The following is a 142,517-nucleotide window of genomic DNA, read 5'->3' on the forward strand; positions in this document are numbered from 1 at the left end:
AAAAACGGCCACACCAAGTGACCCAGCACACAGCCCGTGGCAGGAGGAGGCCCCCAGCAGGCACATGCTTTACGGGTGTCTCTGAGCGAGGCCTGGGCTGTGGGGAAGGACCACCCAGCATGACGCCCGTCAGGGCAGCTCTGAACTGGCCTCTCTGCCCTTGGGCAACTCAGGCGCTAGTTTTTCTATCCTTCCAAGACTCCTGTGAGCCACCCAGGAGCTCTCCTCTAGATTGAATATTTGCTGGAAAATCTTTCCCACATTGCCTTGAAATCTGTGTAAATGCATCATAAATGTAGATTGGAATTGCAAGACTGCAAATCCTTTTATCTCAAATCCAGACTGACTTACACAATTTCATGTTTAAGTCCCAATAACACCTCCTGCCACCCATGGTGGTGGTGTTTAGTCACTAAATCATGTTCCACTCTTTGCGACCCCATGGACTGCAGCCCCACCAGGCTCCCCTGTCCATGAGATTCTCCAGGTAAGAACACTGGAGTCGGGTGCCATGCCCTCCTCCAGAGGATCTTCCTGACCCAGGGACTGAACCCAGGTCTCCTGCATCTCCTGCATTGGCAGGTGGGTCCTTTACCACTAGAGCCACAGGGAAGCTCCACATATACATATATCTACTCTTTTTTTAGATTCTCTCCCCATATAGGTCATTATAGAGCATTCAGTTTTGCTCTGGAGCAGGAGTGTTATCTGCGCCCACGGCAGTGTGATGCAGGAGTAAAGAGGGAGGCTTTGAACTTGGGCTGAATTGACTAGTTTGAACACCAGCTGCATCACTTAATGGCTGGATGTACAAAGAAGATGCTTTCTAAACTTATGAGATGTTTTGAGAACTAGAGACAATGTTTATGAAATGTGATCACATTGCAGGCTCAACTGAAGTAGAAGCTATTATTACAAAGTCATCATGGGTGAGGGTAGTACTAATTTCTTGAGCTGAATAGATTTTTGAGGGACCTTTCTCTCTTAAAAAGTTGTTTCAAGTCTGAAGATAATGATGACTGAGGTAAATTATGTACCAGTTTTTCAAGTTGTAGTTTATTAAGTGTCAGCTTACATCAGCAATCAGCCTTTAGATTTAGACTTAGCCAAACAGAAGCTTCTTGTGTGGTGGATCTTTTCTAGATTAGATATAAAGTACTTCCTGTTAATGTTTGGGGAACACGTCCTATTTGTATCTGGAGCCAGATTTCATTGTGATAAGTTACTCTTGAAGTATGAATATAATCTTAGCCCTTGTGTTAAACACAAACTTGCAATGCCTAAAAATTAATTACCATGTTTAATAGTATATTTACAGTATATTTTAAAATTATATATAACTTAAAAAAGTTATATATGTATATACACTACTACATATAAAATAGACAACCAACAAGGACCCAACGGGGAAATATAATCAATATTTTGTAGTTCAGTTCAGTCACACAGTCGTGTCTGACTCTTTGTGATCCCATGGACTGCAGCACACCAGGCTTCCCTGTCCATCACCAACTTCCCAAGGTTGCTCAAACTCATATCCATTGAGTTGGTGAGGCCATTCAACCATCTCATCCCCTGTCATCTCTTTCTCTAGCCTTCCATCTTTCCCAATGAGTCAGTTCTTTGCATCAGGTGGCCAAAGTATTGGAGTTTTAGCTTTAGCATCAGTCCTTCCAATGAATATTCAGGACTGATTTCCTTTAGGATGGACTTGTTCGAACTCTTTGCAGTCCAAGAGACTCTCAAGAGTCTTCTTCAACACCATAGTTCAAAAGCATCAATTCTTTGGCGCTCAGCTTTCTTTATAATCCAGCTCTCACATCCCTACATGACTACTGGAAAAGTCATAGCTTTGACTAGATGGACCTTTGTTGACAAAGTAATGTCTCTACTTTTTAATATGCTGTCTAGATTGGTCATAACTTTTCTTCCAAGGAGCAAGCGTCTTTTAATTTCATGGCTGCAGTCACCATCTGCAGTGATTTTGGAGCCAAAAAAATAAAGTCTGTCACTGTTTCCATTGTTTCCCCATCTATTTGCCATGAAGTGATGGGACCAGATGCCATGATCTTAGTTTTCTGAATATTGAATTTTAGACCTACTTTTTCACTCCTCTTTCACTTTCATCAAGAGGCTCTTTAGTTCTTCTTCACTTTCTGCCATAAGGGTATTGTCATCTGCATATCTGAGGTTATTGATATTTCTCCCGGCAATCTTGATTCCAGCTTGCGCTTCATCCAGCCCAGTGTTTCTCATGATGTACTCTGTGTATAAGTTAAATAAGAAGGGTGACAATATACAGCCTTGATGTACTCCTTTCCCAATATGGAACCAGTCTGTTGTTCATGTCCAGTTCTAACTGTTGCTTCTTGACCTGCATAGTAGGTTTGTAGCAGTAGTAGGTTTGTAGTAACCTCTAAGAAAAAAGAATCTGAAAAATAATTCATTTATATAGCTGAATCACTGTGGTATACACCCCGAATCAATACAACATTGCAAACAACTACACTTCAATTTAAAAAATCAAGAGAATTAAAATAAAATATGTAATATGTATATGTATGTACAGAAAGTGTTAGTTGCTCAGTCATCTCTGACTCTTTGTGACCTCAAGGGCTGTAGCCCGTCAGGCTCTTCTGTCCATAAGACTTCCCAGGGAAGAATACTGGAGTGGGTTGCCATTTCCTTCTCCAGCAGATCTTCCCAGCCCAGGGGTTGAATCTGAGTCTCCTGCACTGGCAGTGGATTCTTTACCACTGAGCCGCCGGGGAAGCCTGTTCTGCTAATAGAGCGGGGATTTCTCAGTTCACACTGTCTTGAAACTGTCTTGTTCACTTTATCTTTTTCTTCTCAGTGACTAAGCCAGTGGGAGAACTTCATAAATGTTTATCGAAAAATTAGATTATTGTCAGATTTAGCCAGTTTCTAATTTTAAAATTAAAAAACCCCTCAGAAGATGATTGCCATATGTCATTTAATGAAGTTATTCAGTGTTCATGTTTTCCATATTTTAGAGCTTTGTATAAAGCCAGGTGGCTCCAAGAGTAAAAGTGTCCACCTCAATGTGGAAGACCCAGGTTTGATCCCTGGGCTGGGAAGATCCGCTGGAGGAGGAAATGGAAACCCACTCCAGTATTCTTGACTGGAAAATTTCATGGACGGAGGAGCCTGGTAGGCTACAGTCTTTGGGATCGCAAAGAGTCGCACAGGACTGAGCCACTTTTGGGCTCCCTTGTGGCTCAGCTGGTAAAGAATCTGCTTGCATGTGGGAGACCTGGGGTTGCTCCCTGGGTTGGGAAGATCCCCTGGAGAAGGGAAAGGGTACCCACTCCAGTCTTCTGTCCTGGAGAATTCCATGGGGTCTCCAAGAGTCGAATAGACTGAGCGACTTTCACCTCACTTTCACATAAAGCCAGAAGGCGTTTCCCTATTACAGATGCTTACACAGAGTCATCAGTATTCACTGCCCCTCTCAGGCCACTCTTCTCTTACTACCCTTTTCATCTCTGCCTTGGAAGGGGAGGTGGTTTGAGGCATGTTGTCTGCTGTGAACGCTTAGAACCGGCTTACGGGGTTGTTGCTGTTCAGTCACTCAGTCGTGTCCAACTCTCTGTGACCCCATGGACTGCAGCACGCCAGGCCTCCCTGTCCTTCTCTATCTCCCGGAGCGTGCTCAAACTCATGTCCATGGAGTCGTTGACATCCAACCATCTCATCCTCTGTCGTCCCCTTCTCCTCCTGCCTTCAATCTTTCCCAGCATCAGGGTCTTTTCCAATGAGTCTGCTTTTTGCATCAGGTGGCCAAAGTACTGGAGCTTCAGCTTCAGCATCAGTTCTTCCAGTGAATATTCAGGATTGCTTTCCTTTAGGATTGACTCTTTTGATCTCCTAGCAGTCCAAGGGACTCTAAAGAGTCTTTTTCAGCACAGTTGGAAAGCATCAACTCTTTGGCACTCAGCCTTCTTTATGGTCCAACTCTCACATCTGCACATGACTACTGCAAAAACCAGAGCTTCAACTAGACGGACATTTGTTGGCAGAGTAATGTCTCTGCTTTTTAATATGCTGTCTAGGTTTGTCACAGCTTTTCTTCCTATCAAGCTAACTCGGTTAATGCTCAGGGAAAGAAAGAACAAGATAGTAGTTGGAGCCACTTTAGGGAACTCAAGCAAAGTTCATAAAACTGAGTGCAGATTCCATGCTTTTTTCTTTTTTAATACTTATTTTTGTATTTGGCTGCATTGTGTCTTAATGGCGTCATGTGAGACCTTTCACTGGAGCGCGTGGATTCCCTAGTTGTGGCCTGTGGGCCCTGTAGCTGCACCATGGCCTGGGGGATCTTGGTTCACAGCATTGCAAGGCAGATTCTTAGCCACCTGGCCACCAGGGAAATCCAGATTCCTTGTTTTTTATGCACAAATGGGCAGAGAGAGTTTGGGGGGGGTGGCTGGGGGGGAGCTGCTCTGCAGCTCACAGAGTAAAGATAATTCCAGAGTGAGACATGAGTACCCACAGCAGCACATTCAGCAGAGAGCAGGCGCAGGCGCGGGGCAGGCTCAGCCTCATCTGTTCTCAGCTGGTGTGTCGTTGGGCACAAGTTCCTTGCCCTCTGCCGGCCTCGTTTTTTTTAATCTGGGGAGGAAGGGAGTGGCTGGCATGAACAACCCTGCTCTTTTTAAAGCAGGTAAGACACTAACTGTTGAGGTCTGTGCATTGTCATGCCAGAAAGCAACACCCTTTCACTCTGGGCCACATCCACACCAGGAACCAAGGTGACGCTGTGCTAACAGCTGGGAGCCAAGGGCTGGGTTGGGATCATTCAGTCTCTTAATCCAAATCCATGTTTCTCTTCAATATTGTCTGTCTCAAATCTTTTAATAGCAGGGAATAAATAGCCAGAATGTCCATGGACTTCTCCTCCCTTGATACCAAAGTGTTTTTTTCTTTGGCCAGGCCACGTGGCATTTGGGATCTTAGTTCCCTGATCAGGGATGGAAACCACACCCTCTGTGTTGTGAGTGCAGAGTCTTAACCACTGGACCTCCAGGGAAGTTCCCATTCCAAAGATTTTGATCAAATATCAACATTGGTTGTATAGCCAAGGCTTTAAAAAACATAAGGCTATTTTTTATCCAAAATTTTATGATTTAATGAAAGCCTATGAAATCCCCTCAAGTCAGATATTTTAAAATTTATTTGATTTCTCTACTTCTTCAGTCTACTTGTCACTACATGAGCTGCGCTTATAGGCAGAATGTTTTGGAGGTGAAGATATTTTTCAACTCACCAAGTTTAGCTTTCTGAGGTGTGAGGCATTATTGAATTTCCAGACTCACCAGGAACATATGTTTCTTGGAAAGCACCTTACTGGAACCCAGTATTAATAGCACAAAATGAGAAATACAGTTATGGACAAATTTGGCAGAAAAAAATGTGACATTAAAAATGGACCAAAAGCTAAAGCAAGAGGAGAAATTACACAGCAGACACGTGTGTGATCAGCGGATCCGACATTGAGGGGCAACTTAGTAGAAACAGTAAATACAGTAGAAAGAGCACTTAATTTGGATAAATCCGTGGAATGTTTTTAAAGTTGATTGATTGACTTTTGGCTGTGCTGGGTCTTTGTTGCTGCATGTGGGCTGTCTCCGGCTGTGGTGAGAGGAGGCGACTCTTCCTGTGTGGGGCAGAGGCTCGAGGACAGACGCGCAGTCATTGTGTCTCCCAGGCCCAGTTTCTTGAGGCACAGGGGATCGGACCAGGGATCGAACCTGCGTCCCCTGCATCGGCAACAGAATTCTTAACCTCTGGCCCACCAGAGAAGTTCACAAGTGGGATTTAATTCTTCAGTTTCATCGTCTCTAAACAGGAAGTGATACTATCTAACTTGCAGAGTAGGATTAAAGCTAATATATATAAAACACACATCTGGCACAATTTTTAAAAGTTGCCTAATGTTATTTTTTTGAATTAGGGTTTATAGAGTAAGAAGGTCCATACGTGGGACTTGCCTGCTGGCCCACTGGTTGGGAGTCAGCACTTCCAGTGCGGGGCCTCAGGTTCAGTCTCTGGTCGGGGATCTCCCAAATGCTGCATAGTGTGGTCAATGAAACACAAATGCAAAAAAATTTTTAAAAAAGATCTAAACTGGGAAGATGCTAAAGCCAAATGTACTCCATTCTGTTCAGTGCAGTAGCTATTTCTTAACACTTACTATGGGCCTCAAGTCTAGTGATAAAAACACAAATAAGAGGGCTTAGGTTTCCATCTTGGAACACCACAATAGCCATAGGCAAAAAGACAGAAGAAAGGACATCTCATTTGAGAGGAATGGGTCCAAGGTGAAGGCTTCGTAAGATTCTCTTGATACCTCTGGAATAGATTTTTGGTGGGCAAGGTTTAGAACCACTAATGAATTCTAAACCTCCAAGATCTTTCAAGGCTTGTTATCTCTTGAACAATGCTGATGACTGACTCCAGAGCCCCAGGTCCTCTAGGCTGCATGTGGGATGAGTCAGAAGGAGGTGAGAATGTTCCAGTGGACATGGCCCTGGATGACCAGCTGGACATTTCCAACATTGTAGAACACAGAGGGAGAGAACTGGGGAAACGCTTAGGAGAAGGAGGTGGCGTGACCTTGGTTGTCAGCTTGACCGTGGGGAAACGGCAGCCTTTGACTTTATTTACCTAATTAAAGGCAGTTCTACAACAAAGTAGGTAGAACGGTGCTTCCCTAAAGATATGTTTAAACTCTAATCCCCAGCACCTCTGAATGGGACCTTATATGAAGTAAGGTCTTTGCAGATGTTGACAAGTTAAGATGAGTTCGTGCTGGATTGGGGTAAGCCTTAAACCAATGGCGAGTGTCTGTATGCCACACACACGGAAGACACGTGGGAGAGCGCGATGGGGGCTGCGGTTAGAGTGACGTCTCTGCAAGGCAAGGACTGCGGCCAAGGGGGGCGGAGAGAGGCGTGGGGCGGGTCTTCCCTGAGAGTCTCCAGAAAGAAGCAATTCTGCCAGCACCTTGGTTTTGGACTTCTGGCCTCCAGACCCGTGGGAAAATCCATTTTTTGTTGTTTGAGTCACCCAGTTTGTAACAATTTGTTACGGCAGGCCCAGCAAACTGATCATACCACTTAATGAATATAGATCTCTATCTGAATCAATATCAATATCCACATCTCTATGTATATACCGTGAGCATAATGACCTTAGTTTTCCAGTTTTTAATGACACGGTGACTAATGGTGTATGGTTGTATCTAGGGTGTTTAAAAGGAGACCTGTTTACCTACTGTGCCCTGACGATCCTGTTTCCCTCTCGTTTTGTTTTCTTGTTTGTTTCAGAGTGTCATCAGATTCACAATGGACTCTCTCATCGCAGCAAATACCAAGTTTTGCTTTGATCTGTTCCAAAAGATTAGCAAAGATGATTGTCGGAGGAACATCTTCTTCTGCCCGCTGAGCCTCTCTGCCGCACTCGGCATGGTCCGCCTGGGGGCCAGGAGCCGCAGCGCGCACCAGATCGACCAGGTGCGCTGCCGTCGGGGGCGCAGAGTCAGGCCCTGATCCCTGGGCAAGCCTGACTGTTCCCTGCGCCCTGGGCTTGCTGGGAACTGCATCTGCCCCGAGATTCATTTACGGGGCACGCCCTGCTTTCTCTTCAATCCGACCTTCCTTCCAGGCTCAGGGGCGCCTCCGGCTCCCTGAGGACGCCTCCTCCATCTCACCAACCTGACAGCGGTTCTCACCGTCTCCTGTCTCTGTCTGTCTGCGTGCGTGCTCATTCGCTTCACTCGTGTCCGGCTCTTTGCAACCTCATTGACTGGAGCCCGCCAGGGATTTCCCAGGCAAGAATACCGGAGTGGGTTGCCATTCCCTTCTCCAGGGGATCTCCCCAACCCAGGGATCGAACCCGAATCTCTTATGTATCCTGCACTGTAGGCAAATCTTTACCGACTGAGCCTCAGACAAGGGACGCCCTTGTCTGTCTCCATGTCTGGTGTTTTTCTCTCTATAATTATTGATACCAATCAATCTAAGGCCGCGTGTGTGTGTTGTGTGTGTGTTAGTCGCTCAGTCCTGTCCAACTCTTTGCGACCCCATGGACTATAGCGCTCCAGTCTCCTCTGTCCATGGAACTCTCCAGGCAAGAGAACACTGGAGTGGGTGGCGGTTCCCTTCTTCAGAGGATCTTCCTGATGCAGCGATTGAACCCAGGTCTCCCACACTGCAGGCAGATTCTTTACCGTCTGAGCCACCAGGGAAGCCCCTTAAGGCTGCATCCTAGCCCCCAACACTGTAAGATTCCCTCTTGTCCTAGCTGCTTTCTCCCACATGGCATTTTCCATCTCCTGACATACCGCCTAGAGTAATTAATCACTATTCTATCCCTCTCCCACTAGGATGTAACCTCCCAGAGGGCAGGACTCTGTCCTAGAGCAGCAACCCAAAGCAAATGTGTAGAAGGAAGGAGTGAAACTGACAAGAGCGACTCCCCCAGTAAACCACAGGCTCCTGAGGCCGGTCTTACAATTCCCTGAATCTAGTCCAGAGTGCAGAGGTTAAGTATGAACACAGCTGTGTCCCTAAGATGGAGGAGTGAATTATTGGATTGAGGCAGCAGGTGTTTAGGGTCATTCTACTTTATTCATGTCCTTTGATTTGGTGTATTACTCCATTCCAGGTGGCGCAGTGGTAAAGAATCCATCTGCCAATGCAGGGAATGCAGGAGATGCAGGTTCATTCTTCTCCAGAAGATCCCCTGGAGAAGGGAATAGCAACCCACTCCAGTGTTCTTGCCTGTAAAATCCCGTGGACAGAGAGGCCTGGCAGGCTACAGTCCATGGGGCCACAAAGAGTCAGACTCAACTTAGCGTGCCCGCGCGCGCACACACACACACACAACCTATTCCATTAGCCACACTCAGCTAGAGTGCAATCTGCATCCTCCAGGCCAGGTTTCAGATGCTCCTTCTCCAGGCTCTTGGGTGTCACAGCAGACCTGCCCTGACGATGCCAGGTGGCCCCCTTGGCTCTCATTTTTCTGCAAAGCTCTGGATAACTTATCTTCTGCTCAACTGATTTGAAGCTCTAGGTTGGCGCAGTCTAACACAAATATAATCTAAGCCACATATGTAATTAAAAAGTCTTTAGTAGCCATGCTAAGAAAGTATAAAAATAGATAAGACTAATTTTAATAATATATATAATTTAACCCAATACCTTGAAAATATTATCATATCAACATGCAATCAGTTAAAACATTTAAATAAAATATTTTATATTCTTTTTTTTTCATACCAAGCCTGCAAAATCTGATGTGTGTTTTACACTCCTAGTTGATTCAGGCCAGCTCATAGCCAAGTGTAATTTGTGGATGCCTTGATATTCTTTTAGCTTGGCTACATTCTTTCTTAAATGCAGTCCCAGGGGCATAGCATTCTGTTTACTTCCAATCCTTACACTTCACAGCCTGAGTCAAAAGAAACACCTACCTTTCCTTATTTTTTTAAACTTATTTTTAATCAGAGGATAATTGCTTTACAGTATTGTGTTGGTTTCTGCCAAACCTCCACATGAATCAGCCATAGGTACACATTGTCGCCTCCCTCCCCATCCCACCCCTCTCGGCTGGCTGCCACCGACCCCCGGTGTGAGCTCCCGCATCGGACTCTCGCGGCTGTCTGTCTGCTTTACACACGGTGATAAACCGCTATTTAAACTGCTGGTGATTATTTTAACTCTGTAATCCTTATCATTGCCACGTTATAAAAATGTTTCTGAAGCTGTTCAGACTTCCTGCTGTTTGTACTGTCTGAAAGACCCCATCTCCACTCTCGCGCAGGTACTGCACTTCAACGAATTTTCCCAGAATAAAGGGAAGGAGCCGGATCCCTGTCTGAAAAAAGCAGAGCAAGAAGTGCCTGCTGACAGCAACCTGGAAGGGCAGAAGGAAGTGAAGGGGTCTGTGATGCTGCAGGTGAGCCATCATGAACTCTGCCCCTCCGTACAAAGTACGTACACCCCTCCGGGCTGTCCTGTTTGAGACCACAGTCGTTTCTCGTCCGTGAGATCCTGGGAGACCTCCGTAGCCACAGCCACAGCCACAGCCACAGTAATAATCCCAAAGGACCCAATTCCGTTCTGATTATGCGTCTTATGTGTCCCTGGCTGTAAAGGATAGGATCTAGAATCTTCTGGTTACGATAAAGAAGCTCAGTTCATAGTCCCAGGACTCACCTAAGTTTACAGACCACAGTTCCCCAGGATGGAGCAAGGCTGAGGAGGATGGGGTTGGGGAAGTAGCTACTCATGACTCTCTCTCTCCACTTTTGCTGTTCTTTTTTTTTTTTAATTAGTTTATTTTCTATTTTTTTAACTTTACAATACTGTATTTGTTTTGCCATACGTTGACATGAATGTATGGCTGTATATGTTTTCCCCTTCCAGAACCCCCTTCCACCTCCCTCCCCATCCCATCCCTCTGGGTCATCCCGGTGCACCAGCCCCGAGCACCCTGTATCATGCATTGAACCCGGACTGGCGATTCGTTTCACATATGATAATTTACATGCTTCAGTGCCATTCTCCCATATCATCCCGCCTTCGCCCTCTCCCATACAGTCCATAATACTGTTTTATTTATCTGTGTCTCTTTTGATATCTCGCATACAGGGTTATCTTTACCGATTGACTAAATACCATATATATGTGTTAGTATACTGTATTGGTGTTTTTCTTTCTGGCTTACTTCACTCTGTATAATAGGCTCCAGTTTCATCCACCTCATTAGAACTGATTCGAATGTATTCTTTTTAATGGCTAAGTAATATTCCATTGTGTATATGTACCACAGCTTCCTTATCCATTCGTTTGCTGATGGACATCTAGGCTGCTCCCATGTCCTGGCTATTATAAACAGTGCTGCGATGAACATTGGGGTACACGTGTGTCTTTCAGTTCTGGTTTCCTCAGTGTGTCTGCCCAGTGGTGGGACTGCTGGGTCCTATGGCGGTTCTGTTTCACTTTTGCTGTTCTGTTTCATGCTGAAATCTGTACTGACACTGAAGGCTTTTATGGGTTGTCTTATACCAGGAACAGTGAAGGTATTCTCCAGTTTATATATCCTCCTACGTTAGGAAGTTTAAGATTCTTTCTTGGCTCTTTTTGAAAACAGAGAAAAACAGGGCACACTCATCTAAAATGCAGTGTGCATTGTGGAGTCCCTATTAATACATTTCCTGCCTGATCTTGATCCCACGTGGGAGCCAGGACAGGGACCACGCCCACCCCCCCGTCCCTCGCTTCTTCTCCGCTTGCTCCCCCACCTGGTAACAAAGTGAAATGACAGCTTTATTTAAGATCACGTTTTATTTCTTCTTTTGTTAGGCCGAGTCTTCAAAGGATGAGAGTGGACTGCTCAGCTGCTATTTTGGGCAGCTTCTCTCCAAATTAGCCAGGATCAAAGTCGATTACACCCTGAGTATTGCCAACCGGCTTTATGGGGAGCGAGAATTCCCAATCTGCCCGGTGAGTTAGGTGTGACTGCTGATTAAAACCACCCTTTGACTTACTATTTCAAAACCATCAAGGAACTGGGTTACTCCCCTGCTGTCTAGAGCGCAAACCCCTGACGGGAGGATGTGCCGGCGGCATGTCCAGGGCCTATTTCCTTCTCTCCCACACCTTCTGTCGCCCCCCTCCCGGTTTTCCAGTTGCGCGCTTTGGGAGGCTCCCTGACGGATGGGAGTGGGAGCGGGGAGGGCCACGTGACTGGCAGCCTCTGCAGGCCTGGAGCTCGTGCGGGTTTGGTGACCACGCTCTCTCCTGTGCCCTTGAGTCCTTCCCATTCACGGTGCCCGGTAGCGGCACTGGTAGCCCCTCTCCCAGTAGGTCCCTGCCTCCCCGCTCAAGGCGCTTCTCTACAACCGCCTTTTATGCCACGATCAGGCCACCTGCCTATGAAATTTTACTCATTCAAGATGCGGTGCAGTGTCGCCGAAGGAGACTGACTGGAGCCAAAAGGCGCAAGTCCTGTCTCTGTGGCTAAAGGCTTTGGAACGAGAGAAAGACGCTGCTGAACCCGGGCTTCAGCTTCCTCCCTCGGCACTAGAGGGAGCGAGTGAGCCGCAGTGAGCGTGGTGGGCGTGGCCAACGCGCAGCGGACGCGAGCGTCAGGGGCAGGTTTAAGGGGCGGGGCCGCATACTTGGACCAAAATTAGTATGTTCTCTTATAATGGAAATGAGATTTTATGTTTTTTTTTAAACTAGCTTTATTGAAATATAAATTCATATAATATACAACTCACTTATTAAAAATGTTCACAGAATGATTTAGGTATATTACATTACAAAATTCTTTAAAATTGTGGTAAAATATCTATAGCATAAAAATTGCCATTTTAACCATTTCTAAGCATGCAATTCAGTGGCATTAGTTGTATTCATTGCTGTGTAGTGATTACCCTATTTCTAAAATGCTTTCATTACTGTGAATAGAAACTCTGTACGGTACAATTAAGCATGGTTCTAATTCTAAAAAACTTAAAGCATTTTACAGCAAAGACTCTAAAGTTACTTGCTATTTGTCCTGTGCTGTGCTGTACTTGGAGAAGGCAATGGCACCCCACTCCGGTACTCTTGCCTGGAAAATCCCGTGGACGGAGGAGCCTGGTAGGCCGCAGTCCATGGGGTCGTGAAGAGTCGGACACGACTGAGCGACTTCACTTTCACTTTTCGCTTTCATGCACTGGAGGAGGAAATGGCAGCCCACTCCGGTACTCTTGCCTGGAGAATCCCAGGGACGGCGGAGCCTGGTGGGCTGGCATCTGTGGGGTCGCACAGAGTCGGACACGACTGAAGCGACTTAGCAGCAGCAGTGCTGCACTTAGCCCCTCAATCGTGTCCGACTCTTCGTGACCCCACGGACTGTAGCCTGCCAGCCTCCTCTGGCCCCGGGGATTCTCCAGGCAAGAATTCTGGAGTGGGCTGCCATGTCCTCCTCCAGGGGATCTTCCCAACTCAGGAATCGAACTGGGGTCTCCTGCACTGCAGGCGGATTCTTTGCCAGCTGAGCTAGGAGTCTCCACAAATGGAATGTCCAAATCTGGTGGGAAAGTTAGTGTCCTTTTAACTGTGGACTACTCCATAAATAAGCGTTCTATACCCTCCATTAACACTACAGGCAATGAAATGTCTCTGTGTAATTAAGACTGGGGGTAGATGGAGACCCCATGTGCCTGGTATAAATGACTGGATACTTCTTTCTCATTAGGCTTCTCACGACTGCTTCACTCCTAAACTATTAGCATAATTGTATGATTTTATGTCACTATTTCCATTTATCCCACTTTATCAGGAATACTTAGATGGTGTGATTCAATTTTACCATACGACGGTTGAAAGTGTTGATTTTCGGAAAGACACTGAAAAATCCAGGCAAGAGATTAACTTCTGGGTTGAATCTCAATCCCAAGGTAAGAAAGACCCAACACATTGGAGGTGGTGTTCTTTTCCATTTAAAAGAAAAAAGTCAGCCCGGCTTTGCAGGTCATTGGACTGTTGGGACCAGATGCTCACCTGCTTGGATTGGGTCCGAAGGTCGTTGTGCAGGTGTCAAATGGTTAAAATGCTTAGACCCTGTGGGTACTTAATTTCTGGTCCTTTGCTCCATCATAAAGTTGAGATGCTTTTCAGCCATGTACAATACCAGCAGGATGTCAACTGGTTCCATGTTTCTTTAAGGGTCAGTAGAAAGATGGTGAAGAGAATCTGGTTATTAAGAGGGAAATAGAAATAAGAAGATCCTAATTCTTGCCAACTTTTAGCTAGATTTACAGGTATTTTCTGAGTGAAGGAATGATGGTGATGAGTAGTGAAAATTTGAGTTCAACAAAAATGGAAGAATATTTTCAATATGAAACTGCCCTATCTGCCTTTTTTGGGGGTTTAGTTTTCTTGGATTAGGCTTCCCTGGTGGCTCAGTTGGTTAAAGAATCCACCTGCAATGCAAGGGACCTGGGTTCGAACCCTGGGTCAGGAAGATCCCTGGAGAAGGAACTGGCTTTCTACTCCAGTATGTTTGCCTGGGAAATCTCAGGGACAGAGGATCCTGGTGGGCTACAGTCCATGGGGTCACAAGAGTTGGACACGACTTAACCACTAGACCACCACCAATTTTCTTGGATTACTTCCCGGATGAGACATACTTTAGTCTTGGGGATACTAAAGTGCATTTAAAAAAAATCTGTCTACTTGAACACTTTTGCTACAATTCATATTTAGGATATTCTCTGGAAACTTTTTTTAAGGTAAAATCAAGGAACTCTTCAGCAAGGACAGTATCAACAGCAAGACCGTGCTGGTGCTGGTGAACGCTGTCTACTTCAAGGCCAAATGGGAGAAATATTTTGACTGTGAAAACACGGTTGATGCCCTTTTTTCTCTAAGTGAGGTACCAGAGCACAGCTTTTTAGATATTCACTCACAATTTCCACTGAATGATGGGCAGTATGTATACTCACACTTAAACTTAGGTCTCTGGGTTACGATTTATGTTCACAAGAGCATTTGGTTGTTAATAAAAATCCGCGCCTAAAGACCATGAAGCACTTTGTGCTAGGTGCTGCACTGAGCATTTTTCCTTCATGATTTCATTTCTTCCCCAAAATAACATTATGGAAATAGGTGTTATTATTAGTCCTACTTAGGAGTCCAGGGGGAAAAAATGCAAAGGTTACTCAGCCAAATTCATGCGTTAAGATTCACATGTGTGAGTATTTGCCTCAAAAACCTGTGTTCCTTATTTCAAAAGAGCAAATATAGATTATCAATATGATATATATTGTATTGTGTATGTTATATATGACTTAAACTATGTATGAGTATTATACATGCATAGACAGAGACCAGTAGGGAACATACATTTATCTATCAGCATAGGTAATGCCAGGAGAGAGAGATGGCGTTTGCATTTTCTTATTTTTCTGCATTTTCTAACTTTCTGCTCAAGTACTGTTTCCAAGATAATAAATGGTGCTTGAGAGAGATGTGCTCTAGGCCAGCGAGCTGCAGAATGGGACAGCGGTGCTGTTCTCCCAGCGCAGCGTGCGCTCCTGTCAGCTGGCGACCTGCTGCACACGATGAGGCTATCATGAGGCTTATGGCTCCCTTTCCTCTGGCAGAAGCCCAGGCGGCAGGAGTTGTTGTTTAGTACCCAGAAGCTTAGCATTTAACCAGGTTTCCCACTGATGCTTCTGCGGGGCCATCCAGGCCAGTACGGATAGAGCATCACGGGAGGCCCAGAGCCCGGGGTGGAGCAGGTGAGGACGAGGGAGCGGGCAGGGCTGGTTTCAGCTGGTGAGGCTGTGGGTAGACGCCTGGGCAGACATCCTACCAACAAGTGGTCTTAGGAGCTGAAGAACCTCCCCAAACCATGGAAAGATGGGATGTTGGCAAAGTAAGGGCCCCCAGTCAGTGGGCAGAAGGCTTCATTAGACTGGACCCCTGTGGCTCTGAACTTTCGGGGGAAGCCCCTTCTCATCTGGACGGACCATGTTTTCAGGGAAGTTGGGGACTGTGTGGGTTTGTGAGCTTCTTGTGGCCATGCTGTGACTTTCTACCTTGTCCGCCGCAGACTGAAAAGAAGAACGTGAAGATGATGAACCAGAATGGGCTGTTCAGAATTGGCTTCATAGATGAGCTGAAGGCGCAGATCTTGGAGCTTCCGTACACGAAGGGGAAGCTCGACATGGTAGTGCTGCTGCCGTCCGGCTCTGAGGACAACCTGAAGGCCCTGGAAAAGGTAAGTCTTCACTCGCACGTCTCTGCAGCTGCAGTCCATGGGGTCGCAAAGAGTTGGACACAACTGAGCGACTGAGCAACAATGACGGCAACATATTTCAGGGCTCACCCTGTGGCTCAGACGGTAGAGAGTCCGCCTGCAATACAGGAGAGTTCTAGTACAGGAGGTTCGAGTTCTAGGTCGGGAAGATCCCCTGGAGAAGAGAATGGCAACCCACTCCAGTACATGATAGCCTGGAGAATCCCATGGTCAGAAGAGCATGGTGGGCTACAGTCCATGGGGTCGCAAGGAATCGGACACGACTGAGCGACTAACACACAGCCACACACACACACCCACACAGCATATTTCATCATACCATCTTGAGGAAGGATGGTATCTGGGCTATCAGAGAATCAGCGAATACACACGAATCTGAACTCATGAAATATTTATTTCTCATTTGTTAAGAACTAAAGAACAAATGTCAAAAATATTAGATAGGACTTTCTTTGCTCATCTCATGGTTCTCTGCAGTTATTTTTCCAGACCAAGGGATCTGGAAGCCGAGGAACTTGAGAATTGCAACTGATGAAATAACTTTTCCTTTTCCCTGAATATCCTGGCGTCTGGCCTCTTCTCACACTATTTCGCTGTGGCTCAGTTAGAGATCCGTCAGCTTAAGCCTCTTTCTCGGTCCATGTGCTTTGACAGAAGTGGAGATGCTGATGTTGAAGCAGATTGCTTGTGAAGTAGGAATTAATAAAGAAAATAATAAAGGTTCAGCTTGGTGGGGTGGGGATGGGGAAGAGAGAAAGTGAGACAGAAATACAGGGATATGGGAGAACAGGTGTGACAATGAGAATCATAACTATTACTCCAAGTTTATCACATGCCCGCGCTATGTGAGGGCTTCCCAGGTGGCGCTAGTGGTAAAGAACCAATGCAGGAGACACAGGAGGCATGGCTTCCATCCCCTGGAGAAGGAAATGACACTCCACTCCGGCGTTCTTGCCTGGAAAAGTCCACGAACAGAGGAGCCTGGTGGGCTGCAGTCCACAGGGCCACAGAGAGCCTGCCATGACTGAGCAGCTGAGCGCAGCAGCACCATGGGAAGCACTTTACATATGTTAGTTTGCTTAATCCTCACAAAACTGCAGTGGTATTACCTCTGTTTTATAAAAGAGGAGGTTGGACTTCAGAATATTAAGGATTGGTCAAGTTCACCCAACGTAATCAAATGAGCTTTGCTGGGCGTTGAACACTAACCTGTCAGACACCAAAGAACAGAGGAATCCAAATTTTCTGGTACCTTTTAAAGAGGAAAGAAAGTTTCTTGGAGGACTTTTAAATTAAATGAAATCAGAGGATTCTGAAGCAAAGACCTTGAAGACTGTTACCAGTGGTGGAAATAGACCCAGGCCCCCCTTTGAAGTGTGTAGGGCACCCTTTGCAAGCTCATCATCTGACCTTGAGCATGATTTTCTTTCTCTTGTAGCTTGAAAGGAATATCACCTACGAAAAACTCGTGGCCTGGAGCAGTTCAGAAAATATGTCAGAAAAAAGAGTAGCCGTCTCCTTCCCTCGGTTCACCCTGGAAGACAGCTACGATCTCAACCCTATTCTACAAGACATGGGCATCACGGATATCTTTGATGAAACAAAGGCTGACCTTACCGGCATCTCTCCAAGTCCCAGTTTGTACCTGTCAAAAGTTGTCCATAAAACCTTTGTGGAGGTGGATGAAAATGGCACCCAGGCAGTCGCAGCCAGTGGGGTTGTCGGCACAGAGAAGTCCTCACCATCCTGGGAGACATTTAATGCTAATCGCCCTTTTCTCTTTTTCATCAGACACAACAAAACTCAAACCATTCTCTTCTATGGCAGGGTCTGCTCTCCTTGAAAGGGGAACATGGTCTGGTACTTGGAGCTGGGAGAAAGCGATGATACAATTTACCCCTGGTATCACACGGGCATTTGCGTTTTCGCTAACATCCAAAGCTGACTGAATTTCATCACCACTCCATGCTCCCTACCTCCGGCCATTGGTCCTCACTTCTCCTGACCTTTCTCTCACCCTGTAGCAGGTTCTCATCTAAGTCCTTTAGTATTAAGTCCTTGCTCCCTCCCCAAACTTTCATCACCTTAATCTTTCAAGCGTATAAATTTACCCTCTGTGATCTGAAGGTCAACATAATTGAGGACGATGTAGATTCTAAGTTACTGACCTCCTTATACAGGAATCCTGAAAGTTCAAGTTATTAGTCCGCTTCTAGGAACTGGCAGACTCAGAAAACACTTTTACACGGGTGGCAAGGGAAAAGGTTTCTGTGGGGTCTGTTTTGAAAGCTCAGCCGTGTTCCTGCCGCAGCTGCAATCCCGGTGCCCCGGGCGGGTGGTCCTCCTCTTCCGCCTCTGTCTTCTGCTGCCTGGAGGGTGTCCTGTGGGGGTGGGCTTGGTGACGGCTCAAGGGAGTAAGACTCCCCCAGCAGCGTGCATTTTGCAGAGGACAGGATGGTATTTGTCTTGTGAATCTGACATGGACTCAGGAGAGTAGCCAGTGAATTAAAAAGAGACGTAGTCTCAGTTTTCCTTCCAGAGCCATCGCCATGAGGCACTTCCTCTGTCTCTTCTTCACACCTGTCCTGAGACAATTCTCCTCTGTAGTTGCTCCTAAGGGCTTCCCTGGTGACTCAGACGGTAAAGAACCCGCCTGCCAAGGCAGGAGACCTGGCTTGGATCCCTGGGTTGGGAAGATCTCCTGGAGAAGGAAATGGCAACCCACTCCAGTATTCTAGCCTGGAAAATCCCATGGACAGAGGAGCCTGGTGGCTCCAGTCCACAGGGTTGCAAACAGTCGGACACGACTGAGCGATTGAACCGCACTGGGCATGCACGTGGTTGCTCCTAAACACTCAGCATGCTGGGGGAGGCAGGGAAGTGCTGCCCTCACTGTGGCCCCCCCATGCCCTCTCTCCATCCTCTGCCGTGCGGACCGATCTGTCCTCCCAGCGGCCTCCTAAGAGCCCTCCGGGGCCCGGGCATGATACTCGTGGAAACCCTTTCCCATCAGCTGAAAGCCAGACACCAGAGCGTTCAAGACTCCAGGGCCCAGGACCTCTGTTCTCGGAGGTGTCGATCTGAGTTCTTGATCTCCGCCTCAACTACCCGCTCTGGAATGACCACCGACATGCTCTCCCGTAGAGGTGACTTTCCGGTCTCGACTGTGGGCCCGTTTCCCTGCCCTGTGACTGCCCTCCTCCCAGCTGCCCTGGTGTTGGTGAAGTGTGGCTGTAGCAGTTTTTACAGGAGGAGGTGGGTTAACTTCACCTGCTCTTATGCTGGCCCTTCGCCTAGTTCTCTCTGTGCTGGAAGAGACAAGGGTCACATTCTTTTACAGGCGTCTCACGGCTGAAACTTGCTCACAGCATAAAAAAGTTTCTCATTGGTAACATGAGGCTGTTCTTCCAAGTCCTTTACCTAGAATATATGTCTCACATGTCAAATTTATCTCAGATAATCAAAAATAGTCTCTCCTGTGGTTCCTTTTTGAGGGTAAGGTTTCCAGGGCTGATTCCATATTAACCTGACAGTATAGCTCTACACTGACCATGACCTGTATTATGGGTCTGGCATTGTCTGGTGTTGCTTTTATTCTTATTCTTTTCCTTGATATGCATATTTTCTCATTTGCATTGGGGTTTTTCAGAATTTTAATCACAAGGGGAAATGAATCTATTTACAATAAAGAGAAGGGTGTGATTGTTAAATCTGTCTGTAAGTCAGTAAACACCATCTTTACTGACCTTTCATTGATCAAAATGTTTCCTAGTGAATAAAGCATTTTTGTCAAAAAATATGTATGATGTGTTACCGACTGACCTTTTTTTTAGTGACATAAATACTTTCAAGCTCTTCATCCAAAAATGCAGTAATACATATCCTATAAAGTCAACAATTCTTCTCAGTTATTTAAGAATAGTACATCTTGTTCCAGTAATAATTCTTTTCCCAGCTTTCCACCCTAAGTACATATAAAGACATATAAAAAAAGATGAAAACTCACAGTAATTCTAAAATATAAGAATGACCATCAGAATAAGGAAGACGTCTGCTGACTGCACGTTGAGGCGGCCGGGTGGAAATTGAGTCTGAGGCGGCATGGTTGAGAGGGACCTGATGAGGCGCCTGTGTGTCAACTGCCTTATTTTCTTCCCACAACTGCCATCCCCCGAGTTCAGAAACACAAGATGGCGGCCCGTCTAAACCAAGGCACCCACCTCTCTACCTCTGTCTGTTGCTGTCTCCCGGCCGGCGTCTGTGTGGGATGGACGTGTACACACTGCTGTGTTTAAAATGGATACCGATAAGGACCTATTGCAGCGCGCAGGGAGCTCAGCTCAGTGTTACGTGGCAGCCCGGATGGGAGGGGAGTTTGGGGGAGAATGGATACTCGTATATGTATGGCTGGGTCCCTTTGCTTTTCACCTGAGACTGTCACAACATTGTTAATCTGCTATACCCCAGTGCAAAATAAAAAGTTAAATCTGTTTTCTTTCTGAAACCACTGAAAGACTGGATGAAACTCCCCAAGTTTGACTCAGAGGAAGGCGAGGACAGGCAGTGTGCTTTCCAGTCTAGGCAGTTCAGTCATTACAAGTGAAGTCCTTCCGGGGGAATAAGAACAGAAAGAGCCCTGGTGGAGGTGTTCTTGGGTTTGTATGGTGCCTCTCTGCTTGGCGTGTCAGAGCGGCAGGCTGTCCAGAGAGGAGAGAGAACCACAGAACCACAGTAGATGGAACCCCTGAGACCCGGGGAATTAAGCTCAAAATTAGAAGCCCTCTGACTCTTTTTTCTACTCTCAAACCAGCAAGACCAACCCTTCAGTATGACAGCCGGAGGCAGTGAGGGCCCGCTGGTTGGTGGGCTGCTGTGGGGGCCAGAGAGCCAGCCAGGGCCGGCGAGTCGGGGGTGGGATCAGCCACTTCTGGTCCAAGGTCTCCTCCGTCCACAGCGTCGCAGGCCGACACACGAGATAGCGTTGTACAAAAGCAATGTATTCATGCACGTCAACTCTCAGTGTTCCGCCGAGAGAAGCGCGAACGCGCGATAACTAACAGGCTCTCTGGCGCGCTCTGCGTCATAGGTTCTGTCTGTTCAATTTTATTGCAACTCAAGTTCTCTTTAACTGCATACATTTTTCTTACAAATTTCCGCCTGAAATTGCTCTTCAGTTTTCCCTTGAACTGGGGCGAGCCAGAACTGGTAGTGCTTCATCCCCGATGGCTGTTGACTTCTTTTGCCTGTGTGGCTTTTAAGAAAGCTACCATGTCATCAACCTGTGCTGCGGGTCCTGTAACTGGTGACAGGGAAAGGAAGCTGAGCGGTTATCTCCATGGATTTCTTTGCTCCAAGGTTGAATGCCAGCTTCAAAGTTGTTCTTTCTTCATATTACTAATGTTGTATTCTTGCTTTTCCGAATCTACTGTCTTATTCTTTTCTTCTTACTCAATAAAAGCTCCACAAAATTTATCCCCATATTTGCACACCTCTTACCAATATATTCTCCACATTTAATATTTAATTTAAAAATTCCTTTATTCTAATACAGTATTTTGCTTATAAATAATGATATCCATATTAGTGCATCAAACAATGTTTTAGCTACATGTGGGCAAAAAGGATATAAGAGGCAACCAAATGCATGACAATGGGGCTGATGGAAATCCACACGGCTTTTGTCAATTGACATAGGTTCTGAATAAACCAGCCCATGTCCAAGGCTGAATAAATGGGAAAAACCTACAGGGTTATAGACAAAAGTAGTGCCAAATAAGGACGGGATACATCAAGCTATGAGACTTTAGAAAATTATTTATGACAAGAGCCAGCAGAGGGGTGTAAATGACTTTTTAGCCTGAACAGTCAGATTTAAGGAGGCATTACACTTATGGAATTGGAGCTGAAATCAGCTGTGATAAGATGTGAAAGAATGGAATGAAATATAAGAAGACTACTAGGGAGCTAAAAATATAACGTCTGTGTTAGTTGCTCAGTTGTGTTTGACTCTTTGCGACCCCACGGACTGTAGCCCTCCTGGCTCCTCTGTCCATGGGATTTCCCAGGTAAGAATACTGGAGTGGGTTGCCATTTCCTTCTCCAGGGGATCTTCCCGACCCAGGGATCGAACCCATGTCTCCTACAATGAGAAGCCCACACATGGCAACTAGACAGTAGCTTCCGCTGGCCAAAACTAGACAGAGCCCACGAGCAGCAGTGAAGACCCAGCACAGTCAAAAATAAATAAATAAATCTTAAAAAACAATTGTTGCTCTTGTTGTTCAGTTGCTAAAGCCACGTCTGACTCTGCGACTCCACAGACCACAGCTCTCCAGGCTCCCCTGTGCTTCACCATCTCCTGGACCTTGCTCAAACTCATGTCCATTGAGTCAGTGATGCCATCCAACCATCTCATCCTCTGTCACCCCCTTCTCCTCCTGCCCTCAGTCTTTCCCAGTATCAGGGTCTTTTCTAATACCAGGCTTCTGTCCACTGAATTCTCCAGGCAGGAATGTTGGAGTGGGTTGCCATGCCCTCCTCTGTTCTGGCCTGTCCTTTGCCAAAACCACATTTAACTATTTAACGACAAGTCTTGCCCTCTGATGGAACAGGTCTTACATTCCTCTCCTTCAAGAGCATTTGGCTATTCTTGGCACTCTGCTATTCCACATACATTTGGAATTGACTGGTTAATTTTTTGAAAAATGAAACCTCTTGGGATTTTAATTGAGATTATAATAATCAATTTGGGGAGAATTGACATTTTTACAATATCGAGTCTTCCAAACCACAAAATATTTCCCACCATTTGCTTAAATCTTAATGTTTCTACATTATATTTGATATTTTCCTATTTACAGGTTTGCACATTTTTCAGTTTTATTAAGTATGAGAATTTTTTTGATAATCTTTGAAATTGTACTTTCAAGAAATTTTCAATTTCTAACTGTATGTTGCTAGTATATTAAAATATTTGATTTTTTAATATTGACCTCACATCCAGCAATTTGCTAAACTCACTTTTCAATTCTTACAATGTATGTGTGGGTTCCTTTGTAAATGATTATTCTGTTTTTTCCTTTTGAGTCTTGAGACTTTAATGATTCAATCTATCAATTGTTTGTGCTTAAAGTTTCTTTACTTCAGTTTTTTAAATTAATTTTTATTGTCGTATAGTTGATTCACAATTTTGTGTTAGTTTCTGCTGTACAGCAAAGTGCGTCACTTGTACACACACACATATCCACTCTTTTTTAGATTCTTTTCCCATATAGGTCATTACAGAGTATTGAGTAGATTTCCCTGTGCTATACTGTAGGTCCTTATTTTATATATATATATATTTATGTTGTGTTGTTGTTCAATTGTTAAGTCAAGTTCTACTCTTTGGGATCCCATGGACTGCAGCATGCTAGGCTCCTCTGTCTCTCACCGTCTCCAGGAGGAGTCTGCTCAATTTCATGTCCATTGAGTTGGTGATTTTTTTATATATTAATAGTAATGTACATATGTCAGTCCCAATCTCCCAATTTATCCTTCCTCCCCACCCCTTTCCTTCCTTGGTGACCATAAGTTTGTTTTCTACATCTGTGACTCTTTTTCTGGTTTGTAAATAAGTTAATTTGTACTACTTTTTTTTAAGATTTCACATATAGGTGGTATCATATGATTTGGTTCAGTTTTGAATGGAAGCAGTGATAGCAGACACACTTGTTTTTTGTTTGATCACAAATAGAATACTGTTTTTTCATCTCTCTCCATTTCTTTCTATGTATTAACTCCACTGAAGAACATGTAGTGTGAGTGTGATTCCTACTCAATGTGTAAAGATGCCAATGTCCGCTCCATTAATGTGCCAGTTCTGAGAAGTCCCCAGAGGATTCTTCACAGACCTTGATAAACTGATACAGAGTTTATCTGAAGGAGACTATATATAAGATTTGCCAAGGAATCTGGGGGAAGCAGAAACAGCGAAAGGGTGTGGCTAGATGATCAAAACACATTTGTCTTAGGTGAGCTGTCCTACAGGTAGAACCAAAGACAGAGATGCTTGTCCAGGTACTTTGGGAGGTGGAGGTGAGGAGAGTGGTCCTCAGAGAGAAACAGGACAGGGTAAGGGGCAAGTTAACCCACCCTGAGGTCTCAACTGGAGGCCGGCTTCTGTATGGGGCTCTGGAGGACACGCCGCACTAGGAAATTGGCCTCATCCTGATGCAAGGGACCCGTCTGTCCTTCTCACCTTCTGCAGGTGAGTCACACCTGAGGTGTGGCTTGGCCGGGGGCAGGCTGCTGCCTAGCTTCCCAGGCAGGTGGCTTCCAATTAGCTGGAAGTCATTTGACTGACAAAAAGATGACGATGAATTATCAGCCAAAACAGCAACTGGGTGACAGGAGCAGTGGTGGTGAAGGTGATCTGACTGGGACCCCAGGAGCATCCATTGCATTTTAATGAAGAAGAATAGCCTGATAGGCAGTATCAGTAACAGACATGTGGAAGTTGTGCCAAAACTTGGCAGGGTGGGGAAACAATTAGTACTCTGGTTTGGGGCTTAACTCTTTCCTCTCCTCACGCTTAAGCATAGAAAGCATTCTCTTATTTTCTAATCATCCACCTATTTCCTGCCTTTAGGATTGTTTTGAAACAGGAAGGCAGAAACTGACAGAAGAATGGGATTGGGGCAGGGTCTCACGACTGGAGGTTGTGATGACATCTACAGTTAAGGTTAGAGAAAATAATCATGAGACCTACAACCAAAGAGAGGAGGGCTTCTCTGGTGGCTCAGTGGTAAAGAATCCACCTGCAAAAAAGAATCTGCAGGAGACTCAGGTTGGATCCCTGGGTCAGGAAGATCCTCTGGAGGAGGTCATGCCAACCCACTCTAGTATTCTTGCCGGGATAATCCCATGGACAGGAACCTGGCAGGCTACAGTCCGTGGGATCGCAGAGTTGGACACAACTGAAGGTACTGAGCATGCACACATACAACCAAAGGGAGAAACTGCAGAGCTCAGCAGTTTACAGCAGGAACAGTTCCTGGTGATGGTAGCACCCAAAGCGTGACCCTGTGCATGAGCTACAAGCCGGAGGGAAGGTGAGGGCTGGGGGGCAGGGAGGTCACTGACACACACGTGAAGACACGAGAGGCGTGGTGGCAGGCAGGGTGGACAGGAAGACACGTGGCAAGGACCAGGGGCGCTTCTGGATAGGGAAGGGACGCCACAGCAAGATGGGGGCCACCTCTAAAGGACACCTGAAGGTGACCGAAGGAAGAAAGGCTTGAGGCAAGCAGAAATGAGCAGAGAGGCAAGGGATGGGGACCTCACCTCCCGATTGCAAGATGAGACTGGCTGTCCCCAGGTGAAGACTTTTCGGTCTGTGGTGGTCTTCGGGGGAAAGCTAGGTTTTCCTGTAAAACTGAGGCGGTAGAAAAAATGCTTTAGGAGAAAGCAGAGAGCTTATGGAGATAAGTGGGAAGTAGAACAGAGAGTCCAGGGTCACAGAGAAAGGGATTAGGAGATATCAACTGATGGACATATTGAAACGTAGAGCACTATGGCCAGCTCAAAGATTTCTTGTTATTTTATTTATTTATTAAAATAAAAATAATCATTTTATTTTATTTTTTAGTGTTTTTTAAAAAATTTATTTGGTTGCATCAAGCAAATTGTGAATATTGAGATTGGTACGTACATTATCCATGGTCTTAGCAGCTGCTTCAGTAAGCTGCTTCTTTAGACGACAGTCAGGTGAGAGGGAAGAGCTAAGACGGCCTTCTAGGATTCGCTGCTAGGCAATGGCGACAAATGTTCACACACTTTACCAAAGAGAAACATCTAAAGATCCAGCAGAGCCAGTAGGAATACGCTAGGGGTGGCAGGAAAGGCTGGAATTTGGAGGTGTAATTTCCTAATGAGTTTTCAAAAATAGTGTTGTTTTCCTGAAATCAATGAGCTTGTTGGGTGTTCATGAATTATTGGCACTTAGTCCAGCGTCTGGTGGCCTAGTGGTAAAATCTGCCAGCCGATGCAGGAAACGCAGGAGACTTGGGTTCGATCCCTGGATCTTGAAGATCCCTGGAAAAGGAAATGGCCACCCACTCCAGTATCCTTGCCTGGGAAATCCGGCACAGAGGAGCCTGGCGGGCTACAGTCTATGGGGTTGCAAAAGAGTCGGACATGATTTAGTGACTAAGACAACAGCAATCAGTGTCTGGTACATAGTAAACTCTCAACAAATGTTCAGTAAATGAATTAAAATGAGACATTTCATAATGAATGGGCAGAACCCTTGAGAACAAGAGTGGTGTGTGTGTGTTGCCTACTCCAACTTTTCTCACTACCTTTTCCTTTCTTTTCTAGGAAGTTAGCTTTCTTACTTGTCTTCTTCCTTTGCATTTGGTAACCCCAAATCATGCAACTGTGAAGTTAACTTTACTGCGGAGTCTGGTCTTGTCAGGACACCGCCCCGTACATCTGTGGTTAGAAAGTATGCTTTCATTCAGATATTCACCCAGCCTGTAAACCAGCGCTTCCCGACCTTGGCTGCACATCAGGATCACCTGAGGTGATAAAAATTCTGACGCCTGTTCCCACCTTAAGGATGCTGACTCAGTTGTCTGGTGGGGGGGCGGGGGCGCTTGGCCATAGATTTTCTTTATATGTTTCCCAGAGATTTTTCTGTGCATCCAGGGTGGAAAACCAGTGGTCTGCATGGTTCTTTGCAGAGGGTCCCCTATATCATTAGGGAGGAAGACCTTCTTATCGCCATCTGCCCCACCCCCAGCGTGGGACATAATTCATTTCTCTTGTTCATTCTAGTCCCTTTCATCCCGGCTTGCATTCCTGTTTTTAGTCTTATTTTGTCATCTGGTTAATTTAGGCCTCTTTATGCTTCTGCCCCTAAAAGAATGTCCAATAGACTTTGGAGAAGTGAGAATGAGACTCTGTTCCTCCATGTCGAGGTGTGTATTATTCACAACACAGTTGCTGACAACTTCAAGTGCAGAACTTCCCAATCATGAAGGAAAGAAACAGAAAATTCAATCCTCAGTTTTGTTGCAACCCTTGCATGATAATTTTATTAGGGAAATAGCCATTGAGAAACCAAAGCTTGTTTCACGGGAAATGCAAGCCATGATGACTAGGGAGAGGCAGAGAGAGCTATAAATTATAGACTTCAACTACTCATTTAGCACATGCTTCCTGGTTCCTTGCCCTGTCACCTCTGTCTTTCCAGAAACCAGGTAAGTTCCTTCTGCACTAGCTTAGGATTTCTGTGTTACGGGAGCCCCGTGTTTGTCAGTTTGAAAGAAGTGCTTCTCTTCTAATCCCAAGTACCTAACTTGCCTTGGGGTGGTTTCGTTTCATTCAGTGTTTACCCAGCGTGACAATGTTACCTTGTCTGGCAGTAAGTTAGTTCATTTTCTTTTTGAGTGAACCTGCAGGAAATCCTTGCAAGGAAACATGGCATTGAGACGGGAGTGTAAACAGCAGGTGTCAGATGCCTTTGCAGGGATGAGCCCTTGAGAGCAAAAATCCCTCAGAGTAGGCTTTTGATTGGCTTTAATCTCATTTTTGTTTTAAGATTTTTCTTTATTAACTAGTTGTAATTTGGCTGGTGAAAGTGAAAGCTTTAGTTGCTCAGTCATGTCTGACTCTTTTCGACCCTACAGACTGTAGCCGGCCAGATTCCTCTGTCCTTGGAATTCTCCAGACAAGAATACTGGAGTGGGTAGCCATTCCCTTCACCAGGAAATCTTCCCAATCCAGGGATCGAACCTGGGTCTTCTGTAGTGCAGGCAGATTTAGCTGGTGATGAAGAAAATATAAAACATGTTCTAGTTATTTTTGGTAAATGTTAATTGCTCTTTAAATTTAATTTTTGTGAGATAAACAAAAGTAATATGAGCTCATTGTATAAGCTTGAAATAATATAGAAAGCTATAAAAAAGAAAACTCTTTTGCCCCCAGTTAATAATCCGTGACCAGAGATACATCACCGCCCTTTAAGGAACGTTCAGCCTAGGGTCAGATTTGCATGCAGCCAGGGCCTGGGGTTTAAGAGTGCTCGTGGATCTGGCCGCTTTGCGCTGGATTTGAAGCAACCGAGAAAACAGACTATCAGAGAAGGCTACTTGGCTCTTGTTGAGGCTGGATCCCAGAACTCCGCTCGGACCCGAGGCCAGCCCTTCCTAGCCAGCCCCTGGCCTTCTTCTCGGCGGCGGGACACGCCCGACATCGGAGGGCCAGGGCTGGGCCAGCCCGGGAGAGGCGGCGGGCAGGCGGGTGCTGGTGCGGGCAGTTCCGACAGAAGGCGAGCGAGCAGAGCCTCTCGGGGATTCACCCAGCTCCCTGGGACACGGGAACCCGGAGTGCGCGGTGGCGCCCAGGCCTTCACGTCCGTCAAGAGCAGGGCTGAGAAGTGACCTTTCGCTGCGAGGGGGAAGCTCCCTGCGTCCTGGCTTGGTGCCCGAAGGGAAGCGGGAGGGAAGGGCGCGCTGACAGAAGCCCTGCGGCTGAGTGGGGCGTGCCCGCGGCTTCTGATTTCTGTTGTTCCAGGTCCTGCTGGAGGCATCATGGACTCGCTGGTCCCAGCAAGCACTGGGTTTGGGTTGAATCTTTTCAAAGACCTGAATAAAACGGATGAGGGCAACGTCTTGTTTTCCCCTGCGGGCATCTCAACCATCATCGGAATGCTGCCTCCCGTGACCCGAGGAGCCACCGCCACCCAGGTACCGGAGGGAGCGTGGGTTTTCCTTGCTTTCCAGCCACAGGCTTGTCTCTGCGGCAGCACTCTGCCATCACCTCGAAAACCTGCCTCCCTTGATCTGTGGGCCAGGAAACAGAAAGCTTCTGAATGGAGCAATTTCAGGTCTATCAGCGAAGTGCTTTTCTCTCTTCCAATACCATCATGCCTTCTGCTCCCAAATGCTTGAGATTCCTTTGGGCCAATGTCTTTGTCCAAAGCAATTCAGTTCAGTTCAGTTGCTCAGTCGTGTCCGAGTCATTGTGACCCAATGGACTGCAGCACGCCAGGCCTCCCTGTCCATCACCAACTCCCGGAGCTTGCTCAAACTCATGTCCATCAAGTCAGTGATGCTGTCCAACCATCTCATCCTCTGTCGTCCCCTTCTCCTGCCTTCAGTCTTTCCCAGCATCAGGTCTTTTCCAACGAGTCAGTTCTTTGCATCAGGTGACTAAAGTATTGGAGTTTCAGTTTCAGCATCAGTCCTTCCGATAAATATTCAGGACTGATTTCCTTTAGGATGGACTGGTTGGATCTCCTTGCAGTCCAAGGGACTCTCAAGAGTCTTCTCCAACACCACAGTTCAAAAGCATCAATTCTTCAGTGCTCAGCTTTCTTTACAATCCAACTCTCACATCCATAGATGACCACTGGAAAAACCATAACTTTGACTAGATGGACCTTTGTTGGCAAAGTAATGACTCTGCTTTTTAATATGCTGTCTAGGTTGGTCATAACTTTTCTTTCAAGGAGCAAGTGTCTTTTAATTTCATGGCTGCAGTCACCATCTGCAGTGATTTTGGAGCCCCCCAAAATAAAGTCTGTCACTGTTTCCATTGTTTCCTCATCTATTTGCCATCACGTGGCAAAGCCATTAAGCTCATAATTAAAGGTAGAGCAAGAAGGACAGAGCCTCCTGGGGGAAATGACGTGATCCCCACGTGGTGTGAATGAGCCATCAAGGACGGAAGGACGAAGGGACCAGCAGAGCTGAGATCAGTGCACAGCCCAGACCTCTTCATGATGTTGCAGGGACAGGACTGTTCCCTGTGTACCACAGATGTCTGTTTAACAGACATCCATTTTACCCTGACTGGATCCCTGTGAGGTTTTCTCTGCTCACATCACTGCCATAGTGCTTCCCCCCCACCCCACCCTGCAGGTGCCTTTCTCTGAAAAAGACACAGAAAGCTCAAGAATCAAAGCTGAAGAAAAAGAGGTGGGGAGACATGGGTTTCCCTGGTGGCTCACTGGTAAAGAACCCACCTGCCAATGCAGGAGACGCGGGTTCGGTCTCTGGGTTGGAAAGATCCCCTGGAGAAGGAAATGGCAACCTGCTCCAGAATTCTTGCCTGGAGAATCCCATGGACAGAGGGGCCTGGCGGGCTGCAGTCCCTGGGGTCGCAAAAGAGTGACCTAGCAACTAAACAACAAATGACAGGACTTGCCTTAGTGTCCAGTGATGACTCTGTAGATGCGGGTCCCCGGGGAACGTGGAGAGGATGTGATACTTATTGTTAAGCAATAGCAACAGTGGCAGCCAGATAATGTGGCTTATAGAGTATCATACAATAATGAACCCTAGTGTTAAGAGGAGACCTCAGCTTTAACGCTCACTAACCACTAGGATATATATATCCATAAAGGCTAATAGACTTAAGAGCTGCTGTATCAGAGGGAATGTGTTTTGGAGTTAGCACGCGTGTGTGCTAAGTCACTTCAGTCATGTTCGGCTCTTTGTGACCCCGTGGACCGTAGCCCACCAGGCTCCTCTGTCCATGGAATTTTCCAGGCAAGAATGCTGGAGTGGGTTGCCAGTTCCTTCTCCAGAGGATCTTCCTGACTCAGGGATCTAACCTGTGTTTCTTATGTCTTCTGCATTGGCAGGCGAGTTCTTTACCATTAGTGCCACCTGGGGAGCCCAGGAGTTAGAGTTCAAATCCTGGCTTCATCACTTAACAGCTGTGCCAGTTTAGGCACGTAGTTCGTCTTCCTTAAGCCTCTGTAAAGTGTCTAGTCAAGCAACTGGAACACGCTGGTGACTCGCCCAGTGGGCGCTGTGGTAGGAGTGGGTGATATTATTACTACAGGCTTCCCTGGGGGCTCAGATGGTAAAGAATCTGCCTGCAGTGCAGGAGACCCAGGTTTTATCTCTGGATCAGGAAGATCCCCTGGAGAAGAGAATGGCAACCACTTCAGTATTCCTGCCTGGAGAATTCCATGGACAGAGGAGCCTGGCGGGCTACAGTCCATGGGATTGCAGAGTCAGACGCGACTGAGTGACTAACACTTTTACCACATTTCATTTTTATTTTAAGGACCTTTTCCTACTCTGTTGATGTTTTATTTAAAAAAATATTAGCCCAGGACCAATGCCTTCTTGAGATCTCTTCCAGCTCTAGGGTTATAGTATTCCTCACTCACAGGACAGTCTGTACAAACATGGCAAAGAGTCTGTAGGTCAGGGCTGGCATTCAGAGAGGAATAGAGCTCCCCGGGAGGTCACGTCTGCCATGACTGATGTCACAGCCCTTTTCCCAGGCCCTCACAAAATCGTGGCTGAAGCCCCCCATTCATTTGAGCCATTCGTTTCACGATCCCACATGGCCAGGTTGTCTGCGTGGCTCAGTTGCATATATGAGGAGCCAGGCTTCCTTCTGGAGTATGTACAACACAGTTGGGTCCAACAGCTGCTCCGTTGTCCAGTCAATCTATCGGTGCTCACAGCTGTTTTCAGGCACTTTTTCTCCCATGCATGGTCCCATTCAGAGTCTTTGTGCAAACTAGAAAAAGGTACACCTTGGGTGACAGATGCCCACTCCTAGGTGAAAAGCTTTTAATCTTTCACCATTGAGTGTGATGTTATCTGTGGGCTTTTCACATTTGGATTCTGTCCATGGGATTCCCCAGGCAAGAACACTGGAGTGGGTTGCCATGCCCTCTTCCAGGGGATCTTCCTGACCCGGGAATCGAACCCGAGTCTTTTTTGTCTCTTGATTGGCAGGCATGTCCTTTACCGCTGAGCCACCGCGGAAGTGCAGTAATGACCTCACTGCTTTGCTAGTTTCTACTCAGGAGCCCCCCCTGGTGCCTGTTTGTGGTGCTGCAGACTCTGGAGTATGTTGATGGCGTTTGTGCTCAGTGACCAACCTGGTGCCTGTTCCTCTTGACACTTAGATTCAGGCAAGACAGAAACCAGTCCCTCAGGCAGCCTCTGAAAAGTCAGAGTGTTGGACACACATTCCACACGTTTCTCTCCGCAGGGAGTTGGGGTTGAGAGTTTTCTCCCAATCACACCATGAGGTGTGGCGGGGAGAAACTGGTGAGTGAACGTCGTGGATTTTCCTGCTGGGCTTTGACGCCGTCTCCGACTGGGTTCACGCTTCTCTGGGCTACAGGAATCTCTGAGCTGGTTTCTGGATTTCTTCCAAAGGCATGTGGTCTTTGTATCGCTGTTAAGTTGGTGTTTCCAGTGAGGGAAGAATGGCGTCCAGAACCTACACCAAGGTTGTGGACGACCCCCAAGGCTGCCGTGTCTTCTTGGTGGGGGAAGGTGGTGAATCTAGGTTTACTTTTGCCAAGATAACTCACTGAGTTTTTGTTTCGATTTTGAAGTTAGAGAAGACAGAAGAGATACATCACCAGTTCCAAAGGGTTTTGAGTGAGATAAGCAAACCCAGTGATGATTATGAACTGAAAATAGCCAACCGGCTGTTTGGAGAAAAGACATACCTCTTCCTTCAAGTGAGTTTTGCTTAGTTCACAACATCTATGAGTGGTACTCAGGAATGGCCAAACGACTCTGTTAAGACTGGGATCCTGGAGGCAAGCTGCCTAATTTGAGTGCCTGACCCAGCCCACATCACTGGGGGTGTCCCTCCCTCCTCCCCCTCTCCCTCTCCACTCCACCCCCACTCCTGACCTGTTCTCCAGATACCCAGACCTTTTGGGAGCTTTTTCTTCATTTGACAATATGATTTTTGCCTTAACACTATTGAACCTGCTCAAAAATATGCGAGGAAGTACTCAAAGTAATTCACCCAGGTCCTAAGAAATCTCTTCTTACAATGTTAGTCATTTTCATGTACAGATAAATTTATTAAGAAATGATGGCAATGGATAAATTGAATTTTAAAGCTATTTCTATTCCTTCCCTGTTTCTCCTAAAGAAATACTTAGATTATGTTGAAAAACATTACCATGCTTCTCTGGAACCTGTTGATTTTGTAAATGCAGCAGATGAAAGTCGAAAGAAGATTAATTCCTGGGTTGAAGGCCAAACAAATGGTAGTGTATGGATGAATCGTTCATCATAAAAACACTTCTGAGTACCTGCTGTGAGTGAAGCCCTGTGCTGGACGCTGCATAGGGCATAAGGGTGCACAAGCTTTGGGAGGGGACCTGAGATGGGTATTTCAGTTTGGAAGGGCAGGATTGGAGCTGAGGAGTGGGGGAATCCACTGCAGAGAGTGGAATGGTTTCAGCAGATGTGGAGAGAGCCAAGGGAATTGGGCAGGGGACCACAGGAAGCCACCTTCGTGGAGACACGTAGTGGAGAATTATTTGCACATAGCTGGGGATCACAGTGACTTTGGGGTTCCTGATACCTGGCTCATGTCTGTCGTGAGGTCATATTTTGACTTTTATGTGAGCACTTTTCTTTCTGAATCTGAGTCCATAAGTAAAAATGTCAGAGGGCTCCTTTCTCTCGGTCAGTGAGAAGCATCAGCTCTCACTGAAGACACTTCAGCCGCCTGCAGCTGGGCCTCCTGCAGGGATGGCTGCAGCATTGAGCCTGGTCCACCGCAGGGACTCAACGAAGCCGAGCCTCCTCCACCCCGCCTCACGCCCCGGTACGAGCCAAACTCGCAGGAAATACCGGAGAGCAATGTTAAGATTTTGCAGAGCAGTGCTGATACTTTAGTGTTAGCATTTCAGAATACATTTAAAAAAGATTTATTTATGGATTTGGCTGTACCAGGTCTTAGTTTTGGCTTGTGGAATCGGTAGTGGTGGCACGCGAGGTCTTTAACTGCAGCAAACTCTTAGCTGCAATCTGTGGGATCGAGCTCCCTGACCAGGGAGAATACATTTTTTTTTTCTTTAAATTCCAGTTATCAGGGAGACATCTGTTATTTCAGATTGTAGTTTCGTACTCAATCCATACTCAGTCCAAGGGAAATGAAAATTTTAAAAGGGGGATAAAAGAGGATCTGTCAAAGGGTTGGTTGAAGGCAGTATTCTTCAGAATTTCATGTGGAATGGACTGAACCCGGAGATAAAACATCAGCTCCTTTGCAATAAAATAAGAGATCTCTAAACCTCAGGTGGTAGCTATATTGAATGGGTAAAAATAATAATAGCTAACGCCGAGTACTTATTATGAGCTGAACAATATTCTAAGTGCTTTTCTACATAGGAAATCATTGACTCCTTTCAGCAGCTCCGTGAGGCAGGTTTTATTCCTGTTTTACTGAGGCTCAGAGAGCTTAAGTAACCTACCCAGGATTCCTCAGCTGATGAGAGGCAAAGCTGGATGCCAGCAGAGGCAATCTGATTCCAGAGCCTGCGCTCTTAGCTATCACCCCTCAGTTTATCCCGTGGGATAAATTGGTGATGGGCAAAGTGAGAACCTCCTATTATTTCTGCCAGCAAACTCTTTGTCAGCAAAGCCTTCAGGTGCTGACCTGGCTGAGTTTTGAACAACTGGTCAAGTCCATGTTCATCGTATCTGCCATGTGTAGCACTTGTAATTTTGAAGACGGACCCATTTTGCTCTTGTTGCTGTTCATTTGCAGAAAAAATCAAGGACCTGCTTCCAGAAGGCTCTTTAAGCAGCTCCATCAAGCTGGTGGTGGTGAACGTAATTTATTTTAAAGGGCAATGGGACAGGGAGTTTAAGAAAGAAAATACCAAGGAGGAGGAATTTTGGCTGAATAAGGTATGTTCTTTAATTAATTTATGTGATATGCTTACAGATAAAATGTAGAATCTGAAGTCATATTTGAGGAAATGACAATGGTATATGACTTCCCAGGTGGCTCAGTGGTAAAGAATCTGCCTGCTAATGTAGGAGACGTGGGTTCGATCCCTGGGTTGGGAAGATCCCCTTGAGGAGGAAATGACAACCCATTCCAGTATTCTTGCCTGAAAAGTCCGATGGACAGAGGAGCCTGGCAGGCTACAGTCCAAAGGGTCATAAGAATCGGACACAACTTAGCCACTAAACAACAATGATGTGATATGTATATATATATATAAAATGCTGGCTCCTAGGGTCTGGTCTTTAGCGCGGTCTGAGGTTGAGCGAATGATTTTGCTGAGCCCCCTTGGTGGCCTTCCGCCCCTTGACACCGCGAACTCTGCTGACTCATTGCAGAGCACAAGCAAGTCCGTGCTGATGATGACGCAACGCCAGTCCTTCAGCTTCAAGACCCTGGAGGATGTGCCAGCCAAAATTCTGGGCCTTCCGTACCGAAACCATGACCTCAGCATGTTTGTGCTGCTGCCCAATGACATCGACGGTCTGGAGAAGGTAAAGCCTTGCCTCTTCCTCGTTCTGCCTTCATCTCCCGAGGCTCTCTGTCCCAGAGCTTGTTTCTGGGTGAGTCTGGAGTTAGGGCTCTGATCTGGAGCTGGTGAAATAGAAAATATTTCTGTCTGCAGCAGGTAAAGATAGGTATCTAAAAGGAGCATTAAATGGTATCAGGTTTATCGAGAAGAACCAATACTAAAATACACTTGGGGATGAGATAACATGAACATTTGAGGTCATATAAGAGTTCTAAAGATCACCCACCATTCTCCAAAGTGGTTGATCTCTGTGGACCCTCTTTCCCAGGGAAGAAAATCACACATGCACATAGACAGCAGTTTTGAATTCTATTTACAGGCTATTGGACTTTCTGAATTCCTTTTTTAGACATTTCATTTTTTAAAAGACTTTTTTAGGACAATTTTATGTTTACAGCAAAACTTAGAGGAAGGTACAGAGATTTCCAATATACCTCGTGCCCCCACATGCCATAGCCTCCGCTTATAATCAGCATCACTTACCAGTATGTTTTTTTTTTTTTAACCCCAAATAAACCTACATTGACTCATAATAAAAGTCCATAGGACCCTTAATCATAAATCCCTTGATTTGGTCCTGCTCACTGGTTGCTCAGACAGTAAAGAATCTGCCTGTAATGCGGGAGACCCGGGTTTGATCCCTGGGGTGGGAAGGTCCCCTGGAAAAGGGAAGGGCAGCCTGCTCCAAGATTCTTGCCTGGGAAATCCTATGGACACAGGAGCCTGGCAAGCTATAGTCCATGGGGTCGAAAAAAGTCAAACACACCTGAATGACTAACACTTAAACTAAAGATACTTTGTAGTTGAAATATTGATGCAGTGAGTAGCCTGCCTTTTGGAGAACAGGGAGGTCGTGTCAAACACCTATTCTCCTATTTAGTGGCTTTCTACCCTTGGATGTTTCTTAATTTCTTTGAACCTCAATATTTTCTCATTTATAAAATGAGTTCCGTAGTTCTTAATGTGTGTGTTGTAATGATTAGAATACACACACACACACACACACACACACATATGCACATCCTGGGCCTACACCAAGGGATCTCCCAGAATGGATCTAGGACATGAAAAAAAACTTGCCTAGAATGGGTCCAGTTCTTGGAAAGTGCTCAATAAATTGATGGATGCTGTATTATTAAGATACTAGATGCTATTCTGCTTCTGTGAAACGTGTTTACCAGCATTATATGTTGTCAAATATTTTGGGAAAGCAAAATGACAGTATGTATGCAAGCTTTATGAGATTGACAAACTACTTACTGTTCTAACAAGGCACTTATCTGCAAGCTTTAAAAGTATTCATAATCTGACCCAAAAGCCCCAGTTGTGGGAATTACTGTAGGGAAATAATTCAAGAGAATAAAATTTCCTTTCTGAGCCAAATCAGTAGCATATTCATTAAATACCTGATGGCTCAGATGGTAAAGAATCTGCCTGCAATACAGGAGACATGGGTTCAATCCCTGGGTAGGAAAGATCCCCTGGAGAAGGAAATGGAAAGCCACTCCAGTATTGCTGTCTGGAGAATTCCATGAACAGAAGAGCCTGGCAGGCTGAGTCTATGGGGTTGCAACGAGTCGGACACTAGGATGTGGGGCTTGAAATTTATAATAATAATAATCATAATTTTATTATTACTAGGTCCTGTACCTACAGTATCTATCAGCATCTATCACTTGGTACATATTTAGATGATTGTAAAATGAATGAAAGGATGAATGTTAGGTGGGATTTATCAGCTTGATGGAAATATCTGTCAGTTTAAAGATGCTTAGGAGAGACATGCAGTGCGGTGAAAAAGTTTACTTTATAACAAGAAAAGTGGATATTCAATGACTGCAACTATATAAATATACAGTTTATATTAATATGATATAAATTACATTCATTATAATTTTATAAATTATGCTCATTATAATATAGTAATATATGAACTATATTATAATATTCATTATATAAGATAGTATATAGATTATATAATACATATGTGGACAAAGATTAAAGGGGAATAGTAAAAAATGAAATAATATATATTAAGTTGATAGAATAAGAAATGACTTTAAAAATTTATTTACATGCAATAGAGTTTTCATGCATACACAGATAATTTAAATATAGAAATATAAGAGGAGTGCCTAATATATATATATAGCAGTTGAGTGAAATAAAATTTCTACTTTCATTTGTTACTAAAACTAACATTAATAATTTCTGACTGACATACATTAGTATTGCACTGTTTTGAATTTGCACTGATGATCAAGCCATTCTTCCCTCTTTTTTTCCTTAACAGATTATAGATAAAATAACTCCTGAGAAGTTAATAGAGTGGACTAGCGTGGGGCGTATGGAAGAGAGGGCCGTGGACTTGCACTTGCCCCGGTTCCGGGCGGCGGGCAGTTACGACCTGGAGGCCGCCCCCGGGGGGCTGCGCGCCGCCGGCCTCGCGGGGAGCCCGGTGGGCACCGGGCTGCGCCCCCACAGGCTGCTGCACAGGTCGCTGCTGGAGGTGACCGAGGCGGGCACGGAGGCTGCGGCCGCCACCGCTGTGGGCTTCGCCGTCACGCCGGCCCCAGACTGGGAACGTTTTCACTGCAATCACCCTTTCCTGTTCTTCATCAGGCACAACGAGTCCGACAGCATCCTTTTCTTTGGTCGATTTTCTTCTCCTTAGTACAGTCCCTGCCTTGATGGAAAACGATCACCACCACCGGTGCTGGGGTGTTCATAGGTTTATGGAAATAGACTGATCTTTAAAAGATTGTTTTGTTTGAATTCCAGCCTTACCATCAAAATCAATGATTAATGACTGCAATAGTGTATATATTTACAATTTTCTCTAAACTGAAATGTTTTGTTTGTGACGTGCAGATAGCAGGTCAAATCAGGGCTCCTTAATAATCTTCCACTGATTTCCTCTAGGAAATCAATGCTTTGTACTTTTTGCACTCATGCTGAGAAACAGTCTCTTTTGTGAAGACCCTGGACTAGTGATTTTGAGACTCCCACCAGTTCTAATATTTTGGTAAATTATAATACAGGAGTCAACATTCTAGGAATCAGTGAACTAAGATGGACTGGAATGGGTGAATTTAACTCAGATGACCATTATATCTACTACTGTGGGCAGGAATCCATTAGAAGAAATGGAGTAGCCATCATAGTCAACAAAAGAGTCCGAAATGCAGTACTTGGGTGCAATCTCAAAAACGACAGAATGATCTCTGTTCGTTTCCAAGGCAAACCACGGTAATTCAAGTCTATGCTCCAACCAGTAACGCTGAAGAAGCTGAAGTTGAACAGTTTTATGAAGACCTACAAGACCTTCTAGAACTAACACCCCAAAAAGATGTCCTTTTCATTGTAGGGGAATGGAATGTAAAAGTAGGAAGTCAAGAAACACCTGGAATAACAGGCAAATTTGGCCTTGGAGTACAGAATGAAGCAGGGCAAAGGCTAATAGAGTTTTGTCAGGAGAACACACTGGTCATAGCAAACACCATCTTCCAACAACACAAGAAAAGACTCTACACATGGACATCACCAGACGGCCAATACTGAAATCAAATTGATTATATTCTTTGCATCCAAAGATGGAGAAGCTCTATACAGTCAGCAAAAACAAGATCGGGGGCTGACTGTGGATCAGATCATGAACTCTTTCTTGCCAAATTCAGACTGAAATTGAAGAAAGTGGAGAAAACCACTAGACCATTCAGGTATGACATAAATCAAATCCGTTATGACTATACAGTAGAAGTGAGAAATAGATTTAAAGGGCTAGATCTGATAGACAGAATACCTGATGAACCATGGATGGAGGTTCGTGACATTGTACAGGAGACAGAAATCAAGACCCTCCCCAAGAAAAAGAAATGCAAAAAAGCAAAATGGCTGTCTGAGGAGGCCTTACAAATAGCTGTGAAAAGATGGGAAGTGAAAAGCAAAGGAGAAAAGGAAAGATATACTCATCTGAATGCAGAGTTCCAAAGAATAGCAAGGTGAGATAAGAAAGCCTTCCTCAGCAATCAATGCAAAGAAATAGAGGAAAACAATAGAATGGGAAAGACTAGAGATCTTTTCAAGAAAATTAGAGATACCAAGGGAACATTTCATGCAAAGATGGGCTCAATAAAGGACAGAAATGATATGGACCTAACAGAAGCAGAAGATATTAAGAAGAGGTGGCAAGAATACACAGAAGAATTGTACAAAAAAATTCTTCATGACCCAGACAATCATGATGGTGTGATCACTCACCTAGAGCCAGACATCCTGAACTGTGAAGTCAAGTGGGTCTTAGGAAGCATCACTATGAACAAAGCTAGTGGAGATGATGGAGTTCCAGTTGAGCTATTTCAAATCCTAAAAAATGACACTGTGAAAGTGCTGCACTCAAAATGTCAGCAAATCTGGAAAACTCAGCAGTGGCCACAGGACTGGAAAAGGTCAGTTTTGATTCCAATCCCAAAGAAAGGCAATGCCAAAGAATGCTCAAACTACCGCACAATTGCACTCATCTCATATGCTAGTAAAGTAATGCTTGAAATTCTCCAAACCAGGCTTCAGCAATATGTGAACCGTGAACTTCCAGCTGTTCACGCTGGTTTTAGAAAAGGCAGAGGAACCAGAGATCAAATTGCCAACATCCAATGGATCATTGGAAAAGCAAGAGAGTACCAGAAAAACATCTATTTTTGCTTTATTGACTATGCCAAAGCCTTTGACAGTGTGGATCACAATAAACTGTGGAAAACTCTGAAAGAGATGGAAATACCAGACCACCTGACCTGCCTCCTGAGAAACCTGTATGCAGGTCAGGCAGCAACAGTTAGAACTGGACATGGAACAACAGTCTGGTTCCAAATAAGAAAAGGAGTACGTCAAGGCTGTGTATTGTCACCCTGCTTATTTAACTTACATGCAGAGGACATCATGAGAAACACTGGGCTGGAGGAAGCACAAGCTGGAATCAAGATTGCTGGGAAAAATATCAATAACCTCAGATATGCAGATGACACCACCCTTATGGCAGAAAGTGAAGAAGGACCAAAGAGCCTCTTGATGAAAGTGAAAGAAGAGAGTGAAAAAGTTGGCTTAAAGCTCAACATTCAGAAAACTAAGATCATGGCATCTGGTCCCATCACTTCATGGCAAATAGATGGGTAAGCAGTAGAAACAGTGGCAGACTTGATATTTTTGGGTCCAAAATCACTGCAGATGGTGATTGCAGCCATGAAATTCAAGGACGCTTACTCCTTGGAAGGAAAGTTATGACCAACCTAGACAGCATATTAAAAAGCAGAGACATTATTTTGCCAGCAAAGGTCTGTCTAGTCAAGGCTATGGTTTTTCCAGTGGTCATGTATGGATGTGACAGTTGGACTATAAAGAAAGCTGAGCACCGAGGAATTGATGCTTTTGAACTGTGATGTTGAAGAAGACTCTTGAGAGTCCCTGGGACTGCAAGGAGATCCAACCAGTCCATCCTAAAGGAGATCAGTCCTGGGTGTTCATTGGAAGGACTGATGTTGAAGCTGAAACTCCAATACTTTGGCCACCTAATGCAAAGAGCTGACTCATTGGAAAAGACCCTGATGCTGGGAAGGATTGAGGGCAGGAAGAGAAGGGGACAACAGAGGATGAGATGGTTGAATGGCATCACCGACTTGATGGACATTGGTTTGGGTGGACTCAGGGAGTTAGTGATGGACAGGGAGGCCTGGCGTGCTGTGGTTCATGGGGTTGCAAAGAGTCGGAAACGACTGAGCGACTGAACTGAACTGAATACAGGAGTAAAAGAAAACAAAAATTTATATTCAGTTCATGTGTTGCTTTTTTCTTTCTTAGCATATAGTGTGGCAAACTGAACCTAGGAAACAGAATTGAGAAACACATTAACAAAACATAAATTAAAACTCAAAAACCAAAACAAAATAAAACAATCTACCAGGCAGAGAGGATTTGCATATTTTCATCCTCTGTTCTAATAGTGGATTATCCATTGTCAGTTTCATCAGCATTTTGATATTGTGAAATAAATGTGATCATAAAATAAAATACCCCATTTTAAGCCTAGAACTTGACAAATTTTGATAAATGTGTACATGAAAACACTATCACACCCAGAATACAGAACACTTGCATCATCCTCCAAGGTTCTTTGCTCTGCTTCTGAATCAGCTGTCCCTGAACAAACCCTGCTCAGCCAACAGCTGATCTGCCTTCAATCACTCCAAGGTAGATCTGTCATTTCTAGTTTCATTCAAATGGATTCAGACTACGTCCTCTTTCATGTCTAGCTTCTGTCGCTCGGCACTGTGTTTTGAGATTCATGAGACTAGTTGGGATATCAGTAGCTGATTACTTTCTACTGACAAACAGTATTCCACCATCTGGATAAACCACATTTTGCTTATCCATTTACTCATTGATGGGCATTTTTGTTGCTTCCGGTGTATGGCAACTATACATAATGCTGTTGTTTAGTTGCTACTGCTGCTGCTGCTGCTAAGTCGCTTCAGTCGTGTCTGACTCTGTGCGACCCCATAGATGGCAGCCCACCAGGCTCCACCGTCCCTAGGATTCTCCAGGCAAGAACACTGGAGTGGGTTGCCATTTCCTTCTCCAGTGCATGAAAGGGAAAAGTGAAAGTGAAGTTTCTCAGTCGTGTCTGACTTTTAGCGACCCCATGGACTGCAGCCTACCAGGCTCCTCCGTCCATGGGATTTTCCAGGCAAGAGTACTGGAGTGGGGTGCCATTGCCTTCTCTGGTTTAGTTGCTAAGTCATGTCCAAATCTTTTGTGACCCCATGGAATGTAGCCCGCCAGACTCCTCTGTCCCTGGGATTCTCCAGACAAGAATACTGGAGTGGGTAGCCATTTCCTTCTCCAGGGGATCGCCCCAACATGGGGGTTGGACTCACGTCTCCTGCGTTGCAGGTTGATTCTTTACCACTGAGTCACCAGGGAAGCCACTGAATAATGTTACTATGCCCATAAGTTTGTGTGAACGTATGTTTTCACCTCTCTTTGAGTAGATAACTAGGAGTGAAATTACTGGGTCAGATGATAAATACATGTATAATTGTATAAGAAACAGCCACTATGTTCTCCAAAATGGTTGTACCATTTTCTACTGCAAGCAATGAGTGAATGTTGCAGGCGCCCTGAAGACACAGCAGCGGGTGGTGTGGCCAGTCTTTTTCATTGTAGCCATTCTTGTGGATGTGAGGTGGTATCTCATTGTGGTTATCCATTTTCCTTTTGACTAATACTGTTGGGCATCTTTTCATGTGCATATTGACCCTGAGTATATATTCTTTTGTGAAATGTCTGTTCAAATCCTTTGCCCATTTTTATTAGATTGTTTGCTTTCTCATTATTGATGTGTAATTGCTTTTAATATATTCTAAATAAAAATTTTCTGTCAAATATATTTTTCTTAATGGTGTCATTGAAAAGTAGTTTTAAATTTTAATGGGATCCAATTCATTAATTTTTTCTTTTATGATTTCTGTTTTTCTATCTTATTTGAGAAATCTTTGTCTGTCTCAAGTCTGCTAAGACTTTCTCCTAGAACTTTTATGGTATTAGCTTTTGCATTTAGATCTATGATTCATTTTGAATTAATTTTTGTGAAATATAGGTTGTGGTGTTGCAGAAACCAGTATTGGAGAAACCAAGCCCCACACTCGGAGAGTTGAACTCAGGTTTATTACGCCGGCAGGCCCAGAGGAGTCAACACTCCAAGCTCTGAGCCCGGAACAAAGGGATTACGGAGTTTTTATAGACCGACTGTAGTGGGCAACACTAGCTGTTAACAGGCTGGTTTAAACCAAGGGGTTTTGCATGTGAGAACAGTGGTCAGGATGGGGAGGGGGATGCCTGGCCTGGACAGACACGATTAAGCAGGTTTGCAGGGGCTGGGCGATGGCAAAGAGCAGGACAAGGGTGAGTGAGATAAACTCCAGTTCCTAGTATTGCAAGGCCCCACTTTCTGAGGCTACGTGACCTACATGATCCAGACTTTGCAAGGGGCAAGCTGAGTTACAGAGGCAGAAGGAGAAGGAAGTTATGTAAAATTTCAACTTTTACTCTTCAGTGGCTCATTATTTTTAATGTGGACATTCAGTCGTCCCAGCATCACTTGTAGTCTGGAAAGACTGAATTCACCCTCAGTGACTGAAGTGCCTTGGAATCTCTGTGACGTGTACACATGTTGGGTCTGTTTCTAGGCCCTCTTCTGGTCCCCTGATCTGCTTCTATCCCATGTCACTGCCTCTCTATCTCTGATAATAGCCCCCTCCTGTGGTTTAATTTGTCTAATAATAACGTAACCAATTAGGCTTTCCTATGGCCAGTGTCGGCAGGCTGAGCCTTTTACCATCCTTTCAGGTAACCTATATGTGTTCTTAAGTGAGGTTTTTAAGAAAGATTTATTTATTTATTTTGTTTATTTTTGACTACTCTGGGTCTTTGTTGCTGCACGCGGGCTTTCTCTAGCTGCAGTTCTCGGGCTTCTCACGCGGTGACTTCTCTGGCTGTGGAACTCAGGCTCCTGGGTGCAGGGGCTCAGCAGCTGTGGCTCCCCAGCGTGTGGGATCTTCCTGGACCAGGGATCGAACCCATGTCCTCAGCATTGGCAGGCAGATTCTTAACCACTGGACCACCAGGGAAGTCCTGTTTTTTGTTTTAAGCAGACATCATAGACTGGGATGTTGTGGTCATCCCATGGATGTAAAATGGACTCCCCATCAAAAAAAAAAAAAAGGTTGGATATTGAGATAATGATTCTACACCTGACCCAAGAATGTTAATTCCTTGTGTAATGAGGCTTCTGGGGAGCCTGTGGCAGGGTTGCTGGCTGCCAAGAGCCTGGAGGGCTTGACTGTGGTGAGGAGCTGGGCCTGGGGAAGGGCTCCTGGGCAGGCCGGGCTTGCTTGGCTTGCGCTTCCTGCAGGTACTGGGGGAGGGAGCTCCAGGCCTTTCCTTGCCAGCTGGCTTAGTTTTGTGTGTGTGTATGGGGTGGGGGGCGGTTAGAGGGAACAAAAAGGGGTAGGAGTAGAATGTTGTCAGGAGAAGGCAATGGCACCCCACTCCAGTATCCTTGCCTGGAGAATCCCATGGACAGAGAAGCCTGGTGGGCTACAGTCCATGGGGTCACAAAGAGTCGGACATGACTTAGTGACTAAACCACAGGATGTTGTCAATAGTCAATTATCAAAAATGAGTCAGACTCTTTATTACACCGGTTCTTGCTTTTTAAATGTAGTCTGACAGTTTCTACCCTTTTGTGTGTGTTTGTGTATTAATCGCTCAGTTGTATCCAACTCTTTGCGACCCCATGGATGGTACATCTCCAGGCTCTTCTGTCCATGAAATTTTCCACGGAAGAATACTGGAGTAGGTTGCCATTTCCTACTCCAGGGGATCTTCCCGACTCAGGGATTGAACTTGAGTCTCCTGCATTGCAGGCAGATGCTTTACTGTCTGAGTCAAACAAGTTTGTGTGCCCCATGCAGAGAGAGGTCAAACAAACTGAAACGTCAGAGTTTGGAGCAGAGAAAGGTCTATTGCTGGACTAAGCAAAGAGAATGAATGGCTTGTGCTAAAAAAACAAAAAAAATAAAAAACTCTGAACTCCCTGATGGTTTGGAGGGAGAACTTTTTATAAGTAAAATTTGGGGTGAGCGCTGCAGGGCATGTGATTCTCTTCCAATTGGTTGTTGGCAGGGTGGTGCTCTAGGAAAATTTTGCTCAGCCAGAAGGAAGTTACCATCCTCCATTTGGGAGGGGGAGCTTAGTTCCTGCAGAAAAGCTCAAACATGTTATGTATGTATATCCCTTGAGGGGGAACCAGGATCCCACTTTAATGTTGCGCTATGGTTTCTTAATTGTTCCTCCTTTGTTTCTGCATTTCCTCCCTTGCCTGATTAGCAACTGTTTGAATCTGCTCTTTGGTACTCAAGGGCTTCTCTCATATCTCAGTTGGTCAAAATTCTGCCTGCAATGCAGGAGACCCCAATTCAATTCCTAGGTTGGGAAGATCCCCTGGAGAAGGGATAGGCTACCCACTTCAGTATTGTTGGACTTGCCTTGTGGCTCAGCTGGTAAAAAACCTTCCTGCAATGTGGGAGACCTGGGTTTGATCCCTGGGTTGGGAAGATCCCCTGGAGAAGGGAAAGGCTACCCACTCCAGTATTCTGGCCTGGAGAATTCATGGACTGTATAGTCCATGGGGTGACAAAGAGTCAGACACAACTGAGCGACTTTCACTTTGGTACTCAGGAAAACCTAGGAGACTAAAACCTTTTCCTTACGAATAACAAACTGGGACAAGAAAAGGATTTTGTGACCAGGAAGGTCCCACTCGGTCCTGTTGGTTTTAACTTCCAAGTTACGACTGCACGCTCAGGTGTTCAGTCGTGTCTGACTCTCTGTGACCCCACGGACTGTAGCCCTCCAGGCTCCGCTGTCCACGGGATTCTCCAGGCAAGAACACTGGAGTGGGTGCCATTGCCTTCTTCAGGGGATCTTTCCGACCCAGGGATCGAACCCACGTCCCTCGCGTTTCTTGCATTTACAGGTGGACCCTTTACGGCTGCACCGCCCGGGAAGCCCAAAGCCACACTGTCTTGCATCCGCACCAGTAAGGTAGGAGAGTTTTCCTTCACTTTCCTTCCAATATCTGAGGTGGCCAGATCTTAACATGGGCTATAATCCTTTCACATTCTGGTTCCAGCCTACTTCTTCAGGCTTATCATGCTCTACCCTGGTTTTAAATTTTTCTTTTTGTAAATTCATATGTTTCCAAATTATCTTTCCATATATGGCAGGCCTCTTGCACTTCGTTGAAAAGAAAGAAGGAAGAAAAAGAAAAGCACAAAGTAAACTGAAAAAGTCCTGTTTTATTGATCACCTGTTTTATAAGAGCAAACATTTTCAGGTTGTAAGCGCCCCCCCATATCACTTAAATAAATGTGGAGGTCTAGCTGAGTAGATTTGAATAATAGATGTGATTTTTGAAACAGCAGATATATTACTTCAAAGTTAGGTGAAGATAGAATATTGATATATCCTTTTATCATATGTTGAACATTTTGGCCAAATGGGAGTTTCCATGGGGAAATAGGGTAGGGTTACATGTGTCTGTGGAAAGAGAGGGAGAAGGACAGACGTTCTCTTTCAGCGGTTATATTCTTAGGGGTGACTATGAGGTTGGAAAGGAAAACGAATCCAAAGGAACCTGTTACATCAGCACTCAAGCTCCGGGAACAGCTCTGCGGATGTCCCCGAGTGTGGCCGCTGGCCAAGGACATCTAAGGGGAAGAGACTCGGCCACAGAAGAGGATGCTGTTGGTCTTGATGTGCTTGATGAGGAACAGGAAAGGGTGATCGCAGCGGAAACTCTCAGAACTTCTTCCTGCTCTTGTAATAATTTCTACACCAGTAGCTGCTGCGGCCTCCGTGCCCTCCTCGGTCACCTCCACAAAGGACTTGTGCACGACCTTCGACACCACCAGATCGCGTCTCCCGGTCATGCCCGAGAAGTCGGCCACCCCATCACGGAAGGCGTCCACCATCCCCAGGGCTTGCAGTGTGGGCACGAGGTCGTAGCTCTCTTCCACTTTAAACCGAGGCAGGTATAAATCCACTTGTCTCTTCCCCATATTCTGTGGGCTCGTCCACTCTATTAACTTCTCAGCAGTGAGCTGATCTTCAAGCTGTAACAGTGGGAAAAGGAACAACTGTCAGGATTCTCAGTGGTCATGGAGCCCACCTAACCTTGAAATGTATGGAATGAAATGTATGGAAAACCTTTATTTTAACAGTAAACATGAATACAGGAGATTCAGTTATATTATACATATAAACTCACTATATTATATATATATAATATTTATATATTGCATGTAATCTCAATATATATTATAAACTGAATATTTTGTAATATTTATGTGGTAAACTGAGCCTTCTGTATACATATGTGTATATATACCCATACATAACAGGAGAACCATTAAATAAATTTATTTTGTAAAAAATGAACTGTATATCCTCACTTCTTAAGTTGCCAGATCACTACATGTTTCATTTTCAATTAGTCTTGTCTTATTAATATCTTTTTGTGCATAGTTTTTTTCATGATATAATTATAGTGTACAACCCATTATTATTCCTTTTACTTGCTTGACCTATTTGAAAGCTTTGCCTGTGTAGATCTGTTTCTCTAATCAGGTTTAAATTGTTACATAATACCGCCATTAAGTAGAGAGTCAGTGTATGTGTTTACTTAATTAATATTTTTAAGCATTGTGTGTTAGTCCCTGAGCTGCCACATATATATTTTATGTGTGGCAAGTTCACTGCAAATTCAGCATCATTGGCTATTATAGTAATTGCAGATGGCCATTTATGGAATGACTTTTATATGCCAGATATTGTTATTGGTTTCTTTACAAATTATCTTGAACCAATATAAGAATGCTAAAAGGAAGATTCACTTTTTTTTAATTCCCAGCAATGAGGCTCCCAATAATTCTGAGAGAATGCTTCTAAATAGAGAGCGAGCATCAAGATAGATTGGTTTCTCTCCTCTCTATGAAGCACATGAGTCAGTCTGCAGAATGGAGCTCAGCATTGTTCTACTTTGTTTGATTTTGTCCATGAGTGACTGTGCACAATTTTTCATGAATCATCTACATTTGACTCTTAGTTTCCCTGTCTTCAAATGAATAGACTGGAATAGGTGAGGTTTTGATGGTTGCAAAATATTAACGTGTGAGCCAAATATACTATTTTTTGAACCAATATTCTAGTTTTTTCAGAATATTCCTGGGGCCTGTGAAGTTAAGATTTTCTACATATTCTTCCATATCACACTGGAAGGTCTATTTTTTTGGAAAGGGACAGGAGGCCAAGTTCTCCTTCATGATTTTCCATTAGACTCAACACAGAGAAGAAATGACACACTCTAGTCTTTTGCTCTTACGGCACATCACCAGCATTGTGTGAGCACTGCGTCTGTGAGCAGCCCACACAGGCCCTGTGTCACCAGCAATTGAAACAACAGCATGAAGCTTCATAGCTGCTGGGTTTTACCTCCTGAAGACCATCTACTTCATTGGGCAGCAGCACCATCATGCTTAGCTCATCGCCTTTGTACGGTATTTCCAGGATCTTGGCTTGCACGTCCTCCAGTGACACGAAATTGAAATGATTGGCTTGTTTCATCATCTGCACAGGTTTGCTTGTATCCTGCAATAAATTCATGAGGCAAAAAATGCTAAATGGGCATTAGTGCAAAAGAAAAAAAAATAATCTTATTGAGATACCAAACTCATCTTCCTTCTAAGAGATGGTCTGGGAAATCTATGAATTAGAGACAAGAGTTTCTTCAACTATTGCCAACGAAATAAAGGGGAAAAAAGACAGCCTCGATAGACCCTACTTTCTACTAGCAGTTATTGAAGAAATGAAATAATATGTGTCTAACTTTCACACTGCACACAGAGCTATGTTACATTATTATAAATTAATTACAGACAATACCTTGTTCAGCCAAAACTTTTCCTCCGCAGTACTTTCTTTGTTAAATTTCTGGTTCCACTGCCCTTTGAAATAGACGGCGTTCACCAGAACCAGAGCAGTAAAGCTGTCGAAGGAGTCTTTGGGAAACAGATTCTGGATTTTTTCTGCAAAGACAGAAAATCAAAGGTCTGTCATGAAAGGCATGAATGGTTTATCTGTCAGATGCTTTGAAAGTTACAAGTGGTGATTAAACATTCACACAAGTCAGCCCTCGAGGGACTCCCTGACCAGTGGTTGACCAGGTGAGGGTTTGCCCATGGCCCCAGCCTGATGGAGTCGCCCTCGTGGAGACGCCCCTGCTCCTGACTGGGAAGGCGTTCAGTCTGTGTGCGTGGGGACATCAGTCATCTCAAAAGGAACCCTGAAGCACTGACTTTAGATAAGGTTTCCACAAGTCAGATTTTCTGCATCCTCCCTCACTGCCCCCTCCGCATCCTCTCCTGTTCCCCCGCCCTGTGTTCGTTCTCCTTTTCTCCCTTCCTTACCCCCTCTCTGTCTTTTGAAATTTGAGCTCAATATGCTGAACAAGTAGCCAGAATATTCTTCTGGACAACCAACATGCACCCAGTAATCTAGAGCGCGTGGCAGACACCATTCCCTGAGGAGTCTTCATCTTCATTCTCCACGTTGAGTTGCTGTAGGTTAGTCCTCTATTTAGGAAGGGAGGTAGGAGGTTCATGGGATGGAGACGTTGTCCAGCCCCCTGCCTGAGTGGGGAGGACACCTGTGACAATCCTGTGGGAAGGGGACGTGGGCCAGACACCTCCTGATGCAGGTGGTCATTTCTGCAGAAAGGGTGGTTTGGGGGAGATAAGGTTGTTTCCCAATTAAAGGGACCCTTTCTGATATTTTCTCTTAGGGATCATAATCCAGAAGTTAAGCCTCCAATTAAAAGAAAAACTGATGAATCAACCTGAAGTCTGAGCAGAGACTTGGATCCACAAAGACGCTGTCATCCAGCCTCAGCTGTGCCTGCAGGGGGCTGGCCCTGGGACCCACCCCTCCCGTTTCTCTCCGCACTGACGTGGACTGTCCACCCCCTGCAGGCCCTCCCCACCCTCGGCAATCTCGTCTCACCCCGCTCCTGGCAGCCCAGTCAGGGTCCAGCACTGTGTTCACACACAGCGGGGACTCAGCAGTGACTTTCAATGAGTGACTCTCTCACAACCTACCATTGGTTTGGCTCTCCACCCAGGAATTAATCATCTTTCGACTTTCCTCTGCAGCATTTTTAAAATCAGCAGATTCCACACTGGCCAGGTAATATTTCTTAACATTATCCATGTATTCCTGTGACATGGGTGGGAAGAAAGGAAGGATGAAGAGTAATTTATCAGTAACTATGTAGGTATCCCAAGTTAAATTAAATGTGTTAAATCCTGATCAAGCAGAGTTCATAAGCCAATCCCTAGCCCCCCCCTCACTGGTGTGCTATCAGCCTCTGGGACACTCCAGCGGGTGGGGCTGTGGTCGGGGAGCCCTGCGCCCCTGGGAGAAATGCCCCCGTGTGGGTCCCCAGGCTCCTCTGCCCCCCCCCCCCCACTAGGAGTTGGGGCCTGAGGACCCGGGACGCAGACTAAAGGTGTGACAGACCAGGAAACTCACCTGGAGAAACAGAAACTCCTTTGCTCCATAGAGCCTGTTGGCGACCTTCAGCTCATAGGCATCAGTGGATTTCTTTAATTCCGTCAGAAGCTTTTGAAAGTGATGATGAACATTTCCTGGCATTTCAACCTTGAAACATCAAAAAGTGAGCTCATTGGATTCTCTGTCGATGTAAACACTAACCCTCCTGAGGTCTGTTAGATCCGTATCTAGAGGGTGGTATCCCCAGGGATGATGGTGGTTGTTATTTCCCCTAATTGGTGTGTTTTCCTGGATATAGCCTTCCTAATCTTTACAGTCTGTCTTCTAGGTAGTTCTTTCTTCCTGCTCAAACACACCCCACTCTCTTCTCTTTGGAACTACCCGTGCAGCACCATTCCCCCACTGCATGTGTCTGAGTCGTCTCCAACGGTTAGCGTAAACTTCTGAGCTAAACTTAAGCTTCTTGAGGGCCAGACCCATAGTGCGTCTCTAACAGTCATCAGCTGTGTGAGAAAGTGAAATCTGCATGTTGTCCTAGGTTATGACATGAAGCCCTGTTGTACTCCTGGTGGGACTGTCTTCTGAGACCCGTTGACTCTGATCCACAGCTCTTCAATCTGATGGTCACGCTCCTCAGTGGAGATGCAGTGTGTGCCTGGGACACTGATAACAGCTGTGCACCAGCATCTCAGAGTCTTCAGTTGAATTCACATGATAACAAGAGACTGCAGAGAGCTAAGTAACTTCTCCAAGGAGACAGAGCCAGGTTTTCAACTCAGGCTTGTCTCAACCCAGACCCTTACCGTTGCTCCCTAAGAGTCTGGGGCTAGTCTATAAACAGTAGCTCCCAGTTAATCACTTTCCATAATGTATTTTGATGCCTACCTATTGGTCTTAATATTATGAATCAATATTATCCAATAACAATATTAATATTATGAGTTAATTAATACTCCCTAATGTTAGAAACATGTTATAAATACTATGATTATTATTTTGCTATAATAATGATAGTAAAATACATAATAAATATCAGCACTTTCACTTTCCTGGCACTGCTATTCTGTTTCACATGGATGTGCAGGTGTGGCAGCAGACATTCTATGGCCCCCAGTTAATTGGGATGAAGTCACTGTGGCTCAGAGCAGTTGTATTTTCCACATTGGTCATTGCTGAACAACAGAGCACAATTTGACGCTCCTTTGGGTTTCAGAGCCCTTACCTCTCAGGATAACAAAGATGTGAAGTGCCTATGTAACATGAAGCGAGTAACAACTCTGTGCACTGCATTTCACTTAAGATGTCCCCTAAAAATGGACTTTTCCCACGTTGTCTGAAATTCCCAGTTTAAACTATGACCCTCTTGGATACATGATCTTCTAAGTCCGGTGCTCTGTGACTCACAGGATCATTTGCGGCTCCTCCTCTTGTCTTCTCTGCGATTTTACTGAAGTGAAGGACCTGGAGGAGACAGATAGTGCGGCAAAGAAATGTTACCTATATATATCTGTGTGCATCACAGTGGGTAAGAAAGAAAGAAAAAAATCAGGAAGAAGAAAGGAAAAACAGGGCAAACCAAGTACCAAACCAAACAAAGAAACCCCAAAGCATATGGAACAAAGAAAAGAAGAAAGTAATATTCACTGTAAACACTTGCTTCTTAAAAATCACAGACTGTGTGTGAAAAACGCTAAGCTGGTTGATTACCAGCCACTTCAGAGAATCCTGACTTACTTTGCATTCATTGCTGAGGAGACATGGAAAGATGTCTCCCATGGATTTTAGTCAACACATCACTTCTACCGAGCTCTTCCATTAAAGCCTCACTCTGGTTGTTGGGCAATTGCAGGGGTTCATCCCAGCCCCCAGAGGAAGTCCAGGCACAGGAAGCAGGTGGGGAGCCCTGCGGGAGAGTGTGTGCCCCCCTCTGTGCCCACCCAGTCGAGCAGCTGCTTGAGCTTCCCGTGGGACCCCCGGGGACAGCCAGACCTGTGATCATCTGCACTCCAGCCAGCAGACAAACCATGCAAACCTGTGACGGAAAGGCCGCTGCCACCTACCTTCTGCATTTCGGATGCGGTGTTTTCTCGGGCCCCTAAGTAAGTCATGGCTAAGGCTGATGAGATACTGAAAGGGGACAGGAAGATGTTTTCCTTCTCTGATCGTCTGATCTGGTGGAACAGATTGACTGCAAGGCGGATGATGGCTTCGCCGAGGGAGCTCATGGTGGCCGGATGTGTCTGGGAGTCCTGGGAGAGCATCAGATGCGTTTTATAATCACTCTAGTGAAGGGGACTTTGTTAGTCTATAATAAAATTTTCTTAAAAGAAATGTCTTGTATGTGAGCTGTGGGATTCTGCCAACTCTGTGTGGCCGTACTCAGTCATTCAGTCATGTCCCTCTCTGCAACCCTACGGACTGTGGCCTGGAAGGCTCCTCTGTGCATGGGAGTTTCCAGTCCGAACACTGGAGCGGGTTGCCATTTCCTTTTCCAGGGGATCCTCCCGACCCAGGGATCAAACCCATGTCCGTTGTGTCTCCTGCTTTGGCAGGTGCATTCTTTACCACTGCGCCATCTGGAACTGTAGCTCCTTTCCTTTTACTTTTAGAGTTGTTTTCAATGTGTATACTTCATACTTAGAAGACTATAAAAGAACTTTTGTAAAAACTAATAGAATATTTTTATCTTTTCTTCCTCACCTGCTGTACTAACACTGGGTTGCTGCTGCTGCTGCTGCTAAGTCGCTTCAGTCGTGTCCGACTCTGTGCGACCCCGTAGGCGGCAGCCCACCAGGCTCCGCCGTCCCTGGGATTCTCCAGGCAAGAACACTGGAGTGGGTTGCCATTTCCTTCTCCAGTGCATGAAAGGGAAAAGTGAAAGTGAAGTTGTTGAGTCGTGTCCGACTCTTAGCGACCCCATGGACTGCAGCCTACCAGGCTCCTCCGTCCATGGGATTTTCCAGGCAAGACTGGGTAGAGAAGACCTTATATATAACAGACACCAAAACAAAGACCGATGTGACACCATCCAGCCATCCATCATGAGGCACCTCTCTGCCATTTTTTAATTTAAGAAAACTAAAAGAAGATTGGCTGCACTGGGCCTTTGTTGCAGTGAGCAGGCTTCCTCTTGATCTTTGGAGAATGGGGGCTCTCCTCTAGTTGAGACGCACGGCTTCTCTCTGCGGCGCGTCTCCTGTTGTGGGGCACGGGCTCTAGGGTTCTGGCTCCTTAGCTGTGGTGCCCGAGTTTAGTTGCCCCGCGGCATGTGGGACATTCCCGGAGCGGGGATGGAACCCGGGTCCCCCGCATTGGCAGGTGGATTCTCATCCACTGGACCGCTAGGGAAGCCCTGCATTTTTCTTGAAGGATTTGTGGGTGCTGCACCTCCTATCCCCCATCACACTTCCTCCTAAGGAAGCGTTTGTGTTTTGGAAATAAATAAATTACCTAAAGATTAAAGCAGATGAAAAATTGTTCTACTTTTGCCCTGGCTAAATAATAAAATACAATCAGACAAAATGAAACAGAGAAACGATGTACAATTGTATAGATAAAGAACACATCATTGTTGTTATTTCCAGAAAGGATTCATGTGGCTCCGCAGAGCTGCTGGAAGCGCTTACCTGCGTTCCTGGAGTGAGCAGAGGTGGGCGGGCAGTCTGTAAGCCTGTGCTGTGAGCGCTCGGCTCCTCAATATATGCCTCTCTCGAGTCCTCCCTTTCTTCACAGAAGCTGGTGTTTCAAGTAAATCAACTTTTGATTTCTTCACCAAGCTATCCATCACTTTTATGAGCTTGAAGTCTCTATGAATAAAGACAAAGTTATTGTTCCATTCTTATATGTCCTTTTCTTCTGTGGAAGAAATTGTGACCTGCAGTCATTAGCTCATATGAGATGCCTGTACGTGTCTTTCTAAGACCAGCGAGAATAAAGTTAAATTACTACTTCTTCATGTCCCCTAAGCAGAGCCTGGTGGGCTGCCGTCTATGGGGTCGCACAGAGTCGGACACGACTGAAGCGACTTAGCAGCAGCAGCATGTCCCCTAAGCCACTATTCCCAATGAGAAAGAACCCTTAAAAAGTCTTTCTTCTCTTACATGTTGAATTGTTTTCAAGGCCACTTCTAGTACAATTCTAGTAATTAATAAAAAAGTACAATTTTTTCTAATCTATATTCTGAGAGTTTGTCCAGCCTGACCACCATTTCCTTAACAAGTATTCTGTATCACCAAGAAAATGTTTCAGACTCTCAGCTTAAGAGATGCTGGCGAAGTGTCTTAGCAGCAGCAGGTGGAGAACCGGTGCGTGCGTGCCAAGTCACCCAGTCGTGTCTGACCCTCTGTGACCCCCAGGACTGTAGCCCACTAGGCTCCTCTGTCCATGGGATTCTCCAGCCAAGAAAATTGCAGTGGGTTGCCACGTTGTCCTCCAGGGGATCTTCCCACCTCAGGGATCGAACCCAGGCCTCTTACTTCTACCTGCACTGGCAGGGAGGTTCTTTACCGCTAGCACCACCTGGGAGGCCTGGAGAACAGGTGTCCCCCGCCCTCCCCTAAAGGCAGGACCGCGGCCTCAGTGCCCGTGATCTCCACCCCTGCCCCCATAGCCTGCCTGGCAGCCTGTCCCTGAGGGTCCCCGCATTCAAAGGTCAGAGGGAAGCTTGTCTCCCTGAAGTCAACTGCTCTCAGTGAGGAGAAAAATGAATGCAAATAGGGGCCATTTAGGGGGCAGTTTTCTGATTTTTGCACAAAGATGTATCAGAAAAATAAATTGTTTGAGCTCCAGAATCACGACATTTCTCAATCAGCTTGCAATGTAGCATACCAGCTTCTGATTCATGGTCAGGACAAGAGAATCAAATGCCGGTTTAAAAAAAAAAAAGATAAAAATTGTTCTTCGAACAGTATGGTTCGATCTTGTCACTGGAGCTGTATTCTCCTCAAGGGTGTTGCATTCTCATAACAGAATAATATTAAAAACTGCTGACTTTTACTGTTGGTGTTGTTCAGCTGCTCAGTCATGTCCGACTCTTTGTGACCCTATGGACTGTAGCACACCAGGCTTCCTTGTCCTTCACTAACTCCCAGAGTTTGCTCAAATTCATGTCCATTGAGTTGATGGTGCTATCTAACCGTCTCATCCTCTGCCATTCTCCTCTCCTTTTGCCTTCAATCATTCCCAGCATCAGGGTCTTTTCCAGGGAGTCGGCTCTTCACATCAGGTGGCAAAAGTATTAGAGCTTCAGCTTCAGCATCAGTCCTTCCAATGAATACTCAGGGTTGATTTCCTTTAGGATTGACTGGTTTGATCTCCTTGCTGTCCAAGGGACTCTCAAGAGTCTTCTCCAGCGCCATATTTTGGAAGCATCAATTCTTCGATGCTCAGCTTTCTTTATGGTCCAACTCTCACATCCATACATGACTACTGGAAAAACCATAGCTTTGACTAGATGGACTTTTATCACTAGTCGGCAAAGTGGCTTTTCTGCTTTTTAATACGCTATCTAGGTTTGTCATAGCTTTCTTTCAAGAAGCAAGCATCTTTTAATTTCATGGCTGCAGTCACTGTCTACAGGGATTTTGGAGCCCAAGAAAATATGATTTTTGCTGAGGGAGTATGTATTGACCCATTTTCCTCTTTAACACCTTTTTCAGGATGGTGCCTCTGTGTTCCCCATTTCACAAGTGACAGAGACAAGGCGCACAGCAGCAGAACAGAGGCCCAGGTGTATAAGGCAGTGAATTTCTCAGGTGACTTCTCCAGGCAAGTAGCTGGTTCCAGCAGGCTGAGTGTGTACTCACTCCCACAGGGAAGTGTGTAGACAGACTCTGGGATTTTACTGACCTATCTCCTTGTGTTAAGATGGAAAGAACCTGTTTTTCTGTCCTCTCAAGAGATATTACATCATCCCACAAAATCTGAAGGGGTGGGAATGGGTCTCCATGTTCTTCTCTGTGGGACCCACAGTCACTTAGAGGGAAGGCTGGTCTCCACCCAGAGACACCAGGCGCAGTGAGTGGGGGATCGGATCGGAGCGGTTTCCTCTGTGGATGTGGTTTACAGAGAAGGTCAAACCGTGCTCACTCAGCATTTCCCCAAACTGCTCTATTCAGCTAGGATTTAGCAGAAATGAGTCACTGTGGGAAGGGAATAAAGGTGGAGAAAAGAAAGTGTTTTTCTCCGGAGTACACTGTTTTCTGAGGCATGGCTGTCAGTGGAAGGGTTGCATTTCCATGGCATCTGGTCCAATATTTCCCCTTTGAAAGGGTGTGGAGTGTGTGTACTGTGGACTGACTTTCCAACCGAGTCACAACTCACATACAGTCAGCCCTCCAACCCCAAAGGTTCTGCACCCATGGACTCAATCAAGCAGACTGAAAATATTTGGAAAAACTTCCGAAAAGTTCCGAAAAACAGTCCTTGAATTTGCCCCACACTAGGAACTCCTTTCCACTTTACAACTCTTCAAATAGCCTTTACACTGTATTAGGTATTATAAGAAATTAAGAGGTGATTTAAAGTATAAAGGAGAATGTATGTAGGTTATATGTCATTTCATAGAAGGTATTTGAGTATTTCTATATCCTTGAGGTATCCTTGAACCAATCCCCTGTAGATCTCAGGAAATGTCTATAGTGTAGATTTCATTTCTTAACACTATGAAAGTCATTGGCTTTTGGCCCACAGATAGGGTCATGCAACCACGACCATGATCTGTTCCAGAATAATTTCATTACTCACTAAGAAGCTCCCTACACAATTCTTCCTTCCCCTCTTTGGAAGTCTCTGATCTGCTTATTGTTTCCATGGATTTGTTTATTTTGAGTATTTCATATAAATGGAATTGCACACTACGTGGCCTTTTTTATCAGGCTTCTTTCACTCAGCATAATATTCTCAAGGTTCATCCACACTGTTGAATAAATGGTGCATCATTACTTTATATGACTATATTATGCTCCATCGTATGAAATACAACGTTTAAAAAATCCATTCATGTGTGGATATACATTTGGGTTTTGTGTACTATGGTGAATAATGCCAACATGAACTCTCATGTAGAAATTTCACTATGGACATATTTCTTAGGCATTTACCTAACAGTGGAATTTCTGGGTCAATGGTAAGTCTATGTTGGATTGATTGATTGATGTTTGCTCTATGATTGATCTAGAACTCCCATACTGCCTTCCCCAGCAGGTGCACCATTTTCCCACCAGACTATGATGAAAGCGCGTGTGTGGAGTTCTGACTGCACATCTCCAGCACTTGTTACTGTCCTTGGTCTGAATCTGCTATCTCAGCACATCAGTCACTCACAGGAAGACTCACCCACCGCAGAGTGTCCAAAGCACAGGGATGGAGACGTGGGGTGAAGGAAGGGGAGACCTGCGTCACTAAACCTGAAAGATGATTTTCTGGCCCCCAGCCCCCAGCCCTGCTGCTCTTAGGGCTCCTCCTGGTTATGTGTGTCCTGACCCCCAAATGACCCTGGAGGTCAGAGACCCCTGAGCTGAGATGGGTGGGCTGAGCGAGGATGGAGTCTGCTGGAGTCTGATGGGGGAGCTGAGTCTAAAGAAGAAGGAAACAGCAGGAGAAAAGACCCAGGATGAAAAACGACAAACATGAGGAATAAGAGTGCCCAGTCCAGGCTGCGTCCCGGGCGCTGTCGGAGAGCGGGGAGGCCCCGGGCCGGAGCCGGGTGGACGTCTTTGGGCTCAAAGAGAAAGGGCTCTGAGCCCCGAGACAGAAGCAAGGAGCCCCGCTGGGCCTGGAAGAAGCCCAGGGGACAGAGCAGGAGATGTGGACTCAAGGGAACCACTGACTGAGCTGATTCCTCCTGTGACTAAGTTACCGAGGCTGGTGGTGCAGAGGCTGGCTTTGAGGAAAAGGCACTAACTGATAAGGACCAGGGTTTTGCTAAAATTTTACAGTGAACCTGGGTTAGTTCAAATAAGAAGTCATGTGATACCTTTCTCTCCCTCCTTTTGAAATGTGTTCCTGGAATGTAATAGACAAGGTGAAGACACCATGATGTCACACAGTGTCACAGGAGACTCAGAAATTCTCAGATGATTTTGCAAGTCAGTACTTGCCAACCTGTCTTTGGGTATTTTCTAAAGACGCTAATGTCACTGGCATCATGAGTCCAGGAGCCCAATAAAGCCGAAGAGGAAATGACACTTTGAGGATCCATCCCACTGTTCCCGATGCCTGTGCAGGTCGGGTAAGAATAGCTCCTGTTTTCCTGCTGTTTTCTACTTCCTTGTGAGGAGTACGGCGATTTGTCAGCATTGCTGAGTTGCACAACCTAGGGGGCAAGTGTGTGGTTGTACCCGCCAGCAGGTAAGCTGGTTACCCGAGAAGATCCTCCAAGCATTCAATAATAGGGTGTCTGCCAACTGCATCTTTCCCATAGCGAGGGAACGCTCTCATCCGTAGGTGTGCCACGGAAGCTTGAGACCATTCATTCATCACCACCGTTCCCCCCACTCCCACGAGTCCAATTCCACCCAAGACAGTCATTCTGCTCTCTGCTTATCACCATTCCACCCTGTCACTTGCGGATCCCTTACAAGTCCTGCTTTGCTTCATCTTGGCTTTCTTGTACTGCTGCCAGGAAATCTGCTAGGTTCTCCGTTTTCCTAGGACTGTCCCTCTTCCTCCTTGCTTTATCTGAAATGTGGATTTTCCCCAGGATTGCACGTCCCCTGATCTTTTCTTAGAGGCACCTCCTCATTCTCCTACTTCATATTGTGAAGCCAGAAAACATGGTCTTCTCTTTCTCTTGTTCCCACTGCCTTTTGCAGCCATTGTTCTTTCTTAGTCTTGATGTCCCTTGTCCAGTTTCTGACATGCAGGTATCTTACCACGTGCCCACCTGCCAGCTTGTATATACTCCTTAATAGTCACTAATTGATCGCCTCTCCCTCGTTTATGATTTTGCTCTTCATCCTCAGTGCGTTCAGCTTTTTCAGTGTCTTCCAACCTTGTATTCCATAGGTAACGGATGGAATCCATGCTTACCCCATGTTCCATCTCTGTTCCAGTTCAAGCTCTTGTTTGTGAAAATCTAGTCATGTCTTTTGTTCTTTTGCTATTTGGATCCATGGTCTTCCTTATCTATTTAAATATGCTCTTTATTTAAAGCAATGTTAATTATTGCTAATGCCTATCACTGGAGCATTAGTGAAGTGGTAAAGTTCCAGAGGGAAGAAAATTTGGTTACATGGGATATTGTGGGTATGCTCGGGATTTTATTTTGCTTCTCCAGTTTCATCTTTCACTGTCTCAACCTCCGATGTCCCCAGGAGGCAGAGATGCAGCGAGACATAATCAGGGTTCTGGTCCGCTGGGGAATGTTGCGTTCGGTCTGTGGGAGGCACCAAGAGTAGACCCACAGCTGGGTGAGGTCGGGCTCCTCAGTCACCCCGCTCCTCTCAGCTGGGTTGTCAAGACACGGCTGCATTTCTTTACCAAAGCCCGGGAACCTTATTGGGCAGCTTTTCTGCAGCTACAGCTACCTTCTCCTGATTATGCCACCATTCCTGCCCTTGGTGTAGGTCTAGGCGTGGCGAGGTCTCCTCACGGTCGCTGTCCCTGGATGCTTCCCCACTTTATCTTGGCTTCTTTTAGCCCTGAGCATTCTTCGTGCGTGTGCGCGTGCATGCTAAGTTGCTTTGGTTGTGTCTGATTCTTTGCGACCCCTTGGACTGTAGCTAGCCTGGCCCCTCTGTCCACAGGGTTGTCCATGCAAGAATACTGGAGTGGGTTGCGATGCTCTCCTCCAGGGAATCTTCCTGGCCCTGGGATTGAACCCAAGTCTCTTACAGCTCCTGCATTAGCAGACTGGTTCTTTACCACTGGTGTCACCTGGGAAGCCCCGAGCATCCTTTGTACAGTCCCCTTTTTCAACTTTCCTTAATCACCCACTTTGACTGGAGTCATTTTTTTTCCTGCTAGACACTTGACTAGTACAGTGAGCAAATGGCTTTAGAAGAAACATTTTTGACAGGGATTTTGGGATTGGATCTGTCCCATATTGAGTCAGGAAACAGCTGACTCATTGGAAAAGACCCTGATGCTGGGAAAGGTTGAAGACAGAAGGGGAAGAGGATGACAGATGATGAGATGGTTGAATGGCATCACCGACTCAATGGACATGAGTTTGAGCAAACCCTGGGAGATATTGAAGGACAGGGAGGACTGGTGTGCTGCGGTCCATGGGGTCACAAAGAGTCGGACATGACTGAGCAACTGAACAACAACAGCTACCCCATACTGAGAGGCAGGTGCTGAGAGGGACTAGGGCATCGACGTAGGGCACATGTAGCATCACGTTATCAGTGATGGAGGCGAGGCATGAAGTGGAAGGCAAGTGGAAGACAGGTGTTGGGACATCAGTGACTGTGGTGCTTAGTTGCTACTGTGACAATGTGTAGGATCAGCTGCTTTCTTATGATGGGATAGGAAAGTCTTCCAACAGAAATCTGAAAGACACTTTTCATGGATCTTGACAAGGAAATCCTAAAAAAACATAGATATGTTTACAGCAGTAAGATTCTTAATCTTTCTAGGTCAGCAAAATGCACTTTCTACCACAGTGAGATTAACAGCAATAAAGCTGACATTAAAAAAAGATTCTAAGTATTGGTATCATGTAGGAAATGGTGTGATGTAGAGGAGAATTACTGATACAGTGCTGATAAAAATGCTAGATAGTAAAAGCAATTTGGGAATACTTCATGATATGTGACTGTTGGAGGGAGAACAAGATGGCGGAGGAGTAGGTGGACGTGGACTATGTCTCTCTCCACGGACACATCAGGAATACACCTTCAGACACAGAAGTGCTTGCAGAACGCTAGCTGACAGCGGACAGGAGGACGTGACCAGTGGAAAAGAATATATACAACCATGCAAAACTCGGTAGGAGGAAGGAACTAGGGGGAAAACAGGAGTGTTAGTAGGACTGGACCTGCCCTCAGTGGGTGGGGGAACTGAAGCAGGGGTCCAATCCCCGCATCGGGGCAACTGTCTGAGTCAGAGAAGACACATTTAAGGCAAGAGTGAAACAGCTGATCTGTGGCAGCCTAAATGGAATGAGAATCAGACAGTCCTTGCAACAGCCATACATACCCCAGACAGGGACGCAGATCCCCTGGAAGGCGCAGCGGCTGGGAGCTGAAGTTTGTGGATTGTGGAGCAATCCCAGGGCGAGGGCTGCTGTTGACTGCAGAGATCCAGAGGATGTGAGGGAGGAGATTGTGGTGGGAAATGCCTGTGAAGGAAAGCCAGGCAGCCATGGAAACAGGGTGATACTGCTAAGTCACACGTAGCGGGTGGAGCTATCACCATATCCTCTCTCTCTCCACACTCCAGCATCGGCTCCTGAACAATAGAGAGGCTGGCCCATCAAATGGCTGACGCACTGAACTACAGAGTAGGACCCCACCCAGGGTGCCCCTTTAAGTGCCTGATGCGCCAAACTACAGAGAAGGACCCCAGGCAAGCGAGCCCTCTAAGTGCCTGACCAGTGGAGCTATGGAGAAAGACTGGCCAAAGAGGCCCTCTGATCGCCAGCTACAGGAGGCTCGAAAAAAGACTCTGAAAGACTTGATAGGGCTTCCCTGATAGCTCAGTTGGTAAAGAATCTGCCTGCAATACAAGAGACCTGGGTTTGATTCCTGGGTTGGGAAGATCCCCTAGGTTGGGAAGGTCCCCTGGAGAAGGGAAAGGCTACCCACTCCAGTATTCTGGCCTGGAGAATTCTATGGACTGTATAGTCCATGGAGTTGCAAAGAGTCGGACAGGACTGAGCGACTTTCGCTTTCACTTTCAGGGCCATAATTCCGGCGGCGGAGGCAGTCTGTGTCCCTGAACACTTGGCGCTGCCAGGGTCCCTGCAAGCCAAGCAGCTGTGCCACCTTCACACTCAACTCTCACTGGGGCAGAGCTGACACAGGCAAAAAACGTCTTGCGTCTATGCATGCAGGGTCACATCGTGTCCAACTCTTTGTGAACCTGTAGACTGTGGCCTGCTAGACTTCTCTGTCAGGAGGGTTCTCCAGGCAAGAATATGGAGTGTATTGGCCAAAACTGGTTGCCATACCCTTCTCGAGCACTATATTTCCTGCTGCCCTAGCCGCCAACTCCCCTGAGTACCTGGTGCTGCCAGAACCCCTGAGACCCAAGCAGCTGCACGACCTCCACACCTGGTCCTCACAGGGGCAAACCCAAGTCCTCCAGGGCAGCCTCAGCGGCAAACCCCAGTGGACAACCCACATGCAGAGGTGGAAATAAAACCACAGTTGAAATCCAGGGGCAGTGTGGCTAAGTAAGAAGACCCCAAAACCTTCCTACCAGCTGTACAAGCTGCAGATTAAATCCACATGATCAACTAGGCAGACTCTGTGTCTATGGAATATATAAAAGGAATTTAAGAGCTCCCACAAAAGAAAACACACTAGTTCTGATAGCTGTGGACATCAGAGGCAAGAACACACAGGAGTAGGACCTGGTTAGAATCTGAGCTGCCCCCACAGCGGGTCTAGAGATCAATACAGTGTTGGAGGGCATCCTAGGGAGGTGAGGTGGCTGTGACTCCCAGCGAGGGAAAGGACTCTGACAGCAGCGACCCAAGAAAAACATTTATTATTCTTATGTTTTGACTTGTTCTGTAGACTCTGTTTTGACTTGTTCTGTAGATTCTTTTGGATTCCTTTTTCTTTTTTTTCCCCCCCTCTATTGTTGTTGATTTTATTGGCACCATGAAATCTAATTAAGCTTTTGAGTTTTTTGTTGTTGTTATTGTTCCTCAGTCACATTTTTTACTGTTGTTATAAACCTCTGCCTCTACATTGGGCTTTTGCAGCTCTGTGGAGTTCCCCCATCCCCGTTTTTTTTTTCTTTCTTTCCTCTTTTTTAAAAAAAATTTATTATTACTATTATTATTTTTCTACATTTATTCCTTTGTTTGCTTTTCCTACTGTTTTTTTCCCCTTGCAGTTAATCTTCACTGTATATAAATCTTATCTACCTCTATTTAACTTTGCATATCTATTTTTTCTTTCTTTCCTTTCCTCTCAACATATTTGCTAGTTTTCTTTTCATTGCTTTATTCCCCAATTGGCACTTTGTTTTAGTTTTGTTTTCCAGTTTGTGCTTTAGTTAGTTTTGTTCTTAACTGGTAGATAAAATTTTTGGTTTCCTTTGTTCGCCGGGTCAATCTATTGTACTTTATTTTTGTTGGACTGTTTTGATTTTGCTTATGGGTATATATGTATATGTGTATATTCAGTTATACTTTTTATTGTTGTTATAAACCTCTGCCTCTACATTGGGGTTTTGCAGTTCTGTGGAGTTTTCCTTTTTTCTTTTTTTCTTTCTTCTTCCCTTTTTTCTTTTCTCTTTTATACAATTTTAATTTTTAATTTTTTAAACCTATTATATTTCTTCTATATTTATTCCTTTGTTTGCCTTTTCTACTGTTCTTTTCCCCTTGCAATTAATCTTTGATGTATATAAATCTTCTTCATCTACCCCTATTTAACTTTGCATATCTATTCTTTCTTTCCTTTCCTCTCAATATATTTGCTAGTTTTGTTTTCATTGCTTTATTTCCCATTTGGCACCTTGCTTTAGTTTTATTTTCCAGTTTGTGATTTAGTTAGTTTTATTCTTAACTGGTAAATATAATTTTTAGTTTCCTTTGTTCACCAGGTCAATCTACTGTACTTTGTTGGAATGTTATGACTTCGCTTATGGGTGTATATGTATTGTGCATATTCCATCATTTTAATTATTATTTGCCTGATTTTGTAACTGCCATTTGTCAGAGGTTCATCTTTGCTTTCTCGTTTTTGAGTATTTGTTTTAATCTCACTTAATGCCATAACAAACCACTTGTGGAATCTTTGTTCCTGACCAGAGATCAAGCCCTGAACTTTTGGAGTGGGAGCACTGACTCCAAGACTCTAGACAACCAGAGAACTAACCCCAGGGAGTATCAAATAGTGAGAACTCACACAAGGAAACCACTTGAAAACAAGACCTGGCATCACCCAACCACCAGTAGCATCCTGTGCAGGATACCTCATCTAATCAACAAACAAAACAAAAATACAAACCCAATCATCAGCAGACAGGATTACTACCTCACTCGGCCTTGCCAATCAGAGGAAAAACAAGCAAACAAAAAAGCTCAGTGCAAATCTCACCCTATACAAAGCTCACACAAACCGCTGGACCAATCATAGGAGGGCAAAAGCCAACAGGAAGAAAGAATTCAACCTGGAAGCCTGGGAAAAGGAGACCTCAGACACAATAAGTTAAAAAAAAATAATGAAAAGGTAGAGAAATACCACACAAATTAAGGAACAAACTAGAAACACAGATGTCCAAATAAATGAAGAGGAAATAGGTGAACTACCTGAAAAAGAATTTAGAATAATAATATTAAAGATGATCAAAAACCTTGAAAACAAAATGGTGAAAATGCAAGAATCAATTAAAAAAGACCTAGAAGAATTAAATAGACATACAGAGACAAACAATACAATTACTGAAATTAAAAATACTCTAGAAAGAATCAATAGCAGAATATCTGAAGCAGAAGAACAAATCAGTGAGCTGGAAGATAAAATGATGGAAATAACTTCTGAAGAGTAGAATAAAGTAAAAACAATGAAAAGAACTGATGATAGTCTCAGAGACCCCTGGGACAATATCAAATGCACCAACATTCAAATTATAGGGGTCCCAGAAGAAGAAGAGAAAAAGAAAGGGGATGAGAAAATTTTTGAAGAGATTATAGTTGAAAATTTCCCCAACATGGAAAAGGAAATAGTCAATCAAGTCCAAGAGGCACAAAGAGTCCCATACAGGATAAACCCAAGGAGAAACATGCCAAGACACATACTAATCAAACTAACAAAGACAAAACACAAAGAAAGAATATTATAAGCAGCAAGGGAGAAGCAACAAATAACACACAAGGGAAACCGCACATGTTTAACCGCTGATCTTTCAGCAGAAACTCTATGGGCCAGAAGGGAATGGTAGGATATATTTGAAGTACTGAAAGGGAAAAATCTACAACCAAGATTACTGTACCCAGCAAGGTTCTCATTCAAAATTGATAGAGAAACAAAAGCTTTACAGACAAGCAAAAGTTAAGAGAATTCAGTACCGCCCAACCAGCTTTACAACAAATGTTAAAGGGACTTATATAGTCAAGAAATACAACAGAAGAAAAAAGATCTACAAAATCAACCCCAAACAATTAAGAAAATGGCAATAGGAACATATATATCAATAATTACTTTAAATGTAAATGGATTAAATGCTTCAACCAAAAGACACAGACTGGCTGAATGGATACAAAAACAAGACCCATATATATGCTGTCTACAAGAAATCCACTTCAAACCTAAAGACACATATAGACTGAAAGTGAGAGGATAGAAAAATATATTCCATGCAAATGAGAAGCAAAAGAACCCTGGAGTAGCAGTCCTTATATCAGATAAAATAGACCTTAAAATAAAGAAGATTACAAGAGATAAGGAAGGACACTATGTAATGATCAAGGGATCAATCCAAGAGGAAGACAAAACAGTTGTAAATATCTATGCACCCAACATAGGAGCACCTCAATACATAAGACAAACACAGACATAAAAGGAGAAATTGACAGTAACACAATAATAGTAGGAGACTTTAACATCCCACTGACACCAATGGACAGACCATCAAAACAGAAAATTATTAAGGAAACACAAGTCTTAAGTGATACATTAGATGAGATGGATCTCATTGATATCTTCAGGACATTCCATCCAAATGCAGAAGAGTACACCTTGTTCTCAAGTGCACATGGAACATTCTCCAGGATAAACCACATGGTGGGTCACAAATCAAGCCTCAGTAAATTTAAGAAACCTGAAATAGTATCAAGCATCTTCTCCAACCACAATGCTATGAGACTAGATATCTATTACAAGCAAAAAACTGTAAGAAACACAAACACATGGAGATTAAACAATACATTTCTAAATAACCAACAGGTTACTGAAGAAATCAAAAGGGAAATCAAAAAATTTCTAGAAACAAATGACAGTGAAAACACAACAATTCAAAACCTATGGGACACAGCAAAAGCAGTTCTAAGAGGGAAGTTTATAGCAATACAATCCTACCTCAAGAAACAAGAAAAACATCGAATAGACAAGCTAACTTTACACCTGAAACAACTGGAAAAAGAAGAACAAAAACCCCCCAAATTAGTAAAAGGAAAAAAATCATAAAGATCTGAGCAGAAATAAATGAAAAAGAAATGAAAGAAACAATTTTAAAGATGAATAAAACTAAAAGCTGATTCTTTGAGAAGATAAACAAAATTGACAAGCCTTTAGCCAGACTCATCAAGAAAAAAGAGAAGAAACAAATCAACAGAATTAGAAATGAAAAAGGAGGTTACAACAATGCAGACAATGCAGAAACACAGAGGATTATAAGAGACCACTATGAACAACTGTATGGCAATAAAATGGATAACCTGGAAGAAACGGACAGATTCTTAGAAAAGTTAAACCTTCCAAGACTGAACCAGGAAGAAATAAAAATTATGAACAACCCAGTTATAAGCATTGAAATTGAAGCTGTGATCAAAAATCTCCCCAAAAACAAAAGCCCAGGACCAGATGGCTTCACAGGAGAATTCTATCAAACATTTAGAGAAGAGCTAATGCCTATCCTTCTAAAACTCTTTCAAAAAATTGCAGAGGAAGGAACACTTCCAAATTCTTTCTACGAGGCCACCATGACCCTGATACCAAAACTAGGCAAAGACAACACACAAAAAGAAAACTACAGGCCAATATCACTGATGAACATAGATGCAAAAATCCTCAGCAAAATTTTAGCAAACAAAATTCAGCAACATATCAAGAAGCTCATACACCATGATCAAGTTGGGTTTATTCCATGGATGAAAGGATTCTTCAATATATACTAATCAATCCATGTGATACACCAATTAACAAATTGAAAGATAAAAACCATATGATAATCACAAAAGATGCAAGAAAAACCTTTGACAAAATTCAGCACCATTTATGATTAAAAATCTTCAAAATATGGGCACAGAAGGAACCTATGTCAACATAGTAAAGGCCATATATGATAAGCCTATAGCAAACTTTATTCTCAACGATGAAAAACTGAAATCATTCTCCCCAAGATCAGGAACAAGACAAAGGTGTCCACTTTCACCACTATTATTCAACATAGTTCTGGAAGTCCTAGCTACAGCAATCAGAGAAGAAAAAGAAATAAAAGGAATCCAGATTGGAAAAGAAGAAGTAAAGCTCTCACTGTTTGCGGATGAGATGATACTATACATAGAAAACATAAAAAAAATAGGAAACATACTATACATAAAGATAGTATCAGAGAATTACTAGAGCTAATCAGTGAATTGAGCAAAGTTGCAGGATACAAAATCAATACACAGAAATCACTGGCATTTCTATATACTAACAATGAAAAATCAGAAAGATAAATTAAGGAATTAAACCCATTCACCATTGCCACAAAAAGAATTAAATATCTAGGAATAAACTTACCTAAGCAGACAAAAGAAGTGTACACAGAAAATTATAAGGCACTATTGAAAGAAATCAAAGATGACATAAACAAGTGGATAGGTATTCCATGCTCCTGGGTAGGAAGAATCAATATTGTGAAAATGAGTATACTACCAAACACAATCTACAGATTCAATGCGATCCCTATCAAATTACCAATGACATTTTTCACAGAACTAGAACAAAAAATTTCACAATTCATATGGAAACACAAAAGAACATGAATAGCCAAAGCAGTCTTGAGAAAGAAGAATGGAGCTGGAGGAATCAACCTTCCTGACTTCAGATTATACTACAAAGCTACAGTCATCAGGACAGTATGGTACTGGCACAAAAAAAGAAAAATAGACCAATGGAACAAGATAGAAAGCCCCCAAAATAAACCCATGTACATATGGGTACCTTCTTTTTGACAAAGGAGGCAAGACTGTACAATGGGGCAAAGATAGCCTCTTCAATAAATGGTGCTGGGAAAACTGGACACTTACGTGTAAAAGAATGAAATTAGAACACTTCCTAACACCATACACAAAGATAAACTCCAAATGGATTAAAGACCTAAATATAAGACCATAAACTGTTAAACTGTTAGAGGAAAACATAGGCAGAACACTCGATGACATAAATCAAAGCAAGATCCTCTTATGACCCACCTCCTAGAGTAAGGGAAATAAAAACTAAAGTAAACAAGTGGGACCTGATTAAACTTAAAAGCTTTTGCACAGGAAAGGAAGCTATAAGCAAGGTGAAAAGACAACCCTCAGAATGGGAGAAAATAATAGCAAATGAAACAACTGACAAAGGATTAATTTCCAAAACATACAAGCAGCTCACACAACTCAATACCAGAAAAACAAACAACCCCCAAAAAAGTGGGGAAAATACCTAAACAGACATATTTGCAAAGAAGACATAGAGATGGTTAACAAACACATGAAAAGATGCTCAACATTGCTCATTATTAGAGAAATGCAAATCAAAACTACAATGAAATATCAGCTCACACTTGTTAGAATGGCCATCACCAAAAAGTCTACAAACGATAAATGCTGGAGAGGGTGTGGAGAAAAGGGAACGTTCTTGCACTGTTGGGGGGAATGTAAATTGATCTAGCCACTATGGAAGATGGTATGGAGATTCCTTAAAAAACTAGGAATAAAACCACCATATGACCCAGCAATCCCACCCCTAGGCATGCACCCTGAGGAAACGAACATTGAAAAAGACACTTGTGTCCTATTGTTAATTGCAACACACTTTACAGTAGCTAGAACATGGAAGCAACCTAGATGTCCACCAACAGATGAATGGATAAAGAAGATGTGTTATATATACACAATGAAATATTACTCAGCCATAAAAAAGAATGCATTTGAGTCAGTTTTAATGAGATGGATGAACCTAGAACCTATTACACAGAGTGAAGTAAGCCAGAAAGAGAAAGATAAATATCATATTCTAACACATATATACAGAATCTAGAAAAATGGTACTGAAGAATTTATTTACAGAGCAGCATTGGAAAAACAGACATAGAGAATAGACTTACGGACACAGGGAGCAGGGAGGAGAGAGTGAGATGTATGGAGAGTGTAGCATGGACACTTACACAGCCATATGTAAGATAGAGAGCCCACAGGAATTTTCTGTGTGGCTCAGGAAACTCAAACAGGGGCTCTCTATCAACCTAGAGGGGTGGGATGGGGAGGAAAATGGAGGGAGGTTCAAAAGGGAGGGGATATCTGTATACCTATGGCTGATTCATGTTGAGGTTTGACAGAAAACAACAAAATTCTGTAAAGTAACTATTCTTCAATAAAAAAATAAATAAAAAATGTATTGTTGTTGTTGTTCAGTCACTAAGTCTTCTCTGACTCTTTGTGACCCCATGGACTGCAGCACGCCAGGCTTCCTTGTCCTTCAACGTCACCCAGAATTTGCTCAGATTCATGTCTATTGAATTGGCGATGCTCGCTGTATAATGAAGACTCACCAAGTCTCTTTTTAAACATGCACCCTGCGATGACCCGCATGCTGTGCTGAAGGAGACATATTTGAGGAGATGAATTGCAGAACTGTTGACCATGACGGTAGAAAAAAATACGTATATTAAATCAGAAGGGAAATAAGGGTTTATACAATGAAATATCCTACGGCTGTGAACATAAATAGGCTTCCCTGGTGGCTCAGATGGTAAAGACTTGGTGCAATGCGAAAGACTCGGGTTTGATCCCTCGGTTGGGAAGATACCCTGGAGAAGGAAAGGGAAACAATTAATCAGAACATAATTGTTCATTTATGTTCATAAATGAAATGAACATAAATGAATCAGATATTCATGTGCCAAAAAGGATACATCCTCAAGCAGAGTGTCCAGGGAAGAAAAAGCATGTTGCAAAGTGATGAGTAGTCATCCTCCTGCTTGTGGGTGGGAAGGATGGGCTGTTGATCACTGAAATGTAATCCTGGGAATGTAGGGGACATACTTGCTGGAGAAATGTAGAGATGGGCTGGGTGCTATATAACGCCTATTGTGATAGATGATTTGCATTGAGAAGCATCTGCTTTACATGTGGTTTGTCTGCAGAAACGCTGAGACACTGACAACGCCTGTGCTTTGCCTTCCAGGCTGAGGCTTACCCAGGTGGGCGGATGGTTCCTCGTGGGCTCCTTTACCCACTGTAGTCTGACCGATCACACCCCTGAAACCTTCCTGCCAGAGCCCAGCAGCGACTCCCTCATCGCCTCCTGCTGGTCCCCGCTCAGTCCTCACAGTGAAGTTTCTGAGTGACTGGTCACTTGCTGAGTCCTCTTTCTTGGAATCCTATCTTCAGCTGTCCTCCACATCTCTGACTTTCTGTCTCAAGCTCGCTTTCTGCAGCCACCCTTAGAGTTAGTTCCTCAGTTGTGTTCGACTCTTTGCCACCCCATGGACTGTGGCCCCCAAGGCTTCCGTGTCCATGGGACTCTCCAGGCAAGAATACTGGGGTGGGTTGCCTTTCCCTTCTCCAGGGGATCTTCCCTACCCAGGGATCGAACCTGGGTCTCCTGCATTGCAGGTGGATTCTTTACCATGAAAGCCACCAGCGAAGCCACCAAGCTTCTGCATTCCCTGGGGATGGACCTCAGGCACTCTCTGTGTTCTACCTGGTGTTCATCCATCCGCAGTAGCAGCTCCCGATGAGGATCCCTGGTCCACTTCTCTAAGCTCAGCGCCCTTCTTTCCCCTCCCTCCCAGCTCTGGCCTCCATCCACACCACGTCTCCCATCTCCAGAACTATTCCTACAGCCCCTCCTTTCATTAGCTTTGGATTGACATTTAGCATTCTAATGGATTATTATACCTGAATGAAGGACTGATTAATTCCTTGAAAGTGAAAAGAAAGTGAAGTTGCTCAGTCGTGTCCGACTCTTTGCCACCTCATGGACTGTAGCCTACCAGGCTCCTCCATCCATTGGATTTTCCAGGCAAGAGTACTGGAGTGGGTTGCCATTTTTAGTTAAAAATTTTATTCTATAGCTTCTCGCCTTATCAGAAAAATGACACTGCCTCCTACCTCTGCTTTCATGGGTCTCTGCTAATGTTTCATTAGGATGAGTGTATCTTTGGAACAGAAAGAGAGCCTTTTCTTTGTGCCTCACCTAGAAACCACTGACTGCTGGTCTCTTCCATTTGGATGAAGGCTCTTGATTCCGTTTGAATGTAGGGATGGTCACGATGTGTTTAATCATCGTATTTTTATGGCTTCCTAGTGATTCATTCTGCATAGAAAGGGTTCTCAGCTATTTTCTAGGATTTGGTACTGGGCTTAGTGAAGGGTCTGGACCACGGTGGTAGAAGCAGGGACTAAGTGACAAGGAAGGTTTGCCAAGGCTCCTTTATATTAGGTGACAGTTGACTTCCTGAATCTCATCCCACGAGCCAGAATCGGAGACCGTGACAGCACCATACATTTCCCTCTTCATGGCTTCTGGAACCAGCCTCTGTGTTCTTGGAAATGATGCTGGCTTTAGCACATATCTCACCAGGACTGCCAGGAATAGCTGTTAGCACCACCTTCAGTTTCTCAGTGATCCAAGCAAGATAACATCAACTCGCATAGACTCCAGTAAATATCTATTATAGCACAAGAAACGCCTGACTTTAACTCGCTTCAGTGATTTCCTCCCTGTGTATGATGGTCACTTGACAGAACATCTGAATTACCTGTACTTCATGTAAAAGATTTATTGCTCAAATCCAAAGAATTTACTTGAATTTTGATTTATAATATTATTTCATTTATATGTATGTGATTGTTTGAAAATATTTTTTAAGATTGCTGACATACTTGAGTTTTGCTGTAGCTAATTAAGGTTATCCAGTGTTCTTGCCTGGAGAATCCCAGGGAAGGAGGAGCCTGGCGGGCTGCCGTCTATGGGGTTGCACAGAGTCGGACACGACTGAAGCGACTTAGCAGCAGCTGCAGCAGCAGTTTAGGCAGCGGAGTGTGAGGGGCTCCTCCTCTGCTCTCAAGCAGCATGTGGGATTCCTAGGACGGATGCTGCGGTGTACCCGAAACTGAGGCTTAAAACCACTGGTACTCATTCTCCCTCACTGCTGAGGCCTGGGGTCTAAAATCAGTGTGTTCTCAGCACACTTGCTCTGAAGGCTCTAGGGGAGAAAGCTTTGCCTCTTCCAGGCTTGGTGGTTCCTAGAGTTCCTGGGCTTGTGCATCTGTCTTTACGTGCCTTTCTTCTCTGAATGTCTCTTCTCTTCTTCTGAAGATCCTAGTCATTGAGTTAGGATCCACCCTGAGTCAGTACGATCTTATCTGAAGCAGTTATGTCTGTGACTTATCTCCAAATAAGGTCACAACCTGTGATTAGACATGAATTTTCTTATGTGGAAGAGGGAAGTTTTCTTCAATCCAGTACAATCAGCAATCCTATAAGCCAAACTAAAAACTTATATGAGTTTGGAGAGAAGTCATGGAAGTAATTTTGGTGTGTATTATTCAACTAATGCATAAAATGTATTTCAACAATCCGGTCATAAACATTTTTTCCTGTGATAGATAGACTCTTCATTTGGTGGTGATGGTGGTTTATTCACTAAGTTCTGTCTGACTCTTGCGACCCCATGAACTGTAGCCCGCCAGGCCCTTCTGTCCTTGGGATTTTTCAGGCAAGAATACTGGAATGGGCTGCTATTTCCTTCTCCAACTCTTCATTTAGTTTATCTCTAAAAATGTTTAATGATTCTTAAAAAGAATGAAATTATGCCGTTAGCAGCAACATGAATGGACCTAGAGATTATCACATTGGGTGAAGTAAGTCAGACAAAGGAGGAGAAATATTGTATGACACCTCATATGCAGAACCTAAAAGAGACAACACCAATAAACTTGTTTACAAAACAGAAACAGACTCACAGACTTGGAGAAGGAGCTTATGGTCCCAGGTGGGAAGGTGTGGGAAGGGATAGTCAGAGAGTTTGGGAGAGAGGTACACACTACCATATCTAAAATGGATAAACAGCTGACTGTTACTTTTCCACAATCAGCAGTATGACCCCTTTAAGGATGAGTTTAGACTCTACGCCCACATTGAGGAGCTCAAGGCATAGCTTGTCAAACTTCTCAGGAGTGAGCTTATTTACTATGCCTCGTACTTTCCTGACGGTTGCCTCATGTCGTTCTTTTTCATTTGCGGAGTTCTTTGCCGCGCAGTTGTCATCTCGTCTAGCGCTTCGTGCAGGAATCCACGTCTGAGCGCTTTGCCCTGGGGTTTTCCCCAGGAACTCGCTGTTGCCAGCGGTCTTGGGATAGTGCTGAGGTGCACCCCTACTTCCTCCTCTGCCCGAAGAAGCTCTGAAACGAGGAGCGCCCCCTTCTGCGATCGCACGCTCCACTTCGGCGGCTTGACACCGAAGAATCTTCAAAAGAATAACATTAATGGATGGGGCGGGGAGGGAAGAGGATGGGAGAAATGAAAAACCTTCACCGAGAGCTCAGCCGCTGCCTCCTCAGGATCCGGGGAAGGGAGGGGGAAGGGGACGGAAAACAAAAAAGGGGGAGGGAAGCGGGAGGGAGGAGTCAGACCCGGCTTGAAACAGCTCAGAAGAGTCGCTGCTGCAGCCACCACCCGGGAGCTTGGGGGAGAATGGACACATGCATATGTGTGGCTGAGTCCCTTTGCCGATCTCCTGAATCTATCACAACATTGTTTATTGGTTATACCACAATACAAAATTAAAAGTTTTAAAAAACGTTATTTTAATAGCAGTTTAAAAACTGCTATTAACAAAGTTCAATATTCTATGTTAGATGCAGAACAAGTAAGTGTTTAGGAGTATACATCTTTATCTTAAATGAAAAAGCACAGAGAAATTATGCTCTGAAAGTGTTGCTCAGTCGTGTCTGACTCTTTTGCAACCCCATGGACTGTAGGCCTCCAGGCTCCTCTGTCCGTGACATTTCTCAGGCAAGAAGACTGGAGTGGGGTGCCATTCCCTTCTCCAGGGGATCTTCCCAACCCAGGGATCGATGCCGAGTCTCCCACATTGTGGGCAGATTCTTCACCTTCTGAACCTCCTGGAAGCCCTAATTAAGCTCTGATTCATCTTACTAACAGATGATATTGGAGTAAAGTATTAGCTTTCATGTTTAGTAATTGTGTATCTTTTTTTGGTAATTTTTGGTTTTATTTCCAATGATCATATTGTTTGAAGTGTTTCAAAGGTCTCTTTTGTATTGAAATGTAAGTACATTTACTCTTTTAAAAGACTGTCACTAGGCGAAATGGCGTAACAGGCACTCTTTCTGTTCAGCTGCTTTTTTTGCACAGTGTAGTGTGTAGGAGTTTTGTCTATGTCACTGTAGGAGTCAGAGATTTCTGTTCTTTTGTTTCTATAAAAGTTCTGATAAAAGTTTGAGGCTTTGCCAGCTTTTCAGTCATTATGAATAACACTTCAATGAACATTTTGTATGCTAGGCCTTTTATGGTGGTTGTATTCACATGTCTTGGCTAAAATCAAGTCATGGAATTACTAGATGGTCTGGTCAGTACACACTTGACTTTACAAGAAGGTACCAGTGTGAGTAACTTGCCCACTCGGGAAAGGCTTTCTCTAGAAGGGCTTTGCTCGGCCACGGAGATTGTAAAGTTTCCTGGAGGAACATCACCCAGATAGCAGTGTTAGGAGACCCTAGCCTCCTGTCCCCCTAAGAGATCAAGAAGGAGGCAACTCTTCTTGAACAAAAACAGCTCACAAAGAAGAAATGGTGATGATGTGGATGTAGCGGAGGCATCAGTGTGAGCCGGGACGGTGATCACTTTGCAGAAAATAAGTGGGTCAGATCCAAACGTTGTCCATCTTTTCTTCTTGCTCAGTGTTATGGGCCAGTTATATCTTAATAAAGACGGAAAAATTAAAATTGCAAGACTGTTTTCCAAAGTGATTGCAGCTTTTGTATCCCTACCAGATGTATAGGAGAGTTCTGACTGATTCACGTTCTCTCCACGTTGGGTTTGAACAGTCTTTTTAGCTTTGGCCAACCCAACGGGGACTAGGTGGTATCCTGGGGAGAGGAATTTTGTATGAACATGAGATTCTTTACTAAGCTTCCATTATCTTTATTTTTATTTTTTAAACCACATAAAATATTGATTTTCACTATGATCCATTCAAAAATAACCTTATTGATGTAAGACTGATGTAGAAAGCGCTGTACATGTTTAACGTATACAACTTCATGAGTTTTGAGACGAGCATACATTTGTGAAACCATCACTCCAATCTATGTAGTAAACATGTCTGTCACCTCCAAAAGATTCCTCCTGCCCTAAGGAGAGCTATGTTTTAGGAAATAAAAACTGTTAATACTTGACATTTAAGTATTTGTGTATTTCAGGATCGTGTGTAGGCCTGCCCTTCTTCTTACTATATACTCCTCCAGTCTGATCCCATCTTTGCCTTTAGCTACAATTACCATAGTTCTCTCAGTAACTCTATTATCTGTCTATTATATGTATTGTCTGCCTTACCTGTTTAGAGATTCAGTTCGTATCCCATCTCTGAGTTCTAGACTCTTATATTTAAGTTCTTAACATGGGTTATAAAGCCTTTCATGTTCTGGTAACAGTCCACCTCTTCAACCTCATCATGCTCTACTCTTTTGAATTTTTATATATGATAATATCTTTCTAAATTATCTTTTCTATTGTGGTGGTTCACTTACACTTTGTTGATAAGAAAAAAAAAGGAGAAGCAATGAACGACATGAATAAATCATTGTTTTATTGATAATGTATTTCACAAAATCAAAAACTTTAGACATGTAAGTTTCCCACATACCACCTAAATTAAAATAAATGTCAGTGTTTAGGTGAAGAGTATATATGACTTATAACATATATAATTTAGTATAGTAATTTTTGAAGTAAGAGCTATGATATTTCAAGCTTAGTATAAGATAGAGTGTAGAAATAATCTTTTTTCATTAATTTATTTTAATTGGAGGCTAATTAGTTTACAATATTGTGGTGGGTTTTGCCATACGTTGACATGAATCAGCTAATCTTTTAAAATATATTGAACATTTTGTGCAAAGAGGAGTTATCATGGGGAGATAGAGTCAGTTTACATATGTTTGCAGAAGGAGAGAGATAGACAGACACAGTATTCATATTTCCACCAGTACATGCTCAGTGGTGACTGTGAGGTTGGAAAGGAAAATGAATCCAAGGGAACCTGTTACAGCAGCACTCAAGCTCCGGGAACAGCTCTGCGAATGTCCCCGAGTGTGGCCGCTGGCCAAGGACATCTAAGGGGAAGAGACTCGGCCACAGAAGAGGATGCTGTTGGTCTTGATGTGCTTGATGAGGAACAGGAAAGGGTGATCGCAGCGGAAACTCTCATTAAACGGTGCTGATGTGACACCAACACTCACACCGGTAGAAGCTGCGGCCTCCGTGCCCTCCTCGGTCACCTCCACAAAGGACTTGTGCACGACCTTCGACACCACCAGATCGCGTCTCCCGGTCATGCCCGAGAAGTCGGCGACCCTGTCATTGAAGGCGTCCACCATCCCCAGGACTTGCAGTGTGGGCACGAGGTCGTAGCTCTCTTCCACTTTAAACCGAGGCAGGTATAAATCCACTTGTCTCTTCCCCATATTCTGTGGGCTCGTCCACTCTATTAACTTCTCAGCAGTGAGCTGATCTTGAAGCTGTAACAGTGGGAAAAGGAACAACTGTCAGGATTCTCAGTGCTCATGGAGCCCACCTAACCTTGGTTGGAAACATCTGGGAAACCTTTATTTTAACAGTAAACATGAATACAGGAGATTCAGTTTATTAGATTTTCTCTGAGGAGGAAAAAATAACAGTTCTGGATATATCTCATATGATCAAATAAATGTTTTTATATATTTATAACTTTGCTATTTTTATGTATGTATGTACACACACATATATAGAAATGTCTATAGAAATGTATAGATGTGTATGTATATAAATATGCACACATAAATGAAACAACATTTGTTTCATGTGAAAGTCATATCTGACTCTTATTGTGACCCCATGGTCTGTATCCCTCCATGCTCCTCCGTCCATGGGATTTCCCAGGCAGAAATACTGGAGTGGGTTGTCATTTCCTCCTCCAGGAGATCTTCCTGACTCAGGGATTGAACCTACGTCTCCTGTGGCTCGCATATTCATTGTAGGCAGATTCTTTACCATTGAGCCGCTGATATTTAAGATATTGATGTTATTATTTTTGTTTTTGTTCTATGCTGCCAGCCAGTACCACCAATCTATGAGCAGCCCACACAAGCACTGTATCACTGGAAATTTAAGCAATAGCATGAAGGACTGTAAATACCAGGTCTTACCTCCTGCAGACCATCTACTTCATTGGGCAGCAGCACCATCATGCTTAGCTCGTCGCCTTTGTATGGGATTTCCAGGATCTTGGCTTGCACATCCTCCAGTGACACGAAATTGAAATGATTGGTTTGTTTCATCATCTGCACAGATTTACTTGTGTCCTGCAATAAATTCATGTGCAAAAAGAATGCCAAGTGAGCATTAGTCAAAAAAAAAAAAAAGATAATGTTATTGAGATACCAAACTCAGCCTCCTAAGAGATGATCTGGGAAATCTGTTTCTTAGAGATAACAGTTTCTTCAAGGAATCCCAAGTAAATAAAGTTTAAAAAAAGGACAAGAAAATAAGCCTTGACAAATTCTATCTTCTACATGCAGTTGTATATTAATTACTATGTATTTAAATTTCACAGTCCATGTGTAGCTACACTTTGTTATATACATAAATTACAGACAATACCTTGTTCAGCCAAAACTTTTCCTCCACAGTACTTTCACACTGCACACAGAGCTATGTTACATTATTATAAATTAATTACAGACAATACCTTGTTCAGCCAGAACTTTTCCTCCGCAGTACTTTCTTTGTTAAATTTCTGGTTCCACTGCCCTTTGAAATAGACGGCGTTCACCAGAACCAGAGCAGTAAAGCTGTCGAGAGAGTCTTTGGGAAACAGATCCTGGATTTTTTCTGCAAAGACAGAAAATCAAAGGTCTGTCATGAAAGGCACGAATGGTTTATCTGTCAGATGCTTTGAAAGTTACAAGTGATGATTAAACATTCACACAAGTCAGCCCTCGCGGGACTCCCTGACCAGTGGTTGACCAGGTGAGGGTTTGCCCATGGCCCCAGCCTGATGGAGTCGCCCTCATGGAGACGCCCCTGCTCCTGACTGGGAAGGCGTTCAGTCTGTGTGCGTGGGGACATCAGTCATCTCAAAAGGAATCCTGATGCACTGATTTCTGATATTTAAGATGCCATGCTGTGCTAAGTCTCTTCAGTCATGTCTGACTCTGTGAGCCCATGGACTGCAGCCCGCCCGGCTCCTCTCTCCATGGGATTCTCCAGGCAAGAACGCTGGAGGGGGCTGCCGTGCCCTCCTCCAGGGGCTCTTCCTGACCCAAGAATTCTGGGTCATGAATTCTGACAATACCTTGTTCATCAGAACTGATGAACAGGTCATCAATTCTGAAGAACTGATTTCAGTTGATCTTTACTGGTCAGTTTTCTTCCTTCCCTCTCCTCGCTCCTGTTCCCTCAACAGCTTTGCCTCTTGTTTCCAGTCCCTGGGCTGTCTTCTTCTTCATTCTGCACAATGAGTTGCTGTAGGGTAGATCTGTATTTAGGAAGGGAGGTAGGATAAGGTTCATGGGATGGAGACGTTGTCCAGCCCCCTCCCTGAGTGGGGAGGACACCTGTGACAATCCTGTGGGAGGGGGACGTGGGCCAGACACCTCCTGCTGCAGGTGGTCATTTCTGCAGAAAGGGTGGTTTAAAGGAGAGCGGCTTGTTTCCTAGTTAAGAAAGCAAAAGGGAACTCTTTTCATATATTCTCGTATGGATCATAATCAAGAAATTTAGCTTCTACTTTAAAGAAAAACTTATGAATCAACCTGAAGTCTGAGCAGAGACTTGGATCCACAAAGACGCTGTCATCCAGCCTCAGCTGTGCCTGCAGGGGGCTGGCCCTGGGACCCACCCCTCCCGTTTCTCTCTGCACTGACGTGGACCGTCCACCCCCTGCAGGCCCTCCCCACCCTCGGCAATCTCGTCTCACCCCGCTCCTGGCAGCCCAGTCAGGGTCCAGCACTGTGTTCACACACAGCGGGGACTCAGCAGTGACTTTCAATGAGTGACTTTCTCACAGCCTACCATTGGTTTGGCTCTCCACCCAGGAATTAATCATCTTTCGACTTTCCTCTGCAGCATTTTTAAAATCAGCAGATTCCACACTGGCCAGGTAATATTTCTTAACATTATCCACGTATTCCTGTGACATGGGTGGGAAGAAAGGAAGGATGAAGAGTAATTTATCAGTAACTATGTAGGTATCCCAAGTGAAATTAAATGTGTTAAATCCTGATCAAGCAGAGTTCATAAGCCAATCCCTAGCCCCCCCTCACTGGTGTGCTATCAGCCTCTGGGACACTTCAGCTGGCGGGGCTGTGGTCAGGGAGCCCTGCGCCCCTGGGAGAAATGCCCCCGTGTGGGTCTCCAGGCTCCTCTGCTCCCCCCTCCATTAGGAGTTGGGGCCCGAGGACCCGGGACGCAGACTACAGGTGTGACAGACCAGGAAACTCACCTGGAGAAACGGAAACTCCTTTGCTCCATAGAGCCTGTTGGCGACCTTCAGCTCATAGGCATCAGTGGATTTCTTTAATTCTGTCAGAAGCTTTTGAAAGTGATGATGAACATTTCCTGGCGTTTCAACCTTCAAACATCAAAAAGTGAGCTCATTGGATTCTCTGTCGATGTAAATACTAACCCTCCTGAGGTGTAAACACTATCCCTCCTGAGGTCTGTTAGATATGTATCTAGAGGGTGGTATCCCCAGGGATGATGGTGGTTGTTATTTCCCCTAATTGGTGTGTTTTCCTGGATATAGCCTTCCTAATCTTTACAGTCTGTCTTCTAGGTAGTTCTTTCTTCCTGCTCAAACACACCCCACTCTCTTCTCTTTGGAACTACCCGTGCAGCACCATTCCCCCACTGCATGTGTCTGAGTCGTCTCCAACGGTTAGCGTAAACTTCTGAGCTAAACTTAAGCTTCTTGAGGGCCAGACCCATAGTGCTTCTCTAACAGTCGTCAACTGTGTGAGAAAGTGAAATCTGCATGTTGTCCTAGGTTATGACATGAAGCCCTGTTGTACTCCTGGTGGGACTGTCTTCTGAGACCCGTTGACTCTGATCCACAGCTCTTCAATCTGATGGTCACGCTCCTCAGTGGAGATGCAGTGTGTGCCTGGGACACTGCTAGCAGCTGTGCACCAGCACCTCAGTCTTCAGTTGAATTCACATGATAACAAGAGACTGCAGAGAGCGAAGTAACTTCTCCAAGGAAACAGAGCCAGGTTTTCAACTCAGGCTTGTCTCAATCCAGACCCTTACCGTTGCTCCCTAAGAGTTTGCAGCTAGTCTATAAACAGTAGCTCTCCATTAATCACTTTCCATAATGTATTTTGATGCCTACCTATTGGTCTTAATATTATGAATCATATTATCCAATAACAATATTAATATTATGAGTTAATTAATACTCCCTAATGTTAGAAACATGTTATAAATACTATGATTATTATTTTGCTATAATAATGATAGTAAAATACATAATAAATATCAGCGCTTTCACTTTCCTGGCACTGCTATTCTGTTTCACATGGATGTGCAGGTGTGGCAGCAGACATTCTATGGCCCCCAGTTAATTGGGATGAAGTCACTGTGGCTCAGAGCAGTTGTATTTTTCACATTCATCATTCCTGAACAACAGAGCACAATTTGACGCTCCTTTGGGTTTCAGAGCCCTTACTGTGAAGCTCGTGCTCTTCTCCTCTCAGGATAACAAAGATGTGAAGTGCCTATGTAATATGAAGCGAGTAACAACTCTGTCCACTGCATTTCACTTAAGATGTAAAAATGGACTTTTCCCACTTTGTCTGAAATTCCCAGTTTAGACTATGACCCTCTTGGATACGTGATCTTCTAAATCCGGCGCTCTGTGACTCACAGGATCATTTGCGGCTCCTCCTCTTGTCTTCTCTGCGATTTTACTGAAGTGAAGGATCTGGAGGAGACAGATAGTGCGGCAAAGAAATGTTACCTATATATATCTGTGTGCATCACAGTGGGTAAGAAAGAAAGAAAAAAATCAGGAAGAAGAAAGGAAAAACAGGGCAAACCAAGTACCAAACCAAACAAAGAAACCCCAAAGCACATGGAACAAAGAAAAGAAGAAAGAAATATTCACTGTAAACACTTGCTTCTTAAAAAACACAGACTGTGTGTGAAAAACGCAAAGCTGGTTGATTACCAGCCACTTCAGAGAATTCTGACTTACTTTGCATTTATTGCTGAGGAGACATGGAAAGATGTCTCCCATGGATTTTAGTCAACACATCACTTCTACCGAGCTCTTCCATTAAAGCCTCACTCTGGTTGTTGGGCAATTGCAGGGGTTCATCCCAGCCCCCAGAGGAAGTCCAGGCACAGGAAGCAGGTGGGGAGCCCTGCGGGAGAGTGTTTGCCCCCCTCTGTGCCCACCCAGTCGAGCGGCTGCTTGAGCTTCCCGTGGGACCCCCGGGGACGGCCAGACCTGTGATCATCTGCACTCCAGCCAGCAGACAAACCATGCAAACCTGTGACGGAAAGGCCGCTGCCACCTACCTTCTGCATTTCGGATGCGGTGTTTTCTCGGGCCCCTAAGTAAGTCATGGCTAAGGCTGATGAGATACTGAAAGGGGATAGGAAGATGTTTTCCTTCTCTGATCGTCTGATCTGGTGGAACAGATCGACTGCCAGGCGGATGATGGCTTCGCCGAGGGAGCTCATGGTGGCCGGACGGGGTCTGGGAGTCCTGGGAGAGCGTCAGACGCGTTTTATAATCACTCTAGTGAAGGGAGGCTAGTCTGTAAGGAGAATTTCTAAAAGAAATGCCTTATGTGTGGGTGGTGGATTTCTGGCAACTAAGATTTTTCCTTTGTATACAGTTAGTAATTAGAAGACTTTTGAAATTAGGAATATTGGAGTGGGTTGCTATGCCGTCCTCCAGGGGATCTTCCCCACCCAGGGACTGAACCCACATCTCGTACAGCTCCTGGATTGGTAGACTTGTTCTTTACCACTAGTACCACCTGGGAAGCCTTATTTATAGAAAACTTTTCTTAAATATAATAGAAACTTAATGTTATACATTTCATAATTAGGAGATGTACCTGTATCCATCTCATAATTAGATGACTATTGAAATTAGTATTTAAAGAAAATTTTTCTAAAAAATAATAGAATATCTTGACTGTTTCTTCCTTACTGACTGTACCAGAGTGGGTAAAAAATGTTTTATAACAAATGTTTTGTTGTTGTTGTTCAGTTGCTAAGTAGTGTCCAACTCTTTCCACTCCATGAACAGGCTCCTCTGTCCACCACCTCCCAGAGTTTGTTCAAATTCATACGCATTGAGTCCATGATGCTGTGTAACCATCCCATCCTCCGCTGCCCCCTGTTCTTTTTCCCTTCAATTTTTCCCAGCCTCCAGGTCTTTCCCAGTGAGTTGATAACAGATTCAAAGGCAAAACTGATGTGGTAACATCCAGCCATCTCCCATCAGGGGCCTCCCTGACTTCCTTGAAGGATCTGTGGGTGCTGGACAGCCTACCCCTGATACACGTGCTCCCGAAGGAGCGTGGCTTTTCTTTCAGAAATAAGTAAATTACCTATGGACTAAATCAGGAGAAAAAGTTCTTTTCCTCTGGCAGAATAAGTAAAATACCATCATACCAAATGAAATATTTAATACACGCACGATAAAACATCACGTTCATTATTATCTTCAGAAAGGGTTCCTATAGTTACGCAGAATGCTGGAAGCACTTACCTGTGTTCCTGGAGGAAGCAGAGGTGGGCAGGCAGCCTGCAAGCCTGTGCGCTGGGCACGCTCAGCCCTGAATATATACCTCTACCAGCCACCTCCCGTGCCTCAAAGCAGCTGGTATTTCAAGTAGATCAACTCTTGATTTCTTCACCAGTTATCTTCAACTTCATGAGCAAGAAGTCTCAATGAGCAAAGACAAGATTATTGACCAACTCCTGTACGTCCCTTTCTTCTGCAGAAGAAATTGTGACCTACCATCCCTGACTCATATGAAACGCATGTACGTGCCTTTCCGACACCAATGACAGTACACTTATGTTCCAACTTCTTCACATGCCCTGAGGAACTAGGCCCAGGCAGAAATAACCCTTACAAATCCTTCTTCTTTGGTTAATACATGTTGACTCGTATTTAAGACCTTCTAACACAAACAATTGAAAAGCTGACATTTTTTAAGTTCTGAAAGGGCTTGTTTCTTTAAAAACATTTTGTATACCCGGGAAAATACCTCAACGTCTCAGTTTAAGAGAGGTTGGAAAAGTGTGTCAGCTGTAGATGGAGACCAGGTATGATTAGCTCCCCTTGAGGCTGGACCTTGGCGTGGTCCGCCCTGTGACCCCGTTGTCCTTGCCATTAATCCCAGCTGCATCCTGATTGCTAAGGTCAGAGGGCAGCTCATTTTCCTGCAGACTCACTTGCTCTCAGTGAGAACAACGGATACAACCAGGACCCATTTTAAGGGCAGTTTTCTAAAGTTTTTATATGAAGATTTCTCAGAAAAGTAAATAGCTTGAGCTCCAGAATTACAACATTTTTCAATCATCCTGATCTGCAGCACACCCACTTCCGATTCATGATCGGAACAACAGAGTCAAATGTCTGTAAGAAAAAAAAAGAAAACAATGTGTTATTTGAATAACATGGTTGAGTCTCATCACTGGAGCCACGTGCTCTTCAAGCATCTGGTGTTCTTGTAGTAGAATAATATTAAAAACTGCTGACTATTTACTGAGGGGTTTTGTATTCACCCATTTTCCTCTTTAGTACCATATTTAGGTTGGTGAGTTTGTTTTCCCCATTTCACAGATAACAGAAGTGAGCCACAGAGTGACTGAACAGAAGCCCAGGTGTCTAAGGTGGTGAATTGCCCAGGTGAGCTCTCCAGGCAGGTAGCTGGTTCCAGGAGGCTGCGTGTGTATCCACTCCCCACAGGGAGGTGTAGACAGACTCTGGGCCTTTACTGACAAATCTCCTTGTGTTTAGATGAAAAGAACCTTCATCCTCTGCCCTTTCAGAAGAGATCATGTTCTCCCAGAACATCCGAAGGGGTGGTAATGGGTCCCTAAATTCTCCTCCAAGGACCCCACGGTCATTAGGGAGGAAGGCAGGGTTTCAGACACTCTTTTAGGGTTGTGTAAAATTTAGCAATTTCAGTGTGGACATATGTTTTAATTTCTTAGGCATATACTTAAGAATGAAATCTGTGGGTCAACAGTAAGTTTACATTTGATCGATTGGTCAATTTTTACTCTATGACTGATTTAGAAGAACTTCCAGACTGCCTTCCCCAGCAGCTGCACCGTTTTACTTTCCCACCAGGCTAGGAGAAAGGACGCGCGTGTGGGATGCCAATTCTCTCCTCACCCCGGCACTCAGTACTGTGTTTGGTCCAAGTCTGCAGTCCCAGCACATCACTCACTCAGGAAGACTCACCCACCGCAGAGTCCCAGAAGCACAGGGGTGAGGGAAGGGGAGACCTGCATCACTAAACCTGAAAGATGATTTTCTGGTCCCCAGCCCCCAGCCCTGCTGCTCTTAGGGCTCCTTCTGGTTATGTGTGTCCTGACCCCCAAATGACCCTGGAGGTCAGAGACCCCTGAGCTGAGATGGGTGGGCTGAGCGAGGATGGAGTCTGCTGGAGTCTGATGGGGGAGCTGAGTCTAAAGAAGAAGGAAACAGCAGGAGAAAAGACCCAGGATGAAAAACGACAAACATGAGGAATAAGAGTGCCCAGTCCAGGCTGCGTCACGGGCACTGTCAGAGAGAGGGGAGGCCCCGGGCCGGAGCAGGGTGGACGTCTTTGGGCTCAAAGAGAAAGGGCTCTGAGCCCCGAGACAGAAGCAAGGAGCCCCGCTGGGCCTGGAGGAAGCCCAGGGGACAGAGCAGGAGACGTGGACTCAAGGGAACCACTGACTGAGCTGATTCCTCCTGTGACTAAGTTACCGAGGTTGGTGGTGCAGAGGCTGGCTTTGAGGAAAAGGCACTAACTGATGAAGACCAAGATTTTGTTCTGGAGGAGGAAATGGCAACCCACTCCAGTATTCTTGCCTGGGAAATCCCACGGACAGAGTAGTCTGTCGGGCAACAGTCAGTCCATAGGGTGGCAAAAAGTGGGACATGACTGAGCACGTATGCAAAACAAAGGATTTTGCTTAAATTTAGAGTGAACTTTGGTTAGTTCAAATAAGAAACCATATCACATCTTTCCCTCCTTTTCAAAAGTGCTCCTGGCATGTACTAGACAAGGTGAAGACACCGTGATGTCACACAGTGTCACAGGAGACTCAGCAATTCTCAGATGATTTTGCAAGTCAGTACTTGCCAACCTGTCTTTGGATATTTTCTAAATATACCAACATCATTGGCATCATGAATCCCGGAATCCAATAAAACTGAAGAGAAAATGACACATCTGGGAACCATCCCACTATTTCTAATACCTGTGCAGGTTGCTTCAAAATAGCTCCTCTGTTTTCCTACTGTTTTCTTCCTTCCTTGTGAAGGGTATGAAGATTCATCAGCTTTACTGAGGTGCACATCCTAGGGGGCATTTTATCTCTTCCTCCTTAATACACACGTGGTTATACCCCTCTACATGTAAATTGGTTACTTGAGAAAATCCTTCAAGCTTTCTCTAATAGGATATCTGCCAATTACTGTTTTAATATTCCCTACAGATACAGATCTGTACAATGTAAACAGTATCTGAAAAGGATGAATCAGATTTACCTTACTTCCCCTTAGTTGGGGAATGGTCTTGCCTGTAGGTGTGTCACGGAAGACTGAGACAGTTCGTTCGTCACCACCTGTCTCCCCATTCCCATGCCTCCAATTCCTCTCGGGACAGTCATCCTACTCTGTGCTCAGCACTATCCAGCCCTCTCTCACATCTCCTGTCTCTAGAACCATTTCTACAACCCTTCCTTTCAGCAGTTTTCGATTGACATTTTTTTTTAAAATAAATTTATTTATTTTAGTTGGGGGCTAATTACTTTACAATATTGTAGTAGTTTTTGCAACGCATTGACATGAATCAGCCATGGGTTTACATGCGTTCTCCCTCCTGGACCCCCCTCCCACCTCCCTCCCCATCCCATCCCTCTGGGTCATCCCATTGCCCCAGTCCTGAGCATTTGTCTCATGCATCGAACATGGAATGGTGTTCTGTTTCACACATGACAATATACATGTTTCAATGCTATTCTCCCAGAACGTGCCATCCTCACCTTCTCCCTCAGAGTCCATAAGACTGTTCTATGCATTTGAGAAAATCATTCAAGCTTTCTACAATAGGATATCTGCCAATTACTGTTTTAATATTTAATATTAATATTTAATTTAATATTAAAATATTTAATATTAAAATATTTAATATTTTAATGCATTTCTCATTCTGTCTCGCATATAGGGTTATCATTGCCATTTTTCGAATTCCATATATATGCATCAGTATACTGTATTGGTGTTTTTCTTTTTGGCTTACTTCACTCTGTATAATGGGCTCCAGTTTCATCCATCTCAATAGAACTGATTCAAATGTATTTTTTTTAATGGCTGAGTAATATTCCATTGTGTATATGTACCACAGCTTCCTTATCCATTCGTCTGCTGATGGACATCTAGGTTGCTTCCATGTCCTGGCTATTGTAAACAGTGCTGCGATGAACATTGGGGTACACGCGTCTCTTTCAATTCTGGTTTAACATTCCCATTGATCTCACGTGTGTTTGCTAAGTCACTTCAGTCGTTTTCCACTCTTTGCGACCCTATGGGCTGTAGCCCCCCAGGCTCTTCTGTCCATGAGGATTCTCCAGGCAAGAATACTGGAGTGGGCTGCCATGCCCTCCTGCAGGGGATCTTCCCAACCCAGGGATCGAATCTGGTCTCTTATGTCTCCTGTGTTGGCAAACTGGTTCTTTACCACCAGTGCCACCTGGAAAGCCCCTTGAATTGATTAATATTATATATTAAGGAAGGACTGAGTAAGTCCTTAGTCAAAATTTTATTCTATAACTTCTTATCATATCAGAAAAATCGCACTGCCTCCCAGACTTTTATTTAATTTTTTGGTGCAGAAAGAGAGAGACTTTTCTTTGTGCATGAACTAGCAATCACTGACTCTTGGCCTCTTACATTTGAATGAAGGCTTCTTGATTCCATTTGAATGTAGGGGTGATCACATAATGTGATTGATTATCTATTTTTATAATTTCTTAATGATTCATTCTCCATTCATTGAGTTCTTAATTATGTTCTATGACTTAGTACTGAGCTTAGTGAAGGGTCTCTATCACAGTGCTAGAAGCGAGGACTTAATGACAAGGGAAGTTTGCCAAGGCTTCTTTACATTTGGTGACAATTGACTTCCTAAGCCTCATCCAATGAGACAAACTCTGAGACCATGATAGCACCATCCATTGCCGACCTCATGACTTCTGCAACCAGCCTCTGTATTCCGGGAAATGATTCTGGCTTTGACGCATATCTCACCAGAACTGCCAGGGACAACTGTCATCAGCACCTTCAGTTTCTCAGTGATCCAAGCAAGATAGCATCAACTCGCATAGACTCCAATAATATCTATTATTGCACAAGAAACGCCTGACTTTAACTGGTTCCAGTGATTTCCTCCCTGCATTTGATGACCACTTGACAAAACAGCCTAATTACCTGTACTCCAGGTAAAAGATTTGTTCCTGAAATTCGGGGCATTTCATTGAATGTTGATCGACAATGTTGTTTTGATGAGGTCCATGTCCTTCTTCGAATGTATTTTAATTGCTGAAATGGTTGATTTTTTGCTCTAGCAAACTCTCGTAACTTGACAGTTTCGGCGCTGGAGTGTGAGACCGGGCTCCTCTGCTCTCGAGGCACTGCGTTAGGGTCCTAGGACCTCGGTCGTGAGCGGCCCACACTGAGCGTTAGAACCACTGGCGTTTATTCTCTCCCACTTCTGAAGGCTTGAGGTCTAAAATCAGTGTGTTCTCAGGACCACACTTCCTCGGGAGGAGGCTCTCGGGGAGAATTCTCTTCACCTTTTCTACCTCCTGGTGGTTCCCAGAGTCTCTGGGCTTGTGCTTCTGTCTCGACATGACCGTCTTCTCTGTGTCTCTTCTCTTCATATAAGGGTCCAGTCATTGGATTAGGACCCAGCTTGAGTCAATATGATCTTATGTTAACTAGTTATGTCTATGATCTATTTACAAATAAAGTCACACTCTGTGACTAGAAATAAATTGGAGGTGGGGGGGTGGGCAGAGAAGTTCTCTTCAATCCGGTACGATCGGCAATCCCATCAGCCAAACTAAACACTTGTAAGAGTCTGGAGAGAAGCCATGGCCGTATTTTTCCATGAGTATGCGACATTTATGTGTATCCACGTGATCCTGAGCAAAGCGGCGCAGCGCAGACGCTGAGAGGTCCACGGACACGAGACCATCCTCTTCGCGACTCTGTTGGAGCAGCGGGGCCGGGCGGCGTCGAGCGGACGGCGCGCGGAGGGGCGCGCAGCATCCTCGCAGGGCACGCCCGAGGGTGTGGGGCGACTCTGTCGTGGCTCTTGCGGTGCTTCTCCTCCCCAGAACCCAGAAGGGTTAGGGAGAGATGCACTCCGGCTTGTTCCTGGTTTTCGGGACCACTTCTCATGGCAGCAGTTCAGAGCCCCAGGAGGTAAAGTGCTAGTTTCCAGGTGGAGATTGGGAGGCCAGCACGGGCAACTGGCTGCACGGGAGTGGCTTTTCCTGAGGCCGTCCGGGAGGGTTAGTTCCAAAGCCGAGATGTATTTAATGGTGGAGCCCTGCTGACCGAGCTCCCTTGTTTAGATGCTGTGTGTGTTCGGTGAGAGAGAGAGACAGAGAGAGTGTGTACAGAGGCAGGATGAGGAAAAGAGGGAGAGAGTGTGGAAGGGAGGGCGGTGCAGAGGGAGGCAGAGAGACTGACGCTGCTGCGGGGACGGGGGTCCTGGAACCGTCACAGCTGAGTGCTTGAGGCTGGAAGGCCGCCCCCAACGCGCACACACCTTAGAGCGAGCCTTGAGGTGCCTATGGAGGCCTTATCATTGTAGGGAGCGTCAGCATCGCAAGGGCCTGTGTTCTGTCTCCAAACTTAGCTACCTGAGAATCTCCTGTGTTCACAGGGGCAGGTTTCCCAACCTGCCAACATTTCACAAAAGAACAGTGACCTTGTCACCTCCCTCAGATCTTCCTGATGAGCAACGCCTGGAGCAACAAGGACAAAACTCGTTCGCTGATGGATCAAGACGCACAGGCCCACTCACAGGGCTTCTGCTCCCCTCTCATACAGATTCCTGTACGCTGTGAAGACTGCAGCACCAGAAGGGTAGTAGTTTATCTCATAATGACTTGTTCTGAATTAAAAACACACATAAGATAAGGCAAGGTGACAGAAGGAGTAATGACAACTTTTCACTAATAACATAACTTCTCGAATCTTTCACTATTTTCAGATTGGGTTCTTTTGGAGACCCAACCAGAGGAGCATCTGGAAATCTACTGAAATTAAATGTGATATTTCTACCTATGAGTTTACACCGGACACATTTTTATGTTATTCCTGATACTTATTCAAACACAAGGAAATACCAAAACTCTGGAGTGTTTAATGGTTATATAGTTTTAAGATTCATTAGGTTAAACCCATGAATGAAACTTATAAAATTTCTTGCCAATACAGTGTGTAGTATTCAATTAATATATAAACTTTGTGTTATTAATCCGATCATAAATATCTTCTCTTATGAAGGTGATTCCTCATTTATTTGATCTCTAGAAACGTTTAGTGATTCAACCTGCCAATAGCAGAGCTCAAGCATCTATGTTAGCCACACAACCAATGAGTGGTTAGCAGTATGCATCTTTATCTTAAGTGAAATTGCACAGGGAAATTATCTGATCCATCTCATTCAATAAAATACTAGCTTTCCTGTTTAATAATTGTCTATAAGTTTTTGTATTTTTTACTATTATTTCCTATGATTGTATTGTTCTAAGTGTTTCAAAGGTCTCTTGTATTGAGATGTAACTACATTTGTTGTTGATTAGTCGCTCGGTCGTGTCTGACTCTTTGCGATCCCACGGACTGTAGCCCACCAGGCTTCTCTGTCCATGGGAGTCTCCAGGCAAGAATACTGGAGTGGGTAGCCATTCCCTTCTCCAGGGGATCTTTCCAACCCAGGGATCAAATCCATGTCTCCTGCATTGTCGGGCGGGTTCTTTATCACTGAGCCACCAAGGAAGCCCAACTACATTTATTCATAGTATAAAATTGTCATGCAAGTGGAATTACATAATATGTACTCATTCTTTCCAGTTTCTTGTTTGCACAGCATAGCGTGTAGGAGCTTAATTCATGTTGCTTCAGTAGTTTTTTCCTTTTTATCTCTAAGTGCTATTGTTTGGTTTGTATTTTTGTTCACCTGTTTTGTTCAGCTGTTAGACATTTGAGGTTTTGCCAGCTTTTTGGCCATTACAAATAAGGCTTCAGTGAATGTTTGGGTCCTAGTCCTTTTGTGGTGGATGTATTCATATCTCTTGGGTAAAATCAGGATGTGGAATTACTAGTCTGGTAATCGCCTGGTCATGCTTTTAACTTTGGAAGAAAGGACTGAGATGTGCCACTTTGTATACTTGAGAACGGCTTTCTCCAGAAGTGCCCTGCTCAGCCAAGGAGATGTATGGTTTTCTGGAGACATCACCCAGATGGCAGCATAGGCGACCCCAGTTTCCCCTCTCCCTTAGAGACCAGCAGTGTGACAGCCGTTCCTGAACAGCACCCTCCCGAGAGAGAAGTGACGGCCCTGTGATGAGAAAGCGGCGCTGGCGGCCATTCTGTAGAAAGTAAATGTGTCAGATTTGCATGTAGAAAATGAGTGCATCACATGTTCACCTTCAACTTACTCAATGCTATGGGCCAATAATATTATAAGAAAGATGGAAAAAATAAAATTGCGAGACTGTTTTCCTAAGTGGTTGCAGCTTTCGTATCCCTACCAGTGGTGTGGGAGAATTCCGGGTGATCCACGTTTTCTCCACACAGGGTTTGACCAGTCTTTTAATTTCAGCTTTCTCCAATCCAATGGGGACAAGTTGGGATCCTGAGGTGTTGTGTTGTTTAGTCACTACGTCATGTCCAACTCTTTTTTGAACCCAGGTCTCCTGCCAGGCAGTCAGATTCCTTACCACTGCACCACCAGGGAAGCCTGTCCTGTGGTGTATATGCATATATTCTTTATTAAGCATCTATTATCTTTATGTTTAAAATCACATATTGATTTTATTACTTTCTGTTCAAAAATAACTTTCTTCATGTATGAATGATGTATAAAGAGCTGTACATATTTAATGTATGAACAGCAGGAGTTTTGAGGTGAGTATATATCTGTGAAACCATCATGCCAATCTATGTAATAAACATATCACCTCCAAATGAGTCCTCTTGCCCTGAGAAAAGTTATGTTTTAGGAAATAAAATTTGTCCATTCTTGACGTTTATGGATTGGTGGACTTCAGGGTCATATGTCAGCCCTTCTTCTCACTATATGCTCTCCCAGTCCGATCCCATCTTTGCCTTCAGCTGCAGTTACCATACTTCTCTCAGTAACTCTAAAATTTATATTATCTGTCTTATCTATTTAGAGATTCAGTTCATATCCCAAGTGTGAGTTCTAGATGCTTATATTTAAACTCTTAACATGGGTTACAAAGGCTTTCATGTTCTGATAATTGTCTACCTTTTTAACCGTATCACGCTTCACTGTTTTGATTGTCTGTGATAATTTCTTCTACACGATCTTTTCTACGTGTGGTGGGTCACTTGCGGTTTGTTGAAAAGAAAAAAAAGGATGGGCAACAGACGACATGAACAAGCCGTGGTTTTACTGATACTGCATTTCAGAAAATTAAAAGATTTAGACATGTAGGCGTCCCACATACCACCTGAACTCAAAGAAATGGGAATGTCTAGGTTTGAAAAGTAAATACAAGTTTTGAAATAGGAGCTATGATATTTCAAACTTAGTAGAAGATAGAGTATGGAAATAACTTTTTAAAATATAGGGAAAATTTTGTTCAAGGAGTTTTTATGGGGAATAGAGTAGGTTACATGTGTTTGTAGAAAGAGAGGGACAAACATAATCTTTTATCCAGTACATGCTCAGTGCTGACTGTGAGGTTGGAAAGGAAAATGAATGCAAGGGAACCTGTTACAGCAGCACTCAAGCTCCGGGAACAGCTCTGCGAATATCCCCGAGTGTGGCCGCTGGCCAAGGACATCTAAGGGGAAGAGACTTGGCCACAGAAGAGGATGCTGTTGGTCTTGATGTGCTTGATGAGGAACAGGAAAGGGTGATCGCAGCGGAAACTCTCATGAAATCGTACTGATGTGATAACAGCATCAACACTCACACCAGTAGAAGCTGCGGCCTCCGTGCCCTCCTCGGTCACCTCCACAAAGGACTTGTGCACGACCTTCGACACCACCAGATTGTGTCTCTCGGTCATGCCCGAGAAGTCGGCCCCCCCAATACGGAAGGCGTCCACCATCCCCAGGGCTCGCAGTGTGGGCACGAGGTCGTAGCTCTCTTCCACTTTAAACCGAGGCAGGTATAAATCCACTTGTCTCTTCCCCATATTCTGTGGGCTCGTCCATTCTATTAACTTCTCAGCAGTGAGCTGATCTTCAAGCTGTAACAGTGGGAAAAGGAACAACTGTCAGGGTTCTCAGTGGTCATGGAGCCCACCTAACCTTGGATTGAAATGTCTGAAAAACAATTTTCTTCACAATACACATGAATACAGGAGATTCAGTTTATTAGGTTTTATCCTAGGAGGAAAAATAACAGAGTCCTCGATATATAATCAGGTAAGTCTACTTATATGCTCATGACTTTGCCATTTTTATCTACATGCGTGCTTGCGTGCTTAGTTGCTCAGTCGTGTCCAACTCTTTGAGACCCCGTGGACTGTAGCTTAACAGACTCCTCTGTCCTCGGGATTCTCCAGGCAAGAATACTGGAGTGGGTTGCCGTTTCCTTCTCCAGGGGATCTTCCTAACACAGGGATCGAACCCGCGTCTCCTACATTGCAGGTGGATTCTTTACTGTCTGAGCCACCAGGGAAGCCCCTTTATTTATGTACACATAATACATCCATATGTATAAATACACAAGGGCTTCCCTGTTAGCTCAGCTGATAAAAAATCCACCTGCCATGCAGAGGACCCTGGTTCGATTCCTGAGTCGGGAAGATCCCCTGGAGAAGGGATAGGCTACCTACTCCAGTATTCTTGCTCAGACGATCCCATGGACAGAGGAGCCTGGCGGGCTACAGTCCGTGGGGTCACAAGGAGTTAGATATGGCTGGGCAACTAAGCACAGCACAGCAATGCACATGAAGATACAAATGTATATATACGCACATATCTATGCCACACAGGATGGTTAAACAAAATTATTTGTAGGAGATGAACGTTCCATTGCTTATGCTGTTTATCTATGGCACGCTCGCTTTCAGCAGACTTCTCTTGTTAATGTTCTTTTGTCCAAAATTTTTTACATAGGGCATTTACAGCTTACATTCTAATTTTATTCCTTTTTCTTGCTTGATTTATTTGTAAAATTTTTCAATAAATATTTCTCTAATCAAGTTTATGTTGCTACATAATACTGTCATTAAATTGATACTCAGTATACATCTATATTTATTTAAGTAATATCTTTTAAACATTCACTGCATGTCAGTTCCAAAACTAAGGTAAGGTAATACAAATACATACCATTGTTTCTTATTTAAAATTTTTCATTATTTTGAGTCACTTATGTCCAACAACTTTTTCATTGTTTCAACTCGTTGCTATAGGATAAAATCCTAGGACAGATATACCCAATGTCACTGATAATGGGGAATTTGGAGCAGGAGACAAGTATTCTGAGGACTCGTCACACTGACTGCGATATTACTTTCCCTATGAAGTTTCGATTTTCAGTGTTACCATGTATGTATTTTGAGTGTGGCAAATTTACTGCCTCTTCTGTGTCATTATCGGCTGTTAAAGTATCTATAGATGGTCTTTCATGGGATGTCCTTTTATGACAGATGGGCTTATTGGTGTTTTTACATATTAGCTTTATGATGATAGCAATGCTAAGAAGAAAATTGTATAATTCCCCCTCCTCTCACCTTTGAACTCCTAGAAATGAGACTGTGAATGAATTTTGAGTACTTAGAAACCAAATACTTCCAAATTAAAAACTGGGATTCAAGATAAATCCATTTGCCCAGTCTAAAAAATCTCTGTGAATTAGTGGGCTATAAGGAAACTTTGCTATCCCAGGGGCTCAGCAAGTAAAGAATCTGCCCGCAGGGAGACACAGGAGGCTTGAGTTCAATCCCTTGGTCTGGAAGTTCCCCTGGAGGAGGAAATGGCAACTGGTTCCAGTGTTCTTGCCTGGAGAACCCCATGGACAGGGAGCCTGCTGGGCTGCAGTCCGTGGGGTCACAAAGAGTTGGGCACGACGGAGGATGAGCATGAGTACGATGGAAACTCTGCTGCTTTAATTTTCTTGTCTTGTTGGTGAGTAAACTTGCAAATATTTCCAGGAGTCAATTACATATGTGTTAATTTCTTCATCTTCAAATGAGTGGCCTGGAATACACTGGAGATTCTTGCAGCTGTAAGATATTCATGCTTGTACCTAGGTATATTGTTTTGTGAACTGACATTCCATAGTTTCATCAGAATATTATTCTGACCCATGGTGTGCAAATTTTTGTACACTCTTCATATTATACTGTGATACTTAGGATATTGACTTTACATCCTTGTTATGTGCTTGAGCTCTGCCAATCACTATCACCACACTATGAGCAGGCCACACGAGCATCGTGTCACTAGGAATTTAAGCAATAGAGGAAACATCATAGACACCAGGTCTTACCTCCTGCAGACCATCTACTTCATTGGGCAGCAGCACCATCATGCTTAGCTCGTCACCTTTGTACGGTATTTCCAGGATCTTGGCTTGCACATCCTCCAGTGACACGAAATTGAAATGATTGGTTTGTTTCATCATCTGCACAGGTTTGCTTGTATCCTGCAATAAATTCATGTGGCAAAAAATGCTAAATGGGCATAAATCATAAAGAAAGATAATCTTGTTAAGACACCAAACACATCCTCCTTCTAAGAGATGATCTGGAAAATTTGTGAATTAGAGACAAGAATTCCTTCAGGGGATCCCAACTAAATAAAGTAAAAAAAAAAAAGGCAAAAAAATAAGCCTTGATGAATTCTATCTTCTACGTGCAGTTATATATTAAACAATACATATTTACACTCCACAGTGCATATGTAGTTATGTTATGTTATATGCAGAACTTATAGACAATACCTTGTTCAGCCAAAATTTTCCCTCCACAGTATTTTCTTTCTTAAATTCCTCTTGCCATTGCCCTTTGAAATAGACAGCGTTCACCAGAACCAGAACAGAGCCCTCAAGAGAGTATTGGGGAAACAGATTTTTGATTCTTCCTGCAAAGACAAATTATCAATTATGAAAGGCACAAGTGGTTTGCTCTGAAAGTTACAAGTGGTGACTAAACATTCACACAAGTCAGCCCGTGAGGGACTCCCTGACCAGTGGTTCACCAGGAGAGGGTTTGCCCATGGCCCCAGCCTGATGGAGTCGCCCTCGTGGAGACGCCCCTGCTCCTGACTGGGAAGGCATTCAGTCTGTGCGCATGGGGACATCAGTCACCTCACAAGGAATTCCTGATGCACTGATTTCATTTGATCTTTACTGGTCAGTTTTCTTTCTTCCCTTTCCTCCCCTCCTGTTCGCTCAATAGCTTTATCTCTTGTTTACTCAACCCTTCCTTCTATTCTTCTGTTCTTCCTCACTTGATTCTTTGATTGCTATTTTCAAATTTGAACTTAGCAATCAGAGGAAATGGGCCTGAATGTTCTTTAGGACAAATGATATGAACACTAAAATCTAGAACATGTGCCCAGACACCACTCCATGGGGTGTATTTGTCTGCATTCCCCACTCTGAGTTGCTATAGGTTAGATCTGTATTTAGGAAGGGAGGTAGGATAAGGTTCATGGGATGGAGACGTTGTCCAGCCCCCTCCCTGAGTGGGGAGGACACCTGTGACAATCCTGTGGGAGGGGGACGTGGGCCAGACACCTCCTGCTGCAGGTGGTCATTTCTGCAGAAAGGGTGGTTTAAAGGAGAGCGGCTTGCTTCCCAGTTAAGAAAGCAAAAGGGAACTCTTTTCATATCTTCTCTTATGGATCATAATCCAGAAGTTAAGCCTCTACTTTAAAGAAAAATTTATGAATCAACCTAATGTTTGAGCAGAGACTTGGGATCCACAAAGACGCTGTCATCCAGCCTCAGCTGTGCCTGCAGGGGGCTGGCCCTGGGACCCACCCCTCCCGTTTCTCTCCGCACTGACGTGGACCGTCCACCCCCTGCAGGCCCTCCCCACCCTCGGCAATCTCGTCTCACCCCGCTCCTGGCAGCCCAGTCAGGGTCCAGCACTGTGTTCACACACAGCGGGGACTCAGCAGTGACTTTCAATGAGTGATTCTCTCACAACCTACCATTGGTTTGGCTCTCCACCCAGGAATTAATCATCTCTCGACTTTCCTCTGCAGCATTTTTAAAATCAGCAGATTCCACACTGGCCAGGTAATATTTCTTAACATTATCCATGTATTCCTGTGACATGGGTGGGAAGAAAGGAAGGATGAAGAGTAATTTATCAGTAACTATGTAGGTATTCCCAAGTTAAATTAAATGTGTTAAATCCTGATCAAGCAGAGTTCATAAGCCAATCCCTAGCCCCCCCCTCACTGGTGTGCTATCAGCCTCTGGGACACTCCAGCGGGTGGGGCTGTGGTCGGGGAGCCCTGCGCCCCTGGGAGAAATGCCCCCGTGTGGGTCCCCAGGCTCCTCTGCTCCCCTCCCCATTAGGAGATGGGGCCCGAGGATCCGGGATGCAGACTACAGGTGTGACAGACCAGGAAACTCACCTGGAGAAACAGAAACTCCTTTTCTGCGTAGAGCCTGTTGGCGACCTTCAGCTCATAGGCATCAGTGGCTTTCTTTAATTCCGTCAGAAGCTTTTGAAAGTGATGATGAACATTTCCTGGCATTTCAACCTTGAAACATCAAAAAGTGAGCTCATTGGATTCTCTAACAATACAAACACTGCACCAACATGAGTCTGCTTGATCAGTACCTGGATTTCGGTATTTCTGTGGGTGACGGTTGTTCTTCCCTCATATTTGGTGTATTTTGCTGGAAATATACTCATCAACTTACGTTCAGTCTTTCAGGTAATTCTTTCTTCCTTCTCTAATAGACTCCAATCTTTCCTCTTTTGAACTACACATGCAGCACCATCCCTCTCTTGGGTTGTGTCTTCACTGTCTTAAGTGTGTGTGTGTGTGTGTGTGTGTTACTCACCCAGTCATTTCTGACATTTTGTGTCCCCATGGACTGCAGCTTGCCAAGCTCTTCCATCCATGGGATTTCCCAGGCAAGAATACTGGAGTGGGTAGCCATTCCCTTCTCCAGGAGATCTTTCCGACCCAGGATCGAACCCAGGTCTCTGGCACTGTGGGCAGATTCTTTACCATCTGAGCCACCAGTTAAGCCCCTTGAATGTTTCGGGATCGGTTAAACCTGAGCTTCTTGAGGCTTCATGCACCATATTACATCTCTAAGAGTCGTCAGCCATATGAGAACATGTGATTTGTATATTGTCCTAGGTTATGACAGGAAGTCCTGTGATACTTCTTGGTGAGATTACCTTCTAAGACCGGTTGACTGTGCTTTGTGGCTGTTCACTATGATCACACACAGTGGTCACACTTCCCGGTGTAGGAAGAGTGTGTGCCTGGTACACTGCTAGCAGCTGTACACCAGCGTGTCTAAGTCTTTAGTTCAGTTCACATGAAACAAGACAGTTCAGAGAACTAAGTGGCTTCTCCAAGGAGACAGAGCCAGGTTTTCAGCAGTGCTTGTCTCAGTCCCTGGTTGGGAAGCTAAGATCGTGCAGAGGCCTGGTCAGCACATGAAAGGAGTCCTTCGCCGTGAAGCTCCTCAGACCCTCTGCTCTGAAACCCACACTTCTCTTCAGAACACGAATGTCTGAGGTAAGTGTGTGGCGTGATGTCAGAAACAGCCCTGCTCACTCTGCTCCGCCTCGAGCCCCATGTGTGTGCGCTCAGTCGTGTCTGACTCTCTGCAGCCCCGTAGCTGCGGCCCGCCAGGCTCCTGGGTCCAGGGGGTTTCCCAGGCAAGCACCCTGGAGTGGACGCCATCTCCTTCTCCAGGGGACCTTCCTGACCCACACTTGTGTCTCCTTCACTGGCAGGTGGGTTCTCTGCCCACTGAGCCCACAGGAGAGCATTTTTGCCTAGGATGTCCTCTAAAAATGGACTTTGCCCAGTTTATCTGAAATTCCCAGTTTAACCGATAACCCTCTTGGATATATGATCTCCTTCTAGACCCATTGCTGTGTGACTCACGGGATCTTTTGTGGCTCCTTCTTTTGTGTTGGCTGCGATTTTACTGAAGTGAAGAACCTGGAGGAGACAGGGAGTGGGTCAAGGAGGCTTTAGAAACCTGCGTACTCAGGGTAAATAAAAAAAGAAATAAAGAAGGAAGGAAAGGATGAATCCAAACAAGCAAAACAAGTTGCTAAACAACAACAACAAAGCCAAAAAACCAAGGAAAAACCCAAAGAGCATCAAAGCAATGTTCAACACAAGCATTTGCTCCTTAGGAAACACAAGCTGTGTGTGCAAAGCACAAAACTAGTTTATAACAAGTCACTTCAAGGAATCCTGGTTTATTTCATAACCACTATTGAGGAAACAGGTTAAAAAAACACTGAAAACATGGATTTTAGTCAATGCCTCACTTCTACCGAACTCTTCCATTAAAGCCTCACTCTGGTTGTTGGGCAATTGCAGGGGTTCATCCCAGCCCCCAGAGGAAGTCCAGGCACAGGAAGCAGGTGGGGAGCCCTGCGGGAGAGTGTGTGCCCGCCTCTGTGCCCACCCAGTCGAGCGGCTGCTTGAGCTTCCCGTGGGACCCCCGGGGACGGCCAGACCTGTGATCATCTGCACTCCAGCCAGCAGACAAACCACGCAAACCTGTGACGGAAAGGCCGCTGCCACCTACCTTCTGCATTTCGGATGCGGTGTTTTCTCGGGCCCCTAAGTAAGTCATGGCTAAGGCTGATGAGATACTGAAAGGGGAGAGGAAGATGTTTTCCTTCTCTGATCGTCTGATCTGGTGGAACAGATCGACTGCAAGGCGGATGGTGGCTTCGCCGAGGGAGCTCATGGTGGCCGGACGGGGTCTGGGAGTCCTGGGAGAGCGTCAGACGCATTTTATAATCACTCTAGTGGAGAAGGCAATGGCACCCCACTCCAGTACTCTTGCCTGGAAAATCCCATGGATGGAGGAGCCTGGTAGGCCACAGTCCATGGGGTCGCTAAGAGTCAGACACTACTGAGCGACTTCACTTTCACTTTTCCCTTTCATGCACTGGAGAAGGAAATAGCAACCTACTCCAGTATTCTTGCCTGGAGAATCCCAGGGACGTCGGAGCCCGGTGGCTGCCGTCTATGGGGTCGCACAGAGTCGGACACGACTGAAGCGACTTAGCAGCAGCAGCAGCGGTGAAGGGAGGCTAGTCTGTAAGGAGAATTTCTAAAAGAAATGCCTTATGTGTGGGTGGTGGATTTCTGGCAACTAAGATTTTTCCTTTGTATACAGTTAGTAATTAGAAGACTTTTGAAATTTGGAATATTGGAGTGGGTTGCTATGCCTTCCTCCAGGGGATCCTCCCGACCCAGGGATCAAACCCATGTCCATTTTATCTCCTGCTTTGGCAGATGCATTCTTTACCACTGCGCCATCTGGAACTGTAGCTTCTTTCCTTTTACTTTTAGAGTTGTTTTCAATGTGTATACTTCATACTTAGAAGACTATAAAAGAACTTTTGTAAAAACTAATAGAATATTTTTATCTGTTCTTCCTCACCTGCTGTACTAAGACTGGGTAGAGAAGACCTTATAACAGACACCAAAACAAAGACTGATGTGACACCATCCAGCCATCCATCATGAGGCACCTCTCTGCCATTTTTTAATTTAAGAAAACTAAAAGAAGATTGGCTGCACTGGGTCTTTGTTGCAGTGAGCAGGCTTCCTCTTGACTTTTGGAGAACGGGGGCTCTCCTCTAGTTGAGACGCACGGCTTCTCTCTGTGGTGCGTCTCCTGTTGCGGGGCACGGGCTCTTGGGTTCTGGCTCCTTAGCTGTGGTGCCCGAGCTTAGTTGCCCCGCGGCATGTGGGACTTTCCCGGAGCGGGGATGGAACCCGGGTCCCCCGCATTGGCAGGCGGATTCTCATCCACTGGACCGCTAGGGAAGCCCTGCATTTTTCTTGAAGGATTTGTGGGTGCTGCACCTCCTACCCTCCATCACACTTCCTCCTAAGGAAGCGTTTGTGTTTTGGAAATAAATAAATTACCTAAAGATTAAAGCAGATGAAAAATTGTTCTACTTTTGCCCTGGCTAAATAATAAAATACAATCAGACAAAATGAAACAGAGAAACGATGTACAATTGTATAGATAAGAACACATCATTGTTATTATTTTCAGAAAGGATTCATGTGGCTCCGCAGAGCTGCTGGAAGCGCTTACCTGCGTTCCTGGAGTGAGCAGAGGTGGGCGGGCAGTCTGTAAGCCTGTGCTGTGAGCGCTCGGCTCCTCAATATATGCCTCTCTCGAGTCCTCCCTTTCTTCACAGAAGCTGGTGTTTCAAGTAAATCAACTTTTGATTTCTTCACCAAGCTATTCATCATTTTTATGAGAATGAAGTCTCTATGAGTAAAGACAAAGTTATTGTTCCATTCCTATATGTCCTTTCCTTCTGTGGAAGAAATTGTGACCTGCAGTCATTAGCTCATATGAGATGCATGTACGTGTGTTTCTAAGATCAGCGAGAAAAAGTTAAATTACTACTTCTTCATGTCCCCTAAGCCACTATTCCCAATGAGAAAGAACCCTTAAAAAGTCTTTCCTCTCTTACACGTTGAATTGTTTCCAAGGTCACTTCTAGTACAATTCTAGTCATTAATAAAAAAGTGCAAGTAGAAAATTACATTTTCCAATCCATATTCTGAGAGTTTGTCCAGCCTGACCACCACTTCTTTAACACGTATTCTGTATCACCAAGAAAATGTTTCAGACTCTCAGCTTAAGAGACGCTGGCGAAGTGTCTTAGCAGCAGCAGGTGGAGAACCGGTGCGTGCGTGCCTAGTCACCCAGTCGTGTCTGACTCTTTGTGACCCCCTGGACTGTAGCCCACCAGGCTCCTCTGTCCATGGGATTCTCCAGCCAAGAAAATTGCAGTGGGTTGCCACGTTGTCCTCCAGGAGATCTTCCCGCCCCAGGGATCAAACCCAGGCCTCTTACTTCTACCTGCACTGGCAGGGAGGTTCTTTACCGCTAGCGCCACCTGGGAAGCCTGGAGAACAGGTGTCCCCCGCCCTCCCCTAAAAGCAGGACCGCGGCCTCAGTGCCCGTGATCTCCACCCCTGCCCCCATAGCCTGCCTGGCAGCCTGTCTCTGAGGGTCCCCGCATTCAAAGGTCAGAGGGAAGCTTGTCTCCCTGAAGTCAACTGCTCTCAGTGAGGAGAAAGATGAATGCAAATAGGGGCCATTTAAGGGGGCAGTTTTCTGATTTTTACACAGAGATGTATCAGAAAAATAAATTGTTTGAGCTCCAGAATCACGACATTTCTCAATCAGCTTGCACTGTAGCATACCAGCTTCTGATTCATGGTCAGGACAAGAGAATCAAATGCCGGTTTAAAAAAAAAAAAAGATAAAAATTGTTCTTCGAACAGTATGGTTCGATCTTGTCACTGGAGCTGTATTCTCCTCAAGGGTGTTGCATTCTCATAACAGAGTAATATTAAAAACTGCTGACTTTTACTGTTGGTGTTGTTCAGCTGCTCAGTCATGTCCGACTCTTTGTGACCCTATGGACTGTAGCACACCAGGCTTCTTTGTCCTTCACTAACTCCCAGAGTTTGCTCAAATTCATGTCCATTGAGTTGATGGTGCTATCTAACCGTCTCATCCTCTGCCATTCTCCTCTCCTTTTGCCTTCAATCATTCCCAGCATCAGAGTCTTTTCCAGGGAGTCGGCTCTTCACATCAGGTGGCAAAAGTATTAGAGCTTCAGCTTCAGCATCAGTCCTTCCAATGAATATTCAGGGTTGATTTCCTTTAGGATTGACTGGTTTGATCTCCTTGCTGTCCAAGGGACTCTCAAGAGTCTTCTCCAGCGCCATATTTTGGAAGCATCAATTCTTCGATGCTCAGCTTTCTTTATGGTCCAACTCTCACATCCAAACATGACTACTGGAAGAACCATAGCTTTGACTAGATGGACTTTTATCACTAGTAAGCAAAGTGGCTTTTCTGCTTTTTAATACGCTGTCTAGGTTTGTCATAGCTTTCTTTCAAGAAGCAAGCATCTTTTAATTTCATGGCTGCAGTCACTGTCTACAGGGATTTTGGAGCCCAAGAAAATATGATTTTTGCTGAGGGAGTATGTATTGACCCATTTTCCTCTTTAACACCTTTTTCAGGATGGTGCCTCTGTGTTCCCCATTTCACAAGTGACAGAGACAAGGCGCACAGCAGCAGAACAGAGGCCCAGGTGTATAAGGCAGTGAATTTCTCAGGTGACTTCTCCAGGCAAGTAGCTGGTTCCAGCAGGCTGAGTGTGTACTCACTCCCACAGGGAAGTGTGTAGACAGACTCTGGGATTTTACTGACCTATCTCCTTGTGTTAAGATGGAAAGAACCTGTTTTTCTGTCCTCTCAAGAGATATCACGTCATCCCACAAAATCTGAAGGGGTGGGAATGGGTCTCCATGTTCTTCTCTGTGGGACCCACAGTCACTCGGAGGGAAGGCTGGTCTCCACCCAGAGACACCAGGCGCAGTGAGTGGGGGATCGGATCGGAGCGGTTTCCTCTGTGGATGTGGTTTACAGAGAAGGTCAAACCGTGCTCACTCAGCATTTCCCCAAACTGCTCTATCCAGCTGGGATTTAGCAGAAATGAGTCACTGTGGGAAGGGAATAAAGGTGGAGAAAAGAAAGTGTTTTTCTCCGGAGTACACTGTTTTCTGAGGCATGGCTGTCAGTGGAAGGGTTGCATTTCCATGGCATCTGGTCCAATATTTCCCCTTTGAAAGGGTGTGGAGTGTGTGTACTGTGGACTGACTTTCCAACCGAGTCACGACTCGCATACAGTCAGCCCTCCAACCCCAAAGGTTCTGCACCCATGGACTCAATCAAGCAGATTGAAAATATTTGGAAAAACTTCTGAAAAGTTCCAAAAAACAGTCCTTGAATTTGCCCCACACTAGGAACTCCTTTCCACTTTGAAAGTGAAAGCGAAGGCGCTCAGTCATGTCCCACTCTTTGCGATCCCATGTACTGTAGCCTAGCAGGCTCCTCCGTCCATGGGATTCTCCAGGCAAGAATACTGGATTGGGGTGCCATTTCCTTCTCCACCTTTCCACTTTACAACTCTTCAAATAGCCTTTACACTGTATTAGGTATTATAGGAAATCAAGAGGTGATTTAAAGTATAAAGGAGAATGTATGTAGGTTATATGTCATTTCATAGAAGGTATTTGAGTATTTCTATATCCCTGAGGTATCCTTGAACCAATCCCCTGTAGATCTCAGGAAATGTCTATAGTGTAGATTTCATCTCTTAACACTGTGAAAGTCATTGGCTTTTGGCCCACAGATAGGGTCATGCAACCATGACCATGATCTGTTCCAGAATAATTTCATTACTCCCCAAGAAGCTCCCTACACAATTCTTCCTTCCCCTCTTTGGAAGCCATTGATCTGCTTATTGTCTCCATGGATTTGTTTATTTTGAGTATTTCGTATAAATGGAATTGCACACTACGTGGCTTTTTTTATCAGGCTTCTTTCACTCAGCATAATATTCTCAAGGTTCATCCACACTGTTGAATAAATGGTGCATCATTACTTTATATGACTATATTATGCTCCATCGTATGAAATACAACGTTTGAAAAATCCATTCATGTGTGGATGTACATTTGGGTTTTGTGTACTATGGTGAATAATGCCAACATGAACTCTCATGTAGAAATTTCACTATGGACATATTTCTTAGGCATTTACCTAACAGTGGAATTTCTGGGTCAATGGTAAGTCTATGTTGGATTGATTGACTGATTTTTGCTCTATGATTGATCTAGAACTCCCATACTGCCTTCCCCAGCAGGTGCACCATTTTCCCACCAGACTACGATGAAAGCGCGTGTGTGGAGTTCTGACTGCACATCTCCAGCACTTGTTACTGTCCTTGGTCTGAACCTGCTATCTCAGCACATCAGTCACTCACAGGAAGACTCACCCACCGCAGAGTGTCCAAAGCACAGGGATGGAGACGTGGGGTGAAGGAAGGGGAGACCTGCGTCACTAAACCTGAAAGATGATTTTCTGGCCCCCAGACCCCGGCCCTGCTGCTCTCAGGGCTCCTCCTGGTTATGTGTGTCCTGACCCCCGAATGACCCTGGAGGTCAGAGACCCCTGAGCTGAGATGGGTAGGCTGAGCGAGGATGGAGTCTGCTGGAGTCTGATGGGGGAGTTGAGTCTAAAGAAGAAGGAAACAGCAGGAGAAAAGACCCAGGATGAAAAACGACAAACATGAGGAATAAGAGCGCCCAGTCCAGGCTGCGTCATGGGTGCTGTCGGAGAGCGGGAAGGCCTTGGGCCGGAGCAGGGTGGACGTCTTTGGGCTCAAAGAGAAAGGGCTCTGAGCCCCGAGACAGAAGCAAGGAGCCCCGCTGGGCCTGGGGAAGCCTAGGGGACAAAGTAAGATAAGTTGTTCTTCAAGGGAACTTTCAACCAGGACTGAATTCTGAGAATAAACTTTCAAGATTTGTCATGCAGCATATGGCTTTGAGGAAAAGGCACTCACTGGTAAAGACTAGGAGTTTGACTAAATATGCAGAGATCTCAGACTAGTTTGAATAGAAACTACATCATCCTCCCCACCCCAACCCCTTCTCCTGTCTTTGAAAAGTGCTCCTGGCACTTCATAGACAAGGTTATGACACCCTGATGTCACAAAAGTGTTACAGCAGACTCAGCAATTCTCAGAGGATTTTGCAAGTCTGTATTTCTAATTTATGTCTTTGGGAATCAAGGAACCCAATAAAACTCAAGAGGCAATCACACCTTCAGGAACCATCTGCTCTTTCTAATACCATTATTGGTTGGTTACGAAGCAGCTCCTCTGTCTTCTAACCCTTTACTTCCTTGTGAAGGGCGTGAAGGTTTGTCAGTGTTACTGAGTTGCACATCCTAGGGAGCATTTTATGTCTTCCTTCTTACCAAGTATGTGATTGTGCCTGTCGTAGTGAAACTAGTTAGGAGGGAAGATCCTTCAAACATCCATCAGTAGGATACCTGCCAATTGCAATGTTCCCTACAGATACTGATATAAATGTGCACACATTGAATGATATCAGAATAGGGTTGATAAGCTTTGCTTTAATTTTCTCAGAGGAGAACCAACTGCAGTAAGATATGAAAAGATATTAGCTAGGGAATTAGTCTCCTATGTAGGCTTATCAAGTAAGACAAAGACAAATGCATAAAACTTCCAGCCCTCCGCTCATTCCCACATTTCCATTCCTACCCTAGACAGTCATCCTAATCTATGCTTTCAATCAAATCCAAAGCTCTTCCTTGTTGATCTCTTATAACTCCCTCCCTGGTTCACCCTGGCATTCCTGTTTTGCCACCCAGAAAAATCAATGCAGGCACTCCCTTTTTGTACGACTGTCCCTCTTTCTCCTTTCTTTATGTGAAGTATGAATTTTCCCATGATCTTGATCCTTTCCTGATCTTTTCTCAAGGGCAACTCCTTACTACCCTCTTCACACCATGACTCCAGGAAGCGTGGTCTTTTCTCTCCTTTGTTCCTGCTGCCATTGTTTTTTCTCTGTCCCTGTGCCCTAGTTTAAGTTTCTGGCCCTGCAGGTATTTCAGTGTGTGCCTACCTGCCATCTTGTACGTTACTCCTTAATATTCACTAAATAATCTGTTGCCTCTACGCCCTTTAGGTTTTCCACTTCATCCCAGCTCCGTCCAGTGCTGGGCAACTGCAAAACTTTCATTTTGTTGGCAACAAATGAATTGATTCTTGTTTCATTTTACATCTCTATTCTAGATGAATTTCCTCCAAAAGCTTTTCTTGACCCTTAAAAATTGGATCCATGATGTTTAATAGCTAATTGAATATTTTCTGTATATAAAACAATATTAATTGTTGTTAATGCTTGTCACTAGAGTACCAGTATAGATGGAACCTTCTGGAGGGATAAAAAAATTGATTACATGGGATATGGGTATGCTCAGGATTTTCTTTTGCGTCTCCAGTTTTTAAAATTAATACATATGTCTTATTGAAGTATAGTTGCCTTATGACGTTTCCGACGCACAGCACAGGGGTCCGGTTACACACATGCACATACGCTGTTTTTCCAATGGTCTCCCTCGTGGGTGTGGGGGTTACAGGGTGTTCACTACGGTTCCCTGCGCTATACAGTACACCTGTGCTGACTGCTGCATATTGACTTTTTAAAATTAGAAATCTAGCATTCTATTCATACTAAATCAAACAAAAGGAATCAAAATATCATAAATCTTTTAGTTAGGCAAAAGTTCATAAATTTTCTAAAATATGCATTTTATACATACTACTTATATACATGTATACAAAAGCTTGGGGCTTCCCTAAGTGGCTCAGTGGCAAAGAATCCACCTGCAGTGCAGGAGACACAGGTTCGATCCCTGTGTTGGGAATATTCCCTGGAGAAGGGAATGGCAACCCACTCCAGTATTCTTGCCTGAAGAATCCCATGGGCGGAGGAGCCTGGTGGGCTACAGTCCACGGGGTCGTAAAGAGCCGGACACAACTGAGCGACTGAGCATGCGTGGACGCATACAAAAGCTTTTCAACTGTGCTTGATAAAAGTTTGAGAAAGAACATTTAAAAAAAGAAGAAGAGATGGAGAAAGTAGAAAACATAAACTAAATGAAATGGGAGCCCTGAATATGAAATAGAAAAAATGAAACATACTAGTTAAAGTAAAAGATCATCATATAGTCCAGTAGGTTTTAAACATGGCTGCCCATTAGAAACACATCAGGAGCTTTGGAGAAAAAAAACATTACCGGGCCTTTGTATTTTTCTTTCTTTCTTTTTTTAAATTTTTTTTTGCCTTTGTATTTTTCAAAAAATTCCAAGATAATTCCAATATGCATCTGGAATTTAAAAAGTGATTACAAGTTTTTATATTAAATGGTAGTTTTGGTGGTTTATAATTTTATTATTTCTGTTGATCAATCATGATATAATGGTATTAATGAGTAATAGTTACATAATCACAACAGTAAAAGATGTTTATCAGTTTTCACAATCAATAGCCAGGCAAAAAATAAAAGATAATTACAATCACAAGCCTTAATGGGAACATGGTTAACCTAACAATACACAATAATTGCACGCAGCTTGGAGGGGGGTCCAGCAGCGTGGCGTGGCGAGTGGGAGCGCGCGCGCGCACAGGCTGCCGTCAGCTCAGCCCGTCCGTCCTTCAGTCGGTGCATTCAGCCCTTTCTCACTGAAGGTAGCTATAGATATCTATGATCCTATCACCATTTTCTTCATTGGTTTGGGCTGATGTTCTGTAGGTCTTTTCCTTGTCTTGTGTTCCCTGCCCAGAGAAGTTCCTTTAGCGTTTGTTGTAAAACTGGCTTGGTGGTGCTGACTTCTCTTAACTCTTGTTTGTCTGGAAAGCTTTTGATTTCACCATCAAATCTGAATGAGAGTCTTGCTGGGTAGAATATTCTCGGCTGTAGTTTCTCCCCGTTCATCACTCTATGTGTATCCTGTCATTCCCTTCTGACTGGCAGAGTTTCTGTTGAGAAATCAGCTGATAACCTGATGCGAGTTACCTTGTATATTATTTGTCATTTTTCCCTTGTTGCTTTAATATTTTATCTTTGTCTTTAATTTTTGTCAGTTCTTAAAAATTAAGGATTGGTGTGATGTAGAAGAGAATGACTGATAATCGCTAATGAAAATGTTTGTTAATGCAAGTAAACTTAGTAATACTTGGCGGTATGTGGTTGAAATTCAGCAATTCTCTGTTTAACCATATACCCTGTGTATTCTCACATGCTGTGCTCAAAGAGACATATACTGTGGGTTAATTGCTGTACTGTCAACAGTGGCAAGAAGTAGAAAAAATTTAGACATTTATTAATAGGCTAATAAGGGAAATAAATACTCTAGGCTTATATAATGGAATATCTTCCAGCAGTGAATATAAATGAGCCAGATATTCACGTATCAGATAGGATAGATCCTTAGACATAATATCCAGTGGAGAAACACACACATTTGACCCCTCCCCCCCACGTCTCCCCTCTGGTACCCATAAATTTGTTTTCAATATCTGTGAGCCTTTTCCTGTTCTGTAAATAAGTTCATTTGTATCATCTTTTAAAATTAGATTCTACATATGAGTATACCATGTGGTATCATATGCCTTTCTCTGCCTGACTGCACTTTTTTTAAAATTGGAGGATAATTGCTTTACAATATCGGTTGGCTTCTGCCGTCCAGCCATGCGGAGCAGTCATAACTATGTATACCGTCCCTCCCCCTTGAGCTTCCCTTTCCTCCCTCCCAAGTCTGACTTCACTGTGATAATCTCTAGATCCATACATGTTAGAAACAGGGACTTATTCACGAGAGAGGTTTGCCAAGGATCCTTTACTTTGGGGTACAAGTGACTTGCTAACCCTCATCTCCTAGCCAGACCCCTCACTCGACTCCATCAGCATGCACTTCCCATCTCACTGTCTCTGAAACTAGCCTCTGCATTTCTGGAAGTGATTCTTCCCTCTGCATTTCTGGAAGTGACTCTGGGAGACGTCTCCCAGCACTGCCAGGAATACTTATTATCATGTCCTTCAGTTTCCTAGTTGCCCAAGCATGAGCGCGTCCATTCCCCAAGGCACCAGTAATTGTCTATTACTGCATGAGAAACTCCTGACCTTGAAATGATCCCAGAGGCGTCTCCCTAAGTGCAAGGATCTCTTGACAAAGTATGTGATGACATAACTCTATGTAAAAGAATTTTTTCTGAAACTCAGTACATTCAGTGATTTATTTGGTCTATATTTGTTTTGATTTACAGTATTTTTCTGATGATATTCACATCCTTCTCGGGAAGTACTGTTTTAAGGGCTAAAATCCTTGAGTTTTGCTCTAGTAAACGGAGGTCATTTAGCAATGCAGGCAGGGAGTGTAAGAGGGCACTCTTCCTCCACTCTCAAGCAGTGTGTTCGATTCCTAGAATTGCTATCGTGATGGACCCCAAACTGAGGCTAAAAATGACAAGTATTCAGTCCACGGGGTTGCCAAGAGTCAGACATGATGGAGTGACTCACACTATTCATTCTCTCCCGCTTCTGAAGGCTTGAAGTCTAAGGTCAGTGTGTTCTGAGGACCACACTTCCTCTGAAGGCTCTACGGGAGAATGCTTCTTGGCCTCTTTCAGCTTCTGGTGGCTCCTAGAGCTCCTGGGCTTGTGCCTCTGTCTTTCCATGACCCCCTGTTCTGTGTATCTCCTCTTATAAGGACCCCAGTCATTGGATTAAGACCCGCCCTGAGCTCATCTGACCTTCTTTTAACTAGTCCCACCCATGCTGCTGCGGCTGGGCTCAGTCGTGTCTGACTCTTGCGACCCATGGACTGCAGCCCCCCAGGCTCCTCTGTCCGTGGGGTTTCCCAGGCAACAATACCGGAGTGGGTTGCCATTTCCTTCTCCAGAGGATCTTCCTGGCCCTGGGATCGAACACACATCTATTTTGTCTCCTCCTTGGCAGGCAGATTCTTTCACACTAGCGCCGCTTGGAAGCCCAGTTATTAAATCATCCAGTTAATAAATCACCTATTTCTAAATAAGTTTACACTCTGCACTTCTCCAAGGACATACATTTTTGAGGGATACTCTTCAACCCACTACAAATAACGATCTCATTAGTCAAGATGAATCACTTTAACAGTTTGAGGGGAAACCACCCGACTATCTCCCATAACTATGAGACAGGAATTTGGTGGTGGGGCCCTTCCCCTTCCCCACACATCTTCTAAAACAGTGGTCTTTCTATTAGAGTAAATCTCAAGGTGTCTGCGGGGATGTTTCTATTGGTCTAGCTTTTCAACATCTGAGGTGCACAGGTTCTTGTCTCCAAACGTAGTTACCCGAGAATCTCCTGTGTTCACAGGGGCAGATTTCCTAACCTGACAACATTTCACAAAAGAACAGTGACCTTGTCACCTCGCTCAGATCTTCCTGATGAGAAATGCCTGGGAGCAACAAGGACAAAACTCTTCTACTGATTAATCAAGCCGCACAGGCCCACTCACAGGCTTCTGCCTTCCGCCTTTTCGCACAGCTTCCTGTAACATGTGACGTATGGGGGTCAGAAAGGCGGTCTTCGGGGACTTTCCTGCCTGTCTAGTGATTAAGACTCAGCACTTCCTCTGCAGAGGACAAAGGTTCAATCTCTGGTCAGGGAGCTAAGCTCTCACAGGTCACGTAGAATGGCCAAAAATGGGGGGATGGGTGGGTATTTTAGTTCATATTGACTTGTTCTGAATTAAGAATATACATAAATTAAGATGGGGAATGGTGGGAGTAATGATATATGTTCAATAATACTAGCCTCTTCAAGGCTTTGACTATGGTCAAGATTGAGCCCCTCTGGAGACCAGAGCAGAGGGCATCCACCAAAATTAAATGTGATTTTTCTACCAGTGAGTTTATGTGTAGCAAATTCTTTTCTGCTGTTCCTGATACTTAATGTCAGTGACAAGAAAATACCAGACCAACTGGAATGCTCTAGTGGATGATATATTTTTAAGTCTCATTGGATAAAATGTATGAAATTTTTTTCATATATGGTGTGCATCATTCAATTAATATATAGAATCTAATTCATCGAATCTCATAATGATAATTTTCTCCTGTGAAAGGGCTCCTCATTTTACTTTATCTCTAAAAGTGTTAAGTGGCTCCACCAGTTAGTTGTTAAGACAGTCCAAGATTCTATATTAGATGCAGAACCAATGAATTTTTAGTAGTTTACTTTTTTACCTTAAATTAAAATATGGATAATTTTGCTGTGACTCTCGTTAAGAATGAGAATGCTGTTCCAATAAAAAATTAGCTTTTGTTTTAATAATCATTTATCGAATTTTTAATATATTCTTTTTTCAATTATATGGTAATGGTAAGTGTAGTGATAATTCAATCCAAAAGAGACCTATGAAATTTAGAGAAATATGATCATAGAAAATAAGAATCTTTCATATTTTAAATTAATAAATATTTTCATTTGAAAGCAAAGATGACAAAGTTATCAATAACAGACTTTAAAATATAAAAGTAGGGTAGAAAATGTTTTGGAGAAAGTGGACTAGAAATATAGTCTCCTTGTAAGAAGGAATACTGTAACTTACTAGAAAGCTACAGGGCTTCTCATGTATTTTGAAAATGGATGATAGTGAGCATCTTAGGGTTGATTCCACCGGATACATTTTAAAATGTGATGTGACAGTTTTATTATAAAATAGCAACACTACAAAATAGACTAGGTCATGAATTATCCTTTATAACTTTACAGTACGGACAAATTTTAGATGTCAACTAGAAACTACGGGAGGGTCGGGGCAGAAGGTCTGAGCTGTTCTTGAACAAAGGTTTGCACGTGACTGTTGCAGCGGCCGGTTCAGGCCATCACGGCGCTGCGCGCGCCCAGGGGCGGTCTCTTTCCGGCCAGACCGCTAGCGACACCGTGTGGCAGTGGCCGCAACAGCAACTCAGCGGTGCAAGACTTCCGGCAGAACACAGACTTCCGGTCTTCTCTCTTTAAAGCAAGTGCAAGGTTGATGATCCTCCTGTATATCTCAACTTGGGATCACCCGGGGCTTCTTAAAGTTATTAGGAGAGGGGGAATCCGGGGAGAGAGAATGATGTTTTAATTGACAGGATGGTGGATGGATTATACTTCATCTGATCATGAAAAGGATGTGGTCTTATTCTGTGTTCACTAAAATTCATTGTTTCTCCCCACAAATAAAAGTCCTGTGCTAATGGCTTTTACTGGTGAATTCTATCAGATATTTGAAAACAGCACCAATCCTTCTCAAACACTTCAAACAAATCAAAGAGGTAACTCATCCCATAGAGGCAGCATTACCCTGATATCGAAGCTGCTGCTGCTGCTGCTAAGTCGCCTCAGTCGTGTCCGACTCTGTGCGACCCCATAGACGGCAGCCCGCCAGGCTCCGCCGTCCCTGGGATTCTCCAGGCAAGAATACTGGAGTGGGTTGCCATTTCCTTCTCCAGTGCATGAAAGGGAAAAGTGAAAGTGAAGTCGCTCAGTCATGTCCGACTCTTAGCGACCCCATGGACTGTAGCCTACCAGGCTCCTCTGTCCATGGGATTTTCCAGGCAAGAGTACTGGAGTGGATATCAAAGCTAAATAGACGCTAAAAAAGAAAGCTACATACCAGTATCTCCCATAAATACTAATACAAAAGTCCTTATAAAATAATAGCAAACTGAATTCGGCAGCATATTGAAAGAACTATGTATCATAACCAGGTATGATTTATTTCTAGAATGCAAAGATACATCAATACCTTGAAATAATCAGCTTACTATAGCCATTAGGCTTCCCAGGTGGCTCAGTAGTAAAAAATCTGCCTGCCAATCAGGAGACCCAGGTTCGATCCCTGAGTCAGGAAAATCCCCTGGAGGAGAAAATGGCAACCCACTTCAGTATTCTCGCCTGGGAAATCCCACGGACAGAAGAGCCTGGTGGGCTGCAGTCTATGGGGTTGCAAAGAGTCGGACACAACTTAGCAACTAAACGACCACCACCAATAGCACAGAAGCAAAGAATGAAGAGGATAAACCACTATGTGATCATCTCAATTTATGTAGAAAATCATTAGACAAATTCAATACGTTTTCTTGATAAAAGCATTTAGCACATGAGGAATAGAGGGATATTTCCTCAACATGATAAAAGATGTTTATGAAATACCCACAGCTCATATCACACTGCAGAGTGAAAACTTAAAACAGCTACCTTAAGAACAGGAACTTTGTTTTTCCTTTTCTACTCACATAGTTTTGGAAATTCTAGCTAGGGTAGTTAAGGAAGAAAAAGAAATAAAAGGCATTCAGACTGGAAATAAAGAAGTATTAATAAAATGGTCTCTATACACAAATGGCATGATCTTATATGTAGAAAACCCTAAAGAGGCCACAAAAAATCTGTTAGATCTAACAAATAATTTAATAATTGCAGGAAGTTTCTGCAATATGAAATCAACACACAAAAATGGTTTGTATTTGCATGCCCTAAAGGAGAAAGATCTGAAAAGGGCATTAAGAAAACATATCCATTTATAATAGCATCACATTTTTGTGGGTTGTGGTTCTAATGAAAGGTTTATTGTCAGAGCATTTGCTGTGCTGTTTTGGTCTGTGTAATGCTTGATAAAGCTGTGGATCCCAGCAGTCGTGACTAGTTCTGACTGGTGCCACTGCAGAGGGTGAAGGGAGTTTTCTGAGGCAGGGTCTCTTGGTCCCACTAGATGAAGGAAAGACATTTCTGAAGTGTCTCTGACCGACAGGGATGAAGGTCACTTCACAGGACTGGTCCCATGTTACGGAGGATCCTCCTTGCTGATGCTGCCTGGTTATGCGGTATCTCTTTTACAATTATTTTTTTATTTGGCTGCACTGGGTCTTAGTTGTGGAATATGAACTCTTAGCTGTGGCTTGTGGGATCTAGTTCCCTGACCATGCATTGAACCCCGGCCCCCGGCACTGGGAGAGCAGGGCCTTAGCCGTTGGACCACAGAGTCCCTATGTGGTACCTCTTGAAAGGGCAGGTGGCTCGCAGTCCCCACAGAAAAGAATACTCTCCCTGGCAAAGCTCCCAGTAATTCCCCTACCAGAGATGCAGCCAAGAGTGTTAGAGGGGCCCCTGCCCAATCAGCATGGAGAGTGAGCCTGCCGGGTTATTTCCTGTCATTAGGGCGATATCAGGAACTGCTGCATCGGGCTCCCTTCTGTCTGGTGGAGGGACATAAGACGCTTTCTTTACTGCTGTGTTCTTCCTCCAGTTCCGGGGCTCACAAACCAGCTTGTCATTTTCTTGGCAAATTTTATCTTTTTTTTTTTTTTGGCCACACAGCACGTGGGACCTTAGTTCCCCGTCCAGGCGTGAACCTGTGCCCCCTGCCCTGGAGGCGAGGAGTCCTAACCACTGGACCACCAGGGAAGTCCCTCTGGGCAACTTTTTAGTATTCCTTTGGTGGTTCTTCCCCAGAAGGAGAGGCTACAAACTTGGAATATGTTGATATATTTCATTGAGAAAGGCAGAAGAATATCCCCCAGAATTTCGTACAGGACTTATTTGGTTCGGCACAGGCAGCAGTTAAAAGAAAAGACGATTCAGATATCAACAAGGTAAAGAGTTCTAATGGTCCAGGTGGAGACTGCCCACAAGCCGGATCTAGTCCTAGTCAGACCTTAACCAAACTCACAAGATCTAAGCTTCCCCGGTTTGTCTTGTGTCAGATGAGCAGTTTGTCCTCAGTGAACTTTGAGGCGTCGTCCAGCTCCCATATGTACAAGCTGAAATCCATCCATTTCACACTTAGTTAAATTAGAATGATGAACCAAGTTTCCTCCATAAATTTCTCCCAACTGTTGAGGCAGTTGGATTCAGGGAAGACTGGACATAAAAACCCGTTCTGGTATCTCTGCTGGCATCCCAAGCAAACCCCACTCATTTTGTATTAAGTATTTATTGGTCCATCTGATGCAGCGTCACTAATTAAACAAGGATGTTCTGTGTGCTTCCTCAGCGCCAGTTTTGTCTGAGGTCCTGTACGAGATAAAATGTAAAAAGGAGAGACAGATTCTCCCGCCCATGTTACTCAACCACTTATTTGGAAATTTCTGCCAATAAGCACACATTCAATGATGTGAATAAGAAACTTTCGGGGCCGAGACATAGCCTGTGGGTAGACTTAACGTTCCAGAGGGTGACACTGATTTTCTGTGAGGCCGCCTAAGGAATCTGGGAGCATTGTTTCAGCACAGTAAATCTCGAAACGTTAGCACTCTGCACTGTTTGGTTCCCATGAACAAGCCCCAGCGATTCTGCAAGGTTTGTTCTCTGTAAGTTGAGCAAACGTGAACAACAAGCGTGGTCGCCTTGTCACTGTTCATCGTGCTGCGTACAATCAAGAAGAGGCCCTAGTTCGCCTCTTGGCTGAGGAGCAGCCAGTTAGGCAACAGAGCAGTCTTCTGACATCCCTACCGAGGATGGTTACGGAATCTCAGGGCTCAACACTACATAGACCTTCTTGCCTGGTTCACAACGTTAATAATAGCTGGTACTAAAATCTCAGCGAAGCAAGTAATCATAGCCTCCTGGAACTAAGAAGGCCTTTAGAAGCGAAGTCAGTAGCAAGCATACAATAAATTACAGAATATACTTAAAGGGCTAAAAATCTACAAGCAGATTAAACACTCAGCAAAATGAACAGCAACAGAAGTTTTCAGTAGGGCTGCTGTGTTAAAGCCACTGCACGGAGCCAGCTTCAGGCCTCAGAGATGGGCGTGACCAGCACAGAGAAGGAACTCCAGAAAATCGTCTGCTCCACCTGCCTGACTTGCAACCCAGGAAAATGAGGCCAGAACATTTTCTAAGATGGCCCAGGAAATGGGACTAGTCACGTGACCTCAACCAGCGGGCCGTGGGAGCCATGGTCTCTTCTTCTGCAACCCCCACCCACGCCCTCCCCCGCCAGCCTGCAGTTTCTCTGTTTCTTTCCTCTGTTCCTCTGGCTCCCATCACATCTCTGGGCTTCCCTGATGGCTCAGCGGTAAAGCATCTGCCTGCAATGTAGGAGACCTAGCAAACATGGGTTCGATACCTGGGTTGGGAAGATTCCCTGGAGGAGGAAATTGTAACCTGCTCCAGTTATTCTTGCCTCGGAAATCCTGTGGACAGAGGAGCCTGGCAGACCACAGTCCATGGGGTTGCAAAGAGTCGGACACGACTGAGCACACACACACGCATCCTTCCCCTCCCCCTTATCTCTCTGCTTCTATCCCCCCACCTTGACTTCCGGCTCCTTCCCCTCTTCTTTTACTGCCTAGTGGAAAGCTCCAATACTTTGGCCACCTGATGCGAAGAGCTGACTCATTGGAAAAGACCCTGATGCTGGGAAAGATTGAGGGCAGGAGGAGAAGGGGACGACAGAGGATGAGATGGTTGGATGGCATCACCGACTCAATGGATATGAGTTTGGGTAAACTCTGGGTGTTGGTGATGGACAGGGAGGCCTGGCGTGCTGCGGTCCGTGGGGTCGAAAAGAGTCGGACACGACTGAGCGACTGAACAGCAACTATAGAAATTTTTAGTATACTTATGCTTATTAAATCTAGTGTTCTGTTTTGAATCTTTTTTTATTTTACAAGTGAATGTGTTAAATATTTTATATTTATCGCTCTTAAAAAAGAGTGTGTGCATGTGCCAATTTGCTTCAGTTGTGTCTAACTCTTTGGGACTTTCCAGGCAAGAATAATGGAGTGGGTGGCCATTTCCTGCTCCAGGGGATCTTCCTGACCCAGGCATCGAACCCACATCTCCTGTGTCTCCTGCATTGACTGGTGGATTCTTTCCCAATAAAGCCACCCGGGAAGCCCCCCAAAAGAGTCCATTAATTAAACTAGTGACTCTGCATTTACTCTGTGATTTGTATACCAACTTCCACCCCTCACACCTCCTAAAAACAACTTCTCTTCCTGCCCCAGAGGCTCCCTTTTGGATCTTAGCCCTGGGAAAGTTTCTTTTCTTTTAAACTCTCCAAATAAGACTCTGTTGTAAACACAAGCCTCAGACAATGAGTGCACAGAACATTCACTATTTCCTGCTGCCAGCAGCACTCAGTGTGCAGGCTGGAAACCTACAACCAGCAGCCTGGCTGTCCAGTAACTCCCAGGGGCCTGGCTGTGTATTTCCTGAGTAAGCCTCTCTTTGAGAGGCTGAACTCTGTCTCCCCATGCAGTAACACAAACCCTGTGGACTGCAGTCTCTAAGGAATGTGGAAACCCAGAGGCTGGTGCCAGGCTGGGGTGGAGGTGATTTGCAGAAAGGTTGAGAAACACAGGAAGCAGACCAACCCTGGTAAGTTAAACTGGCAAAAACTCAGGGCCCAGGGCTGTCAAAGGAGGGCATGCTGGGGTTCCACAGAGGCGGCAGATATCTGCAGCTTCAGCACATGTCAATGTTCCTTCCCAGGTGGCTCAAGTGGTAAAGAATCCGGCTGCCAATGCAGGAGACGCAGGAAGCACAGGAGGCACGGGTCCCACCCCTGGGTCGGGAAGATCCCATGGAGAAGGAAATGGCAATCTCCTCCAGCGTCCTTGCCTGGAGAATCTCACGGACAGAGGAGCCTGGAGGGTTCCAGTCCATGGGGTCGCACAGAGTCGGACATGACAGAGTGACTACACACGCACATGTCCCATCCCGCCTCGGACGCGTGTCCTCCCGCTCCAGTGAGACGCAACTGACTGAAAGACCACGGGTCCACACAGAAGCTGTGGGGCCTGTAGATGGAAAGAGTCATTCTCTAGGACAAAGGATAACTAGTAGCAGACATCAGGCAAGTGGGGGGAAAACCCCTCATCTCCATAGTTTATGAAGAGGGTGCATTGAAAATTGGAAATACAGTTGGAAGCTCAGAATTTCTGATAATTAATAAGTAATAAGGATTCCTCTGTTAGTACTTATTTATTTTTGTAACAAGAACATCAGGAACAAGGGCAGAGGGACAGAAGCAAAACCTGTAAGTCTCAAGAAGATCAATGTGGTCTAGGAAAGATCCCTGAAAAGCGGGGAGTTTGGGGGAGGGAGGTTAGTCCCTGCAGCCTTCCAGAATAGTGCTGGCACCTAGTTGCTGTTATCTGGTCACTAAGTTGCGTCCAACTCTTGTGTGACCCCATGGACTATAGCCCTCCAGGCTTCACTGTCCATAGGATCCCATTAATATTGGTTGAATATTCCAGTAAGGTTTTTGACAAATTTCTAAGGAAGAAGAGTTAGAAAGGAAGGCTGGGAACCACCATCTCTCCTCTTCCTTTGTTGCATATGTTTGCCAATTGAACATGTTCATGCCACGGAAGGAAACCAGCTAATCCTTGGCTCTGCCCGTAAAGCTGCAGGTGAAAGCATTTTATGGTGATAATTGAACTGGGTGCATCTCCCCTAAGGACCGCTGCCAAGACCGTTGCAGAATGGCCGGAACCTGAGGGCCTGTTGCTTCATGGATCGGTTATATAACACCCGCCACTCGCATAGAGCCGGACGTGACGGGGAAGAGAAGCGAGAGTGTGTATAACACCCGCCACTCGCATAGAGCCGGACGTGACGGGGAAGAGAAGCGAGAATGTGTGTAACACCCGCCACTCGCATAGAGCCGGACGCGACGGGGAAGAGAAGCGAGAGTGTGTGTAACACCCGCCACTCGCATAGAGCCGGACGCGACGGGGAAGAGAAGCGAGAGTGTGTATAACACCCGCCACTCGCATAGAGCCAGACGTGACGGGGAAGAGAAGCGAGAGTGTGTGTCTGCTTTCCTCTGGTAGCTTTTGATTTATTTGGTCCTTTTACTTCTCTCTTGCTGAGTAGCAAATGATGCGGGGCTTCCCAGGTGCTCAGTGGTAAAGAACCTGCCTGCTGATGCAGGAGACGCAGAAGATGTGGGTTTGATCCCTGGATCAGGAAGATCCCCCGGAGGAGGAAATGGCAACCCACTCCAGCATTCTTGCTTGGAGAATTCCATGGACAGAAGAGTCCATGGGGTTGTGAGTCGGACACGACTGAGTGACTAACACACACACAGCAAATGATGCCAGAAGTAAGTGTCTTAAAAGAACCATTTTATTTGTTCGTGATTGTGTGGGTCAGGAAGCCAAACAGGGCCCAGCGGAGGTGGCTGGTCCCCGCTCTGCGTGGCATCTGCTGGGGGCTAAGAGCAACCAACTCAGTCTAAACCAGCTCCCGTCTGCCCATTTCCCTTCCTGCTGTGGTTTCGTCCCTCCAGAGGCTCTCAGCCCCACGGCAGCTCTTCGGCTTCTCGGTTCTGTGCCCACACTCACCCTTCACCGATTGTCCCGCCGAAGCCACAGGAGGGCTCCCGGCTCCTGTAGCTGCTCTCTTGACCTCCTTCCTCTGGGAAGGGAGGCAGGGAGGAAGGTTCTGACACACACCACTCACTGTCTTTTCCCCCATCTCTATAGGCTGCAGTTGCAGACATAAGACCTCGTCAGCTCTGCTTCCTTCAGCATTGTCTTACATCGCAACTTTCCCCGAAGGGAGCGCTCTTCAGTATGCTCCGCCCTGGGTTGCATCCCAGATTCTGCACTTAGAACACTGTTCAGGCAACTTCCGCTAAGGTCCCTTGGGCCTTCCTAGTTGCCTCCAGGTTCTTTCTTGAACTATTTAAAAAGTTCAAGTGACAGGCACAGGGCACTTTACTCAGTATTTTATAAGAACCTATCGTTGTGTGTGTTCAGTCATGTCTGACTCTTTGCGACCCTGTGGGCTGTAACCCGCCAGGCTCCTCTCTCGGTGGAATTTTCCAGGCGAGAATACTGGAGTGAGTTGCCATTTCCTTCTCATAATAACCTATAATGAAAAAGAATCTGAAGAAAGAATATGTATGTATATGTATATGAATAAAATCTGAGTCACTTCGCTGTACCCCTCAAACTACCATAACGTAGTAAATAAACTAAACTTCAACAGCAGGAAAAACAGATCAGAGCAAGATGAAAGGTGGAGAGTCAGCCTTAACGTTGGATATGATGATTCCGAACAACAGAGACTCCACGCTGGAAGGGGCTCCCGTCAGAATGCACCTTCCCTGAGCAGAGAAAGAGGGGGCAGGTTTGGGGCTCTGTTGAATTCTCTGCAGACAGTTGTGTGCACAGGGAACCTCGTGGGCACAGTGGAGAGCAGGGGCACAGTTCCAACCCCAGCTCTTCTCTTTCTGTGTCTCGCAGAGGGTGCAATTCTGCTGACGGAGGACGAAGGGAGCAGTGCTGGCCGTGAGGAGTGTCCTGTGAGCGCGTGCGGGCCGCTCAGCCCCCCGCCCCTCCGGGCAGCGCTGTCAGCCTCCCCCGAGAGTCACCTCCCGGAGCCTGAGGGGCGGCCTTCACTCAAGGGGCTGACCCTGGTGGCCATGCATCCCAGACATGGTTTTTCTCTTTTTCTCCAATTTTCATCCGTCATCTCTAGTCTCTCTTACATGGCACTGGATCACACCTCCTAACTCACCTGAGGTGGGGTGGCTTGTGGCTCCTAGCAAGCTTTTAAATGAAAACCACAGAATAACTCTTGCTTGAGCTCATCCTTGTGTTCTTTTTATGGGACAGGAATTACCTGCCAGCAGATTGCTTCTGCAAGAGAGCTCAGGACATCTCGGGATGAACGGGCCTCAGGTCAGGCAGCTTTGCTCACGGCTGGAGAGGTTCCCCTGGAGCGTGCTCGTGACTCTGGCTGCCCTTCCCATGCTGAATATGGCACCATGGACTTGAATGGGTTCAAGTTATTCTTCTGAGAGAGACAGCTTATCTTCTTGAACAGAGGTTAGGCTCGGCAATGCTTCCCCGTTAGCAAAGCAGAGGGAGGTGGACACGCGTGCTTCTCCAGCTTTGGGAGACACACCTGGGCTGGTGGCCGTCCTGAGAGCTCTGGGGCCTTTCAGAAGGACTTGCTCCTCAGAGCTGCCCTTTCCGCCCAGCAGCTGGAGAGTTGAATCACTAGGAGCACACAGGGAAAGGGAGGGGCAGAAGGTAAAGGCTGATATTTCCTCTTCAGAGACGCAGCTTGCATATCTCCTGCCCGACTGTCCACCTCACCACCGGAAAACAACAAAGGTAAAGAGAAGCAGCTTTGTGCTTTATCATTTTGGCTGTGCTTCTTGCCAAAGGGGAACAGATAAAGGCAATAAACGGTGGCATTTGAACAGGGTTGCCATGAACCACAATGAGGGGGAAACTTACTCTTTAATGAGGGTGGTTTTTTGTTAATACATACATTAACCAGTCTGAATGTCACTGATAGTGTGCATTTTTAAGTCTCAGAGGCAGGTGAAACTGATTTCAAATTTCCGATTTGTTTAGCGAAGCAGAACTCTGTGCATATTTTTTATAAACTCCCTAATAACTCTTACCCAGAACACAGCTGGCCACGTATGGCTGCCACCTCCGTGTGATGAAGCACTTCTTAGTTCCTTAGAGGATCGTAACTTCACTGAAAATACCTTGGTAAAAACTTTATGTGTGGGGAAGAATTCTTTTCGTTTTCTGGGTCTAAGTTTCTTCTTAGGGCTTTAACACTAGTCTCTTAAAGTAAAAGTGCATTCTGTAAACAAATGTAAAATCTCATGGTTTATGTTTGTGTGATGGGTGACCATTCTAAAGTTCCTACTACTTCTAGGATCAACAACCATATTGTGAAATTTACAAAGTTTGAAGGACAGAGCCTGAGAGTAAAAGATTAGCCCTGATTTAGGGAAGGAGAGGAGGTCCTAGAAAAGTTGTTGTATGAAATGGTTAAGAATTTAACCAGGCTCTGCACCAGGTTTTAAGAACATGGTGTCTTAGCCACCCTGGGAGATGGACTTCCCCTAGAAGGACAAACCCAGACCCTGAGTCTTCTGTCAATCATCCCCTTCTAAGGGCTTCGCTGGTGGCTCAGTGGTAAAGAATCCGCCTGCCAATGTAGGAGACGTAGGTTCCATCCCTGGGTCTGGAAGATCCCCTGGAGGAGGAAATGGCAGCCCACTGCACTGTTCTTGTCTGGGAGAATCCTGTGGACAGAGGAGCCTGGTGGGCCACAGTCACGAGGTCACAAAGAGTCGGACACGAGTTAGTGACTCAACAGCAACAGTGCTCCCCTTGTATGGCGCGTTCTCGCCTCCTGTTTCCTGAACAAAAGCCTCCCTTTCTCAACCTAGAAGAGCTGCAGCCTTGGGCACCCTTTTATTTTTCTGTCTTTTCTTTTTCCCCATGACAGCTTCCAGAGGACACATCTCTTTTGCTTGAGAGGGAATTTTTTTTTTATCCTAAAAGCAGATAGAGAGGTGGACTAAAAGAAAATGTCTGCAATTCTTTGTCTTTGAGGGTTAATTTGAAGTCCTTCTACCTCTAAGGACACTTCCAACTTGCCCTCGCTGACTGGGTGGTGTCTTCCCTATGTGTGTGTGTGTGTGTGTGTGTGTGTGTGTGTGTGTGTGTGTGTTAGCCTCTCAGTCGTGTATGACTCTTTGTGACTCCATGGACTGTAGCTTATATCTTCGGCGGGATCCATGTGCCTTGGAGCTTCTGTGTTCCAAGCGTTCCTCTATCCTGAAACTGACTGGGTAATATTAATGAGACCAGAAATTGTAAAATGTATAGAATGTCCCTGTTGCTAATACATATTAATTCCTGGATGACTGTGCCAGACACTGATAATTTCCAGGTAAATTTTCCCTGCTCTTAATAAATGTTAAATCTAGTGATGAAGACTAGCCTATGCAATGAACAAGAATCTGTAAACTCATCCACGAGTATCTGTGTACACATGGTCACCAGGTGTAGAGGAAATTGTTCGGTTAAAGTAACTGCATAAAATCAGTTGAATGTAAGATTAGTACAGAGACTCTGTTGTGAAAGAGCTCTTCAAACAGCTAGAAAGGTGGAATTTTGGAAAATAAATGGAGGAAGTAGAATTTTCAAGTGCTGGGTTAACAATAGTTAAAACTCAGTCTTGCAAATAAACAAATACCACAGCTCATTAATTTTATTATTTATTATAATAATAAATTTATTATAATTATAATAAATAAATAAAATAAATTTATTATTATTGTTATTAATTTTATTAATTTAATTAATAAGCCAGAAAACCCTATATGTGAGACAGAATAAGAGACACAGATGCATAGAACAGTCTTATGGACTCTGAGGGAGAAGGTGAGGGTGGGACATTCTGAGAGAATAGCATTGAAACATGTATATTATCACATGTGAAACAGAACACCATTCCAGGTTCAATACATGAGACAAATGCTCAGGGCTGGGGCAATGGGATGACCCAGAGGGATGGGATGTGAAGGGAGGTGGGAGGGGGGTTCAGGATGGGGAACACATGTAAACCCATGGCTGATTCATGTCAATGCATGGCAAAAACCACTACAATATTGTAATTAGCCCCCAACTAAAATAAATAAATTTATTAAAAGAAAAAACAAAAAAGAAACAAAAATTAATTTTAATTACATATTCCTAATAATTTTTAAGAAAAACTTGATCCTGAAGTTTTCCTTCTTGGTTCTGTGCTCTAAATGTTTGCAAAATGATAAAATCTAACTGGGAAGTAAGGTAAATAGTACTGTTTTGTTAACTATCAGATTAAGCCTATTAATGCTTTACTTCTTGGACAAATTTCATAATTTTTCTCTTAGAATGCTATAATTATAAAATAGGGATAATAATCATCCCTATTTTATAATAATCATAGTGCAATAAAAATAAGATCATCTCAAGTAAAAGTTTGCACGGGGGCCTCCCAGATGGTGGTAGTGGTAAGGAACCCGCCTGCCAATGCAGGATACATAAGAGACGCAGGTTTGATCCCTGGGTCAGGAAGATCCCCTGGAAGAGGAAATGGCAACCCACTCCAGTATTCTTGCCTGGAGAATCCTCATGGACAGAGGAACCTGGAGGGCTACAGTCCATGGGGTTGCAAAGAATCAGATACAACTGAAGTGACCTAGCATGCATGTGCACACACGTGTGCACACACACACACACACACACACACACAGAAATGCTAATATGAATAATATATTACAACATGTGGAAAAAGCATAGGCTTCAGAAGAGATGGACCCATATTTACATGGTAGTAGTGTGTGAATTCCTAAGTCCTTACAGTCTCATCTGCAACACCAGGGTAACATGACCCATTCTGCAAGACAAGAGTCTGAGTAATGTGTCTATGGTGATTGATGCATACCTGAGCCCTGTGATCCAGCTGTTTCCTTTACAAAGAAGTTCCCACCCAGGTGGGTAAGGGAGTGTGCAGGAGGCAATGCCCCCAGCAGTAGACTGATGATATAGACTAGGAGGCCACGGGGTGTCTGTCCCTGAGGAGTGGCTACAGCAAATGCGGTGGAAGCGTAAAAACACAGTAACCCAGCAGTAACAGATTATGTTTTCAGAGCAACATGGATGAATCTTTTAAAAAATATTCATTTATTTGGCTGCATGGGTCTTAGTTGCAGCACATGGGATCTTTCATTTGCTGCATGCAAGCTCTTAGTTGAGGCATATGGGGTCTAGTTCCCTGACCAGATTTCAAACTTGCCTGCTGCCTGCACTGGGAGCTTAGAGTCTTAGCCCCTGGACTACCAAGGAAGTCCCCACGGATGAATCTAAAAAAACATAATACTAAGTAAAAAATCAACATAAGCTAATTTATGAAAATAAAAAATGCATATATAAAGAAATCAATGTTATACATGAACACATACATAGAAGAACATGCTGTAAACAAGTTTTGTCTTCTATAGGAATGGAGGAGAAAGGGGATCTGTTGGGTTGAAGGTAATAAGCCAAGGAGAGGATGACTTCTGTAGCCCGATGATGGCTCATCTAAGAAAGGAGAGATGTGATTAAATTAATTTTTCATGCTTATGGATAAAAAAGCAGACACAAACACACAAGATGTTTAATGAAAGGAAGGTGTCTGTACACAATAAGGTCTTCCCTGGTGGCTCAGGGGTAAAGAAACCACTATTAATGCAGGAGGCGCAGGTTCGATCCCTGGTCCAGGAAGGTTCCCTGGAGCAGAAAATGGTAACCCACTCCATTATTCTTGCCTGGGAAATCCCATGGAGAGAGGAGCCTGGTGGGCTACGGTCCGTGGAGTTACAAATAGTCGGATACAACTTAGCAACTGAACAACAGCAAAAACAGCACAGTAAGTACTCTTATCAGTATATTCCAAACTCTTCCGAGGTGTCCCAGTAACGGGCTACAGTAACTATGCTATGTAGTCAGCTTGTTTTATAATGAAAATAAGACAAAGATTTAAGAAGAATAAACTCACATTTGCTTATAAATCAGAAATTGCATCCAAGAAACTGGCATCAGCCAGAATGCCTTATGAAGCATGACTGGCTTGGACATGCTTTATTATGGGATGTGCTTTTGTTATTAAAATGTTATTAAAGTAACTAAACAAAGAGCTTCCAGAGATACTGTTATTTTCAGCCATGTTACAGAGAGCTGTACTGAAATTAACTTGCCGAACAGCATCTTGTTAAAGGCAGATACTAGTATTTTCATTAGGTCAGATCAGCCAAACCTTTGAGTTACAGCTTTAAAAAACTGGGAAGAGCAGAGAAGGGTACGGTCCAGGCTTGGTGTAAGGTAACTGCCAGACTCCATGAAACCAGGCTGGGTGGTCTGATGATTGGAACACGCAGCATCTATTCCTTAGTGACTATTTTAGGACAATGAGTTTCGATGACAGGGATGTGTGGCCATCTTTTTAACCACATAAATGTCATGGGCCATCATTTTGAAAGTCCACGAGTGACACACTTCCCTTCAGTCTCTCTCGGCCTGATTCACGCTAAGCCATGCACTCTCCTCCCTGCCCCAGTTCTGAGGCTTTGGCCCTTGGCTCTGTTCGGCTCTCAGTGCAGGAAGTGCTGTGTTAGTGAGAAGCTCTATACGATGCCTAAATCAGCAACCAGAGAACGCACTTCCAGGGAGCTCAGCTCAGGTTGGTACGGGTGGCAAACAAAGTAACTTAGTAACTAAAATAAATACACACAGGTGGAGATGTAGCTCGGTCACCTGTCTTAATAGCTTAGAGAATATAAACCTAGACTAGGATTCCAAAAGAGGGCACAGCTGTAATCTAGAATAGAGGTCCCCAACCTCCAGAACTAATGCCTGGTAATCTGAGGCGGAGCTGATGTAATAATACTCAACATAAAGTGCACAATAAATGTGCCTGAATCATTCTGAAACCGCCCCCCACCCCAGTCCGTGGAAAAAATTGTCCTCCATGAAACCAGTCCCTGGCATTAGCCAGAATGCCAGGTGCCAAAAAGGTTGGGAACCACTGATCTAGAAGATGAGACAGAGGAGAATGAAATCATTCCAGCTGCCTGTGGGACCAATGAAGGAAAAGATGTAGGAAAGCACCCACATGAGGTCAGTGGTCTGATTGGTCAAGGTGGACAAGGATGTGTAAAGAGATTCCTGGAGGCTTGAGATGCCTCTAGCTGCAAGAAACAGAAGACTCAACTATGATGGCTTGAACTGTAAGGAAATGTTATCATCTCACAGGACAAAGAGTCCCAGGTAGGGCAGATCCAAGTGGGTTAGTGTGTCCCCTCAAAGATGTGTCCTCAGAGGCTCGGATTCTTTTCCATCACTCTCTCTGACACCCTGGCTTGGTTACGAAACAGCTGCTGCATCAGTGGCCACATGAAGGAAAACAGCCCGAAAGCAAAGAAGAGGGTTGCTTTCCTTCTGAGAATCTTTTTAGCAGAAAGAATGTTCCAGAAGTCCTGCAGCGAAATCTGCTATCTTACTGGCAAGGTTTGCCACACCTTCCGATTTTTAAGATTTTATTCATTTATTTCCCCCCAACTTTACTGAGGGATGATTGACAAGGATAACTGTATATATTTAATATACAGTGATGGGTGTTCCCCGGTGGTGCTAGCGGTAAAGAACCTGCCTGCCAGTGCAGGAGAGGCAGATGTGAGTTCGATCCCTGGGTCAGGAGGATCCTCTGGAGGAGGAAATGGCAACCCACTCAGTATTCTTCCCTGGAGAATCCCATGGACAGAGGAGCCTGGTGGGCTACAGTCCGTGGGGTCGCAAAGAATCAGACACGACTGAGTGACTTAGCACGCACGCACGCACGCACGCAGCTCACAGCTAACCCTTTCTTCAGCGTATGATGAACAAGCTTAAGATCCATTCCCAGCAACTTTTGAGCACACAGTACAGTATTATTGACTGATGTCACCATGCTGTACATTAGATCTTATTCTTCTTAGAAGTGAAAGTTTTTACCAGTTAGGGTTTCCCTGATGGCTCAGATGGTAAAGAATCTGCCTGCAGTACAGGAGATGTGGGTTTGATCCCTAGTTAGGGAAGATCCCCTGGAGAAGGAAATGGCAACTCACTCCAGTATTGTTGCCTGGAGAATCCCGTGGATGGAGGAGCTACAGTCCATGGGGTTGCAAAGAGTCAGACACGACTGAGTGACTTACACTTTCATGCTTTTTTTCACTGATGTGGATACAGAATGCTTCAATTGGCTTAAACCAATCACAGCTAATTCCTGGAGACAGAGAATGAGCTCCCAAAGCCGACAGGAGCTCCGAGCAGGCAGCCTGGAGCCCTGACTCCCTGAGCTCTGGGGCTCCATCTGATCTCTCCTCAGTGGGGTGTGCAAGGCCTCCGGGACATTTCTGCCCATTCTCCAGCCCTACCAGCCACCACCTTTGGCCTCCTACATCGCATTCTCATGATACAAATTTCTCTTTCAGGATTTTGAGTCCCTGCTCATGTTTTGCCTTCTGTCAGCGATGATCTTCCTTTATGTGTATACCTGGGTGGCTGGTTTCATTCTTCAAGGGGGAGTAGGACATCACCTCCTCCAAGAAGTCTTCCTGTGACTCTTGAGTTAGTTCTGTCCCCCCTGAGCTTCCTCAGTATTCTGTGTACATCTGTGTATCATAGATATTTAGTGAATTGGTCAGGACTGGTGCTGGAATAAAGCATAAAAAGCAAACTCCTTGCTTTAATGGAGATTGTACTCTAGAGAGAAGGTCAGGCAATAGATACATGTATACTACATATACATGTTTTATTTATATAAACAAACATAAACATTGCTTATATTTACCTAAAGTCATGTATATATAACATATAAAACACACACATTTGTAATATATGTGGTAAATATATTAAAAAAATGTAATACAAGGCTGGGAGGGGGGCGCTTCCCTGGTGACTCTGGGGTAAAGAATCTGCCTGCAATGCAGGATATGCTGGTTAGATCCTTGGTTTGGGAAGATCCCCTGGAGAAGAAAATGGCAACCCACTCCAGTATTGCTGCCTGGGGAGTCCCATGGACTGGAGAGCCTGGCGGGCTACAGTTCATGGGGTTGCAAAGAGTCAGACGTGACTGAGCAACTAAACTAGGACAATATAGAAGGCAAAGATTTGCATTCTGATGTGTTACTGTGTCCAGAGGTTGAGAATGTGAGCAAAATCCTGAAAAAGAGACTGAGGCGTGGCTGGATGAACCAGTGACGGGGCAAGAGAGAATGATGACCAGGAAGTTAAAGGAAGAAAGTGTTTGTTGGCAATGGAGGGTCCTAGAAGGTGAAACATTCCTGAGGGCAAGAATGGTGCTCAATCGTTTCTGCACTTGGCAGTGCTCAGTAAATGTTTGGGGGATCCAACAAATAAATTCCTCCTTCCTGACATGCTGCTGTCCTTAGAGAACACACATTCCCAGCACCTTTTTTTCCTCTCAATTTTTCCTCCCCTTTTCCTACATTTTTCCTGACATGTGCGGCTGAGGACTTTGACCGCCTTCGGATGGCATGACCTATTTGCTAGGATCTCCTTACTTTTGTGGAGGAGACAGGAAATAAGTTTCACCAAGGAGGTGAAACGTGCAGAGAACATCGTCCAAGTTTGCTCCACCGCCTCTCGCCTCGCTTGGGCAGCAGTGACAGACAGCGACTGTGGAGACAGGAGCTGGCTGGGAAGGCCCTCTTTGGGCTGGGCTGCGGAGCTCCAGAAGTTTTCTGTACAAATTCCAGGACAAGGCGAGTCTCTAAAGCGTGGAAAGTAAGAGCCAAGGGATCCAATTTCTTCTGCGCTTTTGCTCCAGAAAAATTAGCCGCCACTTTTAAATGTACACAAACGATAGAGCTTTGAAGTACTGGTTGAAGAGAACAGTAAATCTTCTCTTCATGAGAATAAAAAACTACTGTGAAGGCCCCTCCCCCATCCCAGCATTTATTAGCTCCTCAGAAAGTGTGACAACAGGCTGTAACTTTTCATGAAGCAGCGGGCTCAGACACTTACATTCACGGAATGTCATAACGGAATGCTCGGTATTGTCTGTGCCTCCAGGTAACTCTGAGATTTTTTTCCCTTCCATTCTCAGGTAGGGCTTTCCCTAAAATGGATTCCCTCAGCACAGCAAACGTTGAATTTTGTCTGGATGTGTTCAAGGAGCTGAACTGTAACCACGCAGGAGACAATGTCTTCTTCTCCCCGCTGAGTCTTCTCTACGCTCTCAGTATGATCCTCCTGGGAGCCGGAGGAAACAGCGCCGAGCAGATGGAGAAGGTACAGGACGCGGCAGGAATCCCGGGCGGCCTGGGGGTCGTCCGCGCGCCAGCTCGGCGCCCACAGGGTGACTTATACCTCTACGCCCGGAAAACTCTGCCGTCTCGTGAACTAAGAAACACACGTGGGCAAAGCATGTTCCTTAGGAGTAATGGCTTAGATAATGCTATACATTGTAATGCAAATAACACAATGCATGCCACGCTCAATCTCTTTCTTGCCATCAACACTTTCACACATAAATGACTGAAATTTACTTTCATAGTTCATCCCTACAGTGATTTAAACATGCCAGAGAACACATATATGGTATGATTCTTGCCCTCTACAATTTTAACTCACAATAAAACAAGTCTCTATCAGAAACTAACACAATGTTGTAGAATAATTATACTCCAAATGAAAAAAATAATGGAGTCTAAAAAAAATGACTGTTTCAGTAAAAAAAAAAAAATGACTGTTTAAAAGTTATCTAGTTTTTTACAGTGCTCATTTATGCATTTGAAGTTCACACCAGCCCTGTGTGTTAGGGGTAGGAATTATTACCCCCATTTTACAGATGGGGAAACAGAGACTAAACTGAGACTAAGAAAGAACAGGTGACATAGGCTGATGGTTTTTCCACCATACATACATACATACATATATATACATTCATACATGTGTATACATATATATGTATATATGGCTTCCCAGGTGGCACTAATGGTAAAGAATCCGCCTGCCAAGGCAGGAGATGTAAGTGATGCAGATTCGATCCTTGGGTCAGAAGAAGATCCCCTGGAGGAGGAAATGGCAACCCACCCCAGTATTCTTCCCTGGAAAATTCCATGGACAGAGGAGCATTTCTTTTTTTTTTTTTTGCTGTGAAAAGTCTAGACGAATGTCACCTAACAACTCCCAGGGTATTTGCACATCTTATTATTGTTTGTCCTTTATTCCATATTTTGATGTACTTTTAGGATTTTCTTGCATTCAAATAAATAATTTAGTGGGAAACCATGCGGCGTTTTGCACAACCCCGGAAGAGCGCTGTCATAGTGATGGCCTGGCAACAGTGGGGGAGGAGCGGAAGAGTCTAGTGAACCAGAGCTCAGTGCCTGGGGCCAGACAGGCATGGAGGGTCAGGGGCCAAGTGGATTAACCTCATGAACTCAATTTCCCTAACAGAAAATGAGGATAATAGTATCTACTTTAAAAGTTGTCAGGAGGATTAAGTAAGATATGCAAAGGCTTAGTTCGGCATTTGTAATAAAACATCATTAAACATTAGCTCTTACCACTGGTCTTTATCTGAAGTGGGAAAAGCTGTAACTGTCGGCCTCTGTAGACTGTATGTTGCTTTTGATGCTGATCTATCTCATTTTTTTTTCTAGGTGCTTCACTTTAATCATATTGTAGAATCATCAGGCCCAGAGTTCAAGGACTTGGCTAAGGTAAGATAATATTTCTGCTGAGCTGTCAAATGCTCTTTGATAAAAGAGCACCAAGAAATACTCCAGTCCAGGCGCAGGTGGCAGAGCGCTTGGTTGATCCGTAAGAGAGCAAGTGCTGAGTCCTCGGTTTCCTCCTTTCATCTTCCTGAGGACGACTACAGCCAACAGGATTTAACACAATGATAATAACAGCCATAGTAAAGCCCCCCAGATCTTATCATCTGATTTTTGTCATCCTCATTCAGTTTTCTGTTCTTTTATGGACTGTGCCCCACGGTGAGTCTGCCAGGTTCTTCTATGTAGGGTCAGGTCTTCAGTCCAATGAGGGGACTGAGAAAGAACCCGATGCTTCACCTTTTAATTCTCGAGCAGGAAAACAGGGCCTGATGTCACCCAACCCACATGTTCCAGGACTATGGTCTCTGGTCTTTCTAATAAAAGGATGCCTTTTGACATCAAAATTAAATAGAACTGCCACATGAAACTATATGTATGTATGATTGTGGTTGATTGAGAAAAGACATAAATGCCTCGAGTCATAGAATACTTGCTTCACGGAACACTTATTGTTAGGAGATTAGAGCCCATAGTTTGGGAACATTCACTTTGGGGAATATAGGCATAAACTCTACAATTTCCATGAATTCAGATGCATCAAAGCCATGGGGAGAGGGGAGGAGAGGGTGAGATGTATGGAGAGAGTAACATGGAAACTTACATAACCATATGCAAAATAGATAACCAATGGGAATTGGCTGTATGTCCCAGGGAACTCAAACAGGGGCTCTGTATCAACCTAGAGGGCTGGGATGGGGAGGGAAACAGAGGGAGGTTCGGGGGGGGGGTATATGTATACATATGGCTGATTCATGCTGAGGTTTGACAGAAAACAACAAAATTCGGTAAAGCAATTATCCTTCAATTAAAAAAGAAATAAATTTTAAAAAAAAGCCACATGCTTAAATGAATTGCTTCTGTCAGAGACAGATGGATGTGTCAGTTCAGTTCAATAAAGAGCTCAGCATTTGATTAAATGATCGCGTAGAAAATGGAGACATTGAAAGGAGCATGATAGATAGAGAAGGAAAATGATTCCTTAGGTACAAAGGCAACAATCAAACTTGGATCATCGCTCTGAAGATCCCCACTAGGATCTCTTCATTAAAATATCTGGTTTTGGATTAAGCCATGAGAGCTGTAAAGTCCATGTGTGTTTGCAGTAGCTTACAGTTCTGCACAGGGTCTGTAGCCAAAGTCCCAGAGTGCCGAGATGGTTGTGGGAGAGGAAATCTGGGAAGGAGAAGGCTTTCAGCACGCCAACTCTGGCTTTGTTCATGTTCCCTGCCCTTCTATTCAGAGGCAAACATCTTGCTGTCTGGTTACTGTTTTTACATTATTTATACTCTCTAATGGCAAGAAATCAGGCAATTTAATACTCCATTCTTTATTTACTGGTGCTTCAGTGTGGCCGAGCTGGAAGGATTCACTCAGAGCTAGGAACCCTTTTCTCCCAGATCAATCGGCCCGACTCTGACTATACCCTCAGCATCGCCAACAGACTCTACGGGACAAAGGCAATGGCATTCCATGAGGTAAGTCCCTTTGGAACAGCAGTCAGCAGCTTTCTTGGCATCCTCTGAATTTCACATTATAAAATAAAATGAAGGATAAGAAGCGTCACATGATGTTCATCTTCAAGAGGTTACATTTGAGCAGAGTTAGAGTTTCAGTGAAATGGTTTTTACCAAACTCCTATTTAAGGTTGTGAAATGTCACATAACTTCCTGCAAATCGCCGATGTTGTCCAAGAGTAAGGTCATGGATGAAGCACAAAACAAATTTGGTAATAATTATCCCTTATGAATCAGAAAGAAAACAAAATATATTTCTCATCTCTTTTTCAAAGGTCCTTAATGACAGAACATTGAGACTTAATGGAAAGTACACTGGGCTGGGGGCCAAGAGAGCTGCTCCTGTTGAGGCATAACTTTGGACAAATCCCTTCCACCTGTAAAATGAGAGGGTCAGACTACATTCTTTCTAGCTCCCAATTCTAACCCTAATGACGCCATTTTCCAACGGTACTAACACAGACAGTTTTTATTATGTGCCAGTCATTCTACTTAATCTCGTGTATCCCTTACACAGCCCTGTAAGATGCGGTGATAAAATTGTTATCATTTTTACAATCATGAAGCAGATTCTGTAAAGGCCACAGACATAAAGTGACAAAGCCTAGATCTGATCCCTATCTAAAGCCAACTTCCTATATATTAAATACTACATTAACCTGCAACGATTGAGATGAAATCCTAGATTCAGTGACACAGCTTTGGTTTGACCGGTGTTACTTAGATGTCAATCAACCCTGAATATTCACTGGAAGAACTGAAGCTGAAGCTCCAATACTTTGGCCACCTGATGAGAAGAGCCGACTCATTGGAAAAGACCTTGATGCTGGGAAAGATTGAAGGCGGGAAGAGAAGGGAACGACAGAGGATGAGATGGTTGGATGGCATCACCGACTCAATGGACATGAGTTTGAGTAAGCTCCAGGAGACAGTGAAGGACAGGGAGATGTGGCGTGCTGTGGCCCATGGGGTCAGAAAGAGTTGGACACGACTGAGCAGCTGGGCAATGACAACTTAAATGTCAGCTGTGTGAAGCGAGATGCACCCTCGACTTTCTAATGTTCTTCCCTAGCCTGGTGGTGCAGGCAACGTCTTATACTTCATACGATTTTGATTGTCAGACTTTTGGCAACTTAGTGTGGCCATCTTGGTATAGATATTTCAGAGGTATCTCCTTCTATAGCCCTAGAAGCATAAAGAGCCACTTGCAGAGAGGACCGGAAGCGAGGGGATTACCCACCGTGGGCCCGCTCTCCTTCTTTTGTCTCCCTCAGAGCTTTCCTGATCTGGACGTAATTGTAAATAGATGTTGACTTGGGACGATGATTACATCTGACATGAGAAGCTGACTTGAGAAGCTCCCCATTAGTTTCATTAAGGTTGTCTCAGTCTGTGTCCGAAGATACTGATAGCCCAGGATTCTGTCTGGAAAGACTCCCACCACGTGGGCTGTGAGCGGTCACGTAAGCGCGTTCCAGCCACAGCTGGACGCAGCTCAGGGCAAGAACTGGGTCAAGGGCCAGCTTTTACTCTCAGTTAAGCTTTTCCTGGATTCAGGCACAAAAGAATCCAGTTAAACAATAACTTTCCTTGCACTATTTTTTTGGTGTTATGCAACTGTCCTTTCTTTTACAGCAATACTTACACTGTTCTGAGAAACTGTATCAAGCTAGGCTGCAAACTGTTGATTTTGAGCGGTCTGTGGAAGAAACGAGGAAAACCATCAATGCTTGGGTTGAAAGTAAAACTGATGGTGAGGATAAGCCAACCACGTGTCTCCAAACTTGATCTGAGCTGTGTTGATAAACTTGCTGAGTTAACATTAAGGAGGAAACCAGATGCGTTTGTTTCGATTCGTGTTCTGGCCTCAGTTTAGTGCTCTGTGCCTAGAATAATGTCTGGCACATAAATGTAAAAATTTCGAGCATAGATTGATTAGTGTTGTCTGTCATTACAGATCCACATGCTGTGTATTTGTTTAGACTGTTATCGTTATTTTGTCATTAATTTGTGTATTTATTTATTTATCCATTCATTTGTGTATATATATATACACATATATGTACGTATACACATATGTATATATATAATCAAATGATGTTCATCATTGTTATTACATGCTAGGTATAATGTTTGGCCCAAAAGTTCAGTAAAAATGAAAGCTCTCCTCAAGCTTAGACTCTGATAGTTCATATACCCCTGTTTCATATTGTATGATAGATTATACTCCAAAAAAATGCTATAAATTGCAACACTCTAAAATGCTCCAAGAGGGCTCAGCGTTCCATTTTGATTAATATATTTACAGCAAGAAATTCTTGGTATAGTTTTATAAATCCTGATTTTTCAGATACATTTTTATTTCAAGTGTTGGCATATATGCTTGTGATATACTAAGGTTAGCATACTGAAAGGATCATTGGACCTTTGGAATATGTAACATATTTGCAACTGGTGAGGTACTGGTAACTATAAAGCCTGATAGATATTAAAAGTAAGCCACAGGAGATGATTCCCTGGTGGCTCAAATGGTAAAGAATCTGCCTGCGATGCAGGGGTCTCAAGTTTGATCCCTGGGTCAGGAAGATCCCCTGGAGAAGGAAATGGCAACCCACTCCAGTATTCTTGCCTGAAAAGTCCCATGGACAGAGGAACGTGGCGGGCTACAGTGCATGGAGTCACAAAGACTGGGACATGACTGAGCGACTGACTCACTATAGCAGATGATTATAGAATTTTTTGAAAAAGCAGTTATGTGTAAGAAAGCATTGAATGTGACTAGTTACAAGACAGGTTGATTCATAGCTAATATACTTAGTATTCCTTGAATGCTAACTTCTGATTAGAAGTAACAAAGCATTCAATATTCTTTGAAATAAACTTCATTTGACAAGAACATGCTTTAGGGCCACAGATGAAGGAATTCTTCTGGCATCTCAAATCTATAGTTAGCCTCAACAAAGGCTCCAGATTTCTTGTAACTCTTCAACTCTCTACTATCAATAAGTTCAAATCCAAATACATTATTTATTTATTTTTTATTACAAGGAAAAGTCACTAACCTCTTTGGAAAAGGCACGATTGACCCCTCTTGTGTCATGGTCCTGGTGAATGCCATATATTTCAAAGGACAATGGCAGAATAAATTTCAGGAACGAGAGACGTTTAAAACCCCTTTTCAGTTAGATAAGGTGAGTATTTTATTTTCAGATGGATGATCAATTTCAGAGAATGCCATATCCATTAAAGACAATTTAGAAAGTTTCAGTGAAAATACTGGTTCTAGGCTTTGTGTTTCCATGAATTTTGTTTTTGCTGCTCCAATGAAGTGACAGTAACCTTCCTCCCCAGGCACCTGACGGGGCGATCAGGAGACGGGGCGATCAGGAAACGGGGCGATCAGGAAACGGGGCGATCAGGAGACAGTCTGTCCTTTTCTTACCGTTCTTTTGGGTCTACATTCTTCCCAGACCTGCTTTCTCTAGCAGATGGTTTCTGTAGAAACACAGCAAAGCTAGTTGTACTATTTTTCTCTCAGAAAGTCTCTAATCAGATCTAAAAAAAGGATATGATCCTATAATCTCATTTTCACACATAAATCAACCTATCTAGAGACCTTGCCTTTGTTTTGGGGAAACATATATGTTATCATTTTTATTAGTATGTATATTATCTGAACTAGTCAGACTGTAACACAGACATTTTTAAATTAAAAAACTTATAACCTTTGCAAAGCAATGTAATACAGGGTGTATTTTGTCATTTCTGTTTTACCCATGTCTTTCTGGTGCTAATGCAGTTATCCTTGCTATTCTGAAAGGAAAATCAGTATGTATACCTGTACACACACATATGTAACTGTACCATCTAATTGCAATTTTTTGGTTTTTTTAAACATAGGGTAAAAGTGTAACTGTGGAGATGATGTATCAGACTGGGAAGTTTAAACTGGCCCTCATTGAGGAACCACAGATGCAGGTTTTGGAGCTGCCCTATGTCAACAACACACTCGGTATGATCATTCTGCTTCCGGTGGACACGGCTGACCTAGACCAGGTAAGGTTATGAGAATGCTAATGTGCAGTAAAAACTCGGGTGTATGTGCCCACACACACGGTATGTATTTCATGACCGGATTGTGTCGCCGGTCACTAGTTCTGTCAGGTTCAGCAGTTCTGCCCGGGTGCTATGAGAGCAAAGGGCATGCTGAAGCCCCTGACTTCAGGGTGATGTATTTAGGGAGAACAATCTATTCTTACATTAAAAAAAAACGGCACCTGGAGGCAGAAGCTCCTGTTGTGCCAGTACACACAAACATACAGATGCACACACACACATGCACACACACACACACACACTGGTCATTGGACATTTGGGAAACCTCTTTCTATAGTGGGCTTCCCTGCGGCTCAGACAGTAAAGAATCCACCTGCAATGTGGGAGACCTGCGTTCGATCCCCAGGTTGGGAAAGTAGGGAAGTCGTCTGGACATCCCTGGGTTGGAACGTATGCTCTGCAACTCTAGGAAGAGCAGCACAGCCCCGGCTGAGAGGACACGTGTGGCAGAGGTGTGGTCACTGCAGGGGGAGCTCAGGTCTCTGGAGGTCTGTGGGCTTCAGTGGAAGATATTTGGAGGCATAGAGCACTTGGAAGCAGTTTAGAAGTGGTCTCTTTTTATCTTTGGGTTGTGCTGTGAAGTATGTGGCCTTTTAGTTCCCCAACTAGGATCAGATCTGTGCCCCCTGAATTGAAAGGGTGGAGTCTTAACCACTGGACTGCCAGGGACATCCCAGAAGTGGTTTTGATTAAATTGTGATTCATTTATTTAATTGTTCATTTATTAATTCATACACCAAACATTGAGTGTCTACAGCATGCTAGAAACTGCTGTGTTCTGGAAACACAGACAGAATGTGTGATTGCAACACAGAGGTGAATGTGTCAGGAGCGCTGTGATAGACCCTGCAGAAAGCCACGTGAAAGCAGAGAGAGTCCAGGTTTGAGTGAGGAGATCAGGAAGGTATCCTAATAGGGTAATCTCGATGCCAGCCTCACTGGATAAGTAGGAGATGAAGTGGAACAAAAGCAGTACCTGTTGCTCCAACCAGAGCAAAGGACATGTGCAAATGCCTTAGAAGTAGGAGGTAACGAGGGGGGTCTGACATGAAGTCATGGTAACTTGAATCAGGGCAGAAAAGCACAGAAGGAAAAGGGACTTAGGAATTAAAACCGCCTTTAGTTTATGTCTGATTTTATACTGTCAGGATGGGGAAAAATGTGACAAAAAATTTTCAACTCTTGTAGTAGATTGATGGGGTTTGACATACTGGTTTGGAGATGCAGGAGGTTCAGGGAGGTCTGAACAGAGAGTTTCAAATGACCAAGTATAGAATTTGAAGGGCTTCAGAAACTCTTGAAACTACATGTAGGGTAAGAGGCCTGAGTTGTGAGGCTGCTTGGCGGGAGATCAGAGCAGACCCAGGAACTGAATTGCTGGGTGAAGGCAGAGGGCATCCAGGGTTCAGAAGCTTCTGGCACAATGAGGGCAGGGCATGAGGGGATTAGAGCAGCGAAACAGAGAAACCAGCTCATAAAGGAGATGTGACTCATGTTTCAGATGTGCACGCACAGAAGACATGGTTGAATTCATCCAGGAAAAGGGGCATAAGGACCTCACAGCAATAGAGGGAGTTTAAGAGATGCCTACCTGCTGAGGAAATCAGTCAAAAGAGTGTAGGATACACATTGAGAAGTTTAATTATGAAGCATCAATGAGAAGCAGACAAGAGAAGAGGAAGGTGTGGCTGCACAGGAGGGCTTTGTTTTTTTCAGACAGGACTTCAGCACATTTTAAAGGTAGAGAAAAATCGATGCTGAATTGTTGACACCAAGAATTAGGAAACAAATAGCATTTAACACAGAGGGCGTGTGTTCAGCTCTTGGGGGCTCACCCGTGTTTTGTCTCTCAGGTAGAAAAGCAGCTGAACGCAAAGACCTTTCGGGAGTGGACCAGCCAGTCCAACATGGTGGAGAGGGACGTGGACGTGCATCTCCCGAGATTCAAACTGGAGATCAAGTATGAGCTCAATTCCCTGTTAGCGTCCCTTGGGATGACAGACATCTTCAGCCAGGTCAAAGCAGATCTTTCTGGAATATCACCCGTCAAGGGCCTCTTTGTATCAAAGGTCATCCACAAGTCCTACGTGGAGGTCAACGAGGAGGGCACAGAGGCAGCTGCGGCCACTGGCAACGTCCTGGTAGTAAAAAGACTTCCCATCCGAGCTCAGTTCATAGCGAACCACCCCTTCCTATTCTTCATCAGGCACTTTCACACCAACACGATTCTCTTCTGTGGCAAGCTGGCCTCTCCCTGAGCAGAGTGGGTGGAGCAAGGCTCAGGGTCACAGAGGAGGCGCAACAACCAAGCACGACTGAAAGCACTTCATACCTCACCCTCCTCCGTGCCTCAGTTTGCTCCTCTGCAAAATGGGTCTAAGACATCTCCCAGCTTATCCCATCAGTTGGTGAAGCCATGACCATGAGTTGGTCATCATGGAAGAAGCTATAGCTACAAACAAGCCTCTCTGTCTCTCTTATCTTTGGGGCCTCATTTAAGTGCTGTCCGGGTGATATGATCAAGTCAGTGGGAAATAGTTTAGGAGATCAGATTTTCTTGACTTGTTTGTATCAGTGAGCTCTTGGTTAAGTGGCCACTTTACCTTTGGAAGACCAATGTAAGGGCTTCAACTTTGGCTGGATATTAAAATCTGTTATTTTCCTTGTATATGTAAATACAACATCGTGAATTCTGTATTGACTATAATAAATACATAAAATGCCTTAAATTCTTGGAGGATTTTTAGTACTCTGCAGCAACTAAATACATACGAGAAAAGACTGGATAAGACTGATTCAGTGCCCATTTTAGTAGAATCTTTGGCTAAATCTTTTTAGGCTCTAAGTTGAATCAGAGTTTTCTCCCCCCCCATCCTTTTTTTTTCACATTTAAATATTTATTGTCATTTTACAAATAGGCAGAAATTGCTAATTCTGTTCTTACTTCACATAGGAGGCATTTAGGATAATTTTATTTATTTATTTATTTATTTTGGGGGACAATCTCTAATATTATTTTTTAAAATTTTAATTGGAGGCTAATTACTTTACAATATTGTGGTGGTTTTTGCCATACATTGACATGAGTCAGCCATGGGTGTACAGGTGTTCCCCATCCTGAACCCCCCTCCCACCTCCCTCCCCATCCCATCCCTCTGGGTCATCCCAGTGCACCAACCCTGAGCACCCTGCCTCATGCATCAAACCTGGACTGGCGATCTATTTCACATATGGTAATACACATGTTTCGGTGGTATTCTCTCAAATCATCCCACCCTCACCTTCTCCCACAGAGTCCAACAGTCTGTTCTTTACATCTGTGTTTCTTTTGCTGTCGTTACCATCTTTCTAAATTCCATATATATGCGTTAATATACTCTGTTGGTGTTTTTCTTTCTGACTTACTTCACTCTGTATAATAGGCTCCAGTTTCATCCACCTCATTAGAACTGAATTCAAATGCATTCTTTATAATGGTTGAGTAATATTCCATTGTATATATGTACCACAGCTTCCTTATCCATTCGTCTGCCGATGGACATCTAGGCTGCTTCCATGTCCTGGCTACTGTAAACAGTGCTGCAATGAACATTGGGGTACACGTGTCTCTTTCAATTCTGGTTTCCTCAGTGTGTATGCCCAGCAGTGGGATTGCTGGGTCGTATGGCAGTTCTATTTCCAGTTTTTTAAGGAATCTCCACATTGTTCTCCATAGTGGTTGTACTAGTTTGCATTCCCACCAACAGTGTAAGAGAGTTCCTTTTTCTCCATACCCTCTCCAGCATTTGTTTGTAGACTTTTTGATAGCAGCCATTCTGACCTGCATGAGATGGTACCTCATTGTGGTTTTGATTTGCACTTTTCTGATAATGAGTGGTGTTGAGCATCTTTTCATGTGTTTGTTAGCCATCTGTATGTCTTCTTTGGAGAAATGTCTGTTTAGTTCTTTGGCCCATTTTTTGATTGGGTCGTTTATTTTTTTGGAATTGAGCTGCAGGAGCTGCTTGTATATTTTTGAGATTAATTATTTGTCAGTTGCTTCATTTGCTATTATTTTCTCCCATCCTGAAGGCTGTCTTTTCACCTTGCTTATAGTTTCCTTCATTGTGCAAAAGCTTTTAAGTTTCCTTAGGTCCCATTTGTTTATTTTTGCTGTTATTTCCATTACTCTGGGAGGGGGTCATGGAGGATCCTCCGTCCTTCTCTCTCTTTCTCAATAGTGTGTGTTGTTTAGTCACTAACTTGTGTCCAGCTCTTTTGCTTCTCATGGACTGTAGCCGCCAGACTCCTCTCTCCATGGGATTTTCCAGGCAAGAATACAGGAGTGGGTTGCCTTTTCCTTCTCCAGGGGATCTTCTCAACCCAGGGATAGAACCTGTGTCTTATGCATTGGCAGGTGGATTCTTGACCACTGAGCCACCAGGAAGCCCTCAATATTCGCAATAATGCAGTGAGTAAAATTTACAACAGAAAAAACCAGACATCAATCAGAATATTCTATTAGAAAAAATCTTGGGGACTTCCCTAGTAGTCCAGTGGTTAAGATTCAGAGCTTCCACTGCACGGGGCATGGGGTTTGATCCCTGGTCAGGAAACTAAGACCCTGCATGCTATAAGACATGGCCAAAAGACAAAATAAAAATAATTTTTTAAAGAAATCCTCCTTAATTTGTATCTGTGATAACATGAAGCGATGATCAGACAACAGTGCCCATAATACATTCACTGCCTTCTCAGTGTCATCTTGATGAATGCATCCTTCCAGAACTCTCTCAGAGGGCTGAACACTGAACAGTCCCTCAAATCCCCCTTCTCTTACACTGTCTTAGAACAGTCAGTCCAAGACCGCCATTG

At 44.4% G+C, this 142,517-nt stretch overlaps 5 protein-coding genes across 14 annotated transcripts; 2 read left to right on the forward strand and 3 right to left on the reverse strand.

The window, feature by feature from the left end:
* The first annotated feature begins 7,367 nt into the window (after positions 1-7,367).
* SERPINB12 (serpin family B member 12) lies at positions 7,368-37,838 on the forward strand. Of its 6 annotated transcripts, none has more exons than XM_081561570.1 (8): positions 7,368-7,535; positions 9,850-9,901; positions 11,367-11,371; positions 32,207-32,335; positions 32,761-32,878; positions 34,390-34,532; positions 34,971-35,126; positions 37,458-37,838. In XM_081561570.1, exons 1-8 carry the CDS (start codon positions 7,368-7,370, stop codon positions 37,836-37,838), a joined length of 1,152 nt encoding a protein of 383 aa, XP_081417696.1. The 6 variants fall into 6 exon arrangements, with proteins under 6 accessions (XP_081417696.1, XP_081417693.1, XP_081417694.1 ...); XM_081561571.1 differs by lacking the exons at positions 7,368-7,535; positions 9,850-9,901; positions 11,367-11,371 and adding exons at positions 28,422-28,595; positions 29,754-29,810; positions 31,203-31,205; XM_081561573.1 differs by lacking the exons at positions 7,368-7,535; positions 9,850-9,901; positions 11,367-11,371 and adding exons at positions 28,422-28,577; positions 29,039-29,047; positions 29,754-29,810.
* Positions 37,839-46,058: 8,220 nt separating this feature from the next.
* On the reverse strand, positions 46,059-61,943 carry LOC145534553 (serpin B3-like). 3 transcript variants are annotated; one of them, XM_081562292.1, is made up of 9 exons: positions 61,487-61,943; positions 53,971-54,150; positions 52,405-52,593; positions 51,749-51,805; positions 50,363-50,491; positions 49,930-50,047; positions 48,719-48,861; positions 48,269-48,424; positions 46,059-46,890 (listed from the first exon to the last, which is right to left on the reverse strand). In XM_081562292.1, the coding sequence occupies exons 3-9, from the start codon at positions 52,567-52,569 to the stop codon at positions 46,486-46,488; spliced, it is 1,173 nt and encodes a 390-aa protein (XP_081418418.1). In that variant the 5' UTR covers positions 52,570-52,593; positions 53,971-54,150; positions 61,487-61,943; the 3' UTR covers positions 46,059-46,485. The 3 variants fall into 3 exon arrangements, with proteins under 3 accessions (XP_081418418.1, XP_081418417.1, XP_081418419.1); XM_081562291.1 differs by lacking the exon at positions 53,971-54,150 and having other exon boundaries at positions 61,487-61,800; XM_081562293.1 differs by lacking the exons at positions 49,930-50,047; positions 50,363-50,491; positions 51,749-51,805; ... (1 more) ...; positions 53,971-54,150; positions 61,487-61,943 and adding exons at positions 49,671-49,688; positions 51,417-51,430; positions 58,733-58,764.
* A 14,314-nt stretch (positions 61,944-76,257) lies between these two features.
* Positions 76,258-89,161, reverse strand: LOC145534554 (serpin B3-like). Of its 2 annotated transcripts, none has more exons than XM_081562295.1 (9): positions 88,403-89,161; positions 83,456-83,633; positions 82,249-82,438; positions 81,593-81,649; positions 80,171-80,299; positions 79,741-79,858; positions 78,416-78,558; positions 77,874-78,029; positions 76,258-77,207 (listed from the first exon to the last, which is right to left on the reverse strand). In XM_081562295.1, the coding sequence occupies exons 3-9, from the start codon at positions 82,411-82,413 to the stop codon at positions 76,803-76,805; spliced, it is 1,173 nt and encodes a 390-aa protein (XP_081418421.1). In that variant the 5' UTR covers positions 82,414-82,438; positions 83,456-83,633; positions 88,403-89,161; the 3' UTR covers positions 76,258-76,802. The 2 variants fall into 2 exon arrangements, with proteins under 2 accessions (XP_081418421.1, XP_081418420.1); XM_081562294.1 differs by having other exon boundaries at positions 88,223-89,120.
* A 3,650-nt stretch (positions 89,162-92,811) lies between these two features.
* LOC145534247 (serpin B4-like) lies at positions 92,812-101,859 on the reverse strand. The gene is made up of 8 exons (XM_081561574.1): positions 101,481-101,859; positions 99,948-100,137; positions 99,290-99,346; positions 97,787-97,915; positions 97,355-97,472; positions 96,138-96,277; positions 95,685-95,840; positions 92,812-93,432 (listed from the first exon to the last, which is right to left on the reverse strand). Exons 1-8 carry the CDS (start codon positions 101,639-101,641, stop codon positions 93,022-93,024), a joined length of 1,362 nt encoding a protein of 453 aa, XP_081417700.1. The 5' UTR covers positions 101,642-101,859; the 3' UTR covers positions 92,812-93,021.
* Positions 101,860-130,312: 28,453 nt separating this feature from the next.
* Positions 130,313-139,921, forward strand: SERPINB11 (serpin family B member 11). Of its 2 annotated transcripts, XM_081563201.1 has the most exons (7): positions 130,313-130,480; positions 131,857-131,916; positions 133,380-133,508; positions 135,183-135,300; positions 136,596-136,738; positions 137,448-137,603; positions 139,517-139,921. In XM_081563201.1, exons 1-7 carry the CDS (start codon positions 130,313-130,315, stop codon positions 139,919-139,921), a joined length of 1,179 nt encoding a protein of 392 aa, XP_081419327.1. The 2 variants fall into 2 exon arrangements, with proteins under 2 accessions (XP_081419327.1, XP_081419328.1); XM_081563202.1 differs by lacking the exons at positions 135,183-135,300; positions 136,596-136,738.
* Positions 139,922-142,517: the final 2,596 nt, after the last annotated feature.

Source organism: Giraffa tippelskirchi, chromosome 14 (genome assembly GCF_054371585.1).
Source record: "Giraffa tippelskirchi isolate mGirTip1 chromosome 14, T2T-mGirTip1v1.2.pri, whole genome shotgun sequence".
Lineage (NCBI taxonomy): Eukaryota > Metazoa > Chordata > Mammalia > Artiodactyla > Giraffidae > Giraffa > Giraffa tippelskirchi.

Excerpts from the sequence above, each read along its gene's own strand:
- SERPINB12 (XM_081561567.1), top strand. The coding sequence starts at position 7,368 with ATGGACTCTCTCATCGCAGCAAATACCAAGTTTTGCTTTGATCTGTTC. Across the intron at positions 11,535-13,362 it reads GAGAATTCCCAATCTGCCCG|GAATACTTAGATGGTGTGAT; the intron begins GTGAGTTAGGTG and ends CCACTTTATCAG. Across the intron at positions 15,808-17,284 it reads ACCTGAAGGCCCTGGAAAAG|CTTGAAAGGAATATCACCTA; the intron begins GTAAGTCTTCAC and ends TTTCTCTTGTAG.
- LOC145534553 (XM_081562291.1), bottom strand. The coding sequence starts at position 61,732 with ATGCTGGAGTGTGGAGAGAGAGAGGATATGGTGATAGCTCCACCCGCT. Across the intron at positions 50,048-50,362 it reads AGGAGTTTCTGTTTCTCCAG|GAATACATGGATAATGTTAA; the intron begins GTGAGTTTCCTG and ends CCCATGTCACAG. Across the intron at positions 46,891-48,268 it reads AAGTAGATGGTCTTCAGGAG|CTTGAAGATCAGCTCACTGC; the intron begins GTAAAACCCAGC and ends CCACTGTTACAG.
- LOC145534554 (XM_081562295.1), bottom strand. The coding sequence starts at position 82,413 with ATGAGCTCCCTCGGCGAAGCCATCATCCGCCTGGCAGTCGATCTGTTC. Across the intron at positions 81,650-82,248 it reads CCGCATCCGAAATGCAGAAG|ATCCTTCACTTCAGTAAAAT; the intron begins GTAGGTGGCAGC and ends TGTCTCCTCCAG. Across the intron at positions 78,559-79,740 it reads GGTGGAGAGCCAAACCAATG|AAAAAATCCAGGATCTGTTT; the intron begins GTAGGCTGTGAG and ends CTGTCTTTGCAG.
- LOC145534247 (XM_081561574.1), bottom strand. The coding sequence starts at position 101,641 with ATGATGAATAGCTTGGTGAAGAAATCAAAAGTTGATTTACTTGAAACA. Across the intron at positions 100,138-101,480 it reads TGCTCACTCCAGGAACGCAG|GACTCCCAGACCCCGTCCGG; the intron begins GTAAGCGCTTCC and ends ACGCTCTCCCAG. Across the intron at positions 97,916-99,289 it reads AAGGAGCCACAAAAGATCCC|GTTGAAATGCCAGGAAATGT; the intron begins GTGAGTCACACA and ends TGATGTTTCAAG.
- SERPINB11 (XM_081563201.1), top strand. The coding sequence starts at position 130,313 with ATGGATTCCCTCAGCACAGCAAACGTTGAATTTTGTCTGGATGTGTTC. Across the intron at positions 130,481-131,856 it reads GCGCCGAGCAGATGGAGAAG|GTGCTTCACTTTAATCATAT; the intron begins GTACAGGACGCG and ends TTTTTTTTCTAG. Across the intron at positions 133,509-135,182 it reads AGGCAATGGCATTCCATGAG|CAATACTTACACTGTTCTGA; the intron begins GTAAGTCCCTTT and ends TTTCTTTTACAG.